General features: G+C 37.8%; 1 protein-coding gene and 1 pseudogene across 1 annotated transcript; one reads left to right on the top strand and one right to left on the bottom strand.

Moving 5' to 3' along the window:
• Positions 1-35,769: 35,769 nt before the first annotated feature.
• LOC149780006 (uncharacterized) lies at positions 35,770-38,175 on the top strand (annotated as a pseudogene).
• A 25,362-nt stretch (positions 38,176-63,537) lies between these two features.
• LOC149780005 (carnitine O-acetyltransferase-like) lies at positions 63,538-115,109 on the bottom strand. The gene is made up of 14 exons (XM_089936730.1): positions 114,943-115,109; positions 111,913-112,101; positions 111,065-111,145; positions 101,250-101,368; positions 99,081-99,134; positions 94,102-94,270; positions 89,308-89,479; positions 85,875-86,056; positions 82,577-82,677; positions 80,236-80,352; positions 75,994-76,116; positions 73,722-73,920; positions 71,179-71,316; positions 63,538-70,761 (listed from the first exon to the last, which is right to left on the bottom strand). The coding sequence occupies exons 1-14, from the start codon at positions 114,967-114,969 to the stop codon at positions 70,546-70,548; spliced, it is 1,887 nt and encodes a 628-aa protein (XP_089792856.1). The 5' UTR covers positions 114,970-115,109; the 3' UTR covers positions 63,538-70,545.
• Positions 115,110-136,333: the final 21,224 nt, after the last annotated feature.

Below are 136,333 nucleotides of genomic sequence, written 5' to 3'. Positions count from 1 at the left end.
GTTGATATTCACAACTGACTGATAAAGAACGTAGAGTCAAAACTAACTTCAAGAAAATTCAAATTCGGTATTTTGATAGATACAGTCTGACTCATTACTATTCCTAAAATATTAATAAATCCATTATCTACCAACCTTCTTTGGTTTGCTCTCAAGTAATTTCTGGAGTATTAAACATATTCATATTCTTCCATGTATTTCTCGGATCTAAACCACCTTTCTGGAAAATTCGAAACTCGTATTCAACAGTAGTTATTATTTTTCAAAACTATTTGTTTTACCTACTAAGCATTTTCTTTGAATATTCAAACTCTATATTATACTTTCCTTGCTTAAGTTCTGGAGTAAATTTATTACTGGACTTGATCGTAAATTTCATGAATAACATAAGCAGCCATTGCTGCATTGAATCTGTTCTCGTATTACTGTTGACTTAAATTTTGTTCAGGTTGAGAACAGGGAAACAGCTCTGTAAGAACTGTATATTTTATATAACTCATTTTGGTCAGGTTGAGACCAGGAAAACAGCTCTGTAAGAACTGTGTATTTTATATAACGCACACTCTAGTAAACAATTTGAACTCTGATCAGCTGCTGCATAATATACCGAGAGGTCAGATTCTGTGTTCGTCTGTTTTTTGGTTTTTTTCTGGGTTTTTTCTCTTCATTTTTGTCAAGCGAACATAGCTTGTAAGCTTATCTGCAGGCAAATCACACAAAGGCAGATCCAGGCGTTAGCTCTTCTCGCCAGCGTGTGTTATATGCTATGGGAAATACGGTTGTCATGAGACGAAAAAATGAAGAGAGCTATCAATTGTGCTTTCAGGCTGAATGCTTGCTAGAAAGCCGACGTAACCATAACCGCTTTTCTTATGAAATGACTATAAATAATCATATTTACTGGCACTCATATGTACACTTGATTTGAATACTGTTAAAATACACTGACCACTGCAAACATAAATTGAAGTACAAAGTGTTTTCTGCAGATGTATGCAAAATTTTAATTAAAAAAATTAAAAAAGAAACACGAAATGAATGAAAACAGATGTAAATTGTGTTCCTTTGGAAACATTTGATTGGACAGATGCAATCCTTGAAATATCTAAATATAAAGTGCGATTTTTCACCTTAATAACGAATTGAATATTTTGACCACAAAAAGTGCATCACAAATATTTTATTAAATCTGGTAGAAGACTTTCTTGCTGTTTTTGTCCCTTTTGTTCTTCTAAAAGTGGTAACTCATCCTGCTGGTAGTAGGTACAGTAGCCGTCGTCATATCAACGGTGGTGGTTATGGAGTTTTATTTAGATTGAAATGGTAAGAGCATTATTGGTAGAAGGTACATTTTGTTGGGTTTGTTTTCATAACGGTGGCATTAAGGATATCCTGTGCAAATGATTCTAGCCTTGCAGTACACGATGCTGTAAATGACCTTTAAGTGCTATGTTTTCAGTAACATGATACTGTCAATGACCCGGTAAGTACTTTGCTTTCAGTCCCTCATCTAAGCTCTTAAGTTTCTTGAAGTCAAACTTGGAAATAGGGTCAGTAGATATTTATTAGCAGCCACGGATAGGCCCAAAAATACAAACATTGCTCCATGAACATATATTATTTTGTAATTATAAACAGCCAGGTCCACGTGAGCGTTGTATAATAAACGTGAGGAATTCTAAACATTTCATCACGTTAAATAACAGCAATTTGCATTAATTGTCCAATGTACGATGAAAGATTTTCATTATTGGCCAATGTTCGATGACAGATTTGCATTAATTGGCCAATGTGCGGTGAAAGATTTGCATTAATTGGCCAATGTGCGATGAGCGATTTGCCGAGAGTAGGTTATGATTCTAATGAGCATCGTGCCTAGATGTTATCCAGTAGCCCACTAAAGGGGGTTTGGGAGGAGATGTTGTTGTCACAAAAGCAAGATGTCTTGGGACGCCAAAACCCACTTGCATCAGATGTCTTTGGCGCCCAAACTCATATGTCCTTCATCGTTGCTCCAGGCGCCATTTAGCCTTAGTACACCGCTAAGTTATCTGCCATTCACTGGGACAAAATCTGTCGGTTCCCTTTTTGAGTCTAACCATAATGCGCATGCCAGTTTATGCAAAATGCAATCTGAATGTAGTCAAAATTGGCTTGTAATAAGTATATCTGATGGTCACCAATGAGAGGTCATATTTTGTTGACCCTTTGATTAACCGATCAAATTACAACCTTCCTATTTCTGAAAGTGAAACACGTCATCAGGAATACACACCTACTTACGACAACTCTCCCAAACACAAAACGCAATGCTTTCTAAGATATGTTTATAAAAATAACTGGACCCAGAGTTCCAAAAGTAACCAGAACATGAAGTCTGATCGGTGTATGCCAGGTAAAGCAGCAGAGGGGGCGAATCGGACATTTTGTCCAATCGTTATTTTGCTTAATTATTACTTTCTGCACTCAACGATCTAGTGTCGTCAGCGCCTGGTAAAAAAAAAACGACGTCGTCGTTGGGGAATCGTCCAAACGTCATTTGGTTTAATTAACACCTTCTGCGCGCCGATCCCCAGCGTCGTCAGCGTCCGGTAAGCACGTCGACGACCGCGTCGATGTCATTGCCCCCTCTGCTGCTAAGAAGTTATTTACAATGATCTTACAAACAGAGTGATCACTAACTCCTCCTCCTGTAGATCAATTAGGTTATTTGACTGATCGGTGAGTTTAAAATTAATTCTCGTTAAAAACCGATCATGGCATCGCATATAGACCGGATTAATCGGATTCTCAACGATTAAAAATCCCGGAGGGGCTGTTGGTGAAAATGAATAAAGGATATATCCCTGTTGAGCTTGATTTGATTGATTGGTATCTACCTGGTAACTCCCTTCGATAACATCACACACTAGATTGATTGCTATCACCGATGCGATATTTACGTTGTATGGAGCAATATGCATACCATCATCCCCGTTATCGTGTCTGAGGATATAAGTTGATGGACTGAGAAAATCATTAAGAGACTTTCTTAGTTCAGGCGCGTTGTATCCTGGAAACTTGAAATCGGGTAAATCGGCTTCTGTGATATTATACCCGGTTAGGAATTTTTGTTTATTATCATCGCTGCTATCGGATATTGTCTTAACGATTCGCTCATTAATATATTCCATGTCTGATATAAGTTGATTTAACACCTCAACGTGTTTTCGTGCTTTTGTTTTCCGTAGCTGTTCTAGTTGTGATTGGTAATTACGATTAATCTCGGCAAACGCACCAGTGATATCATCTAAACGAACTGTGACCTTGGCTGACAATTCAGGAGTTTTCTTATACGGAAAAAACCATTGCATGGTATTCCTGTCTTGAAATATAAACTCGCTGGGTAATAACGTGTTTCTTATAATAGACAAATCATTCAGATAACTGGGATTAATCTCATGATACGATTGCACATTTGTGTGCAAATCCGCGGGTGGATTCTTAGGCCATCCTAGTATGGTTCTTATTGAACTGTTATAAATATCAACCATATACCCCGGTGTGCTTATTTCAATCGTCGATGATAACGTCGGTTCATGAACCGTAATAGCGATTTTTGATTCCTTTCCTGTGATCGATTTTATTCTGCGTTGAAATTCTTTATTGATTTGCTCTATTTGGTATGACCCAGTTGGTATTGTAACCTCCTCCCAGTCTGGGGTCCCATCGGGTTTATTTTTCCGTGCAAAAACCAGCGAGTTATTAGGTTGTTGTCCGTTAAATGCGTCCGCTCGAATATTAGGCCAACTGTGATATACTCGCAATTTTGCCAGCGCTATTTCCTTCACTGGAACCGGCGACGGGAAGTTCACACTGAATTCGGGTTTCGTTGACGTTATTGATATCATATTTGTTTGTACCGGAGTGGTGTTCTCCGCGATCCGCTGAAGTAATTGAAACCCTTCGGGGTTCAGCGACATTATTATTATTTGTTGTCTTTAGTGTCTAATTTCAACAACCAGGTGGTTTCGGCTTCCAGTTGAAAATCCTCGATTTTTGACATCGCGGAGCTATATAACTGGACCATCGTGGAGAATTCAACATCGGATACGAACAAATTATCAATCGATAACGAGATCAACCCGGATAATTTCGAGTATGCGTCGGATACTATTTGATGTTTTACTGTATACTCGTTGAGTTTTTTCTGAAAACACGATGATATCTTCCTAGTGATTGCGTTGGCGACTCCAGCAACTGTTGTCATCGCGGAGACAGCGATTGGAACAGCGATCGGGGCTATCGTGGTCACCGTGGATAAAATAACACCGGTACCGGCCACTATACCCGACACCGAGTACACGACCGCGTCGATGGCGGTTATTTTTCGGCGGTATTTTTTTATTTTTGCACGGTATTGTTCGGAAAGCGTTTTCAAGTTCGCGGAGAATTCTTTTGCGGTATCGAATCGATATTGATGTGACGTCGGTGATACCTCTGATTCAATTTCCTTGGTGGTCATTTTTATTTTAAAAGAACTAGTGTTTTTAATTACTTAGATTCGCTACAAATTCCACATACCATGTAATGTTTGCCCCGGCTAGATTTCTATCAACGGCTTTAATTATAAACCGTTCGATTGTATCCTTGTCGATGATTGTTGATATTGTATTGTTAAACCCGGATGAACTCGGCGATGATATACTGAACTGCATCGCCGAAATCAATGTCAATCGATAAATACCCTTAACAATTGCGGTGACATCTATTGCATTACGCGTAGGAGTCCAATCGAATGATCCGTATTGAACCGTGTATACGCCACTGCCGATGATCCCATGAGGTGTTTTCATTTTTTCGAGTTGCTCTGTCATTCTAGGTAGTCTGTCCTTAATCGCTTCAACATCAGTTTTGATTGTTTTTATTTCCCCTCCATACGCGTCTACATTTTTTTTGTTCGCTTCAATATTAGTTTCGAGTTGCTCTGTTATTCTCGGTAGTCCGTCTTTAATCGCTTCAACATCAGTTTTGATTATTTCTATTCTCCGCAAATTCGCGTCTATATTATTCTTGTTCGTTGCAACATTAGTTTTGATTGTTTCTATTTCCCGTGTATTCTCGGTCATACTTTTTTTGTTCGCTGCAACATCAAGTTTGATTGTTCCTATTTCATATGTATGCACGTCTATACCTTTTTTGTTCGCTGCAACATCAGTTTTGATTAATCCTATTCCCCGCCAATACGTGTCTACATTTTTTTTGTTCGCTTCAATATCGGTTTTGATTGTTCCTATTTCCTGTGTATGCGCGTCCACACCCTTTTTGTTCGCTTCAACATCAGTTTTGATTGTTCCTATTTCCTGTGTATGCGCGTCTACACTCTTTTTGTTCGCTTCAATATCAGTTTTGATTATTCCTATTTCTTGTGTATGCGTGTCCATATTATTTATGATCGTTGTAACATCAGTTTTGATTGTTTCTATTTTCCGTCCATGCGAGTCTACATTATTTATGATCCTTGCAACATTAGCGCCGATTATTTCTATTTCCCGCTCATGTACTACTACACCATTTCTGTTCTCTGCAACATCAAGTTTGATTGTTTTTATTTCCTGTCCATACGCAGTGATATCATTTATAGTTGTTGTGATCTCATCCGGTCTGGTATTTTTTTTACCAAAGAATTTATCAAAGTTGTCATCGATCCTGTTAACATTTTTCCGTAACGAGACAAATTGGCCCGACAGCGTTGCAAAATCCAAAATAGCACCCATTATTGCTGCAAGATTTGGTTCGGTTACCGCCGGGGTCCCGAAAAAACTAGCGGTAGTGAGTTGTATATCGGTGATAGATTTTTTCACCTCGGTGACAGATTTTTTCACCTGCGCGTCAAGTTCGGTCACCGATCTATCCAACCTTATAAAACCGTCTTTGACTAATGTTACCGCCGATATATGTTCACCCGGTTTGAGTCGTCCGTCGCCGGTATATAACGCGATAGTGTCCTCGGCGGCATCACGCTGTCGTGTTAAAACATCATTCAGTGACACATTACCGGATTTCAATTTACCCTGGCGGTCTTGAAATACAACTATTTCGCCTGGGTCAACACTGATTAAATTTAACATATCAGCGATTTCATCCTCAATTAGTTTTTTTATGTCGGCGGCGGCCGTTTCCGTGGATTCTTTCAGCGCCGAAACCGGTCGTCCCCAAATATCAATCATCGTTATTGTAGAAAAAAACGATGTTTCTAATTAACCCGCCGGGCCTCTACGACCCCACTAGTGTATTCGTTTACAACCACATGAGGTGGTTTTCGCGATGATGAAATCGCCGCGAGTACGTTCAATACCTCACGGCCGCATATCGGTGGGTCACTTAACTGCTGTGTTGGCAGCGTGGAATAAAAAACCCGGGCTGAACACGCCGGGGCTGAACACACCCGGATATACCGCATAAACTCTTTCGGCGGGGCTAACCCGTATGAATCAAAATAGACGATCGCACGCGGATCAATCGCGTATGCAACCCAATGAGTTCCCGCTCCGGAGGACCCATCGAGGTTAATTATACCGGTTTCAGTATTCCTTGGGGCCGCCGGTAATTGATCCCTCATAAAAACACCTCTGAAGTTTTTTATCGCTAACGCGTTTGCGGCGTCTATTAAATCAAAATTAGACATGGGAGTCATTGACTCAGGAGTCATTGACTCCTGCGTTAATAAACGGTTCCCGGTAGTCTTAGACCCTTTCCCGAATACCATGAATACGGGGTTCCCGGTAGTCTTAGACCCTTTCCGGCCACGGGTCGTTTTTTTTTGTAGCCTTTCCCGGTTGCCTTCTTCAATGCCATTCCCGCCGCGGTACCAACGGCTCCTAACGCCGCCGCCTTAGCCACTGCTGGTGCGGCCGCGGCAATTAATGCCGGAATCGCAGCTAACAGCGGAAATATCCCACCGGTCTTTTCCATGTTTTTAATTGCTGCGGATGAAAAATCTATTTGAACACCCTTTTTATTCTTCATCGCATCATTGAAATGTTTTATTTGACGCGCCGTCAACGATATCTTATGATTACCACCCGCCATCTGCGACGGCTTCAGCGTTATTGTGGTTCCGCATTGTTTAGCCGACTTTGATCGTAATTTCTTGACTTGACCATCAGTCAACTCTACACTGACGACACTATACGACATTTATTGTAAACGCGTTTTGTGCTTTCAATTACATGTTTTCCACTGGCGCATCAACGATTCTCATTCGTCCACCAACACCTTCTAGCAGCATTGATTTATCGCTGAGAATGACAGCAACCGCTCTATAATTAACACCACCCGGGGCTATACGAGCTCGGAAGTGTATATCAACGACGGATTGTCTCGTTAAATCAAGATGTTCCAGCGAAAAATAATAAATCGGATACAGGTTTTTAAAATCAAGTTGTGATATTTGCAAACCAGTGTCGACGTTTTGATCACGACCCATATACGACAGCAATCGATGGTACACACGTGCGATATGGTTGTCGCCGTAATTAAGCTGTATATCCTCGGATGGTTCCTGTTGTCCGTTTATTCTCAGCGAAACATCCCTGACTCCTAATTGATCAAATATCATATGGCTGCGTTCTTGACTGCCCAATCGTTCCCTATTCTGTAGCGCTATGAATATATGACGCGGGGCTGAAACACCCTGTTTTGATGCCAGGTGCCATGTAAACGTATCGGCGACATTATCCTCTTTAGCATCAGTTGTTACCGCTAGCCAACTCAACAACGATTTCCCTCCCTGTTCCATAAATGCTAACAATCGTGCTTCCGTGGTAACTGATGGAGTCAGCACCGGCATCCACAATGCCATTTTAGTTAAAATGACTTTACCGGCAGTGACGCCAGCAGCATGCCATATTGCATTGTTATCATCGCCCCTTCGCGTCAGCGCGATTGTATGCTTAGCCCCATAGACAACTTTTCTGACATTTCTGCAGAATCCAAATATGTGATGGAGTGGAATCGCGCATGAAAACTGTCGGCGTGGTCCTTGCAACATTCCTACTCGTGCTGCGAATCCTAGATTGTAATCATTGTTGGTGCTTTTTATAATATTAAAATTAGCACCTGGTCTTGCTCTGCGGTCTGGATTGGCTGCTTCAGCCTGTGGGTCAGTTGCGGTATCTCTTTCCGCCAGCACGTTGATGTACTGAATATGGTCAGCGTTATTGGTGGTGTCCTTCGCAAACATCATAGATGGGCCCGCCGATCTTGTATAATCATCCGAGTATCTCGCCAACCCAATTATCGTCGTTGCAACATCAACCTCGCGTTCTATTGATTCAATTTCTCGCCCGTCAATAAGATATCTGGCGCTCTCAAATAACGCCATGATACCGTTGTTGACGAAGCCAACTCGAACACGATGGTCATCTGCGTATGGTGCATTATCGGCGGCATTTGTCACGAGTTCTCCCTCGATTTCGATAAACGCTTCACACGGCAAAAAATATTTACTGGTATCTTGGACTTGAAGTTCAATTCGCGATCGTAGGTCAGGTTGCGCTGCATAATAAGAATAATATTGATAATCACGGACAGAATCATCCCTGCGTACTGGGGCGTCCATATCAAACGCGGGATCAGCGGTACGCGCAAACATTCTATTATTTATCATGTTGATGTTTTCAATTGCGATTTTTTCGTCGTAAATTCTTTGAATTTAAACCACTCCCCGCTATCGCGTTCATGAGCGCGTTGGTTGCCGCATCGGCGGATGGCGAAGTCGTCGCCAACGACTCTAATTTTTCTTCCACGGCGTTATTTATTACTTTACTGACATTTGCAGGCATCACTGTCGTTGATGGCATTACCGGTGGTTTCTGTTTTTTTCTCCTGAATTTCACCAATGACATTAGTTTGTCCCGCGCGGCTGAAAACGCCCTTCCGGCAACATCTCCAATGGCACTAATACCCTTATCACGAATAACATCAATAGCCTTCATTCCTAATTGTTTGGCTAACGGCGCTACTTTTGGAGCCATTCTTGTAAATAACCCCGCAATGGTGCTACCGAGACCATCTCCATAGTACGCGCGGTAAATAGGCAATCGCGAGTTTACCACGTAGACGAGTACTGGTTTATCATGGTTGTAGTGTATGATCATCCTTATTAAAAACACCAGTTTTCCAATTAATCATCCACGAGTTCGTCTATGAGCGTTCGATATGCATTAATGTCCATAATACCGCCTGCAAATAACCGCTTGCAAATATCAGCGGCCTCATTGATTATTTCCGGAGAGTTATTTCCGGCTCGTTTTCCTCCAATTAGTACTTCCAGCCGTGATATATCACTGAGAACACTATTAGGGCAGGTAACGCCGTAGGATTCTTTACCAACAGGGTATCCTTTTCCTTTTTTTGGTGTTCTACTCTTAACTTTCTCGAGGAATTTATCGTAATCGGGATCACCACGATGTGGTAATGCTTCTCTATGTTTACTCGCTAAATACACTATTCTTGCCCAGTTCTCCGTCGAGGTTATTTTTTTCTTGTAACCTTCATTGATATACTCATCTCGAATGCTCTTAGTTGATGTTGTAGCAACAAAATTAACTAATTCTTCATCGTCGTCGATGTCTCTAATTTGATCTATTGCGGACTTTTTAAGAACATTACGGGGTATATTTCCCTCTTTCTTTTTTTCTTTCGATGTTTCTTCGGGTGTTTCTTCGGGTATTTCTTCTTCTGGTTCTTTCGCAGTAGCACCTAATTCTTCCTCGTCGGCCATTGTAACATAAGGTTCTTGTGGTTCGGTTATAGCGAGTGGTGGTGGCCTCCGTGTTGTAGCAGCCGCTATTTTTGCAGGGAGTGTTTCTAAAGACCTTTTTGTTTGTTTTGTCTCTGCCGCTATCTTTTCAAGCGCACCAAGAACGGGTACAGTTGCCGCTGTAACATCCTTAGTCGCTTTAGTTACCGGGGCAAAGAGTTGTTCGCTTCCAACAGTAAAATCGGTTTGCATTTGTTGTCGCGTTTGAAGTTTCTCTCTCACCCTGTCTCGTAACGGTATAAACTTTTTAAGCGCTGCTAGCCGCTCTCTGGCTAGCCGAGTAGTAAGTGATTCACCTACCATTATTGTAAATTGATCCGCAATTTTCTAATTTTCCGCCGAGTGTACCATCGGGGGCTCCACGGAGTTTTCGTCTATAATCCTTCTAATGTTTTTGATCTTACTAGAAATCTCCCGGCGTCGTTCATAAACACGTCCGAGTTTTTTTCGTATTATTTCAACGGCAGTGAATAGTCCAATGAATGCATTTGCGTCATTGTGGTACAAGTTTTCATTGATCGTATGTTGTAATCGTTTTATAAAAAAATACTCGCGGGCCAGGGTAAAACGCCCCCGTTTCGACTGTTCGTTAATAATCTCATAATCGGATAATATTTTTTCACTGTCGAGACCATCAGATAATTCAATTCCTTGATTTTTTAATTTTGAAATCTCAGTTAATATATTATTGATGTCTTCGATATTCATTATTCTTATAAAACATCTTATTTCTAATATCAAAAATTTTAATAAAATTATTGGGGCCATTTTTGACCCCGTTTTTTGTATGGACAGTACAATGCCGTAGATCTCCACTCGAGTGTTGTGGCAGATTGCAGGCATACATGGACAGTACAATGCCGTAGATCTCCACTCGAGTGTTGTGGCAGATTACAGGCATATACATATACTTAATTAAGGACATTCACATCTTGGAACCCCAAAGCATACATCTCCGGGAGGGAGGCCTAGGGTGACAAACGTCATCGTAGACCGCCCAGAAGATATGCTTGGGGGACATCACTACATGTACTTAATTAAGGATGAATATATTTACAATTAAATGATTGATGGATGATGGGACGGCACAAGACAGCACAAACATAAAACGGCGGGGCGGAACTCTACGGCCAATTCAACCAATCAAAAGCAACCCAATTAAATTAACCCGGTTGCATGATTGTGAACAAAAGACAACCACACGCCCGGGTCAAGAGCGTGGGTTAGTTTTGATTAGTTGAATTGGCTTTCGAAAGCCCCAGGCTTATAACGAGTCATCTTGTATATAAAGTGACTAATACAGCGGCGTCAGTCACAAGGTGTGTGTTAATTTGAATTCCCTTGAATCGTTTGAATCCTTAAATACTTATTAATGGTGTTTCACGGCATTTAAATGAAACCAAATACTCAAATAAAACATTAAAAAAAAGAATACAGCTGTTAGATAATAGCGTGTATTTCATTAGTTTTCATCGTAAAATGATTAATTAATCGCAACATTAATTGGACTTCAAGGGACGCAACATTAATTAGACTTCAAGGGACGTAACTCTTGTCATGCGACGCTATCACAAAACGAGTTATCTCCCTTTGATGTTATATATGAAAATCGAATTCTATGACCCGTCTTTTTTGAGATCGCTGTTTGATATATTCGTTCTGCAACAAATTGTATTGAGGCGATACAAATGTCAAAATATTTTCCTGCCTCATTCATCGACTGAAATATTTTTTCCTCGTGAGTTGTTGTATCAAATGACTTTACGGGTTTTGCTTTCTTTGAGTATTTACCAGTTTGGCCTTTTTTACTATTTTCACTCTGAGAGATGGCTTGCAGATTACACAGTCTATTATTTTGATAATTAGAATCAATGTGATCAATAACGAGAGTATCTTTGATCAATCCGTGGAAACATTCATAGATGATTCTGTGACAGAGATATTTTTTCCCTCCAGCAGTAAACATTAAATACCCGTGATTGTTTTTCCATCCAACCGGCTTCTTCAGTCTACGATTTCTAACAATACCGTCGCGAGATGCCTCGTAATTGACGAGCAGGGGATGCGGCTGAAATTCTTGGTCCATTTGTATAATAATACTACTTGTCTAATTTATTATTTGGTTTAATTATGAATCTTTCAACGTAGTCTTGGGGGGTTTTGATGACGAAGTCGGCGGTGGGGTTAATGACGGCGTTTTTAATTCGCTTGTCATAATAGCGTTTTAGTTCCCTGTATCGCTTTCCGCCACAATTGATACACAACTGTGATTTTCCTCTTACACCGACGTGGCAAACCAAGCACGGGAGGGGGCCAAGAGAACCATTACGAACGCTTTGTAAATGATACCCGCAGAATTCACCTCTACATGATTTATTGCACGGGGTTGTCGACCCAATCATCAACCATTTGCAGTGATTCATTATACTATATTCTTTCATTTAAATACTTGTTTTAATTATATGGATGAGTTCGAGAGATTGGCAGCAATTAAGCCCCGGAAAAATATTAGATTTAATCTCGATAGAGTCCTCAAGGACACACCAAAAGCGTTAATAAACGATAAAACCCTGTTGAGTAAAATACGCGATTGTATCAATGAATTCAAGCGTGATGGCGCATCTCACAGTTGGTCAACATTTCGAATTGATGGCATTGTTGATGTTACCATGAACGACAACCGCGCAGCAATGATAATATCACAACTTGACGGTAAAAGGTATTTCTTCAGAGTAAAATTCATTGTCCGGGTGGAATCAGGCGATTGGATCATGCGTGATAAATTTGAACCAGTTCTCAGCGACAAGAAAACAGTCACTGTCAGCCGCGACTCCAAGCCGGGGTTGTTAACCGGAATTGACAAACCATACTATGAACGAGCGTATCCTGAAACAGCAGTTGTTTATGGAATATACCCGTTAAATAAGAAACCTGATATCGGAAAACTGAAACCGATGAAACAGTCAACTGGGATAAATTGTGTAGCAGAACGAATAATAGAGCATTTTACAAATGCATGTCGAGGAAACAAATTGACTGATTTACGACGTAGCAAAATCAACCAGTGGGAACTAACCGTAAAAGAGCGTGGAGCAACCATCAGCGACATAGCGAGATTAGAAACATCGCTGAGATTTCCAATAACCGTTACAACGATAACCGGTGAAGTATTATACGAATCGAAGTATAAATCGAAGGGAGCCCCAATCAAAATTATTGATCATAACGAACACGCATGGACGCCCGTGATCACAATATTTCCACGGGATAGAACAGTAAAGTATATCCCCGAAGAATTCCTGGGAGAACAATTCTCCAAGGACGGTTTTCTCGCGGAGAGGAAACTATTTGATGCTATTGCCTACTTGTGTAAAAACGACCCTGTATCAATGTGGTTACTTCGCAGCGCTGAAAACGATGCGGATACCTTTGATCAGTTTGTAAGACCAAACGGTGAATTATATCGCACTGAAGCATTTCACAACAGGATGAAAAAAACCGCCATAGAATTTGAGGAGCATGATGAACAACTGCTAACAAATTGTTTTACGATTCCATCGGTTGTAGCTCATGTTGCAGCAAGGAAAAATGCGTGGAGACCAACGCGCAGGGAATTTCTACCGGATGTACAATCCAGTTGTTTGGAATACTATCACGGTGGACTATGGAACACTGAATACAACCGCGACGCTATGATCTCGGTTGATATGGTTGCCTGTTATCCAGCGAGTTTTCTCGGGTATGGATCCGCCGCTGAGTACTTTAGACGATTTGGACACCCCAGTCATGAAATGATTCGTGTTGCTATTAATGGACCACTGCCTGATTTTGATTTAACCGGATTCGCTCGCATAGTATCATTTGAATTCGCGGCAGGACTCCATCGCTGTTGCTATATTTGGATCGGTAGACACATGGCTGAAAAGAGATGGCTGCCAATAGCGCTGCTACGGTATATGATTGATTGTAGCATGCTAGTTTCGTTGATTGTCAGTGACGCGATTATATCATACCGGGCACAGACTGAAGTCTGGTTACCAGAACCGGAGCGTCTAGATAGCATAATTGACGAGTCCAGAAAAAACATTGATGCCGACGAGGAATATATCATCGAATGGTCCAGGAGGATATTTAACCAACGAAACCGCGAGGCAAAAGATCTCGGTAGAAGAATAATTGGTAAGTTCACACAAGGTGGAAAAAACCACGACTACAAACGATATTGCTCACGGCTGATTATAGATGACGCAGAATATGATTTCGTAATCAAGGACACAGTGGCAAAAAATAGATACGTGAACTGCAAAACAGCTTTCTTGTCCAATGGAACGAGGTTGGGTACAGTTGTTACCTACAGCGATGGAGACAGCCCGGCGTATCCACATTTGAGGGCGTCTATGCTGGGATATGCCGCTATCAATTTATTCTCGATGATAAATAGATTCCCCGATACCGCGGTTAGAGTAGCCGTTGATTCGTTTTATGTTGACGTAGCGTATAAAGGAAACGTAGCCGAGTTTACTAGTCCGGACGAGAATTGGGGTACATGGAGAATTAAAAATGAAATACGACGCGATTATTCCCCGTCAGCAGATGTCACCGTTGAGAACAACTACTTACGCGGTGATAAATTGTCAGAATGGTCTAATGCACCATCGTGTTCTGATCCAATTTGTAGACACAAGACGGTTTATTTAAGCGGCTGTGGCGGGTCAGGAAAGACGACTCGGGCAATTGAATTATTTCGAACGCGGGCAAGTATAATCGTGCTTACACCGACCCATAGACTAGCGCGAGAGATAAAACAACGAAATGTTGACGCCGTTACTTATCACAGCTTTTTTCGATACAGCGGCGGTGAGTGGACTCCTGATCGAATGGGTGAAAAATTTATTCCCGACATTATCATCTGGGATGAGATATGTACTGTTTCGTTAGATACTTTACAAATGTTTCTTGAGTGGTTGCTGCGCGCGAATACAGCGGTAATCATGTGTGGGGACCATGGCCAACCACCACCATTTGTCGGCGAGGGTCCACATGATTGGTTAAGGGGTTTTGTGGACTATTATGAAGAAACCGATACTGATTACCGAGCACTTGATGAACAACTGCGCGAGGTTAAGAAATTAATCAGATTACAGCCGGATAGAATTCAATGTGAAATAATTCGCGAGGTGATTCCGGAAACGCCGTTAAATGAATTCTGGGAAACATGGAGACCAAACGATTTGATTGTAGCGAGTAGAAAGATAGTCAGAGACACACTTCAGCGGAAGTTGTTTACGTTGCATAAGGAAAAGTTTCCAACGCGTCCAGTGCCGTTATGTTATAGACCCGCGGACACACGGCGGCAGAACATTGAAGTTGAAATTCCAGGTCGGACAGAAAAACAAATTCTCGTGCTGAATGATATCGTGCTCGTTGATATCAGCGTCGTCGAGGACGCGCTACGTGCTGATAAATCCCCGTGGACGCTAGGATACGCAACAACAATACATTCCTCGCAGGGACTAACCATCACGGACACAATTGTTTGGATAGTTGATAATCGCATCGAATGGTCGAATCTAGTCTATCTTGCAGTGTCCAGAGTACGAAGGATAAATCAGCTTCGAAGAATTGTTATTGACGGAGCCGATGACGGAGTCACTGACGAAGCCGGCGACAAAGTCACCATCGATGCAAGCGTCATTGATAGAAAACTCTCGGGTTACCGCCAACAGGATAAAAAAAAACAGCGGCGTTTTGATATTGATGCCGAATTAATAATCTCGCTACGACAACAACAGAATAATCACTGCGCGAGTTGCAATTGTATAATGAGTTGGCGTTATTCGGATAAAGACACTCGCCAATTTACCGTGGATAGGATCGATAACAGTCTCGGTCATGTCAAAAACAATGTGAGGTTGACCTGTCTTGAGTGCAATAGACGCAACGGCGCTAGTTAAGACCACGTGGGGGTAATTGAGTATCGTTAGGTATCACTTGTAGTTGCTCGCGTGTAAATCCGCGCTGAGGAGCAGTTGAATCCAGTCTATAGATCGGTGGTCTACCAGTTGATCGTGTTATCGTTGATATGTTATGTGTGGTAACACTCCAAATAGGATCGGTAGCCCTTTTTTTACCGCCTTCAAGCTCTCCTGGTTCATATAGATATCTAACAGTGACATCGCCAAGAATCGGCTTAGAAACACTATTTATTTTTAATTTTCCGGGTATATACTCGTATTTAATCGCGTCGCTGGGCTTCATGTTGATTACTCGGGTAATCTCGTTATTTAACGCTGCAATTACACCTGGCAACCTTTTGACCCATTCACGAGATCGTTTTTCTTGAATGAATTCCTTCGCGTATTGATATCCAAATAACCGTTCAGCGAGAGTCCGATTGAATCGTTCAACAATTGCCTGATCACGATGTAGCGCAGTATGACCTCGTCGTATCGCGACGCTATGATGTTTCAGCGTTGATAAAACAGCGCCGCGAAATTCACTACCAGGATCAACTTGTAATAGATTTGGCCAGCGCAGAGGACCTCTTCGATAAATCCTCTCAAACGCATCGGCTACTTCAGTTGCTGACTTTGTTTTCAACGGTTCCGCTTGTTTGTATCGACTCGCAACATCAACTACGGTTAGCGCGTATTTGTAACCGTTGTCATGCGGCAGAAATAGTATATCAGCCTGATGAACTTCATTAGGTACGCTGACATCAAAGCGCGAGAAGTTGATTTGTTTAGGCGGTGGTAGATAGATTTGCCATATAGCCTGTTTGGATAACCAATTAGCCGCAGTGGTCTTTGTTACCTTTGCAGCGCTTGCAAGCTTACCAATTGCGGCCTTCCCCTTCCAGTATCCTCTCGGAGAATAATAGATGGAATCCATCGTTTTTCTTGGATGATTGTTATTAATTACCAGCGCCAATCATTAATTTACCTTTCATAGCCGATTTTACCAACCATGAGGCCAATTTTTCTTTGACGGATTTATCAGGAATAGCATTTAGCGCGTGAATTAATTTTACATCCGCGATATGACGCTGTTGCAGATCGCTACTTTTGTAAGCAACATCATGAGCATGACACGCCTTATCAATAGCATTTATCGGATACTCACCTGGATTGGGCTGATCTTGATCATCGAGTCTAATATCTAATCGTGTTCCGGGGCCACAGTAGTTATATCCTGGGAGGTGTTTTTCTCCTGGATACTTTGCCCACGGTGTTCCGGGGAGTTTTGCCAATTTGGCTGCGATGTCACCTCCTCGCTTTTTTTTAAAACATCTCCGGGTCTAATAGAAATAAATCTAAATTTCTTTGTACCGCATTGTACACACTTACCAGTAAGCGCCGATCTGTTATTTCTTGTCGTAACGGTTGTCATATCATTTGTGCCAGTACGCACTCTACACTTCACACAATATAGATCCATAATTTATGTATAGAGATATGAATATAATTGATTTTTCGGCGACTAAAACAAGAGAACCAGTTAAGCATGTTGCAGCGTTACCAAACTCGATCCGGATGATTATCATCGGACCATCTGGATCCGGCAAGACGCAATTGTTACTCAATTTAATAATGAGATGGATGAAGTGGGATAAGTTGTATTTGGTTGCTCCTAGCGTAGATGATCAACGATGCTACGAGGTGTTGAAAGATTTCAACGAGAATGCATCAGCGATCGCTGAAAAAAATGTTATTGAGTTTATTACAGATATCAATGATGCACCAGGCATTGATGATATTGATGGCGACGTTAACAATCTAGTCGTGTACGATGATGTTATGTTAGACAATCAAAAAAACCCAGCTAGGATATTTTCCAGAGGCAGGCATAAAAACACCGACGTGATATATGTCACTCAACGATACACTCAGATTCCAAAAGTAATCAGAGACAACTGTAATATTCTTGCTGTATTCAACGGCGTTGATACACACACGCTACGAAATATTTGGCAGACATGGTGCGGCGGTGACATGGACTTTAATGTTTTTCGAAACTTTTTTAGTCATGCTCAGTCGACCCCACATGGATTCATAACGATAAATTTACATGATCCTCGGACACGATATCGTATCGGACTTGACCAAATATTCGGTTAGTTGTAAATAATTTTCATTGTAAATAACTTCTTAGCAGCAGAGGGGGCAATGACATCGACGCGGTCGTCGACGTGCTTACCGGACGCTGACGACGCTGGGGATCGGCGCGCAGAAGGTGTTAATTAAACCAAATGACGTTTGGACGATTCCCCAACGACGACGTCGTTTTTTTTTTACCAGGCGCTGACGACACTAGATCGTTGAGTGCAGAAAGTAATAATTAAGCAAAATAACGATTGGACAAAATGTCCGATTCGCCCCCTCTGCTGCTGGTAATCATTATGTCAGGATGAAGCTTTATAGAGACTGTTCAAGCAATAAGTTACTTTCTAAAAATATTAGCTGGGTCAGAGACTGACTGTTTTGTCTTTTTCGTATTCGCAAAGAACGGTAACCTTTGGAAAACGTTTGCACGCACCTTTAAAACGGCAAGTGGCTTATTCCAAGAAAAGGCAAATACAACTTCCCTGGCCCTCAATTGCTAATTAGCTTGTACAGCTTCAGATTGACTGAATGGCAATTCAAATAATTTGTTTTAAAGGGGAGATATCTACTTTTATATTGTCATCGCCCTCTATCCTTTTTCCTTAGATATTTATATTGACTTTTGCAATTTAAAAAGCGTTGTTCGAGGTTTTGTTTGGTCTTGATGATGAGGACTGTGGGAGAGGATACTGATTGTAGGGTTCTTCAACCCTACCCCTACCACCAATGTACATGGTTAAGTTGCGTGTGCTTATTTCGCAGTTAATCAACGCGAAACTTCAGAGGCACACACTTTATTCATTGGTAATTGTGTGATGGGACAACTAGCCAGCGGAGGATCTTTGATAATTTGAAAATGGGAAAAATACAGCGGCATTCATGATGAGCTACATTTAGTGTATTCAAACATTGTAAGTGGTACTATTATATCAGTATATAGTGTATTTATATGCTTGTGAGATGTATTATTATATTAGCGTATAGTGTACTCACACATTTTTAGTGGTACTATTATAGTAGTACATACGGTAGTGTATTCATAGATTTATAAGTGATACTATTATAGTAGCATATAGGCTATTAATACACTTGTAAGAAGTACTATTATAATAGCATATATGGTATTAATACACTTGTAAGAAGTACTGTTAAGCCAGCATATGGTGTATTAATACACTATCGTAACATGAAGTATATTTACACACTTGATAGGGGTACTACTATTGTACCATAAAGTTTATTTCTACACTTGTAAGTGATACATTTATTGTAGCATATGGTGTATTCATACACTTGTAAGTGATACATTTATTGTAGCATATGGTGTATTCATACACTTGTAAGTGATACATTTATTGTAGTATATGGTGTATTCACACACTTGTAAGTGATACATTTATTGTAGCATATGGTGTATTCATACACTTGTAAGTGATACATTTATTGTTGTTGTTGTTGTTGTTGTTGTTGTTCTAGGGTTTAACGCCATTTTTCAGCACAAGATAGGCTATACATGGCGGCCAGTATAACTGGTGGAGGAAGAACCCTGGAAAACCCAGGGAAAAACCACCGACCCACAAGAAGCTACTGGCAGGCTTTCCCACGTACGCACGCTAGCCGAGCCATGGACTCGAACCCACGCAGACAGAGGTGAGATGGCAGTGATCCGGAACGGTGAGCGCTTTAGACCACTCGGCCACTCGGGGCCCCTTACATTTATTGTAGCATATGGTGTATTCACACACTGGTAAGTGATACATTTATTGTATCATATGGTGTATTCACACACTGGTAAGTGATACATTTATTGTAGCATATGGTGTATTCACACACTGGTAAGTGATACATTTATTGTAGCATATGGTGTATTCATACACTTGTAAGTGATACATTTATTGTAGCATATGGTGTATTCACACACTGGTAAGTGATACATTTATTGTATCATATGGTGTATTCACACACTGGTAAGTGATACATTTATTGTAGTATATGGTGTATTCACACACTGGTAAGTGATACATTTATTGTATCATATGGTGTATTCACACACTGGTAAGTGATACATTTATTGTAGTATATGGTGTATTCACACACTTGTAAGTGATACATTTATTGTAGCATATGGTGTATTCATACACTTGTAAGTGATACATTTATTGTAGCATATGGTGTATTCACACACTTGTAAGTGATACATTTATTGTAGTATATGGTGTATTCATACACTTGTAAGTGATACATTTATTGTAGCATATGGTGTATTCACACACTTGTAAGTGATACATTTATTGTAGCATATGGTGTATTTACACACTTGTAAGTGATACATTTATTGTAGCATATGGTGTATTTACACACTTGTAAGTGATACATTTATTGTAGCATATGGTGTATTTACACACTTGTAAGAGCTACACTATAGTGGCATGTGGTTATTAATACACTTGTAGGTAATACTGTTATTGTAGCATATGGTGTATTCACACACTTGTAAGAGCTACACTATAGCGGCATGTGGTTATTAAAACACTTGTAAGTAAGACTATTATTGTAGCATATGGTGTATTCACACACTTGTAAGAGCTACACTATAGTGGTATGTGGTTTATTCATACACATGTAGGCGGTGTTATTATAGTAACATAAATAGTACATTCATATATGTCGTTTTACATTCAACTCTTTGGTTTTATATCTCTGGTCGATATTAAACCTTGTTCACTTTTAAATAACCATAGATATTGACATTAGTGTATTTATATACTTGTAAGCGGTACTATCATATTGACATATAGTGTATTCATGTACTTGTAAGCGGTACTATCACATTGACATATACTGTATTCATATAATTGTAAGTACTATTATATTATCAAATAGTGTATCCATACACTTGTAAGCGGTACTATTATGTTAACATATAGTGTATGTATATACTTATTATATTATCAAATAGTGTATTCATACACTTGTAAGCGGTACTATTATATTAACATCATATAATTGTAAGTACTATTATATTAACATTAAGTACTATGAGACAGTAACATATAGTGTATTCATGCACTTGTATAGGGTCCTCATGTAGTACAGTATAAGCTACTCAATCGTCAGTCTTTTGTTTGCTTTGGTTCAATTATCCACTTATCTCAGCGACATTGTGCAAAGAAAATATGCTCTATTTACAAGACAATCAACTTGAATCCCCGTACACAAGTCCGCTTTAAAATGTTGAAAAATGTAAAGCGCTTTGGATTTAGTCCAAAGAAAATATCTTGTCACAATTTACAAAGGTTATCAATAAACATATATTGACATTGAATTCTTACGAAGGTGACACGGTTTTAATGTGGACCTAAATGCGACTCCAGAGAATTCTCTGATGATGCTAATTGTTAGCTCTCTCTCACCTTCCCTACCCCCCACCCATCCATCGGGAACGCATTGGATTGTTCGAGTGTAGGAAATATGTCGATGTCTGTAACTTCCAGAACTGGCATATAGGATATATCCACCATATTTTAAATAGGATGTATTGATATATGTTTCAGTTTTATGTACTTAATGTAAAACTACTTATCGAACTTATTAAAGAAGATGATGAATATGATAGCTTCGACGATGACGGTCATGAAGATGACCACGACTACGACGATACTGGTGATGTTGGTGATGATGATGAAAACGGCGATGCATCAGTTTATTCAGCAGCACTTTTTAGTAGTAGACTTCATTTAAAGAGAACAAAATTATACACTTATATTTTTGGTGTTCGATGTAGTTATTTTGGTAAGGACCAAACAAATGGCAATGCGTCAAGCGACTTCAAATTTTATGACAGAACTACATAAAGTCTAGGCAGTGCTTGTAGTAATAATGATAGTAGCAATTGTTTATTGATTTTTGGTAAGGTTGGTGGTGGTGATAATGTCAATTGCTTGAAGCAACAATTGTAGAGATGGTAGCAGTAGTAGCAGTAGAACGAAAAGTAGTACATGAAAAAAAGAAGAAAAAAAAAACATCTATCGCAGCATAGAAACGATTTTGCCTATCGTAGATAAAAGAGTTTTTCGGTTGATCGAGAAAGACTTTCTGACCTGTGGAGAACAAAACTTCTTTTTTTATAAAAAAAAATTAACTAACTGTTAGGAGCAAATATATTGTTCTGTTAGTAACTTATTGATGTGTTTATAAATCAGGCAAGCAAATAATTATACTATCCGTCTGCCTCTCCCACCTAGCCACCCACCCACGGTTACAGGCTACAGACACAATCTCTAGGAATATTTTTCTCGTTTACTTTTCTTATTTTTATTTTCTTTCTACAACTCTAAAAAAAAATTGTGGAGGCATAATACCAGTGGGTGGGGTGGGGTAAGGTGGGGTGGGGTGGGGTTGTCATTAGAAGTTTCCATCAAAGGATGGAGGTTACATGTGATTTGAATGACACAACAAAATTGATGACATATATAAGGCAAATGACCATGAAACTGCTTGACTATGTGCAATGTCCTTTCCTTACGGTTAATACAGTCCATAAAAATCCACGATTGAACGAAGACTATTGTTATATTTTCCGATTCCACAGGCTCATACACGCTCTGCAGTACAAACGTTTGCTTGAGCACAAGGGGAATGGTATAAGACTAAAGAATCACAGTATTCACAGAGAACGAGTAGACGAGTTTGACAGTAGGATTCACAATTTCCCTGGAGCACAAGGGGAATTGTATGAGACTAAAGAATCACAGTATTCACAGAGAACGAGTAGACGAGTTTAAGAGTAGGATTCACAATTTCCCTGGAGCACAAGGGGAATGGTATAAGACTAAAGAATCACAGTATTCACAGAGAACGAGTAGACGAGTTTAAGAGTAGGATTCACAATTTCCCTGGAGCACAAGGGGAATGGTATAAGACTAAAGAATCACAGTATTCACAGAGAACGAGTAGACGAGTTTAAGAGTAGGATTCACAATTTCCCTGGAGCACAAGGGGAATGGTATAAGACTAAAGAATCACAGTATTCACAGAGAACGAGTAGACGAGTTTGACAGTAGGATTCACAATTTCCCTGGAGCACAAGGGGAATTGTATGAGACTAAAGAATCACAGCATTCACAGAGAACGAGTAGACGAGTTTAAGAGTAGGATTCACAATTTCCCTGGAGCACAAGGGGAATGGTATGAGACTAAAGAATCACAGTATTCACAGAGAACGAGTAGACGAGTTTAAGAGTAGGATTCACAATTTCCCTGGAGCACAAGAGGAATTGTCTGAGAATAAAGATTCATATATTCTCAGTTGGCCAGTAGACGAGTTTGACAGTAGGATTCAAAATTTCCCCTGAGCAACAGAAGAATTGTCTGAGACAAAAGATGCACGTTCTCCCCAGAGAACGAGTATACGGGTTTGAGAGTAGGACTCACAACTTCCCTGGAGCACAAACGGAATTATCTGAGACTGGGAATCCATTATTCCACAGAAAACGATTAGAAGTGCTCGAGACCGATGATTCACGTTTGAGGATTGTCCCCGAGTTAGTATTGTTCACACACTGTACATTATGTAAAAATCATCCTACTTGAGTATTTTCTCAATATATCAATGATATAGCGATATCTATAACAAAAAATTATTATTCAGTATTTTATAAAAATTAATACAATTGCAACTCCCTAATATTTTCTTCAGCCATTATTGTAGTCTAACATGTTACAATTTAAAATGGTTTCCGCTATGATATAGTACTGACATTTAAAAATTGGCGGTAAAAATTGAGTGCAATTGTTGAGAAATTTGCTCAGCATTAAACTTGCCTCCCCCCCCACCCCGAAAAATGATCGCTAAAATTCTGAAAAGGCACATCTCATGCGAAACATGCTCTCAAATATAAAATCAACGAATTGTTCAATTTGGATTACAGCAAATGCGACCAATTGTGATGAATAAGTAAAGCAACAAATAAATGCATGTTACATACCTTATTAGCGTTGTACCAAAAGTGCAAACTCTTCAAGGTGGATGTTTCAGAACTGTTTACCCTAGTGAAGATGTGTATTGGTACAGCGCATTATTTGAACTACATAAATAATGAACGGTAGCAATAACAGAACGGGTGCATAGCCACTGAGCCGTAGGGTGCCGTATATATCTGTTCTGTTTACACTATGGTTGATATAAATTTATCATAGAATCTACTGTTTGTGATATTAACAACAAAATTTTTATTTCAAGATTTTAAAATTATAGAATTTACTGTTAAACCTACATTTTTCTAGCATGTTATTTATTTTCTCTAAGTTCACGGGAGGACTCCAGTCGCGAAGGTAAACAGTTCCAAATACACGTTGATCCTTTTTGATAGATAAACACTTACAGATGGTAAAATTGTTTTAGAAATATCGAAATTGTTCAATAGCTGAAAGTTAGAAATTTAGTAGCTGCCAACTAGTAATAGTTTTACAGAATAGTTTGTCAAATAATCAATTTCATGCCACAAAACTGATTCTGAAACACTCTCTTGCATTTTCTTCTTCATACGAGCTTTATTTTTTATCAGCAAACATTTTAAACGATCGTCTTACAGAGCAAATCTACCCAGATTTTCCATTTCTGTTGATTTAGTTGTTGGGAAATTCTAGTGATGCGATCAAACATTGTCGTTGGTTCCGCCATAACGCGAAGTCTTGGAAGACAAGGTTCGCATTCCCAGATTGTAAACATGCACTGGGTTTAGACGATTGTCATCATGTTCATTTACCCTGATGTACTTTTTGAAATAAAACTGGTTTAAGGTAGGTCATAAATCGAGTGATTGTAGCATTAACACAGTGAGTAGAAGTACAATTGGCTTTTGCAACCCCTCGAAGTTTTATGGACGTGTGTGTGTGTGACGACAAGCTTTTCTGCACCTTTCTGTTTACATCGTGATAAACGTGCGTGATGGACAATGTTAGATCGTCTTCCCAAGAGTTATTTTTCCCAGTCAGATCCCCAACATCCTATTTTTTAACTTATGGTGTACAATTTTACAAAGTATTTTTCATTTCTATTGATTGGAATAGCAGCTAAATCATGTCATTCCATTATCATCATGTACGATTTCGGTGAGACAACGTGTGTTCATAATCTGTACCTTTAACTCGTACATCACCACAAGAGCAGGAACGTCAGATGTCATAGAACAAATGCTATTTGAAATATGCAACATTTACTGATTGTATTGTTCAAAGCAAAAATTACTACAGTCACCACCTTGAAATGGTTTTCATCTATATTAAATTAAGTTATATTCATAAAGACAAGATGTATATGAGAAAGGTGTTATGCAGCATGAACTTTACCTATTAAAACTAATTATCTGATTCAATAATGCTATTTTATGATTTATCACGTTCTAATATTATTATATAATATCGTTGTAAATTTACTACTACTACTACTAATAATAATAATAATGATAATAATAATAATAATGGTTTTAACATGCTTTAAGGGACAAAACTGCGAATTGTTTCTATATCATATGTTTCCCTTATTCGAAGGTGACACGATATTATAATGTCATAAAATTTCTTGCAAAGCACATTTCTCATAAAGTTATGTAGGTCTGTGTTTACCCTATTTATTTAGCTCTATTTATGGCGATATATCGGTTGCTTGACTGTATACCCTCCAAGCATTTACCTGGATAGATCTGAGTGTTGCTTTTGACCTATGTCTGAAGTTATATTTTTTCTTGATTCTTAAGTGATGAAGTTGATGTGTCTAAGATTTTACTTCAACTAGCTTCAGATTATGCTCTTTGAGTAGGGTTGTGGTTAATGTACATAAAGGCTATTCAATATGCTTTACATACTAAAGCAGTTGTTTCGCCAAGATGTCCACGGCGTATCTAATACTCAAATATATCAATAAACAAGCGGCGGCAGTCAACTGGAAAGATCGCAACGAATGGTAGCATTGGATCAGACAAATACTGAACGTTCGGTCTTTTGTAAGAAAACAAGTTTGTTAATATATATCGATGTTATTTGTAAGTGGCTTTATGTTCAATGACAATCAGTCACCACATTGTATTCATATATTTATATTTTGTCATAAAAATCCGACATCTTTGTTGAGATTGATATGGGTAATTTTAGACTCGGTGCTCTGACCCATTATTTTCTTTGGATCAAGAAACATTCTTTATTATGAAGCTAGACTCATAGCACTTTCTGGATCTTCTTAAATTGTTTCTTCTGATGGTCTGCAAAGAATGGACGATCCATTGTTATAAAATAAGTTACACGTCAACAAGAGACTAAAGCTCCTGTATTATTACAAATTTACTTTGACATCGCTACGTATTAAAATCAGCATTAAGATGTTAGTGTTAGGACTGGTCGGCCTGGTGTCAGGATAATGTGATTGGGTGGGACATCATGCTACATGTCTGCAGCATGATGCCCCAGTGCTAGACATCACTTTAAACGGTCACACTGCAGACATCGTAGCAATATGACTGAAATGTTTGTAAAGCTACGTTAAAAATCCTAATCACACACACACGCTACGTATTAAAATAATTATAACATTCAAGTAAGAATAATTTAGTGTGTTTTGAGCCTGTAACATTTGAACGAATCTACTTGAGGTAATTGCTTTTGCGTGCACTTGCTGAAATGTTTGGCACCATTGCTTAGGTATAGTTCAGTATTGTAGCCAGACTTTGGGTTTTTACCTTGGGTCTTAATTTTGTTCTCAAATAATCTGACGAGTTATGGGCCCTGGTGTGCCTCAACTGCAGTGTGTAAAGGTCTCATTGAAGTGTATCATGCTTAAGATGCTTTTCACGATGGTTCCAACGACTTCTTTTAACGAAGAATGAGACAATGTCTTGCCCGCAATAAATCATTTATTGTTGGCACTCTCAAAATTTTATGAGGATGCACGTTACCCTCACGTTACCTTATGTAAAAATGAGGAGGGTGTGGATAAGTTTTACTATTTGTATTTTTTATTTTAAGATTCTGTACAAGAATGAAAGAGATTTCTCTTTGCAGATAGGAACATAAATAATAATCCAGCACTCCATCATCGGCTCTGTTGCCCATATGATTGCGTTGAAATGCGAGGCAGGAAAAAAGTAATTGAGGATCACTGTAATTAATACTAAACGTAGAAGTAGTAGCAGCAATATAATTCGTATCGTCGGTATAGCACCATTAGTAGCAGTGTTGGTGGTTATAGCATTATCATCAATATGGTAGCACTAGCAGTAGCATTATCGGCATTAGTAACAGTAGTTGCAGCATACAGCAATAGTAATAATATAAATAGTAGCATACAGCAATATCAATAGAAGTACTAGCATGCAGCAATCGTAATAGTCGTTGTAACATGCACCAATAGTAATAGTAGTCGTAGCATGCAGCAGCAGTATAAGTAATAGTAAAGGTAAATATAATAGTAGTAGTAGTGGTAGTCATCATCGTTTTAGCAGCAGTACTAGTGGTAGTGTATTCGTAATTGTAGTAGTGGTAATTAACTATTAATCGTTTTAAATAAAGGATTCTTATCTGCATGCGCTCTTCCTCTAATCCAGCACTATACGATACCAGTTTGTAAGATTGGCAAAACTACCTGTTGTCAATTCTGCTATACTTGATTTGTCATATTGTTAAAATACCGTCTGTACTGGCTTATAAGACGAGTCCAACTGCAAACTGCACATACCCACATCTGCATTTGCATAATGCGTTGGCAGATCTGGTTCTGTGCAATTTTATTAGGAGTAATGAATAAAACAAACTGCACCGACTCGTATCTGGAGGCGTATTATGTTACGGCAGATCAGGATCTTTGTTGTTTGCAGTTTTAGACGACTTATGAGTATTAAGGTAGGTCTTTTGTTTGTGTATCGGTTAAATATATACCTTTATACATAGCGCAGAACTTGAAGAGGAATTATCGGAACTGGTATAAATGGTACGCTCTAGATTTCAATCTATACCGCTCACTATATTGCTGACTTGGCAGATATATTGTTTAGCTTTATGTTCGCAATCATTACAATCAGTCATTAGCTCCGTTAAAGATACACGAACCCATTATGTCATGCAACTAACATATTTATTATGTTATAATTATGTACTTAATTAACCGATATATTTGTTCTTGTCTTAACAGAAGATATCCATATTCAATGTGTTACGAGTATATCCTCTTAAAGTAAGAAACAGAAAAGAGTGAAAAGCAACAAGCTTTGTAAAAGTCGACAAATAAATTATTTCTCTAGAATAAAAAGTGAAAATGAGACAAAAGAATTTACGGAATTGCGAAATAAATCCCCAAATAATCCAGGAGCTACAGCCACAAGTCCTACTAATTTAAAGTCCACAATTAAATTCATTTGAAGTCCAGAATAAATCCCAACAATGAAGGCGATGATGTGTATGCGGTAGCTTATAGACTGTTGATTATCAACGGTCTTTTCTTGAATCTCAGGAATATAACTCCAGGTTTGGATTTACTACAAATTCCAATGAATGTCTCTATCCAAGAATTTTATCACAGCACGTTTGTATTACCGGAAAAAATAATCACGTGAATTCAATAATTTGAAGAAGTAAAATTACGCCCAACGGGAAACAACATATAACTGGACTTAAAAGTGCTTGATCTTAAACCACGTCTGAACAATCTCTTAGTTACAAGATTATATAGCTCCCTACTTGATCCCAGGTCACAATTAGCATTTTCAGTATAAAAAATTACCTAATGGAAAATAACCTTCTAGAATAATCATGATGTTTACAAAATAAAAACCATAACCTGGATTATGTAAAATAAATTAAGTAGATTCCAAAACCTAGACCTAGCTCAAATAAACACATTTACTTCTTTCAATAATGATTCTGATTTTAAACCCATACACACAGAGAATAATATAGCTATGCAATAGTTGTTTACACAGAATGAAAAAAAAAACCAGTCAATTCATGTCAAGCAGAAAAGAACACAATTCTGGACAAAGTCAAGTCCAACAATATTATCTTACAATAGCATGTAACGAAATAAAAAAGAAATATACAACAACTGACTAACAAACAATGCAAATTAAATATACATATCAAATACGGTGAAAGAGCTGATCACCTCCGCTGTAAAAAGCACAATTTTGAACAGACGATGCACACAATTTCACTTCGTTAACCGATGTTATTTTTCTTTCTCGACATCTTACTATCTACTATGGTCAGTTATGTTCAGTTAGGTCCTAAAAGTGCTGATAGCTAAAGAGATGGAGATCGAGTTTTCACCTCAGCCATATGAAGGATGACCTTGTAGATGTAAACTCGAAGAAATCCATTCGTCCATAGAACCTAAAGTAACCATTTGACAAAAGAGGAAACAAAAATGGCATTTCATTATTTATTGTAAGATAAAATTATAAAAGAGTCGAAGAACTTTCCTGCATTTTTATTTGAAGTTTCCCTTTCCTCTCTATTACAGACCACACCACGTCAACATCTAGCTTTGTAGTAAATTTAGTGTTATAAAGTAAGGTTTAGACTTGAAACCTTTTCAATATATTCTCTCCAGGTCAAATTTATGGTTTATCATAATCATTAAAATTCACTTTAGTACTGTCTCTGGCAAGAAACTAATACTATCTTTGGCTAGTTCAAAGGAACTCCTATCTAAACTGCTATTAAGGTCACCAAATTTAAACTTACGAGACATCGGCTGAACATCGGTGTGCCATTTTACATACTTTGAACCCTAAGCACTCATTTTATCCTTACCTTGTACGAGATGTTTTTTTAAAAAAGAAATAAAACATTTTATTATCATTTTAAGTAATATTTTTCTTTCTAAACTGGGTCTCAGAAATAACGATGTATAAATTTTTTTCAGGACGTTCAATTGCATGCAACAAACCTTTGACGAATCATCTCTCTCTCTCTCTCTCTCTCTCTCTCTCACACACACACACACACACACACACACACACAGAGACACTCCTACTACCTTAAGGAATACTGAATTATATTACATGCAATCCTAAATATCTTTTCGCTAGTCTAAAAGTTTAGAATTCCAATAGTATTCGATGTACAAATAGTTTTAACATGATTATGTGTCCCAATTGTCTTGAAAATGCTGCAGTATACAAGTTATTCAATCCAATACGTCTTTTTGAATGAGTTTTTAATTATCACAAAGTAGTGTTTCGTTCGAAAAGTTCAATGATCACTTTCTAATTCTAATGAATAATTTTAAATTTTAATATAGTGGGGCACGTTTCGAACAATGGAAAACCCGGTCAAACAGGTCGTGGGCACGATTACATACAAGGGTTTTCAGACATTTCTGGGCACGTTTACGGATAATGGGAATTGAACATGGGGAATATTGGGATCTATACGGATAATGGGAATTGAACATGGGGAATATTGGGATCTATACGGATAATGGGAATTGAACATGGGGAATATTGGGATCTATACGGACAATGGAAAGAGAAGTCGTTGTATAGGGACAATAGGAATGGAACAGGTAAGGTGACGTGACGGTACTGAAGATTGGTAATAATGTAGCAAGGTGATGACCTCAAATGAACCAAACAGCGGAGAAAAAAACCTAGAACGCTTGACGGGAACGGGACTGGAGGGACATATGCATATATAACACATACAAAATACAGACAAAGATTGATGAACATCAATCTGTCAGATAAACAACTATACAACCAACTAAAAAAAATTGTATTTAAAAAGGCAAGAAAGCAAATCTTTTCGAACCATATAAGTGGCCCTTTTCAGGGCCTTTTTTTGTTTTTGTTAACACCATTATGTTAACATATAGGGCGACTTCTTCTCTTCCTCAATCATCTTCTTACTTCTGGGCCGTAGATGAGGACTCTCTTCAGACAGCCTTGTCTCTCCACATAAATTTGTCTTTTTCAAACCCTCGTATTGGTGGTGATCCGGATAATTTTCCATGATGCTTTCCCATACATGTGTAAGTCCGTGCGGAACAGCATCGACAATACGAGGGTAGCTGATTATACGTGTGTCCAGATCTTGTGACGAGAAACGATGGCATAGCGGTGGCTACCAAAGTCAACACACCCTACTTCCAGAAGAGGCCGATTTTAATGGGATTTAGTGGGTTCTCTCTCTTCTTCGCAAGAGTTTGTTCCGGTACCAGCACCTTCGCCACCTTCTCATTCCTTAACACACGTCGAGGATTTTAAACGGAGACAGAAATAAGAATTGAAGAAATGTTTGCAGCAGCAGAAAGAAGCAGAACAAGCTTTTCTCCTTCAATAGCAACAGCCAGAAGAAGAGGCAAAAAGAGGACAGTGAAAGACAAACGGTGATGGTACTCAGACATTTTAGCAGAGTTAAGGAGTCTGAAACATATGTATCCTTTCTTCTCCTTTGTATCAGACTTCTTTAATACGACCCAAGAGAAAAAGACCTTCCCGAGCCAAACAACCCAACCCTGTTACTACACGTGAGACACACACCCTAGTGATTTCTACCAAATCACCATCAACTCACCTCTCTCGAAAAGATATAGCATTCAATTTGCCAAAATCAATTAAAACTCAAAATCCCTTATTTTGCCCATGAATTACGTGTGTGAATGCGTCAGTGTAGGTCCTTATTCTAAAATATCAAAACCAATTTTCTGTCTGGTCTATTCTGGTACAAATGTTACAATCCAATTCACAACATAACACTTTAAACAGTTCATAGATTTTTCTGTCTCTTTGTTCACTCCTCTGTTTTCTAAATGTCTTTATTTTCAAAGGTTTGTTCACCTTTCCTTCCCCACTTTCTCCTCGTCCTTTCTTTTTTTTCCCCTTCTCTTTATGTACGTGTCTGAGTTCTTCCTTAGGGGGAGAGTATCTCTTCTTCCTGTTCGGAGCCCCTCTCGTCGTCTTGCTCCTGCTGTTTATGAAGGACAATGTCACTTTTCTTGATAATGATAACAGGTATCTTGACAATTGTCTCTTCTGACACCTGTCTTGCTTTTTGACGGTCTGGACACTCTGTAGACCTATGCCATTTCTTCTTACAAATAAAGCAGGTATCTTGACTTTTATCTCGAAAAGAGGGGGAGTAGTCCCTCTGCTTGTCTAAAGAAAACTTTCGCATAACACCTCGCAACGCTCTGATCAGAAGTTCGATCTGTGTGGGCTCTTCCATCTTTCTGGTCGGTTTGAGAGTGAAATGAATACTGGAAGGGAAAGACACTTATCCTTTACATATTTTGGTCTAACATGGATATAAAGGGACCCATGGCATTTAAAATGTAGTCATTTGACGTTTTGCAGTCTAGATGAAACGATCGCATCATTTCGTGGAGAAAGGAGAAGAAAGTAAGAAGCGGAAACGTGACTTATTGCCTCGCACAGTAGCTAAAGTCTTGGCTCAAATTCATGCCAGTGATTTTGAAAATGATATCAGTGAGCCAGAATCCAGACCCAGAGAGCCTACACCCAACCAAGGTCCACTACCATTAACCCCTCAAAATACTACCACATTCGAGAGACGGAAAAGGCGCTCCGCTAGAAAACTACGACTTACACGTACACGGTGAATTTTAAAGATTTCAAGACCGACGTACCGTTGGAGAAAGCAGAGGGGTTCATCGCCGAGGTGTGCGATTCTTTGTTAACGACACTGAACCGGCAATCTGAAGCCAAAGAAGACGATGGCTTGAGACTTTCCATTCATCACGATAGTTTGATGTCGCCCATTTGGGTAGAGTTTACCAGCACATCAGAACTGACACCTCCAAAGTCATCGATAAGATTCAATACGTGCAACAATCCAGCGACAGGTTTCACATCACCAATGGAAAAAGCGACACTTTACATGAACTACGTGTCGTTTCCCCAAGGGACATGATGCAAAAAAGTGACATTGATGGGAGACATTCTCAGCACTAAAAGGAGTCTCGTCCGAATTAACAACCCTCAAAACCAGATGTGTTTAACCCGTGCTATCGTGGTGGGACGAATGTATGCCGAAAAGAACGACACGTTATGAAGTAACAGAACTTGCCAAATTATTCAAAACTCAAAGGGAGCCAAACAACGAAGAGATGCAGAACTTTTGTTACAGCAAGCGGGGCTATCCAAAGTCGCACCCTGTGGCATCTCTGAAATGAAAAACTTGCAAGACGTATTAACTGCACGCTACACCTTGAAAGTACGCCCTCGAGAAGTGCGCGGACCTATGTTGTTTCGAAGTAAAGATTTGAAAGATGGAATATACATTCACGTCTATTACCAGAATGAAAATTTTGATACTATCACCAGTATCCCAGGAATCCTGGGATACATTTATTATTGTGAGAAATGTGACTGGTTATAACATTCGAGAGCAACACGAACATTGTGGATCGAAATGTGATGGGTGTTTGACCCCTCAACCCTGTCTTGACGAAGGACAAAACGAGTGCATTGCTCTGCTTATCAGCGAACTTTTGTTAGCACTGCCTATTACCAACAACATCTGAAGACGCAAGGTTCACATCACAAAAGTGCTTGCAAACTCCTGAGACTGTGCCCGACTTGTGGACAACGCATACATACCAACAATACAAAGGCACACGTATCTTCTGGAAAGAAACTATGTCACATTTGTCACCAAATCGTAGACTTAGAACACGAATGCTACAGTCAAAAATACCATTACAAACATCAAGTGGAAGACGATGACCAGAAGAAAGGCAAATTCAACTATTTTTATTTCGAATGCATGCAAGAGACCGGCATTCACATTCCTAATTCCTGCATGGCTCATAGAGCGTGTGAGAAATGCATCAAAGACAATATAGTTAGGCATTGCCCTCACTGCAGCAAGATTCCATGAGGACGTGAAAAAAATCTTTCAAGGACCGAACACATTGGCCGATTTTGCCCAATGGATCTTAGACCCCATCGGCGAGACGTGGTGCCAAGAGAAAATCGAACGTTACGAAGATTGTCATCGCCATGCCACGGTGATGGCTTACAATTTCTCGAGATACGATGGTTAACTTTTTCTCAGATACTATACGGAACAAAGTACCGAACGTCCGAAAGTGACTTTGAACGGAGCCAAAATCATTTCCATGCAAGTGGAGTTTAATGATTCGATGAGTTACTTGGCCATGCCTTTAAGCCGAATGCCTAAAACGTTTGAAATGACAAAAAATGTCAATGGTTTGTTCCCTCACATTTTCAATACCAAAGCCAATCAACATGCCGTTCTACCCTATTTGCCCAAGGCTCACTACTACAACCCAGAAAATATGCGCACCGACCAACGAGTAGCTTTCGACGCTTGGTACCAGACTCACGCCTCAGTCCCCTTCTACTTACAGGAAGAAATGTTAAAGTATTGTCATTCTGGCGTGGACAGTTTACGTGTTTGTTGCGGAAAAGTTTCGAGCATTGTTCATGAAACACGGATGGATTGATCCTTTGGAAAAAACACGAACCATTGCCAAAGCGTGTTGCTTAGTGTACCGCCAACGATTCATACCGGAAAACACACTGCCTGTCATCAGCTCTCAAACGACCAAGTTTGTCAAACGTAAATACTCGGTCAAAGACGTACGCTGCCTACATTACTTATAAGACAAGGAAGATAAATGGATACAACATGCCCCGAACGTGGGAGGCGAAACGACCATCGGAACGTATTCTGTGGATTAGTGAGACTTAGAAAACCCCAAGATCGTGTACGAGTTTAACGGATGATTATTTCACTGATGTCCTCTCTACTGCGTTCAACGTGACAATGAAAATCAGTTTTTACAACGTACCATGGAAGACTTGTACCAGACCACTTGTCAGCGGCGCTAGAAGTTAGAACAGCAAGGATACTGAGCAGTGGAAATGTGGGGACTCGAGTACGATCACCGTTTGAAAACCAGTCCAGAGTTTAAACGCATCGTGGAAAGTTACAATCTGGTGGACATCTGAACCTGCGGAACAGTTTGTACGGAGGACGGACATATGTCACATGTTCGCTGTACCACGCTGACGAAGAGAAAGGAGAAGAAATCAAATACTTGGACGTGTGTTCGTTTTATTTTTACGTGTACAAACATTGTCACTTTTTCCGCAGGGCACCCGCAATCGCTGACCGAACACATCGACCTGGACATCATTTGATAATAAGGAAAATTGATTAAATATAAAGTCTTGCCTCCCAAAGACTTGTACCATCCAATTGTTAGAAGTGTACGAAATTTACCACTTTCCTAAGAGAGAAAAATACCACAAGGGTGACCAAACTCAAAATGGTATTTTTGCAGACTACATGGATGCCATTTTGAAACTGAAACAAGCCAGCGGCTATCCTTCTTGGTACCACACTCCCGAAGACCTCAAGAAATTCAAAGAGAAATACTGGAAGAAGGAAAGCATCACTTTAGACCACGTGGAGAAAAACGAAGGAAGGCGATCGTTTGTTAAAGAGATGCATTGTTCGTGGGGGAAAAATGGCACAGCGACTGTATTTACAAAAGACGGAGTATTTGACAGAAACATTCCCGCTACTTCCAGATGACTCATGACAAAACCAAATACATGAAACACGTGGACGTCGTTCGTGAGGATTTGATCTTGGTCATTTACGAAGAAGAACTGGCCTTTGTAGCAGCCGACGAATTTGGAAATGTCCTTGCGGATTACGTGACAGCTCATGCTCGCTTAAAACTGTACGAAGTTTTAGAACTGGTAGGAGATCGTATCCTGTACTTAGACGTGGACAGTTCCATTTACATTAATCGCCAGGGTCACTGTTACCCTAATATCGAAGGAGAACGTTTAGGTGCCTGGATGGACGAACACCCCGATGTCAAGATTTGCTAATGGCGGTCCCAGAAAGTACAGCTACGAGTACTGGAACAAACAAGGAGAAGAGCATACCATGTGTAAAGTGAACTTTGGCGTACTGAAAGAAACCCTGCAGCCTGGACAGGATGGAAACCTTAAAGTGAACACCTACGAGCCGCACAAGATTCTACGTTTACCCTCACACCAAATTGTCAGTCGGTTGTTGGAAAAATTGTATCAAATCGTGTACCAAGAACGACTGTAGCTTCCAACCAGGTAAATATTGGTCAGCATATAAAAAGGGACACTCAAGTGGAGTGCGATGCTGAGCCTTGCGATGAGAGCGATGCCGTACGCTGTCACCTCAGCGATGCAGTACTACATCATGTGAACTTTGCTACGACTACTACTACTACTAGCACTACTACAATACCTACGATGGAAAGTGATGATATGCGTGTCAAACCTGACGGATGCGACAGAGATGTCACTCGTTATCGGTTACTCTTTGCTGATTTTCATGGTGGATGTCATTCTCCACGTGAAACCATGCAGCTACCACCCAACGGATGTTATCCAAAAATGAGCACATTCCTGTGCCTTTCACCGTACCCTCATCGAAATGAACCAGTGAGTGACGAATATTCGTTCCCTGTGCATTTCCCTAAATACTGCGACTTTGATAGTCTAGTCCAAATGTTCCAAGGAAAATGGTCTAAATAGCTGGGAGTACCTAACCGCGAAGAATTAGCCAGATCCGGATTTTTCTACTTGGGCACAGGGGATAAAAGCAAGTGCTTCAGTTGGGGTGAGTCACTTTCAGTAAATCTTTGAACAGCCTGTTCGGAACTTAAATAGGCCCATTAAAGGCTACGCTTATCCACCTCTAAAAGTGTCTATAATATTAGAGGTAATCTCGTGTCTTAGTTTTCTTTCTAGCGACCACTCTTGTGTGGCTGAGAAGGGCGAAACTCCGTTATTTATGGCGTCTCGTACACCATCCAGTCTTCTAAAAAGATTACGACCTCTTTATCACATCCCAAGCATGTAACTGTAAACATAATCATTCTCAGAAAAATGTTTTATTTTTTTACATTGAATTTACTCTTTTCTGCTTTGCTCATACGTTTTCACTAGCCGGGGGGGAGGGCTGATTTCCTTTCCGGAACTAACAGTCCTTACTTACTCCACGATGGACCCCCTCTCAAATAAGAAAAAGAAAATTATTCGGCGACGCTACATCACAAGTCACACAAAAGAAAAACAAAGCTTCCATAGGAATACAAAGAACCCCCACCAAACAAAAGCACACACAAGTAACCCCTAAACAGAAGCGCTCGGCAAAATCTAGTACAGACATTAGTATAGGTGCAGAGACACAAACTGAAACACCATCTTCATTTTGTCTCAAGTCTACTAAGACAACTCAGACAGACTCCAAGATAACATGCGAGAAGTCAAGTAAATATTTCAAAACTTGAGAATTTAAAAACTACAGACAAAGAATTGAAAAGATATGCTGGTATTGAAGATTACAAGCTTTATACAATACTACACAAGTATTTAGTGACTTGTTGCTCTCGTATAGAATGTGAGACTATCCCTGGTCATGGCGATCCGAACATTTTTCTCACATAGATTCAGAAAATCAACTTCTTGTACTATACAAATTGAAACGAAATCCTGTAGATTCAGTTCTTGCCTCTGATTTTAATATTTCTACACGCAGAATTTCTGAAATTTTTAAATTCTGGATTAAACGAATGTATAGCAAATTTAAGATTATTAAAATACACCTTCAAAGGAAAATGTTCAAAAACATATGCCATTATCGACCAAACAACATTTTCCAGATCTTGTTGCAATTGCAGATTGTGTAGAATTTAGCACACAGGTCCCAAGAGGTCCCATACCTGGAAAACAGATGTTTTTAAATCACAAAAATTGTCATACTGTCAAAGCTATGTACACCTCTGCTCCAAATGGGGCTTTACTTCACTGTTCAGATATGTTTGGTGGCAATTCATCTGATAAGGACATTTTTGGACAAAGTGATATTGTACACAAACTGCAACGTGGTGATGGTCTTATGGTTGATAAAGGTTTCTTGATAAAAGATATAATTCAAGGAAAAGGAATAACTCTTTATAGACCTCCATTTCGCTCTAAAAAGAGCAAACAATTTGACTCTCATGACCGCGATTCAGGGAGACGTATAGCTAGATCAAGAATAACTGTTGAAAATTATAATGCTCGCCTGGCTACATTTGCATTTTTGAATCAAAAAAAGATCCCAATACTGTACATGCCTCTCATGAATGAAATCGGTTACATCTGTGGCCTTTTAGCAAATTTAGGACCTTTAATCAGATCAAACAAAGTTTCTGAAAGGGAGAAAAGTCAACTGGAAGAAACTGATGATTGATATAAACCCTGATACGCCTGCCTTTAACTAGGCTGTACTGGTTTATACTGGTCACATAAATCATTTTATTTGTGCTCTGGTGGCAAAAGACGTGTGTTAAAATGACTCGTGTTTCGTCTGTGTTTGTAAAGATACAGACATGAATATTTTCCGTTTTAAAGCGGGATTCTGCTTTTCTCCTGACTTTAATCAGATTTTTCTTGATATAGTCCAGTTTTTTTAAATTATCTCCGATCCGTTTTTTTAAAAAAAAAATGGTCTGTTCGGTCCCATTCTGTAACGACCCTTGTAATGTATTCGTTCCATATATTAGTTAGAACACGACTCTCGTAAAGAGTATTCTGATTGGTCACAAGTTTAAATTCATTCGGTGAATCTTCGTGTAATGGAAACTGATGGCAATGGAAAGAAGAAGCTTGCTTGCAAAAAATGTCATCCCGAGTTGTTGAGAGAGACCATGAAATGAGAAGTTTAGATAAAGGTTTAAAAATTGTATGGAAATGGAAATGGCTGGAGTGAAAAGTCAACGGAAATTTAGTTTGTCAGTTTAAAAGAAAACTGAATACTAGAGGACTGGCAATATGTTACCTCTGCTCTACGGCAATCGCGGTTGGAAGCGTTTGGAACAACACCTACAAAAGAAGCTGCATACGGAACAATTGAACTTCAGAAGGTATCTGGAATAAGTGCAATTAATTACTATAAGAAGAAAGATTTTTTGCATGAGAGAACAGATGTAGCTCTCTCATAATATGCGCATATAATCATTTATGCCGACAAACAGCTAGATCCAACCTGTACTTTATTCAATAATATGTATTTGTCATTAAAATCTTTTACTGCTACATGTATTTGTATTTTGAGAGAATTCATAACTTGTTATCTCCTGGATGTGTTATAAATGTATACCATTTGAGCTGACATTGTTACAACTTTGTTATTGTAAGAATCATTTCTATTAACACGTCATTAGCATGTGTCAATGTATACATTATTATGCCTTCATTAATCATATCAGCCGCATATCTCTTGTTCGCTTTTATGTACTTTTCACGATGACTTCTGTAACTAAATACACGTAGTGTTTAAAGCAACTTGTTGACATGTTTTCATTTCCCTGTGAATAGCCCCATCCCCTTGGTAGCCTCAATAAGATGGGAACAGACTGACCAAAATCTAGGACAATTTAAGTACATATACTTGAAGCGTGTAAATAACAACTATGCAACCATGTGATAATGCCACATCACAAGAGATTTTAAGACCCAAGGAATCATCACATGTTTACCAAAAGAAGAAAATAACAGAAGATTCTTTAACAGTTGGAGACCTATATCACTTTTAAATACTGACTACAAGATTGCTTCAGGAGTCATTGCAGCTAGGATCAAAATGGTTCTTCCATCAATAATAAGTGATACTCAGAAGGATTTATGATGGGTAGATTGGAGGAACTTCTAAATGATTTAGTAGACGATCACGGTAATCTGATGCCGATTGAAATGATAAAAACAACAACATAAACGAGTTGTAATGATTTATTTAAATGCTTCTCCTTTATATCCAAAATTCCAAGATCATGGAAAGATGCTCTCAAAAACCATTTAGTACATAATAATTTTCTTAAGCGGGAGGATAAAATAATGAGCTTGCAAAAACAAAATTCACTCAAGTTTATAAATATCTTTTTAAAAAAGACAAAAAAGCAACACGTTTGATTATAAGGTGATCTTGGGATGGTTGTCCAACCCAGTGGTCAACCTGTTATCGAGATAATAAAAATTAAAAAAAAAAGATTCATCACACGTAATTACCGAGAATTTTCATAATAGCTCAAGATTTATAGGAATTAGTTTTCCTTGTACTTTTGTAAATTTTGTCAGCCATATACTCATCAAAAAAGGTCTCAAGTTTTGGCAAGAATTTGTCTACCCATTCTTGATTCAATTCGAATCTCAGACAATGAAAACTTCCAGAGTTTGGATGAAGCAAGGCCAAATCACAATACTTTGCAAATGACCTACATACATACAGTTGCACCTGAATTTGGTGATACCAAGCATAATTAGGTTTTAATGCAAAAACTTGGACTGAAGTTCCATGTTGGCTTATTTTCATTGATTTTAATGAGTACCCAGGTTCTTTAACACTGTCACCAACAGTTTTGTGGCTCCATTTTACTGCTATTTTGCATTCCACAATACCAACAAGAGAGTTATTTTCTTCAACTCACCATCAGGCGATGCTGCAATGAACCATGATCCTTATCTATGATTAAACCCAACATTTTAATAGAAATGTTTGAACCCTCTTTAACTTTCTCAGCAACATACCGATTGGTAACTGTTAGCTCCATATCTAATCCATATTACATTGCTGCTGAGGAAAAAGTAGATGGCTCTAATACTGCACTACTTATTGTGTTGGGATTGGACTTCATGTACAAAACGAAGTTACAAATACGGCTAACAATCGAACCAGTTATCCTCAATCGTCTCAAAGTAAACCAATTAGACAATCTGCTTTGTAGAAGAGTATTTTCTTGAATAAGTAGTTGTTCGTCTTGGTTGACTTTTAAACATTTCTTTAACTCAGTTTTTTTTATTTTGGTGATACTATCTTGAATGAGATAAATCTGTGATATATTTTTTAAACTTTTTCGACATAATCATATAATGGATTTACAGAGACCAGTGTTTCAACTGGATCATCTTGACTTGCAACTGTATTTATTAAGAGCTGTTTATCGGGGTTGGATTCTTTACTCCATTGCTCTAATTCACAGAGGAATGATTCTGCAAAAGCTCTCTCAGTGTCGCAAACTTTATTAAGCTTATAAGCCTCTGGTTGTTCTCCTTTTAATGGTCGGTTCTATTTTCTTTTTTCTCCATGCCGTTTTCTTGTAAAGTCTATATCATAGATTGGAACTGCTGGAAGTTTAACGTAGCCTCGGCTTATGCCAGGCCTCAAGTTTATCTAAAAAGAAATGGAAAATTTTAGGTAACATGTTAAAGAAAATGAATGTTTTCTGCTACCATTGATGTTATTGTTATTTAATGTCTTTGTAAATTAGAGTACCAATATTTATAGTACTATGTCTCACCATGAAGATATACATATCAGTACATGATGGAATGTTTTCAGGAAGCACAAACACCTTGACAAAATCTTCCAGTATATAACACAGTGCAGCGCTATGTTTGCACGTACAGTTAGGACCAGACCCAGCTGGGCATGAGCAGCTAGCAAGTATGATGTTACCCACTGAGTTCAGCATTAGAATCACTCTGTAGAATCACTCTGTAGAATTGCTGTTTCATGTCTGCTAGAACCTCGGCAGAAACAATGGCCTTTTTGCAATTCATTTTGCTTCACTCCGATGTGCTGTAACAATAGAACACACATTTAAATCTTTTTGAGGATGACAATAAACATACAATCATGTTCATTACGAGGGACAAAAATAAACTTTGCGTGTTTCAGGTTATTGGGTAAGCTCCCACCTTCAAAATAATTTAAAACACACTAAATGTGACAGTTTAAAAGTTAAGCACAACACAATACATGTACTTAGATGCAATACATTGCCATCATTTGTATACCTGTATTTACAATGTAAATAATGGGGGGTGGCAACTTGAAACAAGCTTATATTCTAATTTCCTAGACATATCCATTATATATAAAAAAAATCTATTTAAATCCAATTAACTATACATACTGCACATAAAATGTGTTACATGTATTAGTATTGCGACTTGAGAAATAGTTTTGTACTTGTCAGTGAACGTCATAGAGATCGTACCGGTGACGCCGATATTCAGCTTTTTCCAAATCCAGCAAGTGGAGCTAATTAAATGATTGAAATTTACATGTAAATTATCAATAGACTTTAAAAAACAAATCTGATAAATTCATATGAAACGCAATTTATTACAGTGACGTTTCGGATGCATAGAAATAGTTTGAACAATTTTGCTCTTTGATTATCAGGATTAAATTTGTTTACTTCGACACCGTTTCCTTACATGTACGTGTCCAGATGTAAACAGCTCAAAGCTACTCTCTCGTATGGCTTTGAAATCCACCATGGTTTCCAGAAAATAAGACAGGATGGTTCCAATATTAAATTTAGTCAATATCTGCGGCAGCATATCTGTTGAATAGGCATTTTTCAACTCGATAAACGATGTTGAAGTGATTAGAGAAATTGATGCCAAGGCATGTGGAAGATGAACAGTGCTCTAGTGCTCGATGATGAGTACGTGAGCACTGTTCGCACGCACCTCAACAGGATGAAAGAACATACTGAGGATATAATGACAGACTGGGAAAAAATTAAAAATGAAATAAAACGGATAATCAAATATTATAGCAAGACAAAAAAGATCCAAAGACAGTGATAAAAGAAAAGCATTCAGAAATTATGACCCTAAAAAGACCTCTAACAGAGTCAGAAAAAAACAATAACTAAACAATGGGAGAAGATGGAAAAAGAAATCACACACGGGATTAAACTAAGGGCAGGGAAATATGAAAACCTATACAAAAAAAGAGAGGGGAATATATAGATGATTAGAAATTAAATGGGGAGAAAACAAAACGATAGATTCAATAGTAATTAATGATAAAATTTATAAAACTAAAACTGACATATTAGAATGTATAATTATATAGGGGTAACAATGTATAAGCAGATATCACTAGATGACAAGAAGTTATGTGAAAATTTTATTACTAATAAAGAAATATTAGAGGCAATTAATAGTCAACAAAAAGGGAAAACGTCAGGCTCAGATGGCATAACCGCGGAATTTTATAAGAAATTTTAGTATGAATTAATAGATTTTTTAGAACTATTATATAATAATATGCTTTTTAAAGGAGAGATCCCAAAACAACTAAGTAAAGGAATTATGACTCTTAATATATAAAGGGAAGGGAGACAAAAAGATTTTAAAAAACTGGAGACCAATAACTTTGCTAAATAATGATAACAAAATCCTAAGCAAAAAAATAACTAATAGAATAAAGAATTGTATAAATAAAATATTGACATAAATCAAAACTGTGGGGGGAAAGGGAAAAATATTATGAATAATGCTCTATCTGTAAGTGCTATAATTGAATTATTAAACATTAAAGGAGAAAAGGGAATCATTTGTCTATTCGATCAAAAAACAGCTTTTGATCGAATAGAACATTACTTCATTTTTAAAACATTAGAAAAGTGTGGCTTTGGACCTGACATGATAAAAAGGGTAAAAGCCATGTACAATAATATAAATTCTAAAATAATAGTAAATGGAGACCTCTCAAAAGAAATAAGTATACAAAGGTCAGTTAGACAGGGCTGTCCCCTGTCTTTGCTGCTATATGTAATAGCTATAGAATCCCTGAACATAAATATCAACCAAAATAACAACATTCAGGGAATAAAAATACCAAATATGAAAAGAGATTTCAAAACTATATTACATGCAGATGACTGCACTAACTTCACCAGAGATGGATCGTCCTTCAAACATTTGAAGAAATCAAATACTTGGACGTGTGCTCACTGTATCTCTACATGTGCAAACATTGTCGCTTTCCTGCAGGGCACCTGCAATTGCTGACGGAACACATCGACCTGAAAAACATTTCGGCAATACGAAGGCTTGATCAAGTGCAAAGTCTTGCCTCCCATTGAATTGTATCATCCCATGTTACCTCACCATTACCAAGGAAAACTGATGTTTCCCTTGTGTCAAAACGAGCAACCAAGACCAACCTTGTCAATACACCCAGGATGAACGCGCCTTGACGGGAACGTGGGTCAACATGCAAATGTTTTAAAGCTCTGGACATGGGATACCAATTGTTAGACGTGTACGAAATTTACCACTTTCCCAAGAGACAACAATACCAAAAGGGTGACCCCACTCAGAAAGGCATTTTCGCAGACTACGTGGATGCCTTTTTGAAAGTGAAGCAAGAGGCCAGTGGCTATCCTTCCTGGTGTCACACTCCCGAAGACGAAAAGACATTCAAAGAGAAATACTGGTCACAAGAAGGTATCACTTTAGACCACATCGAGAAAAACGAAGGCAGGCGATCGTTTGCCAAAGTGATGTTAAATTGCTTGTGGGTAAACATGGCACAACGACCGTGTTTACCCAAGACAGAATATTTGACAGACCCTTCCCGGTACTTCCAGATGATTCACGACAAAACCAAATACATGAAACACGTCAATTATGAAGAAGATCTGGACTTTGTAGAAGCCGACGAATTTGGAAATGTCATCATTGCAGTCTACGTGACAGCTCATGCTCGCTTAAAATTATACGAAGCTTTAAAACTATTAGGGGAACGCGTCCTGTACTTTAACACAGACAGCTGCTTTTACATCGAGTGCCCGGGTCAACATCACCCTGACATTGAAGGAGACCGTTTAGGAACCTGGACAGACAAGCACCAAGACGATAAAATTTTAAGTTTCGCTAGTGGCGGTCCTAAAAGTTACGGCTACGAATACCGGGACAAATGAGGAGAAGTGCACACGGAGTGTAAAGTGAAAGGATTAACTCTCAATTATCGCACCAGTCGAGCGGTCAACTTTGGGGTATTGAAAGAAATCTTGCAATCTGGAGAGGATGAAGGGCCCCGAGTGGTCTAACGCGTTCACCGTTACGGATCACTACCATCTCACCTCTGTCTACGTGGGTTCGAGTCTCGGATTCAGCCAATGTGGGTATGTGAGAAAGCTTGCCAGTAGCTTCTCGTGGGTCGGTGGTTCTTTCCAGGGTTTTCTCGGGTTCTTCCACCACCATTAATACTGGCCGCCATGTATAGCCTATCGTGTGCTGAAAAATGGTGTTAAACGCTACAACAACAACAACAACAACTGGAGAGGATGAAAACTTTAAAGTGACCACCCGTGAACCGCATACAAATTTACGTTTACCCACTCACCAAATCGTCAGTCGACCTTTGAAAAAGTCTATCAAATCGTGGACCAGAAGCGAGTGAGGCTTCCCAATCACTTTATGTTGCCGTATGGACATGTTGGTATAAAACACTGGTTGTAAGAGGATAGCCACCCACCAGAAGAATGACTTCACCACAGCAATCATCGAATGAGAGACCCAAAGAGAACTCCAAGTTCAAACCTTACCATTTTCCGGTCTTCTTGCCTGACTATTATGATTGTGCCTGTCGATTGGAAACGTTTCAAAAATGGCCCACAAATAGGAAAGGATGACCTACTTCGAACATTTTAGCAAGAACAGGATTTGTCTACTTGGGACCTGAGACCGAATTTGGATATGAAGTACAGTGTTTCAGTTGTGGCCTGAAGTTACGAATAGACCTAATATATCTATAAAGATTCAGCTATTCTGGAACATACTTGATGGTCTCCGGACTTTCCTTACCTTTCTATGGCCTTTCCACCCATTACACAACGGTACAATTATGACGGTGCCTTAGAGACGGTACCTTCCAAAACTAGACATAAAAAAGGAACGATTTACAAACTTGAGACTTCATTGCGACTAGTATAAATAGGGACAATGTGCAAGATCGATAGTTCATTGTGACTACCAAGACCAAGCGAACAAGATGAATCATTTGAAAGAGACATCATTCAAGTTTGGGGATTGTAAAAAAAAATTACCTTTCCATAGTGTGACTAATATTGGATGGATAAGGCCCATGCATTGCGACGGAAAATGTCCGGAACGAAACTGTAAGTGTCCATGCAGTAACCATTGTAATTGCATAGCGGACTACGATCCTGTGTCTTGCGATGAGAGCGATGCTGGACGCTGTGATCTCATTCATGCCGTAAAGCATCATGGGAACTTTGTTCTCACTACACCTATCATAGAAAGTGATGATGTGCTTGTCAAACCTGATGGATGCGAAAGCGATGCCACTGGTCATCTCCCCTGCGGGTCGGGGTTGTGGAATTGGCCCGACGTGCCTCGCTACGTGTCGTAAAAGGCGACTAAGTAGAGAGCAACCTGTTTGCAGTGGGTTGCATCCGTGTCGAGGGAGGAAAGGATCCTGGTAGTTGAGCAGAGGCTTTCCTGTGCAATACACTACTTTAGCCTCTACGTCTCTTAGACGGGTGGTCGGGATGGGCCCGGGCCCGACAAATCGGCTGGTCACGCCGAGACCTAGGAAGTCTTTATTTACTCTCTCACCTTCTTTATCTTTCTCCTTGTATCGCTCTTGATACCACCGTTGCCCCTATAGTCTATTCCGTTATCTTTCCCTTTCCAAAGTCTTAGGAGACTTCCTAGAAGGCGCTGGCTTAACGGGTCAATCGGGAGGTAATTTTACCGACCCTAGAAACTGGCAACTTCACGGGTCAATCAAAGGTAATTTTATCAACTGAGTATGGCATCTGTGTATCCCTGGCACTTGAAAAGTGTCCCCATGGTGGGCGGGAATCACGGGTGCTGAATTTTAATTAAGCCAACATGGATAATTCCAAAAAAATCAAAATAAACGATCGAAAACCCCATCAGATTCTGACGACGAACCATGTAGTGTGGAGTCAATTCCACGCTTCATGGTCATACAGTCTAAAGATGCCACAAAACCGCTTGCCGCACTATCTCCATTTGTCATCAAAAAGACTATCACAGGAGTGACTGGTACACCAAAAAGCATTAAAAAGTTGAAATCGGGTTGTCTTCTTATTGAGCATGAGCGACGAAGTCAAACAGACAAAATCAAGAAAATGAAAACTTTCTTTGATATCCCAGTGACATCATTCGCTCACACCGCACTCAGTACGTCCAAATCCGTGATTCGCTGTCATGACTTGGCTGGAGTCACCGACGCAGATATCATTGAAGGAATGAAAAATGAAGGTATCACTGCAGTCCAAAGAATATGTATTAAACGTAATAACAATCTGCAGGACACCAACACCATTGTACTCACCTTCAACAGGCCAACTGTACCCAAAGTGGCAAAAGTTGGCTTTTTTCAAGTGAAGGTCGAGATTTACATCCCAAACCCTCTTCGATTCTATAAGTGTCAGAAATACGGCCATCACGAAGACCGCTGCTCAAAACGCCAAATATGTAGCTGATGCAGAGACCATTCTCATCAGGAATCTGATTGTAGAGCAACTCCGCATTGTGTCAACTGTGGAAAGGAGCACCACGCCAGTCCAAGGATTGTGATACCTGGAAACAGGAGAAGGAGATACAGAGGGTAAAATATACATCTAACATACCCTATCCAGAAGCCAGAAAACTCGTTCAGGCCAAAATAGCCCATCCTTCTCCACTGTAGTGAAGAACAATCCAAAAACAAAAAAGGACGCTCAAACACAAACAGAAACACCCTATTCAACACCAAGCTCAAATACCTCCCATTACCAAGCACAGAAAAACACGGCATCTACGCAGACTACATTTAATAATACCCAACCACCGAAATCACCATAAAATAAACAAATCTCACGGAAACAGCCAAAAAAGGGGTCAGATGACCCCATCAAACTCTATAACAGGTTTGGAGACATTGAGAGCATGGATGCAGAAGAAACTGCTCCATGCGCTCAAGGTAGCTCCAGACCTACAAACAAAAAATTCACCCCCGTACTTCCTTCAGAGAAATAACCACACAAATTGCCTCCATGAAATGTCTAACCTAGGTCCACATTCTTCAATTTGAAAGGATAATGAAGAACAAAATCATACAATAGAACTGTCGAGGACTTTAAGTAAATTACAATGATATTCTCCTACTTTTAAACGAACATGATCCAGCGGTACTATGCCTTCAAGAAACATTCTTGAAAGATACGGACAACATCACATTTAAAACCTACTCCCTGTTTAACACCTACTCCCAAAATGTTGACAGAGCTTCAGGAGGACTTTCTGTTATTGTAAACAACAGAGCCCCTCATAGCGTCATCCCTTTAACCACAAATTTCCAAGCCATCGCTGTAAGCGTCACTCTTCATCGAGTGATTACATTTTGCTAAATTTACTTACCACCAAACACTAACCTAGTACCAAGCGAGTACCTTCGCTGCTTTTGGACTATGAATGGAAGGTCGCTGATGACCTTCACAGCAGTGATCACTTTCCAATCTCCCTTGAAAATATTAAATTTACAATTAATGACCCAACTCCAAAATGGAATATTAAGAAGGCTGACTGGGCTACGTTTGAAACACTGTCAAACTAGGCTCAGTGAGGATACAGTTTTCAGCATTAATGACCCTATTCAGCATTTTACTTCTACTTAATAGAGGTTGCAGAAGAATCAATTCCCAAGTCCTCGGCGAACTGTAAAAGAACCCAAAAACCTTGTGTCACTAATGAATGTATGGAAGCCATTAGACAACGCCGAGAAGCATTGAAAAAAATTTAATAATCATCCGACGCCCGAAAACTTAAATATATATCGTATTGTCCGGGCCAAAGCTCGCCGCATAATCAAAGAAAGTAAACGAGCATCATGGAAGAAATATGTTTCTTCTTTAAACTCTCTTTCCTCTATTAAGAAAGTCTGGGACACTATACGCAAAATAAACAGAAAGAGAAAACAAAATCCTCTCCGACATCTGAGACTGAACAATAGCAATTTTAGTTCAAAAGATGACATTGCAAATGCTCTTGCTGACAGTTTCTCCAAAAATTCATCATCATCTAATTATTCAGAAGCCTTCCAAAGACTTAAAACTCAAAAAGAAAAGTCACGTTTAAAATTCACATCCAACAACTCAGAAACTTATAACCAACTGTTCTCACCATTGGAGCTTAGGGAGGCTTTAGATAAAACCCATTATACATCCGCTGGGCCTGACAAAATACATTACCAGTTTTTAAAACACCTTCCAGAACCATCATTAACATCTCTTTTGAAACTCTTCAATGATTTATGGATTACTGGTAATGTACCAAAAATTTGGAAAGAAGCAACTGTAATACCAGTTCCCAAACCAGGTAAAGATAGTGAAGATCCCAACAGCTACTGACCTGTTGCACTCACTAGCTGTGTGTGCAAAACAATGGAACGAATGATCAATTCTCGGCTTGTATGGTACTTGGAAACTAACAATTTAATATCTCCTTTCCAAAGTGGCTTTCGATATGGCAGTAGCACCAATGATCATCTGGTTAGACTGGAAACATTTATTCACGATGCATTTATCAAGAAAGAACATTTAGAAGCGGTTTTCTTTGATTTAGAAAAGGCCTATGACACGACATGGAAGTACGGGATACTAAATGACCTGCACGATCTAGGTCGAAAAGGCCGTCTGCCCTCTTTCATATCAAACTTTCTCTCAGACAGAGAATTCAAAGTGCAGGTGGGCTCTACCCTATCAGATCTGCACGAGCAAAAGATAGATGTGCCCCATGGCAGTTTTTCTTTCTGTGACGCTTTTCAACATCAAAATTAATAGCATCACCAAGTGTTTGGCTCCTGGTGTGGATTGCTCGTTATACGTTGCTGATTTACTAATATGTTATCGATCAAAGCACATGCATACAATTGAAAGACAATTACAGCAAAATATAAACAAGATTCAAAATTGGGCCAGTGCAAACGGTTTCAAATTCTCGAAATCCAAAACAGTATTCATGCATTTCTGTCAGTTACGAAGACATCACGATGATCCTAACCTCACGCTGGACGGAACACTTATTCCAGTTGTTGGGGAAACAAAGTTTTTAGGTTTTATCTTTGACAGAAAACTGACTTTTATTCCACACCTAAAGAACTTGAAAGCTAAATGCTTAAAATCTCTAGATCTACTTAAAGTTGTAGCGCAGATTGTTGGGGTGCTGATAGAAAAGTCGTACTCAATTTATATAGAACGTTTATACGCACCAAACTGGACTATGGTTGCGTTGTGTATAGTTCAGCCACAAAGTCATATCTTAAAATGCTTGATCCAATTCATCATCAGGGAATAAGACTGGCTCTGGGAGCATTTAAAACATCCTCGTGTGAAAGCCTACTAGCTGAAGCGAACGAACCACCGTTATCACATCGTAGAGAAATGCTTTCCGCACAGTATGCTCTCAAAATCAGACCCTCTGAATCCTGCTTTTTCGGCTGTTTTTCAACACAAATACAAAACCTTATACGAAAATAAACCAAACACGATACCTTCCTTTGGCATGAGAATATCATCCAGCCTTGACAGAACAAAAATTGATCTTTCTAAAATTCAGAAAACATCCATCTCCGAAACACCACCCTGGCTACTTAAACAACCAAAAGTACTTTTTACGTTACACGATGGAAACAATTCTGAGACAAACCCTTCCGTCTTCCACAACTGTTATCAAGAACTCCTCACCGAATTTAAAACTACACAAGAATTTATACCGATCAAAGGATGAGGAAAAGGCTGCTGCAGCCTTCGTTTGTGGAAATCACACAACGCAAGTTCGCTTACCAAATAAAACATCAATTTTTTCAGCTGAAGTCAGAGGAATAGACCTTGCTCTGCAACATATAGTAAGCAAACGTATTTTAAACAGCACCATCTTCTCTGACTCACTATCAGTACTTCAGTCATTACACAATAGAAAACTGGAGAATCCATTATTGAAAAACATACTGGTCAAAAATACCCTGATGAGTGTCTCTCACAATATAATATACTGTTGGTTACCTAGCCATATTGGTATTAAAGGGAACGAAAAAGCTGATCGCGCTGCTAAAATGGCCCTAACTCAAGAACCATCTGGTTTTAAAATACCATTTACTGATTTTAAACCTAGTGTCAGAAAGTACTTACGTCAGAAGTGGCAGGAATCATGGAATGATGCATTGAATAACAAACTTCATACAATCAAGCCAACTCTAAGAGAATGGACTCCTTCCTACAGAACCATGCGTAAGGTGGAGGTAGTCATTGCAAGAATCCGAATTGGTCATACTTATATCACCACCTCTAACATAATAAAAGGTGAAGACCCACCAGAGTGCGTTTCTTGCAATGAACCATTCACTGTCAAGCACTTTATGATAGTGTTTTGACCTGCAACCTACGCGCGATCAGTATTACAATGTGCATGATATGAAGGAACTTTTTGATACAATACACATCACTTGTATTATAGAGCAAATGAAAACAGTGAATATTTACTCTAAACTCTAACTTTTATGCTATCGCCTTGTGCAGTTTTATGCAATATATATACCGTCCCTTTTTAATACCTTTTCATCATTTTTCATTAACATACAACATTTACATCTCCCGTTGATCGGGAAGCTTTATTTTGCACCGTTACCATCCTACCTTTTTAGTTTCAACTATTTGTTTTTTTATATCGCTGGTCGATATAAGACTTATCGTAATCTTTAAAAGATTATACATATAACATTTTGTTTGGCGCTAAATAGCCTTACACTGCTGATGCGCCGTTAAAAATAAAATCAATCAATCAATCAACCACCCAATTAAACATGAAAGTGATACCTTTAAATGATCACGATTGACTCATTTTGCTCAAAGCCTTGCATTTTCATCTGGATACTTCTCGACACAACTACGGGAAAAAAAGATTTGTCAACTTTTAGCTACCGAAGACGTGTATGACAATGTGTGTGTAGCTTGTGACTTACACCCCCATAGGACAGATGTACGTGACTGGAAAAAATGGGGTTTTGAGGCTTGGACCCAAGAAGTGGCCCAGTATGCTCGAGAGTTGTGATCCTTCCTTTCAACGTCCAAAGAACAAAGTCACTTTTCAACCTGTGTTGGTGACAGTACCAGGAGAACCCATCACCGAATACAGGACTGTCATGGACATTCCTGAAAGACCCTTTCGGGAGGACACTTGTGTGACATTACCCCCTGTAGAACTTGTCAGAACATTACCCAAAATAAACTTGTTTCTCTTCCGCTTTAATCGTTTTCATGTGCATTTTATTGTTGTACTTAAGCATTTGGCTTTTATGTATTTTATATTTCGAGTTCATTTTTAAACCTTCAATAAACGTGTCCTAAAAAGTATAAAAGCTCTTGTCTTGTCTGTTTTAGTGTCACAAGTGACATTCCTGACACTATGGCTACCTCTGCTGTCTATGCTTCCTCTTCCTCCACTTTCAAAGTCATCGATGGACACTTAGATCGTGTCATTTGGGAGGCTTTGTATCTTCGCCATCCCTTTAACATGCTCATTGCTGGACCTAGCGGTTCAGGCAAAACCGAATTCGTCAAACGTTTGATCGAACATAAACATCATTTGATAGATTGTCCACCTCAATGCATCGTGTGGTGTTACAAAGAGTGGCAATCTCAGCCTCTTGCGAAAAAGTCAAGGCGATTACATCGTGTTTGTGGAAAGTATTTCTAACGAAGACAACGGAATCGTGTCTGACTCCCGTCAAACCCATTTGGTCATTTTCGACATGTTAGGTGAAGACGAAGAAGAAACTAAACTGTGGTTTACGTGCAAAGGGCATCATCGTAATACCAGTGTCATTTGCATTACTCAAAATTTGTTTCAACAAAGTAAAGCCCGTCGCACCAACAGTCTCAATGCTCATTATGTGGTTTTGTTTAAAAGCCCTCAAGATAAATCGCAAGTGCAAGTCTTAGCCAAACAGTTAGGAACGCCTTGGCTCACCCACGCGTATTTACTCGTCGATTCAAAACCCACTACCCCCAATTATTTGCGATTTCGTACCCATTTGTCCTCGACTTAACCCAAAAACAATCTATAAAAACCTCGGACACTTTTCGTCTGTCTCACACAGTCCACTTGATTCGTGCCTTGTATGGCATCAATCGCGAAAAAAATCCACAAATATGTGCTCGTGTCTTAGAAGCCAGTCTCAGACCCAACGCATTTTTGATAGAAACGAAGTAGCTTTGACCAAACTGGCCGATCTCCGCATCGACACTCAAATCAAAAGCAAATCAATTTTGAAACCTGGCGGGAGCGGTACTCTAGGAGGTGTAATCATTCGCTCCCTCTTAAGATGGGATCTTAATGCTCCCAAAGTTCTCCCCAAGAAAAAAGCCACTCCCAAAAAGGCCAAACGAAACCCCAAGAAGATAAAGAGCAACGGTGTCAAGACCAGGTTACAACCTCGGAAAAAGAAAAGTCATCAGAAAAAGAAACAACTTCTAGTCGCAAGAGAGGCACTTCGGCCAGGACGCAACCTTACATTCGCAAACCACGACCTGCAACGACGGTGACTGCGTCTCCAGTAGCCTCAGCTTCATCCACTTCTCCGTTGATGACACCATGGAAGCCCGTGTCTCCAAGAACTTCTCCTCCAGTGGTGACACCCTCCTCTTTAGTGGCAGTGGCAGCTACTCACAAAGTACCTGCTCCCAAAATCAAAGTCCAAGAGATATCGGGCAAGTTACAGAGTTTACTGGATTTGTCCAAGCAAGAACTGGCTCGATTTAGTCCGTTGCGAATGCCTGTCCTCAAGTTAATACGACGTAAAAACATTCAGTGGCGATGCGTTCCAGTGTAAAAAAAGACCTGAGACAAAGTAGGGGCATCAGTGTTTTTGTGCTCCTGAAGACTCAAAGATGTCACACAAAAAGCATCCCTCATCTCAACCCAATGGAAAGAAAAGGAATGGACTGCCTCCTCGTTTAGTCAAACATGGGGACATGTTATCTATCCTGTCCAAAGCTTCTCCACCCCTGCGAGAAGAAAAAACTCATTCAAACGGCCTCCAGAGATGTCATCGATACCATGTGCGAATGTTGTTTGAACGTTTTGAAAGGCACGATCCCTTTGTCCGAACACTAGAAACAATGCTTAGGGAAACATCATCACGTTCTTCACCAAATGGTTCAAAAGAAAATTCCCATTTGTCAAAAGAAGAAGATCTTGGTCCAACGTGGAGGAATTTTGCCACTCTTGTTAGGATCTTTGCTGAAAAGAGTCTTGGGAACCATGTTGGGAGGACTCGTGGGAGCAAGATAAAAAGGACCTCTAGAATCCCAAGATCTCAGACGTAACCCTTAACATCGAATGGAAGGACGAAAACTAGCTTTAGTGCCTTACAAACGATGGATGGAATACCATTGTTGGCAAGAACAGCGGACCCCGCATTTGCCTCCCAATCCCCATTTGACCGATACGTCCCAGCTACAACACGAATTGCAGTCATTGATGGATCGCCAAGATTTGTCCGAAACAGAAAAATTGCAAAAGTACGGGCAACTCTTGCAACGACTGCAACTCTTTCAACAGAAAGCTCCACACAAAACAGCACTATCCAATCTGAACAATTTTAAGACCTTGATGAAAAGTCCATCCCCCACACCACCACTACCACTACTACTGCCACTGACCAATACAGAAAAAGGAGAAGAAGAAGAAGAGGAAGGGTTTCAAACTCCACCAGAAAGTGTACGCAAGTTAACAACACCAACTACCTCCAGAATTGGATGGATTAAAAAGATGATGAAAACCCCTTCTTCATCAAAAGATAAAAAGAAGGTGAAGACAGAAGTGAAACAAGAACTGATATCCCCTGTTCAGACATCCTCATCGACACATATCGCTGGCCGGACACGCAAAGCATTACAAACCAAGAAAATACCACACGAGAAAAAGAGTCGGTGCCTTATTAACAAACGAAAAATGGAGAAGGTATTAGCCAGTATTTACTACGATCCATCCCATCCTGCAGGTTACGCAGGAGTTCAAAAATTGTATCGTGCTGCCAAAACTCGACTGAAAAGTCTCCATTTACCTCAAGTGCAACGATGGTTACAAGAACAAGCTACCTACACTTTACACAAACCCATTCGACGCAAGTTGTCCAGAAGTCGCATCCAAGTGGTAGGCATCGATCATCAATGGCACGCTGATTCAGCCGATGTCTCTCATTTGGCCAGCCCCTCTGCGTGTCCGGGGTTGTATAATTGGCCCGACGTGCCTCGCTACGTGTCGTAAAAGGTGACTAAGTAGAGGCAACCTGTTTGCCGTGGGTTGCATCCCTTGTCGGGGGAGGAAAGGTAGTTGAGCAGAGGCTTTCCACGCAATACACTACTTTAGCCTCTACTTCTCTTAGATGGGTGGTCGGGATGGGCTCGGTCCCGACAAATCGGCTGGTCAATCCGAGACCTAGGAGGTCTTTATTTACTCTGTCACCTTTTTTATATTTCTCCTTATATCTTTCTTGATACCACCGTTGCCCCTATAGTCTATTCCATTGTCTTTCCCTCTCCCAACTCTTAGAAGACTTCTAGAAGGCGGTGGCTTAACGGGTCAATCGGGAGGTAATTTTACCGACCCTAGAAACTGGCGACTTCACGGGTCAATCAAAGGTAATTTTATCAACTGAGTATGACATCTGTGTATCCCTGGCACTTGAAAAGTGTTCCCTTGTTGGGCTCCATGGTGGGCGGGGAGCACGGTGCTGAATTTTATTTAAGCCAATATGGATAATTCCCAGAAAAAATGATAAATAAACGATCGAAAACCCTATCAGACTCTGACGACGATCCATGTAGTGTGGAGTCATTTCCACGCTGCATGGTCATACAGTCTAAAGATGCCACAAAACCGCTTGCCTCACTATCTCCATTTGTCATCGAAAAGACTCACAGGATCGATTGGCACACCAAATAGCATTAAAAAGTTTAAATCGGGTTGTCTTCTTATTGAGTATGAGCGACGAAGTCAAACAGACAATATCAAGAAAATGAAAACTTTCTTTGATATCCCAGTGACCTCATTCGCTCACACCACACTCAATACGTCCAAAGGCGTGAGCAGCTCTCAGAATCCACTTTTCTTGAAGTCCATCTGGATTCTGGTTACTATCGGCACAACACCAGGAGAAGAATCAAAGTAAGTTCTCATTTATTTTGGTGGATCGTGTCCCAAACTTTCTTTATAGAAGAACGAGAATTTAGAGTTGAAACATATTTTACTTTCTTTAATCGTGCGGCGGACTTTGGCCCGAACAATACGGTACTTAGTTATCGGGCGTTGGACGATTATTAAAATTTTTCAGTGCTTCTCGGCGTTGTCTAATGGCCTCTTTACATTCTTTTGTGAACCACGGTTTTGAGGTTCTTTTACTGTTTGGTGAGGGTCCTATGTCAGAACGGGTCATGGGGGTAATCTAAGGTATTTTTTTCACTCTTTATGATTTTTTCCTTTAGGTGATTTTTTTTCACATCAAGCTCGCGTCGAGCACCTGTGGAAGTGACACCTTGGTTTTTGAAAAGTGTGTGTGCTGTATGTTTCCCTATCTTCCCATAAGATCTGTAGGTGTCTTGTTTGAAAAACAATAATGCATGAAATAAGGTTTTAGCAGGGTTTTTCTCTTTTTCATCCATCGAAAGTTTTGAGTTTTATTATCCCATAAAGTGATGTACTTTCTTCCCTTTGTCCGGGCTGACAGTGGGTCTGATTTCCATCGGATTAGGGTCGTACTAATATTCCATGGGCTACTGTCAACTCTGGAATAGTTTCCTCCACTTTAAGTTATTGTTATTTGTTTGACAGTGACTTTGCCAGAGTCAATTGTCCGTATGTTTTGTTTTGTTGCTTGGGTGTTGTTTCATGTTGTGTTGTTGTTTCGTTGAGTATCGGACGGCTTTTGGTCATAACATAAGAGTTGAAGAAAGAAACAAATTCTTGAAAAATTCCCAAGAATAATAATTGTCTAGTGTGGTTATATTGTTTGGGTGAGTGTGTTCTGCGTCTGTCTATTGGGTTATATGCCTTAGCATATTGGGGTTCGGATACTTTTTTTGTTTGGGAAAAGGGATTGAAACAAAACATCACGCGGACGTGATGGAAAACATCATCCTTTTTAAGTTTTACTTGAATGTGCCATGGCACATGGTTTGGGTCAGGATTGGTAAAAAGGTTTCTATTCTTTGGGCTTGGTGAGATGAGAAACCTTCATGTATTTTAAGTTTTAAATTGAATATGCCATAGCATATGGTTGTTTCTCATTGATTAATGTATTAGGTGGGGGGTGGGGTGGCGCCTTGGCACTCTCCGTTCATTTGAAGTATCCATTTTTTGATTGGTCTTTTGGGGGTTTTCTTTTTGTATTCCTATTCTTTCAGTTCATTTAGTTATAAGTAGCCGTATTGTGAAGATCACCATACATTTACACATTTTTGGCCATAATTTTATTGCCCGGTTGTCCCAGTGTGCTTGGCTTCCTGCTTTGTGTCATCAGCCAGAGAGTTTGATGGTTACAATTGATGGGCACCCGGGGGCACGTGTTCGTTGTTTCTTACGTCGGGCTACAAGATTGGAGCCACTGCCAGATGTCATATAGATGGTACGGTTCAGATTATTGACAGGGATATAAGCATATATGCAGCACTCCTAGTTGTGGGTTATTTTGTCGCTTTTATAACTAATATTAAAGATGTTTATATATAGAAATGCTCAGATGTTATTAACCCAATGATAATCAGAAAACATAATTTGGAAAGTTGTTTTCTCGTATTCAGCTAACTAGCAGTGGATTACTAGGTTCGGATAACTGAGTACGGAGTAACTAGATGTAGCTAGAGGCCGCTGTAGTAAGGAGATGGAAGACTGCCAGGAGAAGTGCCAACGTGTGTGTGCATGGAAAGCCTGGGTGGTTAAAATGACCGAGCCGGGAAAGCGGGTCAAGAGCATCATATGAAATGTAAAGTAATCAGTGGTCATATGTATGAGAAATGTCATTATAATGTTTGAATATAAGAGAAATGTCATTATAATGTTTGACTAAAGGGAGAAATGTCATGATGTTTGACTCTGAAGAGAAACATCATTATAGTGTTGAACTATAAGAGAAATGTCATTATAGTGTTTGACTTTAAAGGAGAAATGTCAGTATAGTGTTTGACTATAGAGACAAAAGGCATTGTAGTGTTTGACTATCTACGACGACGTCATATTTTTTGAATATTCCAAATAATTATTTATTTGTTCTTCATTGTTTTCCACTCGATCCATGCTATGTACCTTTGCATTTGTTTCAGTGTCTTGTTTCTTTATTTTACAACCATTAGTGCGAGAGGATAATACTTTTTTCACTGTCGCGTGTTTGTTACTTCTTAAATCCCACTCAGTCTTAAAGGATGATAGCACAATTGCGTTACACCGGTAGCTTCTGGCTTTTCATATAATTTGTCCGATGTGTCCATGAGATGCTTGATGCTGTCCTCGATCCTTTGCTTCTTTATCTTCAACTCTTCCAGAGCTTGAATGGTCTGTCTTCTTGCTGTCTGTTTAGCTGATTTGGCCTTCAAACGTTCATCTTCAAGGTTCTATATGTATTTTTGCCTAGCCTGCTTGCAGTACATCAGACGTTCCTTTGAAATTTGTACATTTGCCAGGCCTCCTACTCTACTGACATGCTCACATATACTTATATGGGCGATCAGGGTTTCTCCCTGTATCTCCTTGTTGATGGTAAAATCTTTATACAGTGGCCTGACCATCCGGTAGGACAAGCAAGGTCTGCATAACTGGCTTGAGGTGACTGTATGCATCAGCACTTCGTTCAGTTGAACTCATGAAAAGTTCATCCACCCGATCCTCCGATGACCAGAATGCCAACAACCTTTCATTTGGGATGCAGATGAGCAGCATTTGAAACTGCTGAATGACAATATCACACAAGTCCTCAATCAGCCTTTGGCAGACTACCAGGTATGAAAGAAGCCTATGGAACTTAACCCTGCACTTCATCTTGTCTGTTGCCGTTGATGCAGGAGAAAGGTTGGACAAGTTCCTCACAGTCGAATAGGAAATAGGACTTTTCTCCAGGATGGTTTTGAAAACGTCTGTGAGACACGCTTTTCACTCCATCCTAAACTGCATATTCTATCTCTCACTTGGCTGTAGTCCGCTTGGAGGGAAGTGTCTGTGATGTTAATCTTTACCATTTTTTTTCATCCGAGTAATCAAAGACACTTTTCTTTATGAAGTGGCACATCAGTCCTCTCACCATCTGGTACATTGCCTGTGCGACAAATGGTAGCATAGGACAATCGGTCTGGAACTGGGAGATAAAGGACTGCAGCTGCATCGCAATGCACTGGAAGAATAGAACTTGGACAGAAAGTATGGGTGACGCATGAGACACTCTACTACGGTGTGGTATGACCTGTTGTTAGGTCTTGTCACTGTTTTTATTTCAACTACCTCCACATACTTGATTATATTTGGGAAGATCTTTATTGCCATCTCACAAACTGGAACATTCTCTAGCCAATGATGGGTGACAAACTTTAGGGGCCTCTGTCCTTCAGAAGATTTGAAATAGTCTTCCAGCTTTACTGGGACATCTTTAAAAAGATCGTAGACTGACAATAACTGGATACCTTCCAGCCTGCTGCTGACATTCCTCTTTTAAAATTGTTGTGGACTACATGTAAGCCACATGAACCAATGTTAATGAGCCTGGTTCCATAATCCCGCTGTAGTTGGGCACCAAGATCTTCGTGAACCCTGCATTCTTACTCAATAGATTTAAATAACACACAATACAAAGGTTCAGTATAAACTTTATTGTAAATATAAAAAATCTTTGGCATAATAGGGGGCAAATCCTGTCACAGCACAATGCACCAGCCGAGCTCTGAACGGGCACCGTAGGAAGCGGGTAAGAAGTATATGGGCATAATAGTTGGTTACATTTAAATACTGACATAAATTGGGGTTCAAAAGCAAAGTTCTGAAGGCATGAAACTTGGCAATGGCCCAGCTTGGCAATTTTTTCTATAGGAATACCTCAGGAAGAAAATCAGTGGAATCTCAATGTTTCAGCAAAGCGGATACTACACACGTTCTGGTAGGCTAGTAAAACCAAAGATAATAGAGTCCGTGTAATATCAGTTCCTAAAACCTGTACATATCCTGGATAAGAAACAGTTGTGAAATCCTGTACTCACCGATAAGAGAGACTCAGCTAATAGAACAGTCATTAGTGTAGCACATTGTATGGTTTTGTTGATAAACACCGATGGTGATTCAAGATAAGGACCAGCAGCGTACATTAAATAGCAATCAAACAAGCAACAGGATATTTAAAAAAAATATACAATGCATTCTCAGTCTGTCACAGACTTTTATTCATTGATCATTGTAATCATTGCTTTCAAATACGAACTTGATTTTGATATATTATAATGGCTCATGATTCATTTAGACAGTTTATTAAAAGTTTATTAAAACCTTTTCTTTGTAAGAAGAGAGATGTAACATTATACATGTGAAAACTGACCAATCAGAACCCTCTGTGCATGAGTCATGGCTCCAATGGTACTATCTACAGGCGTCTGCCTCTTTGATAGCACTCTGTGTTAAGACCTCAATGTAGTCATTTGTATATATATTAAAGTTATTGATAGTTAGAACACAGCGTCTCATCTTATGTTTTAACACAATAACACAACAACAGGCATCCCAGTTGCTATATGACTGATGCCCTAACTGGCACAATGTTTAATCACATGCTCCAACTCAGTCATCTGATTGGTTCAACATGACAACATATCTAAATTTAATTACTATTTTATTAACATACATTGGCTGCAATGCTATCATGTCTGGGCAGAGAAAACATAGCAGACAAGGAGGGAGCCAGAGAAGGATGCACTGTGTATTACTTAAACTACATTTAAGCAAATAAATTATAAATTATATAACACAAAATACATAGGTTCAATATAAACTTGATCATAAATATCATCTTTGGCATAATGGGGGGGGGGCAAATCCTGTTACAGCTCACTGCACCAGCCGAGCTCTGAATTTTTTCTATAGGAATACCTCAGGAAGAGAGACTTGGGAGTTTATAGGGTTGTGAAGTGTCCGACACCTGTATATGGAGCTGCAAGGGGCTGATACGAGGTATATAGGGACACTGATAACCGAAACTCGATAAGTCTGATCCTGAGGATTGCTATGATAGCAAACATCAGCCGATACTCCTTACATGCACCGTAGGAAGTGGAAATGAAGTATATGGACGTAATGGCTGAGTACATTTAAGTACTGACACAAATTGGGGTTCAAAAGCAAAGATGTGAATGCATGAAACTTGGCAATGGCCCATACGAAGTGAAGGGAACCCTGTGACTATGGAACAGTGCGACTACAACGAAGGCCCCCAATTTAAGGAAATGTAAGGATAAAGTTAATAATGACTGATAATGCAATAATGTGGAAAATGCATGAACTAGATTTCCAACTGCATCATAATCCAGATGTGCCTAAAGGTATCAATATTAGATATATGTATTTGATAACCAGTTAGGAATTCACGTGTCCACTAATAGAAGATACAGCTGAAATGACAATGTAGCAAAGGATGTGAAAATAAACGACTGGCATGAACAGCTATACAACATCTCTGAAATTTGTATGATGGTATCACTAAGAAGCAGAATAGTGCACTGACTGACACAAGTGTGAACCAACAAGTGAGGCACATGCTGTGACAACTGCCTCTACACAAAGCTAACTATCGGGGTGCACCTGAATATATCTACAATATACATTAGAGGACCATCGACCCAATGTTGGATCAGTTGTTCTTGAAAACTATACCCGCCTGAGCAATAGAATTTCTATTTTGTAATTCAGTACTGACTTCGGTATTTCTACACATTACCATAGCACTTTCTATTGCTTGGTTCTGCTTTCCAATTTTTTCTGCTTTCAGGTTTCATGGGTGCACAGATCAATACAGCTGCCCACATCATATGGGCACAGCACTTCATATGGGTTTCTTGGAGAGCACTTAACTTCATATGGGTTCATTGAAGATGTGACATTCTTACAACACATTCTTACAGTAGTGTTCTGTGACATGGAATACAAGCATTTCTGGATACTGTGTGCACAGTTCGGCAGTCTCGTGGTGTTTGTACAGACGGATAGAGCCATCCATATCATATGGCACTGAACTTCATATTGGTTCATTGAAGAGCACTTCATATGGGTTCATTGAAGAGTACTTCATATTGGTTCACTGAAGACGTGACTATCTTACAACACTTCAATCTCCCACTGGCATTCTGTGACATGGAATACAGATATTAAATAAGTGTGTAAACTTCTATGAGACATTTCCTTTAGCAGGACTGATAGCAAGTTACAAATATTGTGTGCAATTTGGACTAACTATTATTATGGATATTTAATTGAATTGTTTGTTTGTTAGTCTTAAAAAAAAGTTATTTCATTGCATGCTATTGTAACATAACATTATATGTTGGACTTGACCTTGTCTGAAATTGAGTTCATTTCTACTTGATTTACTTTTGAGAAAAACTTTTATTTCATTTATGTAAACAATAAAAGGTTCATTATTCTCTGCATATGAGCTTAATATCAAGATTATTATTAAGGTTAACAGGAATAAATATGTTGATTTGGGTCAGGGTTTTGGAAATTCCTAACTGAAAATTTTAAAGGATTTGTGTTTTAAGTAAACAATGCTCATTAGATCATTCTAGAATGTTATTTTCCATTAGGTAATGTGTTGTTTTTTTAGAAAATGCTGATCGTGACCTGAGGTCAAGTAGAGAATTATATATACTGTAATTGTGAGGATTTTACTAGCTGTGCTGTAACAACTAGCAAATTTAAGCTGTATTATATGATGTGACCAGTCTGGGCTGAATTTTCTTTTCTTCAAATGATTGAATTCAAGTGAGTATTTTCTATGGAAATACTGTACAAAAGTACTCTGATAAATTTCTTGGATAGAGATATTCACTGGAATTTATACTGAATTCAAACCTGGAATTATATTACTGTGATTCAACAAAAGACTTGACATATCAGCACTTCATAGGCTATAACAGACATGTCATCACCTTCAGTTTGAGATCTCTTCAGAACTTTAATTGAATTTTATTCAGGACTTTAAATTACTAGGACTTGTGTCTGTAATTCTTGGATTATTTCGGGATTTAATTTAGTTCTTTTTATCTCATTTTCACTATTCTATTTATTACATTATTTGTTAAATTTTACAAAGCTTGTTGTCTTTCACTCTTTTCTGTTACTTATTTTAAGATCATAGACTCGTAACACTATATATACAGCAAAAGTTGTTGAATTTGATTAGGACAATCTTGCAGGCAACTGCAGTAATTTATTGGGCAACCTGAAAAATCAGCAAGGCAACTGGATTTCTCAGCTGATTGACCTGGGACAACAATGAATTTTCCAGAACGTTTTACCATATGTGATCACAGCTGATCACTGGCTTTGCATAAATGAAACAACATTCAAAGACTTATCTATAAGAGGTAAATCTAAAGAATACACAATCTGTCAGGATTATGCAGAAATTGTTCTAGAAAGACTGTAGACAATGCAAAGAAAATTTAAAATCCAAAGAAAGATCAAGATTCAGAAGTAAATAAAATCATATTTTAATGCAATTATGTCTCCATAAGGATAAAACTATATAATCCTGTACTAACTAAAATTAAGTGTATCATGTATGTGCTAGAAAAATTATTGAAAAGTTGTGATGACCTACTTTCAGGATAAGTACATTATATTCATCAAGGAAAATTTCGAATGTATTACTTCTAAGATAATTTGCTGACAGATTTGTTTTAAAAACTAGCTGTTGCTATTGTTTACTTGGTTTTGTCATAGTAACATGACTGGCCCTACTGACCACAGCAAAAGAGTCAGGAACCAACTGGTTACGGCTTTTGGCCACTCCTGGCAAGACAATAAAGCAGAGTAACAATGATAACATTATGCCTTTAGAATTTTGTCTACAAACTTATTAAATCAATAATAAATCAGAAATTCTGAACAATGAATATATCTACCTTAGCATAAGATATTTAAATCAAACATTTTTCAGCTAGTTGACTTCTTTGAAATAAAATGTCAGACAAGGGCATATTGTTAACAATGTTTGACTTTCACAAGGAACCTTTTAAAACTCTGTACATAAAAAATCCTTGAAAGACAATTGTAAAGTAAATAGATTAGCGATCAAGTACATATTTAATATTTGATTATCACATAGAATCAACAAATTAAGAAAAAAATATGCATTAATGACAACATCATAGGGTTCAAAATATAGTGCAAGCTAAAATTAGAGCCCAAATTTCAAGTTATGAAGGAATAATTCATACAACATTTACAATTAATGACAGAATACTGTCATAGTATAACCATGCTCTTAACCTTTATTCATCTCTTACATAAAAGCCATTCATCTGTTCATACATAGTCAATGTTAATACCAGTGTCTGGGTAAAAGTCCTTCATACATAGTCAATGTAAATGCCAGTGTCTGGGTAAAAGTCATTCATACATAGTCAATGTAAATGCCAGTGTCTGGGTAAAAGTCATTCATACATAGTCAATGTAAATGCCAGTGTCTGGGTAAAAGTCATTCATACATAGTCAATGTAAATGCCAGTGTCTGGGTAAAAGTCCTTCATACATAGTCAATGTTAATACCAGTGTCTGGGTAAAAGTCATTCATACATAGTCATCAATATTAATACCAGTGTCTGGGTAAAAGTCATTCATACATAGTCAATGTTAATACCAGTGTTTAGGTAAAAGTCATTCATACATAGTCAATGTTAATACCAGTGTCTGGCTGTGTTTTTAGCAGATATGTGCATAATGAAAATCCTTGTTTGTTTTTCATTCCACTCGTTAAGTATAGCTATCAAGATTTCTTTCATCAAATATAAATTGGGAAAGAAAATTGAGCAAGAATATGCAACTATGACTAAAAATAGTCCAAGCATAATTAATTTTTAATCTTTTTCATTAATCTGCTGATTAATCTAACAGCATAAATAAATAATATTGGTCAGATCATTGAGCTGTTTCATGTTTCCATATCAAAATAAACTAGTCTAAATTATACACTGGATTGTAATTTAACATCACACTGTCTAGTGTTATTAGAAGAAACTAATTGGTGAAAAGATTAATACAAAATACAATCTATGAAAATACTTGATTTTATAAATTTATACATACAAGTGGCTCTAGTGCAAACAGTTGCAGCCTTTCTATAATTCTTGCAAGTTTAACACAAAACTCCTAAATTATTTTAGTATCACAACAATATAAATTGCAAGAAATGTGTTCATGGAATATAAATCCCACCCCCTCAAGTCATCCAAGTGCACAAATTATCCTGACAGTTGGATGTAAAGGCAGAAAATGGACTTGGCTAACAGTATCTATCACTTCCGAATATACAAAGGTTGTCAGTTTCTGAGTTGAATAAAATGCAGATCTTTTGTCAACACCTGCATGAAAATGTAAACAGTCTTTTACCAATGGTTTATTAGTAGCATTGGAACTATCAGAAAACACTTATCACATTTGCTTGTTCAGGGTGCTGACTTACTCCAGTGTTAATCTATTAAAATCCTTCCACTGTAATGATGGATTAATATGTATTCATAGGAACATATGACCCAAAGGTCAGAATTTTATGTCAGGGTTTTTCCAGCAAGTTATATTTGGACCACAGGGAAGGTACCTTCTATGTAGAGTAGTCAGTCACAGATACAATAAAGAATTTTGTATTATTTTTATATCAACTCTTTCCATAATCAGAGTATCCTATCATATATTTAATTTTTTAAAAACCTGCATTTCCTGGAATAGTGCATATATTTAAATGAAATATATGCAGGTCACAAGGCTTTGCTGTGTGCATGATTAAAAATTCTCATCTCGGAGTAGAATTTTCATCATCAACACCTATGTATAAAGAAGGATTATTTTTATTATGTATCTGTCCACAAAGCATCAGTTGTAAAGTCAGTACAGATAGAGCTAGAAATAATAAAATGTAGATTAAGTCTCTTTCTATATTCAGATAGAGGGTGTGTTCTGTTCACAGCAAAAAACATTTTAGTAAACTTGGAAATGGAGGTAAAATGTTAGATAACAACTGAAATTAAAATAATAGATCAAAAGAAGACAATCATGACATCAAATAAACAAGTGGTGCCGTGCCAATCAAAATGCTCCTTTGATTTTATGTGAAAAAAGAACAGTCAAGTGATGAAAACTCTATTTTCCACTGTTTTCTACACTGGAAAACATGACCATACACATATGGAAAGAAAAATAAATCTTCCTAGAATGTCATGTTTGTTTTGGAAGTCCGCCTAGATATAGCAAAATTAACATTCATTCCAAAGATTTTCCAAACAATTCTATATGGATAGCATATGAGAACATTATAAGATCCAATTAAACTAAAATGTTTTAATCAAAACACATCAAAATGATTGCTGAATCTCACAAAAAAACTACTAAAATAATATATAAATCTTTTTCTACAGAATCTTATGCATACTGTCAAAATACTTATGTTTCATGTTTCAAACTACTCTTCAACACATGCATAACAAAACTAATGGAAAACTTACACAACCTAATCATTACAAAATAACTATATTTGCATTCATAACTGTATTATAAACTAATCCATCAGACTAGAATCAATTTTGCTTCTTACAAATCAACAAACATGATGGTGGAAACAATTTTTTGAGGTTTTGTTTTTATTGCCTTAGGGTTGTTCCATATAAACATACATGGTACCCAGGGAAGGCAGTTTTTTAAAACCATATGCCAGGATACTTTGATTTAAAAGAGTTCCTATTAAAATGGTAAGAAAATTTTAAATTGCATCTATGGATGAGTACCCCACCTTAAAAGTGCCTTCCCTGGGTCCCATGTACGTTTTACTGGAACAGCCCTTGCACAGAGTATGGTACTCTAAATCCTGAAATAGTCCAAGTCTTTGTTCATGTTATTGGTAAGATTTAGAATTGGATTATTTAGAAGCTTATTTTTATCACCATCTTCATATTTCTGAGTGCATTTTATCAATAAAGAAATCTGAGTTGTCTCCCATGACAATGCTGACAACATGTGTTGTTCATTTGTTATTTTATTTTAAGAATTTTAAAATATACATGTGTGACATTGAAACCCACTATTCTTATTTTCAACTTATCATAACACATGGCATGGTAATTTGGAATATTTTGAACTTTAACAAAATGTATGTAATTTGTTACATTTTTATTACTGGATGTACACGTAATAAATGCTAACATATACTATATAAGGAATACATTACTGAAAATTGGATGTCATATTTTTAAGACATTTTTAGTTGTGAGAAATTGATGTTGTTTCTGTTGTTGTTTTGGGGTTTAGCACCATTTCTCAGCAAAAGATAGGCTACACATGATGGCCAGTATAACTGGTAGAGGAAGAACCTGGACAAGACCCTCTAAAAACCACCAACCTATGGGAAGGTAATGGCAAGCTTTCTTACATACCCAACTGGCTGAGCCCATGACGCAAACCCCCATAGACAGAGGTAAGATGGCAGTGACTGGTAAAGAAGTTGATGTTGTATTTTCAAGTCATTTTTAGCTGTAAGAAACAGGTGTTCTATTTTCAAGTTATTTTAAGTTGAAAGAACTTGGTGTTGTCATTTTTATCTTAAGAAATTTGTGGTCATTTTTATCTGCAAGAAATTGGTGTTGTCATTTTTAAGATTATCTTACTTTTTTATTAGGATGATCGACCGCTCCAGTGACTGAGTAGGTTAGAGCATCTGCCTTGGATGCAGGAGGTCATAAGTTTGAACCTGGGCCATGTCATACCAAAGACTTATAAAAATTGTACTAACAGCTGCCTGACTAGGTGCTTAGCAATAAGAGGTTAGTGTTAGGATTGGTCAGCCTGGTGCCAGGATAATGTGACTGGTTGGGACATGATGCTACAGGTCTGCAGCATGATGCCGCAGTGCTAGACATAACTATAAACTGTCACAATGCAGACATCATAGTGATATGACTGAAAAATTATTAAAGCTACGTAAAAAATCCAAATCACACACACATATACACATTAAGACCATCAATATTCTCAAGATTTTATTGCACTGCATTACCGCAATTATATATATAAAAAACACGTATTAATCTGCTTATAATTAATTTCACATAAATACAATTAATATGTGCAACTGAAAGATGATGGTTTAAAGGCAAGAAGCAAATTGTTAACAAGACAATTATAGTTACTGCAATAACATTCTGAATCTTCACAAGAGAAGTGGTTTTTCAAAGGGTTTCAGTTCATGGGGAAACAATCTTTCATAAGGCAAAAATAATCATATTCATCTCTTTAAAAGCCAAAAATCTTTTTTTAAAAAAATATGAATAAGTACCTAATGAAAATGTATGTATGTATGTATGTATGTATGCATGCATGCATGTACATATGTGTGTGTGGGTATGTATGTATGCATGCATGTATGTATGTATGCATGCATGTATGTACGTATGTGTGTATGTATACATGCATGCATACATATGTGTGTGTGTGTGTGTGTGTATGTATCTATCTATGTATGTATGCATGCATGTATGTATGTACATATGTGTGTGTGTATGTATGTATGATGTATGAATGCATGCATGCACGTATGTATGTGTGTGTGCATATGTATGTATCTCTGTGTGTGTGTGCATGTGTGAAGGTATGAATGTATGTATGTATGTGTGTGTGTGTATGTATGCATGTATGTATGTTTAAAGGCGGGGCCCCGAGTGGCCGAGTGGTCTAAAGCGCTCTCCGTTATGGATCACTGCCATCTCACCTCTGTCTGCGTAGGTTCGAGTCTCGGATTCGGCCAATGGGGTATGTGAGAAAGCTTGCCAGTAGCTTCTCAAGGGTCGGTGGTTCTTTCCGGGGATTTCCTGGGTTCCTCCTCCACCATTAATACTGGCCGCCATGTATAGCCTATCTTGTGCTGAAAAATGGCATTAAAACAAACAACAACAACAACAACAACAACATGTTTAAAGGCATGTCAGCACAATTTTGGCTATATAACGCTGATTAAAAATTAAGTTTTAAGAATACTAAAGATAATCACACATCAGCCTTTCTACATTTCTGTAGCAAAAATAAGTGTACATAAAAGAAAAACAGTCCAAGCTGTACAATTCCCATTTTGGTGATTATTTTGGTCTATTTTTAAAAAAATGAACTGGACAGTATATATCCATGTAGAGGACATTTTCTTTATTGCTCTTTCCTGCTAACCTTTCTTCCTATCTTTATGTAATAGTGGTAGCATGTTAAGGAGCCTAAATATCAAAACTTAATAAATGTTTTGTGATGCCTTTTGCTGTCAGTAACAGTACATTTTTAAAAAAAACAAGACTCTCACTAAATAATTTATAAAAGCATACAGGTTTATTATACAGATTTTATAGCATTATTTTGAAACCTGAATTAACTAATCAGCAATTAACTGTAACAATAAGTACGAAAATATCACATTAAGTTTCACTTCAAGCCCCTTTAAAAATGTAACGCACAATCTGATAAGCGGATCTTTGAAATATGGAGCAGCAAAATTTAAGATACCCTGTCCGAAACATTTATACTCACAGTGACATGACACTTATTTTGAGTCATCAGAGTTCTCACTGGAGTTGAAGTCTTGACAGATTTGTCCCTCAAAGTAAAATGAATCAACTTTTCCAAAATAAGCTGTAAAGCATGAATATGCCTTTTACATAAGAACATCAATTCAACTGCATACAGGTGAACTTTTAAAAACTTACTGAATGATCTTAAAGAAAGACTTTGAGTAAAACCAAAGCAGTAGTTTCTGGATCAAAGTAGCTAAATGTCACCTGCATTTTAGTCCAAGTCCTACATGTTGACACACAATGTATAACAACATACCAGCTAGTAACAAACTGGCCAAGACACTCACTGTTGAACACATTTATAATGCCCACACTCTTTTAAAATCAAGAAACCTTTATATCTCTGTGTGGCTTGAATTTGACAAAAAATGACTTCTATGAGAACTTTTTTTCAAATATGAGGTCTGAAATTCTTCTTGTAGCAGTCTGAAATAATGTACAAGATAATGTGATCATGTGCCATGTTTAAATATTTGCTGAACACTAGTGTCTGAACCCAGAGGTAAATCATATGGTGTAAAATTCTGTCAGAGTTTTGGCAAATCTGAAGTAAAACATTCATGATCAATATTCTTCTATAAACAATCACCAAATCAACCAGATATTTAGGAATTAATTGAAAACTGGAGTTTTTGCTTACATTTTACATCTGATGTGTATTAATGAAATTTTCTAGACACTGTTTGGTCTGATGTGTAGAACTTTGATTTTAAGTTCTCCCATTACACAGAATTAAGTTAAACTCTATTCAATTAGCATGTCAAATTCCAATGTTTCAATTGGCTTATGAAGCCAAATGGAACCAGCATGATTTTATCTGAAATCCCTACCCAATACATGCAAACTGATATCAAAAGCTTTCTTCCCATTCAGGCACCCAAATATCACAAGCTTGCTTTGAGGGACCCTGCTAGAACATTTCTCATGTCCAGGAGAGCCTTCCGTAGATTAGCCGACATTTGTTCTGAGAATGTGTCCTTACAGTTATTGAAAGTTGATACACCAAACAGTATCTGATGCTCCTGGGGGTTGTAGCAAATTCCATAGCCATCTGGAACAACAGGGCCAAAGACTAACACAGATTCAGACTGAGCAGGAACCTGGAGAAGAAAAAATTATATTAATTGTGACACAAAAATGCAACAACCACAAGATAAAACTGTTTCTTCTTTTTAGTGCTGAGTATTGTAACCATCTCTAATAGTCTTAAGCAAGATCAAGATTTTCACACCAGCTGATGTGGTTACTATACTGGCATTAAAACCATCACCTGCTAGTCATTATGAAAGCTTTTCATGGAAACCACATATCAGTATGATTATCTATTCAGAAGGAATGTTGATAAAAAGATTTTCAGGATGGAAAATGGTCACTGAAATTGACCTAGGTTTTCTGTGTATTAAATTAAAAAGTTATCCATCATCCTTCAGACATTACTTAGGGAAAAAGAAACAAGAGATGTTATGGACAAACATAATTAACACAAACTATAGTCTGGTCAAAATCAGCTGACTTACCTGACTAGTTGAGATCTTCCAATGAGTGCTGGTGGAGTAGGCAGTGTCCATATGAAGTGCTGGAACATTCATTCCATTTTCACGAGCTATAAGCTTTAATCCCAGCAAGTGTCTGTCTATACCCTCACCATTCACAGCCTGTCAACACAAGGAATTATATCATAATATGCTTGGCCTTTTCTGTCAAGAATTGGGAAAATGATTGAATAAACTGACTGCACCACAATAAGGTATGCAAATAAACCATTTAATGATAACATACACTGTCACCCATCAAAATGTGCCTGCTGTAGTCTTGCTCAACCATTATACTGTAGGGTACTTTGAGATCCCTGCTACATAAGCATCTAGTAGAAAACCATTTAGTTTTCCTTTGAACACCAGAACAAGGTGTTCCCAAAATCTGGAAAAGTGATTTGCCTGGCTGATGAGACAAGGTGGCATAATAAATCAATGTGTTGTGATGTGATTTGCATTTTTAATGTAGCTTTAACAATTTTTCAGTCATTTTGCTATGATGTCTGCAGTTTATAGTGATGTCTAGCACTGGGGCATCATGCTGCAGACATGTAGCATCATATCCTACCCAGTTGCATTATCCTGACACCAGGCCGACCAGTCCTAACACTAACCTCTTAATGTTGAATGCCAAGCGAGGAAGCTGTTAGTACCATTTCTATAAGTCTTTGGCATGACTCGGCCGGGGATTGAACCCATGACCTCCCACATCCAAGGTGGACACTCTAACCACTAGGCCACTGGAGCGGTCAATAAATCAATGAAAATGAGGTCATGTAATGTTTCATATAAACACAGGCAGCTTCAATGGCTGACAGCCTCCTGCATCAGCCTCTATTGAGAAATTCATGTTTAATGATGTCTGATGGAAATGTGGCTTCAAAGATTATGGAAAGTATCTCCAGATAAATTCTAACATACTGAGAGAATTAAGTTATCTTTTGTTACCATTCTATAAAGTCTGACCGATGCAACTTCTCTCAGCAATCTATGAAATATTTTGCCAGAGTTTCACCTTGCTGAGATCACATGGAAATATGCATAAGTCTGGTTGCATGTGACAAAACCTGCTGCATATCTTATTAATTTACATTAATTATTCCTAACCTGTAGATTATTGTAATTTATCAAATAGTGACAATCAATCAAAGCTATGAATAAATTGTTACAATGCTATAATTATTTCATAAAAATCCAATAATTTCTCTGGGGATAAAATATAAAGAATACAACAAATTAAATTAAACTGAGAAAATCAGTACAAAAGAGAACTAGGCCAGCTCTATTAATGTATGTCCCAAACACCAGTTGTTGTCTCTGTTAAATTTGGGTTTAATGCCATTTGTCATCATATAATTTGCTATACATAGCAACCAGTATATATAGTGGAAGAAGAACCCAGGAACAACACTGATAAGAACCATTCATCCACTGCAACCTACTGGCAACTTTCTTACCTACAGACATTAGTTGAGATGGAAACTCAAACCCACACGGGGCCCCCGAGTGGCTGAGTGGTTTAAATTGCTCACCATTCCAGATCACTGCCATCTCACCTCGGTCTGTGTGGGTTCGAGTCCAAGGCTCGGCTAGCATGGGTACGTGGGAAAGCCTGTCAGTAGCTTCTCGTGGGTCGGTGGTTTTTCCCTGGGTTTTCCAGGGTTCTTCCTCCACCAGTTGTACTGGCCGCCATGTATAGCCTATCTTGTGCTGAAAAATGGCGTTAAACCCTAGAACAATAAAAACAAACCCACACAGGCTGAGATGATATGGCAGTAATTGGTAAAGGCGACCACTCTGCCACCCAAGGCCCCTTCCCCAACTTTAGTAGTACAATTGATGATGCCAAAATGAAACTTCATAATTAATTTATAGTTTTACAATACATGGTAAGTGCAGTGTATTCATTTGCGTAGCATTGACAAATTAGACAAAGCTACATTTATCTCAACCATGAAATTAAAAGTGAAACAATGTAATTATGATTCATTGTATCTACTAACATCAGTGAACTAAATAGTAAGCACAGCAAATAAGTGAATTTATATAATCTTAGGCACTCATGAATTCATATGTAACTGCTATGCAAACCTAAAATACCCTCTATGATTCTGCCTTAAGTAATTTGCTACAAACACCCATCATTATTTTCAAAAGAACATAATTTATTTCACATCAAAATATTGGATATGTGAGTTACCTGTTCTCTCCTGATGCTGTATCATTATATCTTAGTATTCTGTTGTGATTTATGATAGAAAAGCATAAAAAAAGTTCTCATAAAATGAAAGTTTCAGAAATACATTCAAACTTTTTATTATTAAAACAACCTCCGCAAAAAACAATGTGACCATTAGAGACATCAAATAATCTAACTTTGAAAGAAATCTGGAGACAAATGTCACAATATATTCAAATGAATAATGATAACCTTTTTTCAATCTTGATTATTACGGAAAGAATCCCCTCCTGTTTAACCCTGCAGTAAAAGAAATATAGTGAATTAAAAACTTAAAAACACTTACCTGATTTGTGTAATTTTTATGACCATTTACTGCCTTCAAAAGCATGTCTGCCTTTTGCTTACTGGACAATGATGCATCATCCATGGCCTTGGTAAAGTTATATGATTCAATGGAACAGGACCGAATAGTGTCAGTCCTTCCAAGCTGAAACTTGCGTAGTGAGGCCGTCTCGTAAGATGCACACGGTTCTTTGTGAATCCTAAAAAGAAATTTTCATCATGAAACTATGATTTAAAATCACAATAAAAAAAGACACCAAAAGCATTTTATCAAACAAGAAATTTTCTGTTAAAAAATTCAAGAATAATAGCACTAGGTATACTTTTGATTCGATTTGCTGTCTGAATGCTACCATACAAATAATACAATCAGTAACAACAATTCTGAAATGTTTAAGTATAAATTAAGTTACAAGGATATAATGATTAGTTGATGTTCAGTTTCAAAATGGATAAAATAAAAGCAACCTTTCTAAATTGGCTTCTGAGTATTCCAGATCTCTGCCTAATGTGACCACAAAAGTCCAACTTACCCACATACAAAATTTAACATTGAGTATTATGGTTATTTGCTAAATTGGTGAACCTAATGGCCTAATTAAAGCAGTTTTACTGTAATTGTACAAAAAAAGTATGTTAAGAGATTAATTAGATTTTACTTCTAACTGCAAAAAGAATTTTTTTAAATTGCAAAGATTTTTAATAATCTATCATAATGATCTATTATATTCTAATATTGATAATTAAAATGTGGCGTGAAGCAAAAGTATGAAGGTGACTTTGTCAGATTCTGATTTATAGAGAAGATAGAAGATATAAACAATTAACATGCTGGTTTATCAAACAAGATTCATGTGGAACCTTATGCCTCGCCTATATCTGTGCAAAGACTTATTCCCATCTGTATCTGTGCTAAGATGTATCCCCACCTGTACCTGTACAAAGATTGCCAGTAGCTTCTCGAGGGTCGGTGGTTCTTTCCGGGAATTTCCCCGGTTTCTTCCTCCACCTTTAATACTGGCCGCCATGTATAGCCTATCTTGTGCTGAAAAATGGCGTTAAACCCTACAACAACAACAACAACAACAACCTGTACAAAGATGTATCCCCACTTGTATTTGTACAAAGATATATCCACAACTGTACCTGTACAAAGATGTATCCCCACCTGTACCTGTACAAAGATGTATCCCCACTTGTATTTGTACAAAGATATATCCACAACTGTATGTGCAAAGATGTATCCACACTTGTACTTGTACAAAGATATATCCACAACTGTATGTGCAAAGATGTATCCCCACTTGTACCTGTACAAAGATGTATCCCCACTTGTATTTGTATAAAGATATATCCACAACTGTACCTGTACAAAGATGTATCCCCACTTGTATTTGTACAAAGCTATATCCACAACTGTACCTGTACAAAGATGTATCCCCACTTGTATTTGTACAAAGCTATATCCACAACTGTACCTGTACAAGGATGTATCCCCACTTGTATTTGTATAAAGATATATCCACAACTGTACCTGTACAAAGATGTATCCCCACTTGTATTTGTACAAAGCTATATCCACAACTGTACCTGTACAAAGATGTATCCCCACTTGTATTTGTACAAAGCTATATCCACAACTGTACCTGTACAAGGATGTATCCCCACTTGTATTTGTAAAAAGATATACCCACACCTGTCTGTGCAAAGATGTATCCCCACGTGTATCTGTGCTAAGATGTATCCCCACCAGTACTTGTACAAAGATGTATTCCCACCTGTACCTGTACAAAGATGTATCCCCACTTGTACCTGCACAAAGATGTATCCCCACATGTATCTGTGCTAAGATGTATCCCCACCAGTACTTGTACAAAGATGTATTCCCACCTGTACCTGTACAAAGATGTATCCCCACTTGTACCTGTACAAAGATATACACCTGTCTGTGCAAAGATGTATCCCCACATGTATCTGTGCTAAGATGTACCCCCACCAGTACTTGTTTCAAAGATGTATTCCCACCTGTACCTGTACAAAGATGTATTCCCACCTGCACCTGTACAAACATATCCCCACATGTATCTGAATTGTAAACTTGCAAATATAAACTTTAATACCACTGCTTCTGTTGTCATAGACCACACACTGCCTCAAAACTGAAACCTATGTCTCACATAGCATATTACAAGTGAGATATCCATGTCACACACTGCATATACTGGTGAGATACCTAAATCTTATGCAGGCGAGACAAAAAGTGAAGAACGTACCTATAGTAAGCCAGCTGAATAGCCATCTGTATGAAACTGTCCGGACTTAACTTCTGTGACTTAGGAAAATCTTTACCATAATCTTTGAATGTCAACAAGGTCATGTCAAGGTCATTCACCATTCTGGAAAAAGCAAATTTTATTAATTAAGTCATGCATTTTAGTGAGAATCCCCAATAAAGACCGTATCTCTATTTATTCACAGACTTCCAACATGGTGGGATATATGATCAAATATAAAAAAAGCTTTCATCAGTTACTTCAACAAGATTATTGTTCAATCTGACTGTTTTAAAAGAAGTCTCAAAATGACCAGTAGCTAGCATTCCAACAAGTGAATTTTCACAAGGCATTTTGTACTTGGCAAAAAACAAGCTGAAATCAAAGAATGAATTCTAGGTAACAATGGACGATATTAAAAACTAATATAATGCATGTAATAACTAACCTACTTTATGTATAAAATATTCATCACCAATCCAATTATTGTATATGTTTTAGGTACATTAACATACAGTAATAAAAGAAGACTGGTTCAGGTGCATAAGTTCATTAATATCTTGTGGATAATGGGTAAAATGAAGTACTGTTAAAACCTGTCGTAGTGATCACCTACATGTATGTAAATTGACCAACCTGTTGTAATGATCACCTACATGTATGTAAATTTACCAACTGTTGTAATGACCACCTACATGTATGTAAATTGACCAACCTGTTGTAATGATCACCTACATGTATGTAAATTGACCAACCTGTTGTAATGATCACCTACATGTATGTAAATTGACCAACCTGTTGTAATGATCACCTACATGTATGTAAATTGACCAACCTGTTGTAATGATCACCTACATGTATGTAAATTTACCAACTGTTGTAATGATCACCTACATGTATGTAAATTGACCAACCTGTTGTAATGACCACCTACATGTTATGTAAATTGACCAACCTGTTATAATGATCACCTACATATATGTAAATTGACCAACCTGTTGTAATGATCACCTACATGTACGTAAATTGACCAACCTGTTGTAATGATCACCTACATGTATGTAAATTGACCAACCTGTGGTAATGATCACCTATATGTACGTAATTTACCAACCTGTTGTAGTGATCGCCTACATGTATGTAAATTGACCAACCTGTTGTAATGACCACCTACATGTATGTAAATTGACCAACCTGTTGTAATGATCACCTACATGTATGTAAATTGACCAACCTGTGGTAATGATCACCTATATGTACGTAATTTACCAACCTGTTGTAGTGATCACCTACATGTACATAAATTGATCAACTTATTGAAATGATCACCCACATGCACAGAAACGGACCAACCAGCAAAACCGCTGAAATTATCACCTACATGTATATAAATGGACCAGCCAGCCAAACTTGTTGTGATTACCAATATGTACATATACAAATCAACTGTTTATGAAAGCCAAGTTCCACAAGTACCCACACCTAAATAAATACTAAAATGTGCATAGAGACCATGTGCACATAAAACAACAAGTATTGATGGTTCATGAGTGGCTGTTATAAACGGGTTTTGTCTGTATGAAAATGAAACTGAAATTATGTGTACTGTTTTAAATACATCATAGCCGTTGTTAAATTTCAAATGTTGATATAAAAATCATGCTTTCCATTCTTACTTCTTTTTCCAAAAATAGTTTTATCAGATGAAATATCTACATGGTGAGAGATACGGAAATGGTATATCATGATCAAACTATTCTCAAAGAACAAAACTAATTATTGGTGTGACCCCTGTATTTCAGCATCTGAACGGTTTTAGACAACTAATAAAGACTGAATTAAAAACAACAGTTTCAGGTATAAAGCCAAGTAATAATGAAAATCATAACTTCAGAAAGTGCAATGACAAATCTCCACATGTTTATTCTGCATGCTTGAATCTCCCCACTGTAAGCCCACCACTTAACAGTGACCCAAATGTCATAATGCACAATCTGTCAAATATATGATGCATCGCTGCTGTGTCTCATCCATGTCCTTGTTATGACTGCATATAATATATCACGTTTGGTCATAAAATATTTGAAAATAGCATTGTAACTGAACTTTTTATACATCTGACCTTTGACCAATGGGAGGATGTAGGGTTGAGAGAATAATGACCGCAAACCACCCCTGCAAATTGTTAACATATGGGCAAAATGTGTATCAAGTTTTATGAATTTCCACTTGGCATTTTATTAGGAGATGTAGTAACAAACATACTGATGGCCAAACAACCATGGAATCACAATATCCCTGGCTCATGTATAGAAATCATACATTTTCAGCTGACATTATCTCTAGTACAACCAATCAGAAATCTCAACAACCTGCGCAACTGAAAAACACAGCTGACTTAAAATTAATTTTTGCCACTCATTCAAAAATATAAATTATCAATAGAATTGTTAAAAATGGGAAGTAATCTATGTCGTGAGAAACCCAATACAATTAGTTTCCTAATATTCTGAGCTTATTTCAAAAAATAAAATATAGTTGAGGATTTTGACATGGTTCATTACCAACAGGTAACAAAATGTGTGCAATATCAAATTTGTCAGAACTCAGTCTTATGAAATATGAAAATAAATTTATAGTAATTTTTCAAATTCTTCACCAAATTTGTATAATAAATCTTTTATGAAGATGGCATATTTGAATTTTGTTTTAAAATTTGCAAATGTTTTCCTATTGTTATGCATATTTGGTTTAATTTATATTAGATTTAAATTAATTGTTTGTTTGTTAGTTCTAAGTTATTTATTCCATTACATGTTATAGTAATGTAATTTTGTCTACTGGAATTTGACATTTTCCAGAAATTATTTTGACCTGTTTTTTCATAAACACCTATTATTAGAACCATGTATCTTAATGCTGACCTAGTTCCTGACCCTGATCCAGAATTAGTAACAGTTGGAGTAAACAACGTTTTTTAAATTCATTCTTAATGTGTGATTTCAAGAGTGGAATCAAGGCTGTACTGGGAGTACGTGATGTAAAGCTTCTACCTTGTTCAGGAAAGTGATCATATGACCCTCATATGGGAATTTGTTTCTCATCTTAAATTAGTGTGTAACCTTTTGCTATAGAGAATTTAGTCAGCTGGGCTTTTAAACACTTCGACATCAAGGTGGTGTTTTTTCTGTTGTGACCAGTTGGAGTTACATATTATTATATAGTTTCAAATTATTTGGATTCTAAAAGATTAATTCTTTTCCCTGGGAATATTTAAGTGCTCATACAGAATCCTTGGACAAAGACATTTATTGAAATTTTATTCGGAATTCAAACACCAGAATATTATATTCTGTGGTACAACAAAGAACTGTTGACATATCAGTGCTATACTGACTACTGACTACAGCATATGTCATCGCCTTCCATTTTGGCTTTCGTCAGGACTTGAACTCAAATTCACTATAACATTTTATTACTAGGCCTAATAATTTTTAATTCTTTGATTATTCTTGGATTATTTTTGGATTTGATTATTAAAATCATAAGTTCTTTTTTTCTTCATTTTTACCTTGTTTTCCAAGGGAAATAAATTATTTGTTAAATTTTACAAAGCTTGTTGTCTTCACTTTTTTATTGTTACTGTTTATGAGAGCCTAAACACGTAACAAAGAAAATTGGGGTGTTCATCCTTGGATATATGAATTTTGGCTAAAATATTTCAGAAATCTTTGTTTTAATAAATTTGAATTCCCCTATTTTTGGGAACTTTTTTATGATCCCTAGTATTATTTTTACAATTTTTAACTTTGGAGTGAAATCAGCAAGCTTTTCTTACAATGACATCAAAAATGGAAATTTTTCTTTCAAGTCCTACCCAGGAACAATTAGACTTTTTGAAAAAAGATGAATTTATTCAACTTGCCAGAAAATATGATCTTTTTGAGGTAAAAGCTTTTGTTTCAATCAGTAAGTCTATAAGTTCTTTTTTTCATATTTGCCTTGTTTTCCTAGGGAAATAAATTATTTGTTAAATTTTACAAAGCTTGTTGCCTTCACTTTTTTTCTCATTATTGTTTATGAGAGCCTAAACACATAACACTATCATGAAAACTGCAAAAATAATACTATACATAAATCTTGTCATGAATACAGCATGATTAAATATAATGTAACCTGCATGAAACAGGAACATTTAAAATGAAAAAGTATATACTGTAAAAAATGTACTAAAATACTTACGACTCAGCATTACAGGTAGCATTCCTGAGGTCTTCCTGTACTTGATCAGAAAGATTGAATTGTAACTTTCTGGGTTTCTTCAATCCAACAGCTGGCAACTTGTGTTTTTCCATCTTGCTAAATCATCAAAGCACAAAAGGAGATTTTAGATTTGAAATATTCAAATCTGCATCTTCGTGTATATGATCTAGACTATGCAAGCTCTCAGACTGAAGACCTCTTGATGGGTTTTAATGCATATTGGCAACGGCTGGTCTCTGAGGTGAAAGACCCAAAAGGCTTGGATAAGACACACCCTGCACTGCATACCACCTATCATGGAACTGTTAGAAGTGAGGATTAATTAGTTTGGTTTGGTTTGCTTTGGCATGGCTCGGATTGGTTAGGTTTGATTTGTGTTGGTTTGGTTTGACTTGGTTTAATTTGGTAAGGTTTGGATTGATTGGTTTTGTTAGGTCTGGTTTGGACTGATTGGTTTGGTTTGGTTATTTAGTGCTAACACAATTGGAGTAAAGTGCCTTGCACAAGGATATACCAAGGAAGCTGACAAAGGATAAATGTATGGTAGGAACTTGAAAATTTGACATGCTGACCATTCAGCCACTGCAACTGTTGCCTTCAAAAGTCGCTTCTTATGATATGCAGGCCTATGAATTGGGCCGATTCTTTATCATCAAGCCCACAGAGGGTAGAAGTGAGGATTTAATATGAGATCATGAGTCTTTATCACCAAGCCCAGTCTTACAATAAACCAGCTTTGAGTTTTGTAATACTGGTCGACTCTTGATTATTTAAGCCAGATGAGCAATATCAGACCCATTTGTGTCTCTTGTTTACCATGTAAGACAATCTCTATACCAACTGAGTCAATTTCATAAAATTCCAGTTGTGATTTCAGAATAGACTTACAGACTGGGAGGGGGGGGAGGGGGAACCATACAATATACTCTTTCCAGTAAAGCTCTGCAATAATGAACTATGTCCACTACAGCAATCTTCATTGTTTGATCCAATCAGACAGCATGCATCAGTTTAGATTATTCTACACAAAGAAAGAATGAATAAACATTAATACTACACACCCCAGAAAACAAAATGGAATTGATCACACCTTAACAAAAGTAACAGTAGGTTCAACAAGAGCCTAAGTGGTGTGCAATACGTTTACGTTATGGCAAATAAATAAGTTATAAAACTTAGAATGCAAAAGTCAGATCCAAGCTTTATTACCTCTTGAGAAGTTGTGCCAATTCAGCCTCCATCATTTTAAAATGTATTTTTCTGGTATATTTGGATATTTCATTACAATTATCTCAAACACAGTCCAGAAAAACTTCTTTAACAAGATTTTTGCTTATCTGCCATTACACCTGTACATAATAAGCATGGTGCTACAATGTAAACATCAAGGCATTTTCATGTAAAAAAAAGGATATACTCTAACCTTTCATGTCAATGAAAACGTACTAAGTTTGTTTTAAAACCAAACTCAATACCTTCTGTACTATAAATCTGATACTAGTTTTAAAACTGGAAAAGGTGATGCTGAGTAGAAATAGTTTTTTACTACAACTTGATTAAAAAATCCTCCTTCAGTTGGATTAAATATGGGTTCATTCAAAAGTCAACAATTATGGCAGCATAGATGCTTTCTTTCAAAATATGCTGTCACTTGCATTACACAAAAAGAAATAAGTCTACAATATTATACATAGAGTTACTACACCCTGAGGCAATAGAAGTATTTGCTGGTCCAAGCGTGTATGACTAAATCCAGTTCAGCGATACTAATAATTAAATCCATTTCATCAATACTAATCACTATATCACTATATCCAGTTCAACAGCACTAATCTCTAATTCCAGATGCCCCCAAAAATCACAAAAATTAAGTTCAATAACACTAATCACTAAATCCAGTTCAACAACACTGATCACTCAATCCAGTTTAACTAGACTAGCCACTAAATCTAGTTCATCACTAGCTGCTAGAGCCAGTTCAACAATCTTAATCACTACATCAAGTTCAATACTCACTAAATCAAGTTCAACAACACATCACTAAAGTTTTACAACACTAGTCCCTAAACCTAGTTTAACAGCACCAGAGACTAAGTACAACACCATATCATACTAAACTCCTAAATGCATTACAAGGGCACTTCCAGCTCAGCATACAAAGACTACTGCATACCCTGAAGGAAATAATCAATCAGAATTACACTGACAGAAACCTAGTCTAATTGCTGTCAAGTTACATTGTACAATTTCTCTTTATACATTGGTCCATATTATAAGATGTATACAAAAAACAAGGTTTTACTGGTTGGTACATACTTACCAGAATTTTAAAACATGATCTACAACGCTAATTATAGGTGGCCCCTCAGCCGTTGTGTGTTCATAATTTAAACCACAATAACCATTGGCACCAACAATAAACTGCAAAAAAGTAATGCAACAAGTTTTAGTGATGATAAAAAAGACAATGGAATAAAATACAACTGTGGTCAAATAATCTGAAAACAAAATGCAATGAAAGTATAAGGTGCAATTTTACAAATTGGATGCTACTTATAACAATTAGAATTTTTTGTAACTTTGCATTTACTTGCTAATTATAGTACAGCTAACAGTCATCTAGTTATTTTTGATTTCATTCTGTACTCATCTCAATACAGACACACCTTGCCTTAATAATTAGGATGACCAAGTACCTGTATCAATGCCTTGATCCTTGATTACTTGTAAATTTAAACAGGAATATGAATACTCTATATATATATATACACACACACACACACGACTTTATTCAAAGGACATTACTCATTATGTAATATACCCCCTTCCATAGTTTCATATGCCTATGTACTATGTAACATGACTCACTAATATAATCAACTTTTTATGGAAATGCAGTGTGACATGAGAAAATTTTTAACCCACCATTTATGAAAATGCACAATGTGACGTAACTAAAATTTTTAACCCACTATTTATGAAAATGCACAATGTGACGTAACTAAAACTTTTAACCCACTATTTATGAAAATGCACAATGTGACGTAACTAAAACTTTTAACCCACTATTTATGAAAATGCACAATGTGACGTAACTAAAATTTTTAACCCACTATTTATGAAAATGCACAATGTGACGTAACTAAAATTTTTAACCCACTATTTATAAAAATGCACAATGTGACGTAACTAAAATTTTTAACCCACCATTTATGAAAATGCACAATGTGACGTAACTAAAATTTTTAACCCACTATTTATGAAAATGCACAATGTGACGTAACTAAAACTTTTAACCCACCATTTATGAAAATGCACAATGTGACGTAACTAAAATTTTTAACCCACTATTTATGAAAATGCACAATGTGACGTAACTAAAAATTTTAACCCACTATTTATGAAAATGCACAATGTAACGTAACTAAAATTTTTAACCCACTATTTATGAAAATGCACAATGTGACGTAACTAAAACTTTTAACCCACCATTTATGAAAATGCACAATGTGACGTAACTAAAATTTTTAACCCACTATTTATGAAAATGCACAATGTGACATGGTTCAATATTACAACCAATTCTTATGAAAATACACCGTGTGACATGGCTCAATAATTTCACCTAATAAAATGTTATTGAGCATATTGGGTGATGTTAAACCACAATGAACCCAATAAGTTTGTTGCTAAGTAACATGACAGCAATATACATCTATCATGTCAGCATACATTGCAACAAACAATGTTTTTATTCAAAATATCTGTTTATGAATTTATGCATGCTAAAATCATACAAATTAATTAAAACAATGTTTCATTTTAAGTGAAATTATTTTAATTGCAAACCAAATTCAATCAAATGTATTATTCAAGAAGCATGGTTGGGAAGTACAACATACGTGTGAACCTAACACGTATGCTGTAGATGAACATAACGGGTGTCTCTCATCCCTCCCAGTACTCAATGAAATCTCCAGTGTATGTAAAATTAGCATAGATTAATATAATTTTGTCCTTTTTGCATAGTTGCTTCCAGTGTAGTATATTGTTGGTAATACTGTCTGTGATCATATGACTGTGAACTGGCCTAAGCAGAGCAAAACAATTTAGTTGCCAAATTTTCAATCAGCATACAACAATTAAAATCACTTTGATTCTTTTGACAGAGACAGTTGGCTTCATTGTTTTATGTTGTCAAGATGGATTATACCATATGTGATCAGAAGCAATTCCCAAATGATTTATGACATTAAATGACTGTCTTTGGACTACTAAAGAGCTCAATCAGCATAAAACAATTAACATTGCTTTGATTCTCTCAGCATGCAAGGTTCTGCTTCTGTGCTTAAAGCTGTCAAGATCAATTAGAGTCTATCTTATATGTGATCAAAGTAATTTGTATGGTATTAAAGGTGGTAATTCATTATGGTTGTATTACTAAAGAGCTCAAGTGGCATAAAACAGAGTCAGTCTGACATCCTCGCTTCAAGTTTGTTCCGATGTCTAAGCATGTGTTATCTCCCAATGATAAAATGCCAAACTATAAAAAAACAAAATATCACCAGAAATTCAATGTTGGTTGGTAATGGAAAATTACCTTTTCCAAACCATGTTCAAAGACATGAATATGCATCCTACCCATCCCCCCAAGCTGATTTTAGAAGCTGCTACTGTGGCAAGAATAACATTACACATCAAGCAGAAACCCAATCCCGTAAAAAGCATGACGTTACGCATCAAGCATAAACCCAATCCCGTAAAAAGCATGACGTTACACATCAAGCATAAACCCAATCCCGTAAAAAGCATGACGTTACGCATCAAGCATAAACCCAATCCCGTAAAAAGCATGACATTACACATCAAGCATAAACCCAATCCTGTAAAAAGCATGACATTACGCATCAAGCAGAAACCCAATCCTGTACAAGCATCTAATACAGGACTACAAATACACCATCACTGAAATCCATGTTTGCAGCAACTGCATCAAATGTGGATTAATACATATCCACTAAAACAACTTTATAGCTTAACATAATCTCCCATTTCTGGTATCAATTATTTTTCACATCAATCCAAAATATTGTTCCTTGACTCAGAAATCTCACATAAGTTTTCACAAAAACAGACAACGACTCACATAGTGATCCAAACGTTGGGTCCTAATAGGAATAAGAAAGTCAAAGCCACGTGCAACAATGAAAACTGAACCATCCTCACTGAAAATCCTCCCATTACTAAAGTCAAAACTTCTGACCAAATTGTGTAAATCTCCCAACTTGTTAGAGACTGACTTCTCTCTTCTATCACATGTAAGCTATTGTATTTGAATTGTTGGGTATTGTGTTTTCACCTCGATTACATGGGGCTCACTTTATTGTATTTTGGACTCACCTACTATATTGATCAGTACATATGATAGTTTTAAGATATTCTAGTAGCAATCATGTTTTGCAGATCATGCACAAAAGCTAATTCAATACAAAAAACACTGTTAAAAACTCAGCTTCCCATCTAGCTCAGCAAAAAAGTATATGCTCATGAAATATAGCCTATTTAAAATAGCTTTTAAATAAGTTACTTTGCGTGTCGAAACATTAAGAAAAGCAAACCTGGATAGTTTTATCGAACCATCTATTCCCTGAATTCTGCTTAACTCCTCCTCCATGCAGCATCTCATGTGCAGCCAGAACTCGCAGAGAATCTTCATCTTGTTGTTCAGGGAGGGGATCATCTAAACACAGCACTAGGATACTATTCTGGATGTCAGTTAATGAGGCTTTGTTTACTTTATCTGAAAAAAGCCAAACAAGTTACAAATAAATATATATACAAGTACTCATTATAGTTATCATGTCTACCTACACTTAAAATGTAATTTATTTTCATTCCCAGTTGTAATTTTATTTGCGTATAACAGCACATTTTCATGCAGCTTTTTCTATGAAATGTTTACTTTTAAAGAAGAAACAAAGAACACTATAATAAAATAACTTCATCAATGCAATGTCAGAAAGGGGAATCTTTAGTTAAAACAGTAAGTATATTTCCCAACGACGATATTATAAATGTAACTGGTAAACTATCCTCTTCAAAGTCGAATTAAATATGATTTATATTCCTCTGAATTCACAACAGATTCTTTCTCCACCTTGGTTTTAATCAGCTGATTTAAACCTCATGGAACATCTTTCTGTCTTTTCTTACAGTCTGTACACTGCATTATCCAGTTCTTTCCCTCAAAAACTGTTCACCTTGACTTCCTTGAAAATGCTGTAGCACAATATTTAAAACTGATAATTACCTACAAATTCACCATGCAGGGCAACATATTTAATGAAAACCCAACCTCTTTGAGCTGTATCATATATTCGCACCTTGAGGTGGGGACCAATAAAAAGGACAAGGTCCAGGTACAGATAGGTACTGTTCATAAATCGAAACTGTGTCACTATCACTTCTTGCACATGGCAGATTGTCTTCACATCAATCCTCTTACGCTTCAGACAAACTTTCAAAGTTTTAGATTTCCTAAACTCCACATATTTACCAGCACTGTCAAAATTAGTATAAAACTCTTCAGTCTCTGATGAATGGTGCTTATCACATCCTATACAAATTTAAAATTGTAGAAAAACGTGCTATACAATAAAGTTTTGGAACTGGGTTTTTCAAACACTCCTCTTATTTGTAGTTCATTTTCCTGCTCAAATGATATCATGTCTGCCAGTGTGACCTTGATACCATAGCCATAAGATAACTTGTCTGCCTGTCTTACCTTGGTACCATAGCCATGCAACAATATCATGTCTGCCTGTCTCACCATGGTAACATAACCATGAGAAGGTATCTTGCCTGCCTGTCTCACCTTGGTACCATAGCCATGAAAAGATATCCTGTCGACCTGTCTGACCTTGATACCAAAGCCATGAAAAGCTATCCTGTCTGCCTGTCTCACCTTAGTTGCATAGCCATGGGAAGATAAGTTGCCTGCCTGTCTCACCTTGGTATCATAGCCATAGGAAGATAAGTTGTCTGCATGTCTCACCTTGGTACCATAGCCATAAGAAGATAACTTGTCTGCCTGTCTCACCTTGGTATCACAGCCATGGGAAAATAAGTTGTCTGCCTGTCTCACCTTGGTACCATAGCCATAGGAAGATAACTTGTCTGCCTGTCTCACTTGAACATCAAGCACATTTCTTACAGAAAGTAAGTGATCATCTTTTTCATGAAGAAGACACGTGTTGCATACCATGTACACACAAATAATGCAATATTCAAGCACACAGAGGGAACATGGTAGTAGGGATCACCTACTTCTCAACTTCCATTCCAAAATTGTTGAGCCATTTATCAAAATCTCTGTCTTGGATACTCATCAAAGGCTTATTTACCCAAGGAGTCTATTTTATTGGTAAAACTGTCAATTGATGTCGCAGAATGCATGTTTTGATGTGTCATCAATTAGGACAAACTGTCATATGATGTCACAAAAAGTGTGTTTTGACATTTCATCAAGTAGGACAAAATGTCATATGATCTGATGCTCCCAGGATTTTATCGTATGGGGGGGATTTCCCCCTTTGTCAAAAAAATAAGAGGGGATTAGAATAAAAATATTGGGGAAGAGGAAATGGCCATATTTCAATATTTACATAACACTTCAATATCCATCTCTTTCTTCCTTATACAATCTGTAAGACCCTTATTGAAATCAAAATCTTTAAAAGATGTTGCCTCTAGTTTTATATGCACTAATCTGTTCATTGAAAAAAGTGCACTATACTTTTCAATTGTCTGTATTTTAATTTGGCTTGTTTGTCTGCCTTTTCTACAAATAATTTCGAAATACTGCTGAAATGAGGGGCTGATCAGCATGCCATCTGTACAATGGATTCAAATTTAACATCATTTTTTTGTTCCAAATCACTTACTGGTATCTTCATTAACACTTTCTGAGGTCCTATAATTTTATACTCTTTCTGACTTTAAAAATAAATTGCCTTCATTACTATGATCAGCTAGTATCTGCCAAACCAAATCGTGATCTACAGATGAACAACGCTGGGAATCCGCCATTTTGGGTCTTCTAGATAGCCAATATTATAAGAGTGCATTCGTAAAACTTTGTGTATGCAAGGTTCAAACTTTAACACAATGCTTGTTACAGAGCCTAATGTGCCAACCAAATTTAGTTTATCAACCATATTATGTCAATAAAAAAAAAAAAAATGTGTCAACAGTTATGTTGTTGTTGTTGTTGTTGTTGTTCTGGGGTTTAATGCCATTTTTCAGCACACGATAGGCTATGCATGGCAGCCAGTATTAATGGTGGAGGAAGAACCCAGAAAACCCCGGGAAGAACCACCAACCCATGAGAAGCTACTGGCAAGCTTTCTCACATACTCAAATTGGCCGAATCCTAGACTAGAACCCACGCAGACAGCGGTGAGATGGCAGTGATCCGTAACATTATCAGTTATCACAAAATACATATTGTGACAAGCACTACAATATTTTTACCACTTCTAAAAGTACTTTAATGGTGAACGGTTGAATAAAATTTGTATTCTGCGCAGAGCACATTTTCATATGTGTGACTTGAAATTAATTTGCGGGAGTTCTCATGCATTACTGCTTTCCAAGTGCACAAATTCGTACAAATTTTTCACAAATCATGCAATCACTTGCCCTGGGAGCATCTCTAATGATGTCACTGAATATGTGTTTTAATGTTTCATTAATTAGGTCTATAAGAAGAGAGGAGCAAAATAATATTTCTTAAATCAGATATTATATAGATTATTTTAGTCAGAATTCTTTCAAAATCATTTCCATCACAGAAAAGGAGTGACTTCTTACACACATACTGTTTTCACCTCAAGCCACCTACTGACAAACAGTGTCTTGCCCATATCTGAAATAGCAAACCATCAACAGGTTCTTTTCCCAGGGGATTCTTAAGGCTACAATCTAAATTTGACATTTTCAGACTCTTGGTGGTACACCAAAAAGCAAGTTCCAGTGAATTTTAGAGTTTACCTTTTATTAATTTATTGTAGGTTTTTGCCCAGTTATTCCTGTTTTCCATGGTTAACACTCCGATAGGTGGACCTTTGGCTTGAGACATCTCTACCACATCTACAAGTTGTTGAGTCAACTGCTCCATGTTTAGGGGCTGTCTGTCCTTGCCATATACATCTACTGAGAAGAACTGAAACCAAGAAATTGATCTATGTTCTGTATACTTGTTAACATAGCCTACATTTTGGAGAAGGTTCTATCAAAGTGACCGACACTCTTCTGACTTAAATTTTTTTCTTCAGGAATTCAGTACAAGACCATTTCTTCTTTTTTAAATGGGGAGTGCTGAAACCATCTCTGATAATTTTTTTTAGCAATAACAAGACTTTCAAATTTGATGATGTTGTGGCCATAATGGTTGTACAGCTGGTACCATTTTCGTTTAGGACTAACTGGACAACATGACAAGTCTTCTGATGAAAACTCCATGTGAGTATGGTTGTACATTCAGAAGGACTAGACATATCAAGATTTTCAAGATAGTCACCAAGGTGGCCAACATGGATGCCAGATCAGAATCATTTTCATTTAGGCCCAACTAGACAGTATAAGAAGTCATCTGGTGAGAACCCCCATGTCAATAAGGTTTTCCATTTAGGAAGAGTAGTGATATACAGTTTTTATAAAATATGGCTGCCTCGGTGGGCATACTGAATGTCATAATGTCATTATTTTCAATTGAAAACAAGTGGACAACAAAGAGATCTACTTGTGAGAACATCATGTTGATACAATTTTCAATTTACGAGTAGAGTGATAACAAGATTTTCTAGACAGTGGTCATAGCAATACTGGATGTCAGATTGGCACAATTTTCACATATGACCAACAATACACCGTAATAAGCCTTTTGGCGACAATGCAGTGCTGATATGACTATCCATCTTGGTGAAGTAGCAATAAGATTTTTAAGAAAGTTATTGTGGTGGATGGGCATTATTTTAATTTCAGTATAGTATGCCATTGTGGATGTTAATGCCATTTTTCAATATAAGATCGGCTATACATTACAGCTAGTATATTTAGTTGAGAAATAACCAGCTAAGACTTGGGAAGAACCTCAGAACCTACTGGCAAGATTTCTCACATACCCAGCTGGTTGAGCTGAGGCTTTAACTTATATGGAGGGCGATATCTGTGAGTGATATGTAAAAACCTTAGACCACTTAATCACCCCATATCACTTTCAACTGGAAAAACTAGACATTATAAAAGGTCTTCCTCTGAAAATCCCATGTTAATATGACTTTCCATTCAGGAAGTGAAGCAATAACAACATTTTAAAGATGGCTGCTACATCAGCAATAATGAATGACAGACCTTCATTGTTTTCTTTAGCATCAAGAAGACACCATATGAAATCTTCAAGTGCACACTTTCTGTTCACAAGACTTCCCATTCAGGAGAAGTAGCAATAATAAGATTTTCAAGACAGACAATCTGGCATCTATATTGGATCACCAAGTGGCACCATTTTGATTTAGGACTGACCAAACTTCATCAGAAGTCTTGAAAACCCCATTTCAATATGACTTTCATTCAGAACAAGTATTTCAAAATGACTGCTATGATACAGCTTTCCATTCAGGATTTGCAGCAACAGTATTTTCATGACTGCCACTACTGTGGTCATAATGGATGACTGAGTGGCACCAATTTTATTTTTAAATCAACAATATGTCATAAGAAGTCTTCTGGTGAAAACCCATTGTTGATAAGATAAGACTTACCATTCAGGTAATAACAAGATTTTCAAGATAACCATAATAGCCATGATAGCCAGGCAGCCATGATAGTCAGATAGTCATGACAGCCAGATAAGATAGTCATCACAGGCAGATGGTCATGACAGCCTGATAGATAGTCATGACAGCCAGATAGTCATGACAGCCAGGCAACCTTGATAGCCAGATAGTCATGACAGAGAGATAATCATGACAGCCAGATAGCCAGACAACCATGTTAGCCAGACAGTTATGACAGCCATATAGTCATGACAGTCATGACAGCTAGACAACCATGATAGTTGTTGTTGTAGGGTTTAACGCCATTTTTCAGTACACGATAGGCTATACATGGCGGCCAGTATTAATGGTGGAGGAAGAACCCGGGGAATCCCTGGAAAGAACCACCAACCCTCGAGAAGCTACTGGCAAGCTTTCTCACATGCCCACATTGGCCGGATCTGAGACTCAAACCCACACAGACAGAGGTGAGATGGCAGTGATCCATAACAGAGAATGCTTTAGACCACTCGGCCACTCAGGGCTATGACAACCATGATAGCCAGACATTCATGACAGCCAGATGGTCAGAGAGTCATGACAGCGATAGGTCAGATAAACATGACTGCCAAATGGTCAAATAGTCATGACAGTCAGATGGTCATGACAGTCAGATAATCATACTGGACATAACATGGACTCCCTTTTCATATAGGAACAAGCAGACATCATAAGAAGTCTTTTAGTAAAAACCTCACGTTGATATGACAACCCATTCATGGGTACTTGTAGCAAGATTTCAAAAAACGGCCAACACAGCAGCCATATTGATGCCCAAGTGGCATTATTTTCATTTAGCATCAACCATACATGAAAAGTAGTGTTCTGCCAATAACCTCATGTCAATATGACTTTCTATTCACGTAGTAGTGATAAGATTTTCAAGATGACTTTCAGTTAAAGCATTAACAAGATTTTCCAGATGGCTGCTTAGCACAAATTTCATCTGGAACAAAGTAGTATAACCCCCAATTTGGATAAGACCATTCATTCAGAAGATGTAGAGAAAACAAGACTTTTAAGATGGTGGCCATACCGGATGTCCAAGTGGCATCATTTTCATTTGGGATCAACTAGACCATGGATGAACATGTGTTTAAAGTTTTATGGAAATCCTCCAAGAAACTTAAATGGAGTAATAATAACAAGCTTGAGTTAACAGATGTATGGACTGACAACAGATGATGGACTGACAACAGATGGATGGACTGACAACATATGATGGACTGACTACAGATGATGGACTGACAACAGATGGATGGACTGACTACAGATGGACTGACAACAGATGGATGGACCGATGGACTGACAACTGAAAATGGACTGACAACAGATGGATGGACTGACAACAGATGATGGACTGACTACAGATGGACTGACAACAGATGGATTGACTGACTACAGATGGACTGACAACAGATGATGGTCTGACAACAGATGATGGACAACATTCCATCCCATAAACTATTCTGGTCTAACTAGTGGTGTGAAAAACCAATATTTTGGGAGAATTTATAAATGTACTTTAACAGCAGTTTTTATGTTCCTGACAATACTCAAAATAACTGGGCAATGCAATAGCACTAAACATTTACCTATTGTTTATGGTTCACATCAGCGTTAAGACTGAAGATATTACAAAGTTTGGTAGAATTCCAAATTGATGAGATCTGGAAGTCTCTGACAGACAACAAAATAAGATAACAAATAAACTCCAAAGCTATGTTCTCAAACCATATTTACCATTTCCAAAGTATCTAGATATGATTCTGCATTTATTGGTCTCTTTGAAACCAAATAAACTGGTATATTGAGCTCTTTCAACTTAGGCAGTCAAGATTTGTAGACACATAGCAGTGCAGTCGTGATATTTTCACAAGAGCAATACCCCCAATGTTGTCTTCATATCACAGATGTGCTACCAAAAAAAGATGTCAAGTGTCTAAAATATAGGTAATATTTAGTGCCAAAGCAATCACAGCTAAACTGAGTATCACAGCTAAACTGAGTCAGCTAAACTGAGTATCACAGCTAAACTGAGTATCAAAGCTAAACTGAGTATAGTCAAAAACATAAACTATGTTATTTTTCAGAAATAAATCTAAAACACTCACTGCTTTTAACAAAATATTTCCAAAACAGCCAACTTATGTGCAAACCAAGCATAATGGAACTATGTTTCTCCATTAAAGAACAATGATTAATTTGCTATTAGGAACAAGTCATGACCTTTAAATGGATAAATGGATACACAATGTATTTCCCAATTAGATTTCAGGTGCTTATTCAGAAATCAGTTCCTAAATATTACAGAATTAAGCTAACAAACTTGAATTCAAATGAAAAAAGTTTATAAAAAAAATGCTAACATAACTTTTTCTATCAACAGCATAAGGAATTAAATAATTCATTCTTAAAATCGAGAAAGGTATTTGACTTGTTTTGCAAACAAAAATTTCAAGTTACCAACACTTTAATCTTAAAAATATGTAAAGAATGCAAACTGACTGAATGTAATCTTTACACTGTATCATACAGTAATTAAGCCAGGAATATTTCTGCATGAAGTTAAAAAATGTGTAAAATGGGACTTTAAAGGTCACAATTCTGCAAAGTGGAGACAATTTACTCATTTTTATATATAAAAAATCAACTGGCTAATAAAATACCTGGCCAACACAACTGCATTAGAAACAAGACTAAAAAAAGATTAACTATCAAAGCAGATACTGTATATACTTTCTTATAAGTTGAGTCCAACTGCAAAAATCATAGATCCTGATCCACATAGCATAATATGCCTGCAGATTAGGGTCTATGTTGTTTTCGATTTACTAATTTCTCCCCATATATTTCACTGACTGAAATCTGCTGGAGCATTAGATAATGGCAGATTTGGGTCTGTGCAGTTTGCAGTTGGACTTATAATAATCTTATAAGCAAGTACATATGGTAAATGAATGCTTACATGGTTATTGTGTATCACAGTGATGTGAACAGGAGCATTGGGGTGATCTGGAGGAATACAATCCCAGGAGTCCCTCTTAAGCCCTGGTATGCGGCAAGCTGACATTATCTGATAATACTGCATCATGCACAGTGGACTGTTTCCAAGTTTTTCCACTGGAAGAGTTTGCCTGTTCGTAGAAAGAGAGAACCAGTCCTAAATACGGAACAGCTTGTTTCTGAACCCTGGCATATTTTGCATGTACTGAATACAAATTAAATCATAAAAAAAGAGAGAGACAAATGCAAATACAAACAGTAAGAGGAAGAAAGAGAATTTCAATTTAGATGAAAAGAATTAGAGCTGGCTGGTGAAAAGCACATCCCACTTTACATAAAAATTCAATGTTTGATGCTACAAAGACTATTAGGTTAGGCTAGAGCACCCTTTAAGAGAAAAAAGTAAACAAATATGTTCCTAATTTTGAAAAAATTGCTGCAAATTCAAAATGGCAAAGAGAGCATTAGACACTATTATTACAAAGTGCACTTTTTGGCAAAGCCCAAGACATCTATGTATCCCTGTCAGTACAGCAAAGTGCCAACTATTATTTTGTTAAGGACTGTATCTTAAAGGTTTATGAGTTAGTCCCTGAGGTTTATCAGTAAAAATTCAGGAACTATAAAAAAGAAGCTGGACAAACTCACATCAAATTTGCAAGATAAAAAGAGCAGTTATTTGATAGGTGATGCTTAGCCAAGAAAGTTGAACAAGATTACGAAAATATAAGACAACTCGTATTACTTGAAGAGTTCAAGAACTGTGTCCATAGTGACATTAAGACTTATCTTGATGAGCATAATGTTGAAAATGTTGTTCACACTACTGACAAGTATTCCTTAGCTGATAAAGTTTCTTTTGTAAGCATGTTTTCCACTAAGCAGTCTTCTGGTAAAAAAAAAAGTATTTCAGCCTAATATAAGTTCTTCTAAATTTCAATCTGGCACAACTTAGAGAAATTTCTGATAAGAATGACCAGAAATCCTTGTATCTTCCTACATGTACCTATTGCAAGAAGGACAAGTTATTTCTGATTGCTACATATTGAAAAATAAGCATCAGAATCAAGACAGACCTATTCCAAATGCACTTATTTCTAAGAGGTCACGGTCATATATTGAAAGCAATACATTTGTTGGGTCTAATAAACCCCAGTCTGATTTTAGTATGGAGAATTATGAACCATTTATGTCGAAGAGTTCTATATCACTCATGACTGATTCAGCCAATCTCATCCCTATTAAAATTTTAAGGGACATGGGAGTTTCTCAGAGTCTTTTATTATCAGGTACTTTCCCTTTGTCTGAGAGGTCTTCTTCTAATGAGTGTTCTTATCTAGGAAGTAGAGAGCGGCTTTGTTCCTCTCCATTGTGTAAATTTGTCATCAGACTTAGTCTCAGGACCTGTGACAGTCGGAACAGTATCTTCTTTACCCATTGAGAGCATTCATTTATTACAAGGCAATAAACTAGCTGGATATAAGGTTGTGGTTAATCCACTTGTAACTGACAAGCTTTATTTGGACCAGAAAGTCAATCCTATTGAAAAAGAATTCCCTTATTTATACCCAGCTTGTGCAGTTACTAGAGCTATGGCAAAGAAAGCTCTTGAGAATGATGTTGATAAGGAAAGTATTCCTTTAGCTGACATACGTATTGGAAAGGCTTTTGATGAGGTCACTTTCACTCCTTGTTTGGATCAATCAGAAGGTATTGATCGCAGTGATCCTCTTTTAACTACTCATTCTCTTTATTCTAATCAGGGTGAAAAACGACAATCACTTATCGTTGAACAGGAACAAGATCCCGAGATCTCCTGTTTGATTCAAAGGGCCATTAGTGAAACTGAAGCTGCAGAAGTACCTGTTTGTTATTTCATAAAAAATGGGATTCTTATGAGAAAATGGAGACCTCCTGAGGTACCTGCTGGTGATGAGTGGTCAGTCAACTATCAAACTGTAGTTCCAAAATCATAAACAGGAAATTCTTAGGCGGGCCCATGAAACTCCTTTGATTCGTCATTTAGGGACTAATAAGACTTATCACAAGCTCTTGAATCGCTTCTATTGGCCAAAAATTAAAAATGATAATTGTAAATGCTGCAGGTCTTGTCATACTTGTCAAATGGAAGAAAACCCAATCAAAAGATAATAGCAGATGCACTTTCCCGTGTATATAAATATATTATTTCATGTATACTTTGTTATCATTCATAAGATTTCTTATGTTAATTTTTTTATATAAAACCACATGTATAATCAACCTATGGTAAAAAGAAAGCTTTTTAATATAAAACTTTCTTTTTCTTTATGGGGGGAAGTGTTATTTAATTGTTTTTCTGTTAGTTTTAAAACATTTATTCCATTACATACTATTGTAAGGTAATATTGTTTACTGGATTTGACATTGTCCAGAATAGAAACACTGTATCTAGTTTCTGACCTTGTTCCAAAATCAGTGACAGTTTTGGGAAACAATTTTTTCATACCTGGACCATGTGATAACTATCATATAATAAAGTTCTATTTTTTCTAGAAGGATGAACTCTTGACCCCCATCCAGGAATCTGTTTTGCGTTTTAGTTAGTTTACTAATTGATGATTGTGTGATAAGAATTCTATCAGTTGTGCATTAACATCTGACACATTAAGTTGTATTATGTTGTGACCAGCTTGGACTAAATTTCATTTTTCTTTAAATTATTGAATTCAATTGACTGTTTTCCCTGGAAATACTAAAATGCTCTGATAAATCTTGGGCAAAGACATTTACCGGAATTTATATGGAATTCAAAAACTGGAATAATATTTTCTGTGATTCAACAAGAGACTGTTGACACATCAGTACAATGCTGACTAAAGCATATGTCATCACTTTCCATTTGGGATTTTCATTGGAATTTGAACTGTGATTCACTTAGAACTTTCCACTGACTGGACTTGTGTTTTAATTCTTGCAGTACAATTTGGATTTAATTCGCAATACCATAAGTTTTTTTTTTCTTATCGTTTTTACTTTGTAGTCTAGGGAAATAGATTATTTGTTAAATTTTACAAAGCTTGTTGTCTTCACTCTTTTCTGTTACTTACTTTAAGAGCATAGAATGTAACAATGGATCATTCAGAACAAACTGAATGGAAATAACACTCAGTGCATACATCTGAACTTTAAAATCAGTGGCACAAAGATGTATATTTTCTTATCTGTCTTAGTCTCAGAAACGACCTACCAATAATAAATTTTCTGAACCTCAGACTCCAAACAAACAGAAGGATAGTATCAGCTCTGCGGAGAAGGAAAAGAAGACTCAATCTCCGAAATTTGTTAGAAAATTTAAGGATGAGTGGGAAAGTGAACTGAAAATTCTGTGATGTACATCCTTGATATTTGAATAATATATAACCTTGATAGTTGTATGGGTATATTTTTACATATAAAATGATTTGAGCAGTTGATAACAGAATATGTAGAGAAGTTGAAAATATAATAAGGTATAAAACAATCCTCTGTCTGTTTCACATAGAAAATATACACACAATAACACATAGTTGAAAAGAGAAACACTTTTATAAAAATGAGATTTTATGTTTCTTACATAATACTGTACAAGTATTTCTCATTACTGAACATAAGACAAGAAATCTTAATCATTTGTTTCCACCAATAACGACGGTTCACGGCTATGGGCTCATGAATGTCCCAAAGAACTGACCCTCAAGATTTCAGTTTTGACTCATGAGAATTTCATTTGACTCAAGATTTTGGGGTCAAGGGTCAACCAACTGATTCTTCAGTTTGGAAATCTATTGAGAACCCTGCTAATGTACTAATTCACAAGACACACTTCTAATGAAGATGTATAACACTGACAGAATCCTAATGTAATACTTGACATGACAACATTTTAATGGGGATGTATAAAAATACAAAGTACATACCTTAATCTCAAACAGACCTAAAGTTCAGAAGTTTACAATACTATTTATAACACAAGATTTACAACATAAGTCAGATATACCTGCAAAACCTTGAATCATATGCTGTGAATTCACTATAAATATTTGTTTCCAATTACTCATGGATTTCATGGTTGTTACTAAGACTTTAAAAACACAACAATGATTCCTGTGTGGAAACAACACAACACCTTCCCCATTTATGTTTCAACTAAAATATTATGGAAAACCATGAAAATTCACAGTACAATGTTTAACTGTTCAAGCACGGGTTCCTTCTTAAAACAAGAGTCCCATGAAGTGACCGATGCTCTACAAGTTGAAATGAATTTCCAGGTATACAAGATAGGACCACTTCTTGTCCCTTTGTTCTCCTAAACAATCAAGTACAGAAATTAACTAATATCTTTTGGAAATTCCAACCCAACAAATTGTTAAATAATATCATCTTTATGTGCTTGAGTTAACAAGTTCACGAGGTAGCAGTAAGTGCTGAACAGAATTCGGTGTCATAGCCTATGATCTTGAATCCGAGATCATGGATACAAAATTACTGAACCTGTACTCAGATAATGTCAAGGTATACCCACATACTTAAATCATTAATTACTATTCTTTTGGTGGAATAAAAAGTAAGTGACAACATTCAATGTATTCATCAGATCTATATGCAAACTGAGTTTTCAAATTGTTCATTTGTACTTATGTTCATAAGCCAAAACAGCTAAAAACTGAACTTATGATCATACAACCAATGTCAGTGTATTAACTATGTGTTCATTGGAATGCCACACAAAAAAAAAGCCTGGTCAAAATTCACTTGTATATTTATGTACAAGACATTGTTTTCATAAGTACAGTGAAATACAACAAATGCAATGATCTTTGACTCAACACCATGTTCAATTGAGTCTGGCTTCCAAAAACTAATTGGTTATCAGAACTGCAATTAAATATTGCAGAAAGTCACCTACTTTATACTTACTCATCGATCATCGTCTTGTAATCCAGAACGCCAGCTAATATTTTTGCTGCAAATCTGAAAACATGAAAAAGAATTCAGAAAATAAGTTCCAACACTAATTTTATTTCAACCATGACATTTGTATTGTCCATTGTAATTTAATGTAAAACATGACTGCTCTAGAGAGATTAAAGTGTTGTTCAGACATTTGTTTGGATATTCACTAATTTATTGGGCTTACTAAGGGATTTCATTTGCATTGAGGGTCTTCTGTTTCCCAATTTAAAAAAATGGAGGATATTAAATTGGTCCTGTTCATCCTTCCATTTGTCTGTTAACAGTTTTAGCTCCTGACAGATCCTACCATAATTCCCTAAGTTTCTGTATTGGCTTTGAACTTACTTCTGCATGCAGCTTATCATATCTTGACCAAGTTTTTTAAAAACAATGTTGTACAAAAACATTTAGCACAATAACAGTCCCCAGAATGAACCCACTTTGATTTCTACAAAATATGTTATTACCTCTGAATGTTGGACCAACACTACTGACAAACCCACTTTGATTTCTATATCATTATTTTCCCTGACTGTTGGACCAACTCACTTTGATTTTTGTAAATTATTTCCACTGACTGTGGGACCAACCAACTTTGATATCAGCTTCTTTACCCATGATTAAATCTGAACCAAATTTGAAGGCACATTTATTTTGATGGATCTTGGTTAAATTTGAGTATCAGCACTCTAACTCATTATTTACCAAAATTACAGACCCTGGTTTTATCAGACTCATATACATTCATTTATGCACAATATTTATGTTATTTATTATTTCATTTCAAGCAAATTTGGCATCTGCCTGATATCGATAAACTGAGTTAATATCAAGTTTTGTATTCTATGTCAGCATTTAGTGGTGATTCTGCATCTTCATTTTGTGGCATTATAGCCAACAATTGTTGGGCCCACTCGATTTCACTTCCATGTAATAATTAGTAACATTTTATGTTAAAGAAACAAATTTAAATTTGGAAGTTATCATATGATTCTAAGTTACTGTAGATCCAGCAATGGCATTTCATGTATATGTTCACACATTACATCTAGCTGCATTTATTATTGATATTGTTCATTATGCACATACGTGAGGAAAAAATTGTGGCTACAATTCTAGGCATGTTTTACCTAAATTGTCAGATATATTCAACAAAGACCTATCTCACAAGGTGAATCCTGTCTGGAGTTAAAAGACATACAACAAATGAAACAACTGCCATCTGAGCAAGATATGTCATGAACAGCATAATAATAATAATGAGGACTTTGTATAGCGCCTAATCTTTAGAAGCTCTAAGCACTTTACAACATTAGACAACACCTATAAGATAAAAAACATATAATAATATTATTACAAAAACAAACACCACGAAATTAGAAAAACATTAAAAAATAAAAAACATGCAGAGAATATTTAAGGTAGGAAACAGTATTAGGTCTTTCAGATTGTTCTTGCAGTCGAAATAAGTGAGTTTTGAGAGCCCTCATGAATGGGATCACTGTGTCTTTGTGTCTAAGTTCAGTTTAGCTATTTGGTAGACTATAACACCCATTAGCTGTCTGGTACATTATAATACGCATTAGCTGTTTGGTCCATTATAACACCCATTAGCTGTTTGGTACATTGTAATACCCATTAGCTGTTTGGTCCATTATAACACCCATTAGCTGTTTGGTACATTGTAATACCAACTAGCTGTTTGGAACATTATAATACCCATTAGCTGTTTGGTCCTTTATAATACCCATTAGCACACAGTGAAACCCTACTATAACACATAGTGAAACCCTACTATAACACATAGTGAAATCCCACAATAACACATAGTGAAACTCTACCATAATGCATAGTGAAACCCTACTATAACACATAGTGAAACCTTACTATAATACATAGTGAAACTCTACCATAACACATAGCAAAACCCTACCATAACACATAGTTTATTGACTTAATAAACAACCAAAATTATTTACTATTAAATATGAAAGAAACAATGTGGATTTAAATGCAATATCATGAAAGCCTTAGATTGAGAAAGTGTTATTTGTCCCCTGAGTCTCAGTGAGAGACAAAATGAAAAGGTTTATAACTTAGTCCTATAAGATGTGACAAACATATCAAACATACTGGATTTGTTCTTCCTTATTTCTGTAACTTTGTCGAGGGAAGAGTGAACCTGGGTTGGAATGTATAACAACTGGCATTCGATAATCCAGGTATGCAGTATATTTCCACCACTCAGACAGCTGAAAGGTTTAAAAAGAAATATATTTTAATTTTTAAGCACATTACAACCCATGTCAGTGAATGGAAACATTTCAGTTAACTTACAGATTGGCTTCATGACATCACAGGCATTCAAATTACCTCCATTGCAATGCCTCTTTTTAATACTTTGTGAACAGTTAGATGATTTTATTTGCTGATGCATTTTGTAAAAATATCATAATGTATAAAAAAGTACAATTAATAATGTAGACACTGGATACATCATCTTCCATGGGCTCAAGGCTTCATTCAACATGAAATTATACTTTTTTTCACTGATCTACAACATTAGCAAGTATCCTGATCCTTGTTAAGTTAATTTTCTAATTCAATATTTATTCTTCATTCATGTCAACTCAAATAATAAAAACCATTTCACGAGCAAAATCCAACTGAGGATACTAAGAGCTTATTTTCACTTTCTGCATCCAAGTAAACATCACATTGGGCCTGGTCATTTGGCCTTTGCCTTTTTCTGAAGGAAACTTTCATTATGATCTCTGTGTATGTGTGTAATTAGGATTTTTAACGTAGCTTTGGCAATTTTTCAGTCATATCACTATGATTCTGCAGTGTGGCAGTTTATAGTGATGTCTAGTACTGGGGCATTATGCCACAGACATGTATCATGATGTTTCACCAAGTCACAATATCTTGACACTAAGCCATCCAGTCCTAACACTAACCTCTTAATGCTGAGCGCCTAGCGAGGCAGCTGTTAGTACCATTTTTGTAAGTCTTTGGTATGACTCGGCAGGGGATCGAACCCACTACCTCTTGCTACCAAGGCAGACACTCTAACCACTAGGCCACCAGAGCATTATGATCTAAGAAAGTTGATACAACCATCAGCAATTATAGTACCCCTGTGCACTTTCATATTCCTCTTAATGATCAATGCAGAAAGTGCTCAATACCACATGCTGTTCTGGGTCATATTTCATTAACTCATGTTCTTTTCCCCCAAGATTTCTTGCATATTTGGCTTGCAAATATTTCCACATCTTTGCAACTGTCATCTCACAATGCATTGCATATTTATCAATAATGATCTACAAATAAAACGTTATCTGATATCATTCAGCATGATTTTTTTATTTGGCCAACACAACATTTTTCTGACTAGCCGTTATGGTGCTAGACTGATAGCCAAGATCATTCTGTATCACAGAACTAAAATTGGAGCATTCTACCAGAATACCAAGCTAGTTAGCCACAGTACATATACTCAAATTGGAGCATTTAAGCAGAATATCAGGCTAGTTCTGTGTGTGCTGTCACTGTTTTGACAATTAGCACCCTTATATAATTGATGCACACAAGAATAATGGCTGTTTCCAGCATGGGCATTCACTGTTACCTTGTCAAGTAAAAGGTCCCAACAGGTATTCGATTAACACAATAAACAGATCAATTTGCCATGAAAGTAAATGTCATCTTATGTTTGATTTGACAGAAGACAACTTGTTTATTGTCCAACAGATTTGTGAGGGCTGGCAGTGTAGTGACCTGTCAGCAAACTGACTTCATCTTAGTGTGATCTTTAAGTAGTAATGCTATTTAATGTTTTCAAAGCACAAGCCAGGAAAGGTTCCCAACTCATAGGCAGGCACCAGCCATATACATGAAAAGTTTGCAAACCCCTGATTTATGTGTCATGGACCAGGTGATTTCTCGCTTTAATGAATGGCAGGCACCAGCTATATACATGAATGGTTTGCAAATCCCTAATTTATCTGTCATGGACCAGGTGATTTCTCACTTTAATGAATGGCAGGCACCAGCTATATATATGAATGGTTTGCAAATCCCTAATTTATGTGTCATGGGCCAGGTGAATTCACAGTGTAATGAATGACAGGTACCAGCCATTTAAATGTGTGATAGACAGTGCCTAATGTTATCAAGGATACGTGCGCTTTAGAAAAGTTTTAAACTGTGATAAGCATCTTATCTTACGTTGAACGCTAACACTGTCATGTTTGTGAGACATTTTAAAATTTCACTTGACTGCATGTTGTTTTAGCATCAGTTTATATAAATGAATATAAATGTGCTTTGGGACATAAAGAAGGATACAGCCTTAAGTAACTTAGCATTTAATATTACATTATGAGAATCATTACCTTGCATACAGCTCTCCAGTTGTTAAAATTCTTCATGCAAATTAAACCATAATCTATCAATGTCCAATGTTCCTCATTCAAGTACAATTCCAACAACACAATTTTGGGATCCCCATCCCAAGATTTAGGAATGTTAATGAATAATGAATATTTTGGACAAAAAGCTACTGATTTTTAATCTCCCATCCTTCATCATTCAAGTAACTTCTGTTGATAATTTTTCAGATTTTTCTTTATAGGAAACAAAATATTTACATGTAATATTATTATAAGGGTTTGTGTATACAGAGTGCAAACCAAAAACAGTTACATAATTTTGTTTTTATTCTGTAAAGATGTCGCCTTATTTGTAGTAGTAATTGTAGCTTAGTTACTGATGTTTTAGTTCTTGTGTATAAACAAGCAGCTATCTGAGAAAATCCCTAACATGAGACTGAAATAAACAGCTTTCTGAGAACGTTCCTAATAAAAGACTAAAATAAACAGCTTTCTGAGAACAAGTCTCTTATAAGAGACTAAAATAAAAAGCTATGTGAGAACAAATCCTAATATGAGACTGAAATAAACAGCTATGTGAGAACAAATCCTAATATGAGACTGAAATAAACAGCTATCTGAGAACAAGTCCTAATATGAGACTGAAATAAACAGCTATCTGAGAACAAGTCCCTAAATAAGACAGATTATCTTCATCTGTTTATTTATTTAATGTAATATAAACTTTGGCTACATAACAATAATTTGTGTTACCAAACTTGATATGACTTGTAGTAAGGAAGACATGTAAAATAAGTAAACTGTGTTATGGAAAGAACGAAATGAGGAAAAATTCTGGCAATAAAGATTTACTAATTTTCCATTGGATAATTATTATAAAATGCGTAACTTTCTATTGGGAAACTTTAACATAAAAATTCTGGGTCCTACAACAGAAATATGAGGCTAACAGACAGCCTTAATAAATACAGAAGATTCATTCCTGTTATCTTTCATAAACATGATATATAATTCTCTACACTATAAATATAGATGGTATTAAAACAACAAAAGAAAACAAGTGTTGTTGTACTGTTTTTCAATCACATACAGTGTGAGGGCAATTAGAATATCAGCTTGGTTCTTGCTTTTCAGGTTAGTTTTAGTGGCCATTTTCCTCTCACAAGGTATGCCAGGATCAAGAAAAATTCACTCAGTAAAGGAGGGAAGGCTTTGACCAAACCAGGGGCAGAACACATATCAAGACATGTGTATATATTATGTTGATAGGGTATATACCAAATCAAGGTGTTCAACAGGGTATATACCAATCAATGTTGATAGGGTATATACCAAATCAAGGTGTTCAACAGGGTAAATACAAATCAATGTTGATAGGGTATATACCAAATCAAGGTGTTCAACAGGGTAAATACCAAAAAATGTTGATAGGGTATATACCAATCAATGTTGAATAGGGTATATACCAAATCAAGGTGTTCAACAGGGTAAATACCAATCAATGTTGAATAGGGTATATACCAAATCAAGGTGTTCAACAGGGTAAATACCAATCAATGTTGATAGGGTATATACCAAATCACGGTGTTCAACAGGGTAAATACCAATCAATGTTGATAGGGTATATACCAAATCAAGGTGTTCAACAGGGTAAATACCAATCAGTGTTGATAGGGTATATACCAAATCAAGGTGTTCAACAGGGTAAATACCAATCAATGTTGAATAGGGTATATACCAAATCAAGGTGTTCAACAGGGTAAATACCAATCAATGTTGAATAGGGTATATACCAAATCAAGGTGTTCAACAGGGTATATACCAATCAATGTTGAATAGGGTATATACCAAATCAAGGTGTTCAACAGGGTAAATACCAATCAATGTTGATAGGGTATATACCAAATCAAGGTGTTCAACAGGGTAAATACCAATCAATGTTGATAGGGTATATACCAATCAATGTTGAATAGGGTATATACAAAATCAATATAATGAATACTGTATACACCAAATAAATATACCGCATAATAACAGGATCTCAAATGGGTAACGATTTAATACTGAATTTATGAAATGAGTTTAATAATGTCCACCTTTTGCAATCCATGCCAAGCAAAAGCTGGACATTATTCAACGAGTTTCATAAATTTAATATTAAAACAGTACCCATTTGAGATTCTTTTTTCACATAGTTTTTATTTCAGTGAAAATTATTTAGATAGAGAGAAGAATGAATAATTTCGTTCATTCTGACAAACGGTGCACTTTTCATTTGTTGTGCATAAAATATAATCCCAAACAAAGTTGAACTAGTAAAAGTAGATTGTACATTTTTACAAATTATAAGTCAAAGAAAGCTTCCATCCGAATAAACAGAACATTTTATAACGACAAAATCATTTATCTAAACAGATTGATTAATGTGATGTGATGCCACATTCATATGGTAAACAGTAGGTCTAGAGTACATGTTTACCTTAAAATGTCACTTGCAGAACTAAATGTTACATTGTTGCAATTTTTATGTGAAATAGGATTACTGGATGCAGAAATTCCCACATTTACTGCAATGCATTTGTGACTGGATATTTGCAGCATTTGACTGGAACAAAAGACTACAGAAGACGTAAAAAAAATCTTTTTGAGTCAGAACTGCATCACATATATACTGCGTAAAGATGCTGTTGTTGGATAACGTTCTGTCAGTTAGGAGACCCATTTATGTCCTAATTTTTCTGTGAACAGAGATGAATTTATTTACTTCTGTAAGTTAACATTTAAACCACGCTTGTATATATGGTGGATTCTATATCTATGTTACAGATAATAATAATAATAATAATAATAATAATAATAATAATAATAATAATAATAAAGACTTTATTTAGAGAAGGTAAATCAATCAGTTACAGAACTAATCTACCTTGAGGCCTTCTATCTGTTATGTACAATATATACAGTATATACAACATGATGTGAAGAGTCTGGCTTGACACTAAATAATTAAGTAATTTTAAAATTCGAAGTATCAAGCCCAGAACACATGCACAGGCATCAGTGAAAACATAAACAAACATAAAACATAAAATATAACACTGCATTGAAAAATTCAGCCATGAAAATGATGTAAAATTACAGAAATCAGGCGGTATTTTTTGTACTAGAACTGTTCAATTTTCTAAAGATTTCATCCATTTAAGGCATTGATTATGAAAAGATGAAATGCTAGGAGCCTGCCTTATGTCACTGGGAATGTTGTTCCATACCAGTGGACGAGTATATTGAAAAGTTTTTTTTAAACAATTCATTCTTTGGCCTTGGTACAATGTAATTTTTTCTTCTTATGGTGAAAGATATTGCTTAGATAGACAGGAAGTTCTTTTCTGGATACTTTATACATCGATTTGGCCTAAGAAATATTCTTTCATGTATTGTTAAAACCTTTATAGTATTCATTGCATCCTGAAAATTTTCTATACTTTGATCTAGAATTAAATGGCAAGCCCTCTTTTGGAGTCTTAAAAGTGTTGTTATGTTTGAATTAGAGGTATTACCCCAAATTACATTACAGTAGTCCAGATATGGCTGAATATAACTTTTATAAAAGATGACCCTATACTGAAGAGGAATGTATGTTTTGATTTTCCCCAGCAGCCAAAGATAAGAATTAACGTTTTTTGAAATATGTTTAATGTGAATAGACCAAGTAAAATTGTTATCCACGAATACACCAAGAATTCTATGTTGAGAGGTCATATTGAGGCTCATATTGTCAAACAGAACCTGAAGTTTGTCGCTATCTAGCCTTGCTCGTTTCTGTTGTGCTGCAACTAGTAGTGCTTTCGTTTTATCTGTATTTATGATCATACTGTTTTCCTTGCACCATATACTTTTAGTCTGTTGAGAGCGTCTTGTAAGTTATTTTCAAGTACTGTTTTGGTTTTACCAATCTCTGACAGTGTAGTATCATCAGCATAAAGGTCAGTGGAAGAAACTGAAGTTCCAATCTTAAGAGGTAAATCGTTGATAAATAGTATGAATAACAGAGGCCCAAGGATAGATCCTTGTGGTACTCCACAATTAATATTTTTACTTTCAGAAAGTTGACCATTTAAAGATACTTTTTGCACTCTATCAGTTAAGTAAGAAGTAAACCAGTTTTGATAGATTTTTAGTTTTTCAAGCAAAATTTCATGGTCTACAAGATCAAAAGCTTTACGAAAATCAACCATAATAGTGCCTACCATTTCTCCTTGATCTAATGCTTTCTGCCATTTATCAGTCAAAGATACAAGTGCAGTTTGAAGGAGTGATTCTGGAGAAAGCCAGACTGATTATCATGAATAAGATCATAAGTGTTTAAATGGTTGAGAAAAGATTACATCATCTTTTGTTCCTGATTTATGCAATGTTGTAACCCTGGCAGTTTTCCATGTTTGTGGAAATTTATTAGACCTAATACTTTCATTGCAAATGAAAGCTATACTCTCTACAATTGCAGGTGCAGCTACCTTTAGTAGCCTTGGTCCAATCATATCAAGTCCTGTAGCTTTACAATCATTCATTTTTTAATATATTTCAACACAAATTCGGGACTCATTTCAGGAATTTCAAACATATTGTTTTGTAGTTTTTTAGCACAAAAATGTTTGAGTTCCAGATGATCAGATGAAGTTCTGGGTTCTTTAAGTTTTTCAGCAATTTGAACAAAAAAGTTGTTAAAAATATTTGAGATGTCAGTTGGATTGTCAGTGTAAATGCCCTCATGATTGAGGGATAAAATTTCAGCTTTACTCTTACATACTGCTCCTTCTCCCCACCCCACCATCAAATACGCAATACCCTTAGTGTTACTTATTGTTTGTTCTTGTCTTGTAGTTTTATGCCATGTTTCTCATTATGATATTGTTATTCATTACATAGCAAACCCCTGTTGGGGTAACATATCCATATTCAGACAACTGAGGTAATTTTTTCTCAATTTCCTTTTGCAAGTAGAGTTCAAAAATGGCCACCAAAAGTGTTCACTCAAAACCAGACTTTCAAGAAGGTGGGGTTAAAAACGTTTACCCACGATCCCAGCCAATCAGTAAAGAGATACTGCACAATAATTTTATGGCCTTATTTGGACCAATCAGAATCAAAAAGTGATATTTTAACATGTGGCAATATCAAAAATATGAAACTGCACATCCTATAGGAAAACTATACCTACTATGTGATAAAGTTATATACCAAATCAATATGTTGCATAGGGTATATACCAAATAAATATGTTGAGTAGGGTATATCCCAAATCAATTTGTTGAATAGGGTGTATACCAATCAATGTTGAATAAGGTATATACCAAATCAATACATTGAATATGGTATATACCAAATCAATATAATGAATACAATATACACCAAAAAATATACTGCATACAGGTATATACTAAATAAATATCTTGCACGGGGTATATACCAAAATCAAGGTGTTGAATAGGGTATATGCTAATCAATGCTCAACTGGGTATATACCAAATCAATATGTTGAATAGGGTATATACCAAATCAATATGTTGAATATAGTATATACCAAATCAATATGTTGAATAGGGTATACACCAAACAATGTTGAATAGGGTATATACCAAATCAAGGTGTTGAATGGGGTATATATCAAATCAATATGTTGAATAGGGTATAAACCAATTAATGTTGAATAGGGTATGTACCAAATCAATATGCTGAATAGGGTATATACCAATCAATGCTGAATAGGGTATACACCAATCAATGTTGAATAGGGTATATACCAAAACAATAAGTTGAATAGGGTATATATACAAATTAATGTTGAATAGGGTATATAAAAATCAATGTTTAATAGGGTATATCCCAAATCAAGGTACTGAATAGGGTATATACAAATCAGTGTTGAATAGGGTATATACAGATCACAATGTTGAATAGGGTATATACCAAATCAATGTGTTGAATAGGGTATATACCAAATCAATATGTTGAATAGGGTATATACCAATGTTGAATAGGGCATGTACCAATCATGATGAATAGGGTATATACCTAATCAATATAATTAATACAGTATACACCAAATAAATATATTGCATACAGGTATATACCAAATCAATATGTTGCATAGGGTATATACAAATCAATATGCTGCATAGGGTATATACCAAATCAATATGTTGAACAGGGTATATACCAAATCAATATGTTGAATAGGGTATATACCAATCAATGTTGAACAGGGTATATACCAATCAATGTTGAACAGGTTATATACCAATCAATGTTGAATAGGGTATATACCAATCAATGCTGAACAGGGTATATACCAATCAATGTTGAATAGGGTATATACCAATCAATGTTGAACAGGGTATATATCAATCAATGTTGAACAGGGTATATACCAATCAATGTTGAACAGGGTATATACCAATCAATGTTGAATAGGGTATATGTCAAATCAATATAATACAGTATACACCAAATAAATATACTGCATACAGGTATATACCAAGCCAATATGTTGCATAGGGTATATACCAAGTCAATTTGACCCATTATGAGAGAGGCTACCTGTATAGAGAGACTGCATACTCAGAGCAAAGGTTTATTGATTACACCTATCCCTCGATAACTCATGCACAACAGGGTCCACAAATATAGACCGCACTATGAGTGAGGCAAGAATTACCAATGGACCTCAAAAATTGGAAAAAAAATCGCTTCAATATAGAGAACACCATGAGGGTGGGCAGTGTTACGTAACTGGGCTGTTTTTTTTATACTCATTTTACAATCAGGTCGATAATAATTTTTAATAATGCACTTTTTTCTAATGAAGTTGTTCGTTATTCTGTTTAAATAACATTTATTTTCAAAATGTCCAACATATATGAAAGATAGTTCCAACTGGTTTCAACAACCATCACATGTATGCGAAAAAAATCTGTGTATTATGTCACTGCTTTTTGTTTTCTTGATGAGTTTGGTTCCCATAGTGGTGTTTAATATTAACCTGCCAAATCGGGAGTCCCCAGAGCAAGGAACTAGACTAACTGTTGATACACCACAAAACAAGATTCCTTTTTTTTAAAAACATGCGACATTTATTTCATGATACAATCATCTACATTGAAACTTATTTTTTTTATTGCTCATTTAGTACAATACTGATGTCGTGAATTAATTAATTGGAATCAATAATGAAATGTCTTATCATCCTTGAGGATATCCCTAAGTGACAGTTCAAGAATTCTAAGAAACTAGCTTGCCCACAATGGTCCTTATCTGTGAAATCAAGCTATTTATTTTACAAAGTATTCGTTTAGCTTGGCTGACTTGTTATCTTTGATAAAAAAAGACTGTTTTACAAGACAGCATACTCGGTGCAGATTTATTAATTATATACTGTTTTGACCCATCTTGAGACAGACTTCCTGTCTTGAGAGACCATAATGATGGGTAGAAATGTTACTATTCTGAGACAGGCTCTACTGAAAATTAAAAGTGTGTTACTAGAATACAAACCCAATTCGCCTCAGTCTCTGCTTTCTTCATAAGAAGTTCATTTAACTTGGGCCCCAAATCTTTGCGAAATTCTTGCACAACCTGCAACCATGAAATGATTACCAAGGTACAGAGATTAAATTAAGTAATGTGTTTATTAAAAGAAACACCTATCACTATCGGTATTTATTCCGAAAATGTAATCCATAGCATCTGACACTGTATATAATCTGAATTAGCAAGTTCATTTAAAATGTGTAGTTTTCATTTTCCTTCAATATGTCAAATTATTACATTCCATTTCTGCTTATTACATTGATATAATTTTGACCTAAATGTGAAACTGAAGCCATACATGTAAATTTTCCAACATACATTAACTATACTGAGCAAAATGCAGATGTATCAATATCTACAGCAAGCGTCAATGGTTCCAGAACCTCATTTAAATCACCCCTAACTGCCAGTTTTCAAAATCCTACAGAGAACTCTGAAAAATATAACTTCCATACTGTGATGATAAAGATGTCCTGTCTAATAATACATTATATAAAAATGTATAATGATGACCCACTGGTCTTAATACGTGAAGCCTTCTGTGTACCAGAGACTTGATAAAGAATAAATCCAGCAAGAATAATAGAAAACTATACATCAGACTAACCTCTGTGTAGATTTATATTTATTGTATTATGCTGTGAGAAAATGCATGAAAAGTGTACTTAAATAAAACACAATTTGTGAGCAATTGCAGCAACATAAAAATGATGCAGGTCATTAGCCATTAAGCACAAGGCATTAAAAAAGTTTGATAAATTATTATTAGTCAGCATTTTCAGACAGTCACACAAAATAGTACAATAAAATACCTTTTCTGTTTGTCTGAATTCTGTTTCACTCAGAAGTGGCTTTACAGAGACCAGATACTTTTGCAATGTTTGGTCTAATGGAGGAACCGGGAAGCGAGGAAGATCCTGCTGCACCGAGAACATCCGGCCTTTGACCTGGGGAGGGTACTGCAGAGGCATACTTGGTACAAGTACCTGTGATGCAGACACCTGAATGAAATGAAAATGGAAACTAGAAAACAGATTTGAGATAAAATATATCAGTTCCAAGACATTATACACAACAATGGTGCTATATGTTTTGCTTACTATTTACATCATGCCTCTTGTACACTATTTCGTCATAAAATTAGTTTCAGACTGTAAGTGAACCAGTAGGCCTAACAGGAAATAATGGCGGACTTCACTAAGTTTGGGATGTACCAGTTTATTAGATTGTCTGTTTTCATAAATCATCGGGCAAATATTTTCAGAAAAATATACAAATCATTGAAAGCAAAGCCAAGGTATTATTTTATTAAAGATTTAACTTTAAAATGCAAATTATGTAGGTCAGAAACGTACGGGACAATGCAATGTTGTGGAATTCACAAGATGCGCTTTAAGGTCTAAGCTGTTTTCCGACTTGACACATATTTGCAAAAATACGAGGAAAAAACAGCAAATCAGATACTATTTAACCACTGCCTAAAATTACCACAAGGACGTAGACAAATAAATAAACCATAAATTTGCAATCCTGTCAATGGACTGTTGTAATGAAGCTATATTAAAGTGAGTGATTACATTACGAAAACCTCTCCATCTAAAAACAGATGCACTCACGTCTGTGTTGATTCTGTAGGAAAGAAGGGACTGCAACTTTTGATGGTGGGACTCCTACTTTTACCAAAATGGGAGTCCTGGACTCCTAGTTTTAAAATCCTAGCGAGACCAAGTATTTTTTAAATCAAGTGTCCTAAAATCATACACCATCTATGCAAAGTTCAGTTGCACATCCAAGCAAAAAATGTATTTATGGTACAAATGTCAGCTTTTTATTGAATTTCCTATAAAACAGGGCCTATCCCAAAATAAATCACTGGTTGCTTCATAACTAAATCTCTTCCACTGTACATAGATATAAGAATTGCTTTCCAAAATAATTTTATTTTAATTTCTCTAAGTATTCTTTTAACCCATATAGCAATATTTGTGGTGCTGGTAATGTCACCTGTGTTTATTCCAGAAACTGAAAAAACTGGGCACAATGGCCCTTATCAGATTTAAAAGTGGGATCAGTTAGAAAAATCAATGGCAGTCAAACATTTATATACCTGTTTTATGTTCATTGAAGACCTTAAAACATATACCAGTATCACTGTCATTCAGTTCATGGATATTAATGTCTGCAATAAAAATTCGCTTTTCCTGTATTATATTCTTTAAATCTGTTATTGTAGAGTCAGATTTTAGCACGATTTTGACAATTTCCTTGTCCACTAATACAAACTGCATCCACTATTCAGTACAATATTTTGATCACATCTTTAAAACAGGCAAATGATGTTCGTTATACTGCTTGTAGATGAGATCATGTAAGAGCACTTACTTATCTTAAATGATATATTATTTGTTGTTCTAAATATTAAACAACGTCTATTCAATCCTACTACTGAATGCTCTGTTCCATATCTGTCATCAATAATCTTCCAGACAAAATTTTACTATGGTGGCCTGACACTGGTATGATGACTATCGGATCATTAACTAAGTAACAAAAAAACAGCAAAAACCAACAAGTTTTGTAAAATTCAAATAATTATTTTTTTCTCAAGAATGCAAAGTGAAAACGTAAAAAGAACTTAAAGTAATGCAAATAAATCCCAAAATAGTCCCAAAGTGAATAAACAATTTTAATAAATAATTAATAGATAATTTCACCCAAATCAAATACTGAATACAACAATACAAATGATTCTGCATCAAGGTCTTACAGCAAGAATACATAATTTCTAGACAAATAAGATTATAAAGCCCTGTACTTGATCAAGGTAACAATTAGCATTTTCTGGAAATCATGTGACTTAATTGAAATTTCCATTCCAGAACATTCCAATCTCTCAACAAGACAAAATCTGTTACTAAAATTATAATAAAGAACATGGTAAATATAATGTCTTTGGCTCAGACCAAGATAATCATTCTAATATTTTAACCCACACTCCTGGGGAAATATTAACTATTTCATTTTTTGTTTACAAAATAAAAACATCAGTGTCTCTAGTGAACTTGTTTTTCAACAAATTTAAGTCCAAAATACCAAATATAAACAAACTCATGGAGAAGAAAAAAAAACTAACAAACAATACAAATTAAATTGACATAAAATGGACAGTATTGAACATATACATGACCTGCATGACTTACTAAAACAGCTTAAGACTGACAAAAATGATAATTTGCTAATCTGGTATAAGGTGGAAAAATAACCAACCAATGTGCCATGTTTATTGAATGGCTTCAAGACAGATAGTTATTCACAGACTGAACAGTTTAACTACATTATTTTCTAAACTTTGATCTATTTTTAGTTTAATAAAACCTGTCACTGTCCTTACATGCTTCCCAGTACCTGTCCTGGGTCATTACCTTGACTGGTAAAACCAAAGGTCAATATCTAGAATGTGAATACGCAGGAAACCGGGCAGACATTTTATTATGACCTTCATCTCAACAAATGTTAACACACCATATGCCTTGTGTTAACACAACATATGCCTTGTGTAATCAGAAAGCTTTCCAAAATTGCAATACAACTTCAATACCTAAGAGGATAATACAACATTGTCATGAAATTATTTTTACATTTAAACGTTACAGAAATGCACTTTTATGCATAATTACTGCAAGTCTAATATTGTGCAATAAAATGTAAATGTACACGAATGCTTCAAAACGTATTACAATAACATAATAATTATGTGCAACAGGTACTTATATAAGTACATTATCAACGAAGCCCGTCTGACAACTAAAACATACGTAAAATGACCCAGACTCAGTACTTACTAGTCTCCTGGACAAGATCCGAATCATAATTATGCGCTGTGACACAGGTAAATATACGGGTAAGTAAAAGGTAGTTGAGCTTATCAATAAACTTTGGTCAAATACAGGTCACTTTCTATGCTGGTCAAAGTTCAAATTGGATTTAATTTGGATGGCATTCGAGAGATCCCAAATGTGGTCTCATATTAAAACTTACGCAGACAACGAAAATAAGAAAAAAGAAACGGTAGAGACACTTGAAAGATAAAAGTTATGGTACAAAGAAATAGTGCAAAACCCGCCTTTATAATAGTTTACAACACACACACACACACACACACACACACACACACACACACACACACACATTCAATGGTCAGTCCCCTGAATTCCAAATCAGAAGATGTAAATTCAAATGAAATATTAAGTAGATCCAACAACAGACTTCAAAAATATTCTCACCCATGTGATTAGCCTGATAAATCAACCCACGCACCCCCAGTCTGTATTGATACTGATAGAAGATATTGGGTCTGATGTCACCTGTTTATCAAATTGTGCAATCGTGTTGCATGAAGAATATTTCCGGAACACACATACGTTAAATGTAGACATTTACCGGTATTTGGTGATAGCCATATCTAGCGCGAAATTCAAACAGGTCACATGACAAGGATGTACAAGTAGCCAAATACAGGATTTTATCCGCAGATAGTATGTACATATCACCAAAAGAACCCTTCAACCGACGGTGGTTCGACAGCTGCGAGATATACCGGTAAGTGTATAAGATGTTCACCGATGTGTGCAGTCAAGACTGTCTGCAGATCATAATGAATAGGCGTTATCAGTCCCTAAAACGCCAGTAATTATCATTGTAGGTGTGGGGCAGATTTATCGGATTCCATGTGACAGTTAAATGTCATGAATTTGTTAGCATTACTTTTGTTGTCTTATTCTGGTTGCATTGGTCTGTTTCGTGAAATCATTAGAGTGTGTGATGCACTTCAATGATAATTATATGACATGACCGGATTGTTTGCAAGTTTGTAAAGCAAGTCTGTGATATCGTGGAATTGTTGTTTTCTCTATCTTCTTTACAAAACAATTAGTGTGTAAAATAATCAAAATAGAGGGTGGAACTGAGACAAAAAAGACATACCTGCCATATTCCCAGAAAGTGATGAGAGGGATAGACTAAAAAGGTGTGTTTTGAGGTCACAAGGGTGCGTGACCCACCCACCCCCATCCCCAAAAAAGCGACGTTGTCCAATTGACATTAATCCGACTGTTCATATAAGCCTATAGAAGATGACTGGAATTTAAATTTTGAATAAAGAAAATAGCGTGGCTGTCCTGCTCAAAGCATTTAATACACTTGCACAAAATAAAAATTTGGTAGCTTTTTTGTCGTCAAATATCGTCATACACATAGGTGCAAACACCCACATAATCACAGCCAAAGTGGCAATAAATAAAAACATACATTCTTTCAACTCTATTGAATGGCAACATCAAGTCTTAATCAGATAGTTTTGTCTAATCTCAGTAGTTTAATAGAGGGTTTGTAGGTAATGCCAGAGTCATTAGTGTTTATCACCACTCTCACAAGTGACTGCACTTAGGCCGATAAATCAACCCTTCACCCACATATCGTTCATCAGTATCAACACAGATTTGGGGGGTTGATTTATCGGACTAGACTGCATGGTATTAGTGTTCAAACATCTCTGCTGGATTCACTGAGCGATTCTTGGTCAGAAAAGAGTTGCACTCGATGACCATAACCTTAGCATTGTCAAAACTATCTGATGCAGTCGGATCACGAGATATGCCCGTATTTATTTTAAAATAAATATACATCACATTTGGGATGGAGAGTACGTATTATTTTCAAGTCTAACGGTGCCTTTACAGGCAATACAGCAGTAATAAACATCCCTATCAACATAAAATGAGCTGTGCAACACGAGCATGTTTTTATTATCGTCCTTCAATCATTCTATTTCATGGCTAAAATCATCCTGAAAAGCATAGGTCGATTCACAATTAGTATTTTAACAAGATAATAATACTAATACTAATACTAATACTAATACTAATACTACTAATAATAACAACAACAATAATAATAATAATTCAATTCAGCGTGTCGAACAAGTTACATACAGGTGGTGCTCCTTTATCTACAGACATCGCACACACCGGAATGACGTATTTCGATTCGCTCGCAGTATGTGTGAAGAATATCACCCCCCCCCCAAGTTTTTTTGGTGACCGACTTCACAAAGTAAAACTCCAGCAACCAGTTCTAAAATTTATTTTTGCTGATAGCTAATTGCATCCTAAATTACCTTCAAATATGATTCACACACACTTGAACACTATTTCAACAATTGAAATATTCGTATTTTACGTTTTTTATATATGAAGTAAAATCCGACTTCTTAGAGACATTGACGCTATTCAGAAAATTGTCAATAATCTTTAATATCGATGGCTTAAACATTCTCATTCAAAAGTAGTATATGGGGACGATTCAGGGTCTATGGGACTTATCATTAAAAACACCCCTGGGACCATATAGGGTCTATGTAAATTTAACATGGAGAAAACCCCTGGGACGATATAGGGTCTAGGGGAATTAGCATTACAGACTTTCTTGGGACTGTATAGGGTCTATGTAAATTTAACATTAACACCCCCTGGGTCTGTATAGGGTCTATGTAAATTTAACATGGACAAAAACCCCTGGGACTGTATAGGGTCAATGTAAAATTGAAACAGGGAGGGTCTCTATGTTTTGTTTTAAAAAAAATAAAAAAAAATAAAACAAAAATAAAAAATGGGGTAGGCAATTGAAAGTCTATCTCTTTTCGAGAGATGTGGGTGGCCCTGAAAAGGGCCTTTGGGTTTATGTTAATGTATCCATTAACATAAGGGGCACCGCATTGGTCTTCTTCTTGTCCTTCGGCTGCGCCTCACTGTAGGACCGTAAATCAGGACTCTTTTGAGGCATCCTTGTCTTTCTACGTAGATCCTACGTATCCACAGACTGGTGTCTGTCATGTGGACAACTGTCCACTTTGATCGGACATACATGGGTATGTCCGTCCGGAACATCATTGAAGACACAAACGTAGAAGATTGCACATCGGTCCACATCTTGAGGCGCCGAGAACAGGTGAATCAATGCAGTGAACTGCGCTTGTTTATAGGTAGAGGAAGGATTGAAACGGATTGAGTTCATTGACCAATCCAAACACGCGTTACAAAATTCAGTCAGCCCGCATCCAATCCAAAGAGAGTAGTCTGTGACGTCACGTGGTCTATATAGATTTGCTAGCGCCTGTGTGCAGTCAATCTATGCGACAGTGATTCAACATGACGAAAACGATCCATTGGGGTGCACCAGCAGTGGAGACCGCCCAAGGGAACCCGGACTTACTTTCAGAAGAGGTAAATTGGGATTTTGTGGATTTTCTTACCTCGCAAGAATTTGTTCCGGAACCTTCGTCTCCTTCTTCATTACCGCAAGTGGAGAATTTTAGACAGAGACAGAAAGAAGAATTGGAGAAATTTATACAGCGGCAAAAGGAAGCAGAACAAGCTTTTCTCCTACAGCAACAGCAACAAGAAGAAGAGGTAAGAAAAAAAACAACAAGAAGAAGTAGCAGCAAAGAAACAAGAGGGTGAAAGTCAAATCGTCACGGTACTGTTGGACATTTTAGCGGAGTTAAGAAGTCTGAAACAAATGTATCAGACTTCTTTATCACGACCGAAGAGAATACAACCTTCCCGAGCTAAACACGCCAACCCTGTAACTAAGCCTACCGTACCACCCTTAGTGATTTCAACCAAATCATCATCATCAGAAGTAGGCCCCGGCCGTGGCAAAGGCTTCAGACAGTTAAAGTTGATTGCTTAAACTCACCCCTACACCAAAAAAGGCCCTTTTCAGGGCCACCCACTTCTCTCGAAAAGAGATACACTTTCAATTGCCAATAATTCAAAAAAAAAAAAACATTTTACCCCTATAGTACGTGTATATGAGTGCGTGAGTGTAGCTTCTTATTTTAAAATCAAAACTCAAAGACACTTACCTTTTTATACCTAATTTATTCTTTTATCAATAGTTACAATCCAATTCACAATTCACAACAGAGCACTTTAAAAAGTACATTCACTTCTTCAGTTTCTTTGTTTACTCTCTCTGTTTTTTTCAATTTCTTCACCGTCACAGTCTTTTCCTCCTCTTCCTCCTCACTTTCTTCCCTTCTTCTTTTCTTCTCCTGTTTCTTTTTCTTCACCTGTCTGCTTTCTTCCTCTTCGTCTTCTTTCTCTAACCAATCCCTCTCTTCTTCTGACTCCTCTTGTTTCTATTTTGGGCAATCTGGAGACCAATGTCCTTTTTCTTGACAATAATAACAGGTATCTTGACTTTTGTCTCTTTTACCCCTGTTTTTCTTTTTTGACGGTCTGGACACTCTGAGGACCAATGCCCTTTCTTCTGACAGATATAGCAAGTATCTTCACTTTTATCTCGAAAGGAAGGAGAGTAGTCCGTGGGCTGGTCTGAAGAGAATTTTCTAATGACCCCTCGCAAAGCTCTGATGAAACGTTCGATTTGGCTAGTCTCTTCCATCGTTGTGCTCGGTTAGAGAGTGAAATGAATAGTGAAAGGACAAGACACACACCCTTTTATATATGCTGGTTTGCCATGACTATAAATTAGTCCATGCTGTTTAAACTTGAGTCATTTGACGTTTTTCACTCAAGATGAAACGATCCAATTCATTTGAGAAGAAAGAAGAAGAAAGTAAGAGGCAGAAACGTGATCTATCGCCTCGTACCAGGGCTGAAGTCTTGGCACAAATTCATGCCAGTGATTTTGAAGAGGACATGAGTGAACCAGAATCCGAACCCTCTAAACAAAGTTCACCACCCTCAGTCAACCCTGAAAAGTACTATTCCATTCGAGAGACGGAAAAGCGCTCCTCTAGAAAATTTAGAACCACGGCTTACAAATACACGGTGAAGTTTAAAGATTTCAAGGCTGAAGTACCGTTAGAGAAAGCAGAAGGGTTCATCACCGGGGTGTGGGATTCTTTGCTCACCACACTCAAGCGACAATGTCAACCCAAAGAAGACGACCGCTTGAGACTCTCCATACAACACGACGGTTTGAAATCCCCTGTTCGGATCAAGTTTAGCAGACCCGCAGAACTAACCGCTTCCAAAGTCATGGACAAGATTCAACACGTGCAACAATCTAATGACCAGTTTGACATCACCGATGGAAAAGCCACACTGGACATGACCCACGTCTCTCCTCCTCAAGGGACCGGACAACGCAATAAGGTGTTACTGGTGAACGACCTTCGCAGCACCAAAAAGAGTCTCGTCCAAATTCAAAATTCTCAAGACCAGATGTGTTTAGCCCGAGCCATCGTGGTGGGACGAACCTATGCCAACAAGAACGACACGACAGAATGGAAAACAGCCTGGGAGAACATACGACAATCGGACCGAGACAAACAACGAAGTGAAGCAGAACTCCTGTTACGATAAGCTGACCTGTCCAAAGACACACCCTGCGGCATTCCTGAGATGCAAACATTGCAAGATGCCCTAACTCCATTCTACACCTTGAAAGTACACCCTCAAGAAGTGCGTGGGCCTCTGTTGTTTCGAGGCCAAGACTTTAAGGACGGAAAATACATTCATGTCTATTATCACGATGACCATTTCGATACCATTACCAGTATCACTGCATTCCTGGGATACGGTTATTACTGTGAGAAATGTGACCATGGTTATAATAATCGAGAGCAACACAAACATTGTGGATCGAAATGCTCAGGATGTTTGGCCTCTCCACCCTGTCTGAGCGAGGGACCAGTGCATTGTTCAACTTGTCTGCGCACGTTTGTCAGCCCTACCTGTTACCAACAATATTTGAAGACGCAAGGTTCACAGCAGAGATGTGCTTGTCAACTCCTGAGATTGTGCCCTACGTGTGGACAAGGCATACGTACCAACAGTACCAAGGCAGACGTATGTTCAGGAAAAAAAAATGTCACATTTGTCACCACATCGTGGACTTGGAACACCAATGCTACGTGCAAAAATACCAACCCCCACCAGAGAAAGAGGACGATCACAAGAAGAAAGACAATTTCATCTTTTTTTATTTCGAATGCATGCAAGAGACCGGTATTCACATTCCTAATTTCTGCGTGGCTCATCGAGCGTGCGAGAAGTGCATTCAAGAACCTATCTTCAGTCATTGCCCTCACTGCAGTAAGATTCCCGGAGGGCGTGAAAAAATCTTTCGGGGACCGAACACGTTAGCCGATTTTGCCAAATGGGTCTTAGACCCCATCGACAACACGTGGAGCCAAGAGGACAACGAACGTTACGGAGATTGTCATCGCCATGCCACAGTGATGGCTCACAATTTCTCCGGATACGATGGACAGTTTCTTTTGAGATACTATACGTAACAAGGCACCGAGCGTCCTAAAGTCACTTTGAACGGAGCCAAAATCATTTTCATGCAAGTGGGGCAAGTGCAGTTTAAAGATTCGATGAGCTATATGGCTATGCCATTGAGTCGAATGCCTAAAACGTTTGGAATGACAGAAATGGCTAAAGGGTACTTTCCACACTTTTTCAATACGGAAGCCAATCAACACGCCGTTCTACCCCATTTACCTGAGGCTCACTATTACGACCCCGACAACATGCGTACCGAACAACGAGAAGCTTTCTACGCTTGGTACCAGGCTCACGCCTCCGACCCTTTCGACTTTCAGGAAGAAATGCTAAAGTATTGTCGTTCCGACGTGAACATTTTACGACGTTGCTGTGGAAAATTTCGAGAACTGTTCATGGAACACGGAGGGGTCGATCCTTTGAAAGAAGCTTGCACCATTGCCAAAGCGTGTTCCTTAGTGTACCGGCAACGATTCATGCCTGAAAACACCGTGGCTGTCATCAGCCCTCAAACGACCAACTATGTCAAACGTCAATACTCGGTCAAAGCCCTACGCTGGTTACATTACTTGTGCGACAAGGAAGACAAATGGATTCAGCATACCCGCAACGGAGGAGGCGAAAAGACCATCGGAACGCATTCGGTCGATGGCTGGGACTTAGAAAACCCCAAGATCGTGTACGAGTTTAACGGTTGCTTATTTCACGGATGTCCCGTCTGTTACCCTGACCGCGACACTCAAAATCAGTTTTTACAACGAACCATGGAAGACTTGTACCAGGCCACTTGTCAGCGACGCCTAAAGTTAGAACAGGAAGGATACCAAGTGGTGGAAATGTGGGAACACGAATACGATCACCGTTTGAAAACCGATCCCGAATTTAAACGTGTCGTCGAAAGCTACCAGTTCATGGACCCCCTGAACCCGAGGGATAGTTTGTACGGAGGAAGGACCAATGCCACCTGTTTGCTGTACCAAGCCGACGAAGAGAAAGGAGAAGAAATCAAATACTTGGACGTGTGTTCGCTGTATCCCTACGTGTGCAAATATTGTCGCTTTCCCGTAGGGCACCCGCAATTGCTGACGGAACACATCGACCTGAAAAACATTCGACAATACAAAGGTCTGATCAAGTGCAAAGTTTTGCCTCCCACGGACTTGTACCATCCCGTCTTACCTCACCATTGCCAAGGCAAACTGATGTTTCCTTTGTGCCGTACTTGTGCCGAAACGTGCAACAAGATCAGCCTTGTCAGCACACCCAGGAAGAACGGGCTTTGACGGGAACCTGGGTCAGCGTAGAATTGTTCAAAGCTCTGGACATGGGGTACCAACTGTTAGAAGTGTACGAAATTTGTCACTTTCCCAAGACACAGCATTACCACAAGGGTGACCCCACGCAGAAAGGCATTTTCGCTGACTACGTGGATGCCTTTTTGAAACTGAAGCAAGAAGCCAGCGGCTATCCGTCCTGGTGTCACACTCCCGAAGACGAAAAGACATTCAAAGAGAAATACTATGAACAAGAAGGTATTCCTTTAGACCACATCGAGAAAAACGAAGGCAGGCGATCGTTTGCCAAAGTGATGTTAAATTGCTTGTGGGGTAAAATGGCACAACGACCGTGTTTACCCAAGACGGAATATTTGACAGAACCTTCCCGCTACTTCCAGATGATTCACGACAAAACCAAATACATGAAACACGTGGACGTCGTTCGTGCGGATTTGATCTTGGTCAGTTACGAAGAAGATCTGGACTTTGTAGAAGCCGACGAATTTGGAAATGTCATCATTGTGGCTTACGTGACAGCTCATGCTCGCTTAAAATTGTACGAAGTTTTAGAACTGTTAGGGGAACGCATCCTGTACTTTGACACGGACAGTTGCATTTACATCCATCACCCGAGTCAACAGCACCCTCACATCGAAGGAGACCGTTTAGGAGCCTGGACAGACGAGCATCCCGACGACAAGATTCTAAGTTTCGTCAGTGGCGGTCCCAAAAATTACGGCTACGAATACCGGGACCCACAAGGAGAAGTGCACACGACGTGTAAAGTGAAAGGATTGACTCTGAATTATCGTACCAGTCGTGTGGTCAACTTTGGGGTATTGAAAGAAGCCTTGCAATCTGGAGAGGATGAACACTTTAAAGTGACCACCTATCAACCCAACAAGATTGTACGTTTACCCACTCACCACATCGTCAGTCGACCCTGGAAAAAGTCTATCAAATCGTGTACCAGAAGCGAGTGAGACTTCCCAATCATTTCACCTTACCGTATGGACACGTCGGTATTGGTCTGTATATAAAAAGGAACCCTAGGCAAGATCGATAGTTCATTGTGACTACCAAGACCAAGCGAACAAGATGAATACTTTCAGAGAAACACAAAACAAGTTTAGAAAGGCACAATTGAAGTGTGGGGCTTCTGAAGTGGAATGCGATTGTGAGCCTTGCGATGGGCACGATGCTGTACGTTGTGACCTTAGCGATGCCGTAAAGCATCATGGGAACTTTGTTCTCACTACCCCTATCATGGAAAGTGATGCTGTGCGTGTCAAACCTGAGGGATGCGAAAGCGATGCCGCTCGTCCTCTTGGACATTTTACTGGGTTTCGTTTTAAAGGTGGATGTTCACCTTCACGTCTACCCCTCTACGGATGTCATCCAGCTCTGAGCAAACTCCTGTCCATGTCACCCAACCCTCGTCGAAACGAACCTGTGAAAGACGAATATTCGTTTCCTGTGCGTTATCGGAATATTGCGACTTTGAAAATCGTCTTCAATCGTTCAAAGGAAATAGGCCTAAGTATCTGGGAGGACCGACCCCCGAAGAATTAGCCAGAGCCGGACTGTTCTACTTGGGCGAAGGAGATAAAGTCAAGTGCTTCAGTTGCGGTGTGTCACTTCATCACTGGGAACCGCAAGATTCGGCCTACGTAGAACATGCTCGATGGTCACCGAATTGTCATTACTTACCCTTAGTGGGACCGAGACATTGAAGTAACTTAACATAATCTGTTTATAGATACTTTACAAGAGAACATTCGTGCTTTGTCTGTGGAGTTGAGAGAACGCATTTACCGAGAGCTGGTCAAAATACAAGTCAAAGGTAAAGAACAGTTGCATCCGTTACGTCACCGGTGTTTGAACCACTGGTACCTGAATGCTATACAAGGACTGATTCAGTTGAAAGTGTTCCATTGGACAGACATTGATCAACAACCCCCTGGTTTTAAAAAGGATTGGTTTGCTATTGATGATTCTATCTACTACAATGTGAAGTTACTGCATCGAATTCCAGAGGAAGAGTTAGCGAATTACCAACATGTTTTACACAATGTCAACTTAGTGAAAGAGGAAACTTCTCAACGAATTTTAATGTGCAAATTAGTGATGAAACGATTTAGATTCGACACTGAAGTAAAACCATGTCTGTGCAAACGGTACATTTCTTCCGTCAGACAAAAGAGGATTTAGTATGACCAGTTCATGGATACTTTAAAAGAGAACATTCGTGCTTTGCCTGTGGAGTTGAGAGAACGCATTTACCGAGACCTGGTTAAAATACAAGTCAAACGTAAGTAACAGCTGCATCCGTTACGTGACCAGATGTTTAACCACTGGTACCTGAATGGTATAAGAGAACTGATTCGTCAGAAATTGTTTCAGTGGTCAGACCTTGTTCAATACTTCCAGGCCCCCGATGATCCACGTATTGATCCTTTTGGCTACTTCGAGATTCACCTAGTGCAACGCATTGAAGAAGACAAGTTAAAGGATTGCCAACATATTTTACGTGGAATCTACTTAGCGGAAGAGGAAACATCTAAACAAACTTTGAAGTTTAGGTTACAGTATGCAAGATTTAGATTCCCCACTGGAGAACGAAGATCTCTGGCTAGAAAGTACGTGTATTGTTTCCGAAACAAACAGACTATAAAAACAGGCTGCCATGCCACGACTTATGTCGTATGTAATTGAACAGATTCCGTGGAAGGAACTCAATGACCATATTCAAACCGTGGATCATTACCATCGATTATTACAAGAATTGTATCCATTCAATTTGGGTCGACAAGTGGTGTGTGTCTTAGTGACTTGTTTTCTGGGATTTCGTTTACCAGCCGATTCCTTGTGGACTCTTTACGAACAGTATTTACCACCCCATTCAACATGAAAGTGGTGCCTTTAAATGTTCACGAGAGACTCCTTTTGCTCAAAGCCTTACGTTTTCATCTGGATACTTCTCGACCTCTACAGGAAAAAAAGATTCGTCAACTTTTAGCTACCCAAGACGTGTATGACGATGTGTGTGTAGCTTGTGATTGGACAGATGTCCGTGCCTGGAAAAAATGGGATTTTTAGGCTTGGACCCAAGAAGTGGCCCAGTATGCTCGGGAGTTGTGATCCTTCCTTTCAACGTCCAAAGAAAAAAGTTACTTTTCAACCTGTGTTAGTGACGGTGCCAGAAGAACCCGTCACCCAGGACAGGACTGTCGTGGACAGGCCTGATAGACCCTTTCGGGAGGACACTTGTGTGACCTTACCCAATATAGAACTGGTAAGAACTTTACCAAAAACATGTTGTACAGACACTTGTTTTTATTCCACGTTAATGATTTTCATGTGCCTTTTATCGTTGTACTTAAGCCTTTGGCTTTTATGTATTTTTGTCTTTCGTATTCATGTTTAAAACATTCAATAAACGTGTTCTGAAAAAAGTATATAAACCCTCGTCTTGTTTGTTTTCGTGTCACAAGTGACATTCCTGACACTGTGGCTACTTCTGCTGTCTCTGCTCCCTCTTCCTCCACTGTCAAAGTCATCGACGAACACTTAGATCGTGTAAGTTGGGAGGATTTGTATCTTCGCCATCCCTTTAACGTGCCCATTGCTGAACCTAGCGGTTCAGGCAAAACCGAATTTGTCAAACGTTTGATCGAACATAAACATCATTTGATCGATCGACCACCTCAGCGGATCGTGTGGTGTTACAAAGAGTGGCAATCAGCGTACAGCCTCTTGCGAGAAAGTCAAGGCGATTCCATCGTGTTTGTGGAAGGCATTCCTAAAGAAGACGACGGCATCGTCTCTGACTCCCGTCTAACCCATTTGGTCATTTTCGACGACATGTTAGGAGAAGACGAAGAAGAAATTAAACTGTGGTTCACGCGCAAAGGGCATCACCGTAATGCCAGTGTCGTTTACATCACCCAAAATTTGTTTCAACAAAGTAAAGCCCATCGCACCATCAGTCTCAATGCGCATTACGTGGTCTTGTTTAAAAGCCCTCGAGATAAATCGCAAGTGCAAGTCTTAGCCAAACAGTTAGGAACGCCTTGGCTGACTCAGGCGTACGACGATGCCACTCAAACTCCACAAAGTCCAAGAAAGATCGGGCATGTTACAAAGTTTACTGGATTTGTCCAAGCAAGGACTGGCTCGATTTAGTCCGTTGCGTACCCCTGCACGATGTGTCATGCCTGTCCTGAAGTTGATACGACGTAAAGACAATCAGTGGCGACGCGTTCCAGTATAAAAAAGGCCTGTGACCATGTCGGGGTATCAGTGTTTTTTGGTGCTCCTGAAGATGTCACCCTCCAGAAAACATCCCTCTTCTAAACAGCCCCAAGGAAAGAAAAGAAAAGGACTGCCTCCTCGTTTAGTCAAACATGGGGACATGTTATCTGTCCTGTCCAAAGCTTCTCCACCTCTACGAAAAAAACTCATTCAATCAGCCTCCAAAGAGGTCATCGATACCGTGTGCGAATGTTGTTTGAACGTCTTGAAAGGCACGATCCCTTTGTCCAAACACCAGAAACAATGCTTAGGCAAACATCGTCACGTTCTTCACCAAATGGTTCAAAAGAAAATTCCCATTCGTCAAAAGAAGAAGATGTTGGTCCAACGTGGAGGCAGTTTACCCCTCTTGTTAGGCCCCTTACTGAAAGGAGTCTTGGGAACCATGTTGGGAGGACTGGTGGGAGCAAGATAAAAAGGCCCTCTGAAGTCCCAAGATCTCAGAATCGACCCCTGACAACCCCATGGAAGGACGAAAACTAGCTTTAGTGCCTTACAAACGATGGATGGAATACCATCGTTGGCAAGAACAACGCACCCCGCATTTACCTCCCAATCCCCATTTGAGCGAGATCTCCCAGTTACAACACGAATTGCAGTCCTTGATGGATCGCCAAGATTTGTCCGAAACAGAAAAATCGCAAAAGTACGGTCAACTCTTGCAACGTCTGCAACTCTTTCTCCAGAAAGCTTTAGACGAAACAGCTCTACCCACTCTGAAAGATTTTAAGACCTTGATGAAAAGTCCAGCACCATCATCACTACCACCACCACCACTACTACCATCCCCAGGGGTCACCAGAGATGCTACCCCACGAAGACCTGAGGAAGAAGAGATGCGAGAAGTGTTTCAAACAACGTCAGCAGCTCCCATTGCGGGTAAGATTGCAGCATCCTTGTTGACCCCGTCCCGCACACCCCAACGAGAAGAAATGAAAGCTTGGGTTAAAAAGATGATGTCCACTCCTCCTTCGACAGAAGTGAAAAAGAAGGAAGGGAACCAGAAGTGAAAAAAGAAAAGAAGACCAAAGCCATTCCATTGCCACCTCCACCACCACTACCTTCGACTTCTACTCCCGTAGCCCATCGGACACGTAAATCCGTTTCTAAACCACCCTTTCGACCCACCCAAAGTAGCATCACCGAAGAGTGGGTGACTTATTAACACACAAACAAACACAAAAAAAATGGAAAAAGTCTTAGCCAGCATTTACTACGATCCCTCCCATCCTGCAGGTTACGCAGGAGTTCAAAACTTATATCGTGCTGCCAAAACTCGACTGAAAAGTCTCCGTTTACCTCAAGTGCAACGATGGTTACAAGAACAAGCTACCTACACTTTACACAAACCCATTCGACGCAAGTTTTCCAGAAGTCGCACCCGAGTGGAAGGCATCGATCATCAATGGCAAGCCGATTTAGCCGATGTCTCTCATTTGGCCAGCTACAATCGTGGCTACAAATATTTGTTTTGTGTCATCGACGTCTTTTCCAAATTTGCCTGGTTCGTGCCCTTGACTTCCAAATCCAGCAACGAATTAGTGCGAGCCCTGCAACGAGTGTTGAAACAAAGCGGTCGTCACCCTCTTCGATGGCAAACGGACAAAGGCACCGAATTTCTGAACCAAGCTTTCCAAAAAGAATTAAAGAAACGTTACATTCATTTTCTTACCACCGAGAATCCCGAAACCAAAGCTAGCATGGTGGAAAGTTTTCAACGCACTTTGAAAGAACGCATGTGGAAATATTTTACGCATCACCACACTCTGAAGTACATCGACATCTTACCGCACCTGGTGCAAGCGTACAACCAATTTTACCATCGAAGCATTGGACGTGCCCCGCAAGAAGTGACTCCCGACAACGAAGTGCTGGTGTTTGAGCACCTGTTTGGTACGTCCCCGACGAGGGCTGTCCCCAAGAAAAGTGGAGAGTTGACCGTAGGAGATTGGGTGCGCATTGGCAAAACCAAACGCACTTTCGACAAAGGTTACTTACCTAACTGGACGACCGAATTGTTTCGTGTCACTGGACGAGTGCATGGCCGTCATCCTACCGTCTATAAATTGGAAGACATGAACGGAGAAGTGCTCAAAGGAACGTTTTATTTGCCCGAGTTACAACGTGTCACCAAAAAAGAAGACGACGTGTACGACATCGAAAGCATTCTCGAACGCAGAACCCGTAAAGTGGGCAAACGACGTGTCAAAGAAGTGAAAGTACGTTGGAAAGGATATCCACCCAGTTTTGATTCTTGGATCGACGCTTCGCAAGTCATCGACTATAAAAAGAAGTGACCATCATGCCCTTTCACACAGACGCAGCTACGTCGACCACTCCTTCACCCAGTTCTTCTCTGCAAGATTTACAAAAACAACCTTTGTGGGTGTGGTGCGGAGAACGTGTGCCTAAAACCCAAATCGTCTTTTTCTGCCAAATCTTCGTGGTGTATTGTGTCATCGGGGCAGCCATTGCCAATCTGAGTTTGCAACAAGGAGACAAACAATTGTGGACCATTTTATTGAGCAGTTGCATCGGTTACCTGCTTCCTAGTCCCTCCCTGAAATTCACCTCGAACGGGAACAACGGGAACCTTGTGTCCAGTGCCAGTGCCAGTCACCACTCCAACAAGAACAACCCTATTTTGGGCGGAAACACGCCTCTGACGTCCAGTAACCCCTCGGACAGCCACAGAACTCTGGAATTATGAGTCACCAAAACCAATTTTACCTTACCTAGTGACAGTTCCATGGAGGTGTTTCCCAACAACACGTTGTGCTGTTACACGGCCAAATTACCTCAGGCCATCTCATTAGATCACGAAGCCCATTGGGAAGTTGCTTTAGTGGAAATCATTCACCCAACCCAAGTCCTCAATGTCCTTCCCAATCAAAACTTTTTTGATGTGGAAGTTTATGACGAGCAAATGCAACAGTACTTGGATACCAATGGCAAATATGACAAGAAAACCCCTGGCACAAAAAATCAAAAGTACACCACCTATCACTTGTTCATTCCCCAGGCTATTATTTTAGTGGTCAACATTTGGTGAGCACCATTGCCTCCAGGCTGAATGTTGTGTTTCTGAAAGCTTTGGAAAGTGTCAAAAAAGGTGTCACTATGGAATACCACAAATCAGCTCGTCGCTTCTTGATGAAATTTGACGGGAGTAAAATCGTGTCCATTTTTTTTTTGTCCTGAATTGTTTGACATGTTGGGCGGAGACATGGAACTGAGGAAGAAAGTAGAACAACAAAAAGGCGAATCAGCAGTTATTTACGACAACGATTCTTTTAGCAAGTTTTTTCATGCCCCGGTAGAACTGAACCAAGGACTGAATTTGATGTTTGTGTACTCCGATGTGGTGGAGTATAACGTGGTGGGACACACCTCCGTACCGTTACTGCGTGTCATTCCTTTCAAAGTGGATTCTGCCACGGTCGCTGACGAGGAAGGTGGAAACACTTACCACGTCCACCGCGAATTTGTACATCCTCACTATTTGCCGGTCAGCAAGTCATATTTGGACACGGTCAACATTGCTATGAAAGGAGATTTGGGACAAAATATTCCATTCACCAAAGGAAAAGTCACGGTGAAACTCCATTTTCGAAAACGGTTCTCTCACGATTCGTAAGTCATGTATCCAGTGTACCGAGGGGTTGCTCGACAGCGAGGACACGGTTTAGGAGATATGTTAAAATCAGCCTTTCGTTCGGTGGCCCCCGTGTTGAAACCGATGGTGACACGCGGATTGCACGCCTTGAAAGATGCAGCACTGACGCAAGGCAAAGAATTTCTCCAAAATGTCATCATCGACAAACAAAACCCTAAAGAAGCCTTCATGAGGACAGGCAAAAATGTCTTGCTGCAAACGGGTAAAGACCTTTTGGGCCGACGAGAAACACCTATAAATGCCCTGCACGCTACCGAGTCAGGCATTCAGCAAGGACAAGGTAGAAAGAGACGACGAAGAAAACACCCTTTCACCAGACTTCACACTTCTAGAAAGGCAAAGAAAAGAAAAACCGTTCGAGACTTAGACGTTTTCGATTATTGAGAAAGAACAAAAAATGATGCACCGAGAGTCTTGCGCTTGTTCCAAGTCGGAACTGGATCTGTTTGCCATGCCACCCACCATGATGACCATGCAAGAATCCCAGTGGGTGGAATTTCACCCCGTCTCCTCTTTGACAGCCTCAGCTCCCATCGAGTTTGAAATCAAAGGACAGCCCGAAGATTACATCGATCTGAATAGCAGTTACGTGTACCTGAAAGTCAAAGTTGTCGATGAGGATAATACGCCCCTAGATGGTGATGAGGTAATAGCTCCCGTCAACAATTTCATGCATTCCTTGTTCAGTGGAGTGGACTTGTACTTGAATAACAAACTAGTCAGTAGCAGCATGGATACTTACCCTTATCGAGCGTACCTGGAAAATCTCTTGACGTACGGAATAGACGCCAAGAACACTCATCTCAATGCCCGTGTGGTATGGGAAGCTGACGATGCAGGCCAGTTTGAAGAATTCGAAATTAATACAACCAAAGAACACAATGCGGGATTTGTAGAACGAAGAGACAGAATCAAAAGTGGAGATAGTTTAGAACTGATGGATCGTTTGCATTTGGACATGTGGTTGCAAGAAAAGTATTTGCTGAACGGAGTGAATCTCCGCCTGAGACTGATCGTAGTAGTGCCGCTTTCCATTTGATAGGTACTAGTGCTTGCAAAACTGTCATCGAGGAAGCCAGGCTCTACGTACGACGCGTGCGTGGAAGTGTTACCTAAAGTGGGTAACGACATCAGTCAGACGTTGAGCAGAACGACCGCCAAGTATCCCATACGACGCGTGGAAGTGAAAACCTTCACCATTCCTACGGGGCTGCGATCCATGATCGAAGATCATCTGTTCCAAGGACAGTTACCCAAACGTTTGATCATTGGTATCGTCGAGAATGCAGCCTTCAACGGAGCTTTGGCTAAAAATCCTTTCCACTTTAAACACTTTGAGTGTCCAAGATCGAAGTCAGTCGCGATGGCAAGACCTTGTGTACCCGACCTTTCGAACCTAACTTTGACAAGAAGAATTACTTGAGATCGTACTTGTCCCTGTACGAAGCCACCGGTCAGTTAGGAACCAACACCAGTCACGGCATTACGTACGAAGATTACGCAGGAGGCTATACTTTGTGGGCTTTCGATTTCACTCCAGACCAAGGCAGCGACGAGGGACATTTCCACCCTATAAAATCCGGCCAGATTCGTGTGGAAATTCAGTTTACTACAAATCTAACAGAGACGGTGAACGCCCTCCTGTATGCCGAATTCGATAATACCATAGAAATCAACAGTTTGAGAGAAGTCATTCTAGATTATTAGAAGCTATGGAAGACTGTTATCCCTCTTTACCTAGTGAAGAAACTTTGGACATGAAATGTGAGGAGACCATGGAAGAAGAAGAAGAAGAAGAAGAAGAATCCCAAGACGAAGAAGTTATCATGATGAAGTCAAGATGGCCAGAACAAGAAGCCCATTTAGTCTCCTGTTTTGCTACATTCCTGACAGATGTAATGAAAGAACTGATTTTCCTTGAGTGCTATGGATGTCACAACGATCATCTCAGTCAAATTCATCACGACAAATGTCTGATGTTGAGCCAAGAAGAAAAATTGGACGAATATCTGGACAAAGCTTGGGGTGTCATCGAGATAGAATTCGTGTTGAACGAGTGGTATAAAGGCTTGGATAAACATTCTTCTCCTCCATTAACGTCTCTGGAGCGCCGTCGCATCGAATCTCTCTTTGACCAGAATAAGAAGTCGGAGCCAAATGCCTTTTACCTGTCAGACATTTTCAAGCAAACGTTCAGGATCGAATTGATCACTTATCATTACCTGTGAAGAAGAAAAAACATGGATACCTGGGAACTTTATTACCTTTTGAACCACAGTTCGTATACGGCTTCTTGGAATCCTGTCGTCTGTGCTAAAGATGAACTCCCTCATCGCAAACCTCAAGACCATCTAGCTTATGTGATCAACACGGACGACAGTCATCTCCCAGGAACCCACTGGGTAGCCGTCTACTTTCCTCAAGAAGGATGTGTGGAATATTTCGATTCGTACGGATTGCCCCCTTTGGAAAACGATATCATTGATTTTATCAGAAGAAATGCTCAGACCACCCGATTCAATAATGTGAAATTACAAGGCATAGATTCCTTGGTGTGTGGACAATATTGTGTGTATTTTCTGCATCATCGCAGCCTGGGCTATTCCTTAGAACATTTAGTGACTCATTTTGATCCTCGTTCTTCTTCTTGAAACGATGTGAAAGTAGATCAATGGTTTTGTGACCATTATGCTTATCTTTTGTCTCAAGCTAGGAAACGTAGTGTCCATCAATGGCCTAATGACTTCCAACAGTGGAAATCACAATTTCATTCACAACGTTGTCAGCCCTGTCCAAAATAATGTGTAAATTGAAAAAAAAATGTTTGTGATTTGAAAAAAATGTTTGATGTCATATTGTTGGATTATTGTTAAAAATGTTATAGTTGTTTGTTAGTGTTAAGTGATTTTGAATAAAAAAAATGTTGTGTTTTGAAAAAAATGCCTTTGTCTTTTGTTTGGCTATAGGAATGTTGATTCATGCTCTTTGACTTCTTACTATCCCTCTCATGACACTCATTGAACGTTGCGGCTCGAAAACCGTAGAGGGATGTTTTCCTTCACGTCCGCGCTTTGACTTTAAAGCCGGGGGTAGCCTTCAGTCTAACCATCCATTGTCGACTCATCCTCCTACGAAGATGTGCTCCAAACTAGCTAAGCTAAACGAAGCCTACGTGAATTTGCATAGGGTCAGACACAGTTTGATACCGAAGCCAGAAGAGACAGAGAATGTGAGAATGTTAAAAGTCACTGAAGACCTGATAGAAGAGCTCTTCAGAGAAGAAGTGAACAGGGAGAAAGAAGAATGGACAGAGAAGTACAGACTTCAGAGACAGCAGCAAAAGCAACAACAACATCAGCAGCAGCAGCAGCAGCAACCTGAACCTGACAGGCTTTGTCGATTGTCGTATCGACACCAAAGAGTTCTTCTTCTCTTTCCGAAGAAGCAGACCTATCGTCAGAAAGTCTATCCTCAGAGGACGTCGCATTCTTAGAAACTAAAAGATTGCCATAGCAAACAAAAAAACAGCCCTTTTCAGGGCTACCCAATACTCTAGAAAAGAAATAACAATCGATTTGCCAATGTGTGTATGTAGAGTAGTGTGAATATAAACACTGACTCTTTTTTATAGTGTGAGTGTATGTGTTTGTGTATATGATTGTGTGTTTGTAAGCGCTCACGTACGTTTGTGTGGATAGTAGATTAAGATCATGTTTTTTGCTGTTTGAGGTGTGGGGAGAGTAGATTTGGGGTTTGATTGGATTGCTTTGGGTATGTGAATAGTATATTGAAGTGATTAATGAAAATTTTTTAGAATAGTGATGGGCAGTATAAAAAAGTGAGTGAGTGTTTCTTTTAGGTCCGCGCGTTGTTTGGTTATGATCTAGGTAAGATCAATTTTGTTTTAGGGGGATGTTTTCCATCACGTCCGCGCTTTCAGTATAAATTAAAAATCACTCGGCAGTCTAGCTACCCTGTTCATTCGTTAACAAGACAATGAATACCAGAATTGTAAAGCTTCCAGAACTCCAGATGCACCTGGAATATGCCAGGCGCATACTAAATGAACTGGCCGCGGAGGCCATTGTCGAAGAGGGAAGGCTGAAAGAGGAGGAGGAAAGAAGAAAAAAGAAGAGGAGGTAAAGGAGAGAAGAAATTTCAGAATCCCAGAGACAGAAAATTGGGATTTTGAAGCCACTTATCCCACCTCTGCACTCGCAAGAAAAAAGGTAAAAGGAGACTGGGGAAGAAGATGTGTGTGTGGTGCCAGGCCTGGAAGGTGCCATCATTAACCAGGTGTCACTGGAGTTCAAAAAACAAACAGCCCTTTTCAGGGCTACCCAAACCTTTAGAAAAGAAATAACAATCGATTTGCCAATGTGTGTATGTAGAGTAGTGTGAATATAAACACTGACTTTTTTCTTGTGTGTGTATGTGTGTGTGTGTGTGTGTTTGTGTGTTTGTTTGTAAGCGCTGATGTAGGTTAGTGTGGATAGTAGATTTGGGTTTAATTTTAATGCTTTGCGTGTGTAAATAGTAGACTAGGGGTTTGTTTATTGATGCTTCACGTATGTGGATAGTAGATCATATGAAATGAGAAAAGTAGGGGATGTTTTCCTTCACGTCCGCGCGTTGTTAGGTTATGATCTAGGTAATATCAATTTTATGTCTTAGGGGGATGTTTTCCTTCACGTCCGCGCTTTAACTATAAGAACCCACAAAGTTTGATGTTGGAACCATTCTAAGGAATAACTGAGACAAAATGACTCAAGTATCAGTTTTATTTAATCTATTGAGAGACATCTGTTTTTGGATAATGGATGTAGAATATGTTGTAGGAAGAATAGAAGAGGAATGGAGGCATGGAGATATGAAAGACTTGGTAACCAGTCAAGTTCAAGGCATAAAGACAGCAAGAGATATCATAGCAGGGATGATAGAAGAAGAAGTCTATAAGTCAAGAGGCTTCATTAACCCACCTTACTTCAGAGTGGGAAGTTTGAAGGAAGCACTGGAGGAATGTAAAATGGAGGTTGGAGAAAATGAAGAAAGGGGAAGATCTAATGAGAAAAGTAATGGAGGAAGAAGTAGAGAAGATTAAAGAGAGATGGAGGAAAGAAAGAAAAGATGAGGAAAACAAAAAGAAAAGGAAGAGTTTGAGAGGCTTAACAACAATTGGATGAAGATACAGACGAAGTTTAGAGAGCTGGGCCATCCTGACTGGTTACCGGAGTCAGATATAAAGAAGAAGAAAGGATTATTAGAAAAGATAAGGGGATGGATGAAGAAGTGGAGGAAATAAAAGAAGAAGAAGAAGAAGAAGAAACCCAAAGGCCCTTTTCAGGGCCACCCACATCTCTCGAAAAGAGATAGACTTTCAATTGCCTACCCCATTTTTTTTTTGGTTGTTTTTTTTGTTTTTTTTTTAAACAAAACATAGAGACCCTCCCTGTTTCAATTTTACATAGACCCTATACAGTCCCAGGGGTTTTTGTCCATGTTAAATTTACATAGACCCTATACAGACCCAGGGGGTGTTAATGTTAAATGTACATAGACCCTATACAGTCCCAAGAAGGTCTGTAATGCTAATTCCCCTAGACCCTATATCGTCCCAGGGGTTTTCTCCATGTTAAATTTACATAGA

This window comes from Sinohyriopsis cumingii, chromosome 16, assembly GCF_028554795.1.
Source record: "Sinohyriopsis cumingii isolate HCF-2022 chromosome 16, ASM2855479v2, whole genome shotgun sequence".
In the NCBI taxonomy this organism is placed as follows: domain Eukaryota; kingdom Metazoa; phylum Mollusca; class Bivalvia; order Unionida; family Unionidae; genus Sinohyriopsis; species Sinohyriopsis cumingii.
The sequence above is the reverse complement of the archived record's forward strand: the minus strand, read 5'-3'. Positions and strand labels throughout refer to the sequence as shown.

Bases quoted from the DNA above. Each gene is read 5' to 3' on its own strand.
- LOC149780005 (XM_089936730.1), bottom strand. From the start codon at position 114,969: ATGATTCGGATCTTGTCCAGGAGACTA. The intron at 99,135-101,249 runs GTATGTTTGATA...TCATGTTTTCAG, and splicing joins AATAAGGAAGAACAAATCCA to ATTTGCAGCAAAAATATTAG. The intron at 71,317-73,721 runs GTAAGTGTTTTT...TTGTGTTGACAG, and splicing joins ATAAAAATTACACAAATCAG to GCTGTGAATGGTGAGGGTAT.